The sequence below is a fragment of the Heptranchias perlo genome, chromosome 21 (assembly GCF_035084215.1).
Source record: "Heptranchias perlo isolate sHepPer1 chromosome 21, sHepPer1.hap1, whole genome shotgun sequence".
Lineage (NCBI taxonomy): Eukaryota > Metazoa > Chordata > Chondrichthyes > Hexanchiformes > Hexanchidae > Heptranchias > Heptranchias perlo.
In genome coordinates, this window is record NC_090345.1 from 12,353,132 (window position 1) to 12,475,027 (window position 121,896).

The following is a 121,896-nucleotide window of genomic DNA, read 5'->3' on the forward strand; positions in this document are numbered from 1 at the left end:
TGAGATAGAGAAAGTAGATTTGCCATTTTCAGATACAGCAGTGATAACACCATCCTGTCATCAGCAATGTTAATCAAAGAAACACAGCCTGCAGTATAGTTATGGGAAACATGAGCAAAGAGGGATGGGTTCCTGTTGGTTGTGCATTGATTCTTTAATTTTTAGGTTTTGATGAATGTCCTTTGATGAATTTGTGCTCATAAACTGAAGAGTTTCAGTGCCAGGAAATGAAACATGTTTCCACTTTGGCCACTGTGGTGAGGAAGCAGTGCTCCCAGGCCAGATATATGGCTACACCACTATTCCTGGCCAGAATGGAGATGATTAGGTAATTCCCCCATCAATCCCACCTGGAAACCGCAATGCTGTAAGTGACTGAGATTGATTTTATGCACATAATTTATATGTAACTATCCTCCACTCACTGCAATTTGCTGGAGAAATAATCAATTTGTATTATATAACTATCCTCCACTCACTGCATTTTGCTGGAGAAATCGCCCTGCTTTTAGTGGGAGTAGTTTCCAGTCATGAGTTCTGTTTCCTCTAGCTCGTAAAGACTCTTTCTGAATAGACTCTGTGGACTGTTTGCTGTACTGCGCTGTTTAAGTAGATTCTATTTGCTGAGTAAATAGACTTTGTTTGCTGTAAAATAGACTGTTTGCTGTGAGTCCTGCCATAAGTCCAGCCCCGCCTTCAACTCATTGGCTGACTAAGTGGTGTCAATAGACACTCTGCAGATATATCACAGCCAGATGCAAAGTAAAGCTCCCACTACTGTGCCCCCAATAACACACCATAACGCCAGTGTCAGAAGAACACCCGATTGCATTAGTATACTTCCACTTCCCACAGCAGATATTGTTAAGCAAGATTGCCTATTTGGTGTCAAGTTGTGGGGAGTTTTGCATTAGTTGTGGGCCTGCATCCAATAGATACTTAACTAACTGCCCCAAACTCATTTTAAATAGGATCCTTGACCTCAAAAGTGACAGAAGACCCTGACACCCAACAGAGAGGAGACCACCGAGTTGGATTGAAATCCAGATCGCCGGGGCAAAAGGGAAGTGTGTTGGCCCACAGCATTTCCCTTTCCTTAATCCTTAAATTTCTTAAACTAGCATTCCATGGTTGCTGAAGTCATTGCTTCTGTTTATAGGGACTGTATAAACCACAATATTATAAAACTTAATTTTACAAAAAGAGAACTTGTGTATAAAAAAAGCATGAATATTTGTGAAGCCCTCGCGAGAATCACCGTACTTTATGGATCCCAAGCGGGAAATCTGCTGTGACATTTGTAATTAGACTGGTACAACCTAAATAGTGATTGACTCCCAATGTTTCTGACCTTGGGTGACCTGGGCAGTGATAAAAGGGTGGGGTGCAGGGAATGAGGGAACGATTTCAGGATGTCTAATGCCAAAACAAATTTTTATCACAAAACTGTTTTTGAAGTTTTGTAACTTCAAACATCAGTCAATTTCCATTGTATAATACTGAAGACTGAATGTTCATGAGGCTCGGTTTAAAGTTATACTTTCATTTAATGGTCTATGGAATGACAAAACACAGCTGAATTACCAGGCACATTCCCATTCAATAGACTGTTGCTGTAGACCTCTGATTTTCCCTACTTCCCCTCCACAATCCCGTTTACCACCTTCCCCTTGATTTGCTTTTATTCTGTTGCTTCAAAACTTTGTCCAGTCTACTTTAAAGAAAGACTTGCATTTACACAGCACCTTTCATAACCTCAGGATGCCACAAAGCGCTTTACAACCAATTAAGAACGTTTTAAGGTGTAATCACTGTTGTAATGTAGAAAACGCGGCAGCCAATTTGCGTATAGTGGAGTCTCACAAATAGCAATGAGATAATGACCAGATAATCTTTGTTTTAGTGATGTTGGCTATAGGATAAGTATTGGTCAGGACACTGGGGAGAACTCCCCTGATCTTCTTGAAAGTAGTGCCATGGGATCTTTTATGTCCACCTAAGAGGGTAGACAGGGCCTCAGTTTAACATCTCACCTCAAAGACGGCACCTCCAACAGTGCAGCGCTCCCTCGGTACTGTCAGCCCAGATTATGTGCTCAAGTCTGCACCCCAGCCAGTGTTCGCTGAACAAGCTGACAGCTCGTCCCATGAGTTAGCAAGCAGATACAACATGAAGTTCCTTTAAACTCTTTATCTGTTACCTTCTTAATTGTGAAATCATGTTGCCTTGTCCTACATTCTTCGTTCAATTCAAAACGATTTGCTTTCAATTTTATTCACTTTGCACATCATTTTAAAAACCTGAATCTGATCTCGTCTCACTCTGCATTACTACACACAACAGTCCCAGACCCCTCAACCTGTTCTTGCAGTTCACTGATGGAATAGCTTTGTTGCTCATTGGATAGTGATCAGTAGCAGGAACCTTGACAGAGGTGCTAAGGACAATTGTGGAGCACCTAACTTCCACCCCAGCTGAGATTAACTAATTCAGCACAGGCCAGGGATCTAATCTGTCCCCTTTCTGGTCTCTTTGGCTCAGTATCACACTAGGTGATGCATTTATCAACGCAACCACTGAGTGATTCAATCTCTCATTCTGAAGAATCCATGCCCTTTGGATGAATGGCAACCATACCATGCCCATTCAGTTTATGATGCCATCCCAGGAAATGGGAGTCATTTCAGAAGCTTGGTACTGGAGATGTAATTCAATATATAGACTCACAACCTGGTGTGTTTGAGCACTGTTTTAACAGAGGGCCGTTAGATATTAGAATTTAAAAAGGACAATGAGGCATTAACAAGCCGTATCGTGGAGTGGAGGAACACAGGTTTCAGTTCTTAACCCCCAATCAATTCTTCTGAGCTTCCAAATACCTCCTTAGTGGTCGACTAGAGCAGTATCCGTAGAGGCCTGGCAGCTGTCAACAGATCATCTGCCAGTTCCCCTAGTCACAGGAGGTTTGTGGACCAGACAGACCTTCATAGGGAGAAAAGCAGAGTGAAATCATCGCCTTACTTTTTTTTTGAAAAAAAGCAATTTAAAAAAGTACTCTGTGAGCTGACTTATCCCAGATAGCAAAGGCCCATTTAAAACAAAGTAACTGGTTGGGTTTTAAAAACTGCCTTTAGTTCAGATGACTGATCATGATGTCGTTAAAAGTTTTCAACTGGATTCCAACACAATTGTGTGACGGTAAGCTATATGATACTTTCATCATATCAATGACATGCACAGCACAAAATGCATTTCACATTTTTTACAACACAAACCTAGAGGCTTGAAAATCCCACCAGGACATCAAAACCTTCCAAGGACTATTAGCGCTAAGACATACTGTACAAATAATGTTCACTCGATTCTTCCAAGCAACCATTGCCAGTGAACTTGCTCTTCTGTGGTTTTTAACATCACTATTTTGTTTGAAGTAGCAGCCCCCCAAAAGTTTCCTTATTTAACTTTAGAAAGGACGTGATTCGAAGCTGCAGTCTTGTTCCTCACTCTCCGCCCTGCTTTTCTGATCTTACAGTTCTTCAATGTTTTTTTTGGGAGGGGGGAGCATCGGTTTGCATTTTCAACAGGAAACCTTTCATTCAACGCGAGATCAAAAAATCTATCCTTACTGCAAAGCTCAGAAGGGGTCATTCCCTAATGGGTGGGGACACCATTGGAGAGCGCATCTCCAGAAATCACAGGTAGGTAGGCCATGATTTTCCTTCCATTAAAATTACTGGCTAGAAAATAATGGGGTCCATATCAGCATCTCCTCAGATGCATTTCCTCCTCGCAGACTCACCCCAATAACTAGAGAAATATTAGGTGGTGGAATTTACACCAGCACGAGACTGAACTTTACTGTCACTTTAAGAACTTATTCTTCCCTCCTCTCACTAAAAGCACAGCTCATTCTAGGGGGACCGTTCCATGGGCACTGGATTCTCTCAGGTCCCTCGCTGAAGTGACCATCCTTCAATTGTGGACCTAAACAAGAAGTGTCCGCAGACTTTTTGACTTTGGGATTGGGGGAGGATAATATCAGAGCCCAATTCTATTCTCAGCCGAAGTCCACACTTTTCAGCAGGAGTCACGGAATAGTAATCAAAAGCAGGAACCCCAAATGAATTTTCACACTCCCTAGGAATGCTGAGATTACTTGTAGCATCCCCAACTCCTGGCTAGGTTTGACTGCAGCTAACTCAGCACAGATTAGGGTCAGAACTCAACTGTAAAGCTCAGTAACATGCTGGATGATGCACTTGCCCACTGAGCCACAGGAGGAGCTATTTTTAATTTTCAGTTAGTATTCAGACGAATACCTGCATACATTTTGTGGAGTTGTTGCACGGTTTTGTTACACTGTATTTACACAAGAATACATTGACACGTTAAAGCTGTTGGTACACGCTTTTGGGGGCTGAGGTAATTTGACATTGTTCTCAGGTTCAGCTGAGTCAGGAAAACTCCAAGTGTCCTGCCGAGGAAGAGAGGGGTCTCTAAGAGTGAGACATTGCACTTTGTGGGGCTTTAGGGGCCCAGTCTAACGGAAAGAAATGTTGCATTCCAAGTAGGTCCATCCTGACTTTCATGAAGGCCAATCAGGGCGTGCTGGTGGAGAAATCTGGGTTGGTAGGCTTCCAGGAAAGTGCTCCCAAATTCCTGGGGCTTCCAGAGTTGCAGATCGAGTCCAAACATTACCCATTCTGACCAGCATATGTCCCAAAAAGTGTTTCACCCACATATTTGTTGTAGGGAGGATTGCACTTCACCACAAGGTGAATGCGGCTAGCAGTGATCAGTGCAATACAGTACTCAGTGCTGGGGAGGCTTATTCTCCAGGACATACTCCTGGGTCTGTAGGAGTTGTTACTTGCCACTCCACCCACTCAAATGTCTTCTCTGCATCCAAGGAGACCACCAACCCAGAGGATTTGATCAGCGGGGACTAAGTAGGGACAACTGGTGGTCGGGAGCTTGTCCAATACTTTGTAATTGGTGTTTGACAGAGATACAGGCCATCGGGTAACAGATTTGGTGTGATTGTGACTACCATGAAAGTGTCTGGGAGTGGTGCACATCTCTTCAAGGTTATGGAAGTTTCCCAGCAGGAGGGGAGTCATTTCAGGAGCACAGCCTAGTGGAACTTGGCTGGACATCCATTGGGTCCAGAGTGGGGGTGAGGGATGTGATACGTTGCACAAAGCCAAGGTATGAGTTAGGATTTCCGACTGGGCAGTCCTCAGCAAATAGTACGTTTTGTTCTTGGACGATTATTTATGACTGCGACACTTCATGCTGGTTCTGGAGAGTGCCATCTTAGAGGCTGGAAGGCCTGGTGCTCCACGGGCTAGGTTGTAAATGTTGGGATTTCTGTTGCTGTGGTTCCTAACATGGGTGTCCGGCAATTGAGGGCATTGGAAGGGCCTGCTGACAACTGAGTCTGTGGCTTGGAGTATCCTGTAGGAGGGGATGCTGTGCTTCTGGAGTTTGGCTGTGGTTGAGGGTCTTATCTGTGGGATATAGTTGCTGGGGACATCATTTCAGTTTCTGTTCTCCCTGAGATAATGATAAGCATATGTAAAAGCTTAATAAGACCTCAATTCGAGTATTGTGGATTGGGCTCCACAATATGGGAAGGATGTTGAGGCCTCAAAGAGGGTACAATGCAGATTCATTAGGATACTGCCTGGTGTGAGGAAATGCAAATATAAAGAAAGACTTGAAAAATTAGCTCTTTTTTGTTGGAACAACACATAATTACAGGGCGATATGATAGACTTGTTTAAATTTATGAAGGAATAGGAGAGGCTAGATAGAAGCAGACTGTTTCCACTGGCTGAGAGGTCAAAAGCAAGGGGCCATTGATACAAGATAGAATGTAAGAGATTTAGACAGAAGGCAGGAGAAATTTCTTTACACAGAGAGTTATGAGATGTGGAATTCACTTCCAGGGTTATTGGCTGGTCTTCTGCCTTCTGCTGTCGGGGTCTAGGGTTTGCTTGACGTTAACCTGGAGGGGTGAAGAGCTCCTTTTAATAGGTTTGAGGTATTAGTTTCAGTCCATCGACATGGCACCTGTTCTTGACCAAAACATGAAATAAACTCACAAACTGCAGCAGGTTTCTGCAGTTCAGAAGTTTTAACCCAAGAGAATGATCTGAACTAAATCGATTTGCTTTTAAATGAATGTAACACTCACCCACATCTATCCGAGGCAATTTGTTAATAAGAATTTCTTTTTCTCTATAAATCCAATTTTAATATGATTAGGTGAGTTAGTCATCAATCATTGTCACTCCATTTGGCCCCTGTACTCCTTCAGGGTCAGATACAGTAACAGACGCGCTGACCAATTTAAGAAAGAAAGAATTTATATAGTGCCTTTCACAACCTCATGACGTCCCAAAGTGCTTTACAGCAAATTAAGTACTTTTTGAAGTGTAGTCGCTGTTGTAATGTAGGAAACGCGGCGGCCGATTTGCGTACAGCAAGGTCCCACAAACAGCAATGAGATAATGACCAGTTAATCTGGATGATACTAGAACTGAGAGAATATCCTTATCAGGAAAGGCTGAACAGACTGGGGTTCTTTTCTCTAGAAAAGAGAAGGCTGATAGAGGTCTTTAAGATAATAATAGGGTAGACGTGGAGAAAATGTTTCCACTTGTGGGGAAGTCCAAAACCAGAGGTCATAAATATAAAATAGTCGCTAATAAATTCAATAGGGAATTCAGAAGGAACTTCTTTACCCAGAGAGTGGTTAGAATGTGGAACTCGCTACCACAAGGAGTAGTTGAGGCAAATAGCATAGATGCATTTAAGGGGAAGCTAGATAAACACATGAGGCAGAAAGGAATAGAAGGATATGATGATAGGGTTAGATGAAGTAGGGAGGGAGGAGGATCTTTTGCAGCGTAAACACCAACAAAGACCAATTGGGCCGAATGGCCTAGAACTATCCTGCTCTAGAAAAAAAAATGAGTCAGTGTTCCTGATCTCGATTGCTCTGTGGAAAGTGTGAACGCCAGGTGAGAACAGGAATTGGGCTCTGCTGTGATATCCTCCATCACAGTCGAATAGTATGCTGTCACCGGATTTGATGGTGGAGGGCAGCTGGGTGCCCATGGAACTATACCCCGGTAATACCCCAGAAGAAGAAAGGACGGGAAAGAAAATCTCATCATCTTACCTGATGTGAATGAACGAACCAAATTGAGGAAAGTGTTAAATTGCCTTTTAAAGCAGCTCTATCCCTTTGGCGGGGATCCTTCTCGATAAGAATCATCACAGCTCTCCTCACCACCTCTGTAGCACTAACCCCTGACCTTGTAAGACATTATGACTGCACAAGAGACGTGCCAGAAATATGTATTCTTGACCAGAGAGCACTTTGTTTCCATGGCAACTCTCATCAGCTTTGGACTTAGAGCTCTAGCAAACTTGAAGCTTTATTTATAATTTTCTTGAAGAGTCGTAGGAACAGGTATAGGCCATTCAGTCCCCCGAGCCATTCAATTAGATCATGGCTCATCTGTACCTCAACTCCATTTACCCGCCTTAGCTCCATGTCCCTTGATAGCCTTACCTAACAAAAATCTATCGATCTCAGTCTTGAAAGCTCCAATTGTCCCCCAGCATCCACAGCCTTTTGGGGCAGAGAATTCCAGATTTCTACTACCCTTTGTGTGTAAAAGTGCTTCCTGATTTCGCTCCTAAATGGCCTAGCTTTAATTTCATATTCAAATCAATTAATTTTAAAATTTTGTATCGTAATTACTTTTTTTTCCCACAGAATTGGGATGAATTACAAAAATGTTCACAATGGGTCAGGAAGGTATCTCTATATCTCCTTGCTCTACAGAATAGGATGAAACCTTGAAAAGGTACTTCCAACACAGAGTTAAGTGGCTTTGTGAGCTGCTATAAAATTATAGTACACTGTCTTTTGTTTGGACTGGTTCAATTGCAGTGTTTGGCCCATGCATTTCCTTTGTGGAAGTGCTGTGCTTTCCTGCTACACATGGTAATATAAGAGACAGCATAAACTGCAAATGACATGACTTAAATGTAACAAGAGAGCGGCTTTACAGATACTGGGAGTCAGCAAGCAGTTACAGCACTGCATTGGCTACCACATACAGGAGATGGTACAGAGAGATGAATGCTGGCATCATTTTGCGCCTTTGGCGTTGCCAAGAAACAGATTTTCTTTGAGCTGGCATCAGAATGCAGCACAGAATTACCAGTATAACTGCTGCCAGTCCAAGTCTATTTCTGGCAATTTATTTTAATCTCCTGTAATGTCGTTCTAATTCCACCAGTTAAAACAAGCCACCCACCCAGTCAACTCTTCACAGTGAGAAGTAAAGATGCCAGCAACAGGCAGCTTTTAAGCAGTGCTCCAACAATGTAACCATGTCCCTGCCCATATTCTTTTGGGTACAGTGTTGTGTCACAAGCTCAGTAAGTTGCTATGCCAGGGCATAAAGATGTACAGATTTGTGTACAGTGTCTATGCCCCTGGTCTGGAATGTTGTGTGTTGATATCACAGACGATGCTGTTCCAAATATTGTTTATTTAACCACCATCAGAGATTTTCAAATGGCAGCCTGCAGCAGCTGAGGGCGAGAGAGGGAGAGAGAGAGATAGAATCTTCTCTATATTCTCAGTAGCATTGTTGAATGTGTCTATTTCCTACATACACCGGTCGTCATGGGCTTGTATTAAAAGCTGATAGACAATTGTTCCTCTGACCTTCCAGGGTTATTAGAAAATATTACTACAGCAGTTTGCAGCTTCCTGGTCTTGTTCAATGGAGATTCCATTCGGGCCTAGAGACAGTACCAAGAAAAGCCATGAGATTGATTTCTGGTGTGGGAGAACTGAGTTTTGAGGAAAGACTGAAGAAACATTACCCTTGAAAGGAGACAACCATAGAGGGGATCTAATAGAGGGATTTAGGACAATAAATGGCATAGAAAAAGTAAATCCAAAACATTATTTCAAATGAAACCATGGCAGTAGGACAAAGGGCAGAAGTTAAAACTGGCAAAAGGATTGATGAAGTCTTTCTTCACACAAAGAGTGATCAACACATAGAATTGTTCTCTGAATAAACTAATAAAGGCAGAATCTTAAGGGGCAGTTGGATTCTGCGTTGAGATTCTCCTGGATGGATCAGCTAAGGTGAGCCAAACAACTTTCCTCACCCATATTTATCTCTTGAGCTTTATATTTTTTTCTAATTATGTGCTGTATAAAGCCAACTTGGCTTTGGGGTAGAATTAGGCCATTGACAGCTCCTTGCAGCAAAGCACCCACCTGCCTTCTTGGCTATAGTTAGTGTGTGATGCACGGAGACTAAGAAAGGGTGGGGGAGGGAATTCGAGGACGTTTTACTCTGCAGATAAAAGAAGGGACATCTTTCAATTTTGTTATTTTCCAAATTATTTCTACAATTTCCTACCAATCACTGAGGCAAGTCTCCAGAATCTAGGGTCAAAGTGCCAATTGCTATCCGCCAACATCCATTCTACTCCAAGACCATGAATAACATATTGTTTGGTCACATTATCCCCCCAAGATCCAAGCAAACTTTTCACTTGGCCTGGTTTGAGTGAGATTGGTTCTGATTCACTCAGATGATCATGTACATTTTGTTAAAAGCCATGAGCCAAGTTTGAGCCATTCTTCCTCGTGGCAGGAAGAGTTCTGTAAAAAAAACAAGGCCTTAAATCAGGAAATGCTGGAAATGCACGGCAAAGTATCTAACCTTACAGGCGGAGAACTTGCATCAGAACTCCCCGAAACGTTAATGTGTTTTTCCTGTTCAGTGTTACTGAGGGCGATCTACCTCTCACTACTGCCTTTTAGGCGCAAATGGAGCGGTAATGGGACAAAAACACTGACTTACTGCAGGAGGCCCAACCGTTTCGATGTTCAGATGGACCTCAATTTAGGCGGCCAGGGCTCCCACAAAAAATAGTCCTAATTAAAATATTCCAATAGGATCTAACTGACGGTGTCAGGACGCCCAGCGCCATTTTCGTGTCAATCAGTGCTGCCGCCATTACTTCCTCAACCCACCCGCACAAAGTATGGGCAGTAAGTGTCAGAAGGTGGGCAGTAAGTGTCAGAAGGTGGACAGTAAGTGTCAGAAGGTGGCCATTCACAACGCTACTTTGTAAGGGTTTTTTTTACTGTTTCTCAGGCTTATTATAGGTTATGTTTTCCTGAGTTGCCCTGCCTGCTGTGCGGTTGCGAATCGCTTACCCCTTCCTGATTCTGAGCTGAGGACTTATCGGGCGGTAACAAGGACAGACGAACAGACCAGTGGATTGGTACAAGGAAAACCAATGTTTATTAATAAGAAAACTAAAACTACAAGGTAAACAGTATTATACAGAAGATCAAAGAAAATCGCTATGGATGTAATACAGTCTTACACTTAACGGGGTGGAAGAAACGGACACATCGAGGGAAAATTCTAAAATCACAATTTTAGCAATACCCCTTTAACCCCCACCCCTATACCTAGCTAGGCTGTCTTGTGGCGGCCAGAAAATTAATGCTCACCGGTGAAACAGATGAAAAGGCCTGGCCCCGGTGCTCTGCTGCTGCCGTCGACATGTGGTTGCGAGGTTTACTGGATGGCCTTCCTTCTTAGTTGCTAGCAAGCAGACAGGACACCGGGCCAAGAGGCGAAGAGAGAAGAGAGAGAGAGATACTGGGCAAGCCCCAGTTATACCCTCCTGGTAACAGGTTTTTATTGTACCTCATCAGCTTGCTTCATTGTTCGATTTAAGCACGAAAACGTAAGACAAAGGACCCCAATCTCTGGCCTATTTACATGATGGCCAGTTCCTGTACTGATGAGTTCTATAACTGCTTTAAGACAAAGGACCCCAATCTCTGGCCCATTTACATAAATGGCCGGTTCCTGTACTGATCTGTTCCATAACTGTTTTCCATTGTTCCGAATGTACCTTGATGGTTCACCTTTTGTCCTGGGATTTCTCCTGCTCGAATTTTGATGTGTAGGACGGCCATGTTGATGGCTTGCCTCAGGGCTTGAATGCAACTGCATTGTTTAAAGAAACCTGTCTGAAACACGAAGCCTGCCATGTGTCTGACCGCAGCCATTTTGAAAGACCCTGGATTTTTTAAAACACAGTCACACCAGGGTTTCTTTAATAACTCCAATAAATCTTCGGGGGGGGGAACATGTGAAATTTTGCGAATCCCTTCAACTTAAAGGGATCACTACCTGCAGTAAGGAAAAGTTGGCACTCATATTTACTTCACTCTTTTGGAACATTTGAGCCTTAAAGGCTTTCTTAAGTTCATCTCCTTGCTGCTGGGTGTGCTCAGTGAATTTCTCGAATGCTAAAATATGCTGGCACAGTTGGGCCTCCAGCAGTAAGTCAGTGTTTTTGTTCTTAACAATTTTTGTCCCATTACCGCCCTATTTGCGCCTAAAAGGCAGTAGTGAGAGGTAGATCGCCCTCAGTAACTCTGAACAGGAAAAACACATTAACGTTTCGGGGAGTTCTGATGCAAGTTCTCCGCCTGTAAGGTTAGATACTTTGCCATGCATTTCCAGCATTTCCTGATTTAAGGTCTTGTTTATTACAGAACTCTTCCTGCCACGAGGAAGAATGGCTCAAACTTGGCTCATGGCTTTTAACAAAATGTACATGATCATCTGAGTGAATCAGAACCAATCTCACTCAAACCAGGCCAAGTGAAAAGTTTGCTTGGATCTTGGGGGGATAATGTGACCAAACAATATGTTATTCATGGTCTTGGAGTAGAATGGATGTTGGCGGATAGCAATTGGCACTTTGATCCTAGATTCTGGAGACTTGCCTCAGTGATTGGTAGGAAATTGTAGAATTTACTTGGAAAATAACAGAACTGAAAGAGGTCCCTTCTTCTATCTGCAGAATAACACTTCCTCCTATTTGTTCCACCCTTTTCTTAGTCCCCTTACATTGCACACTAACTATAGCCTAGAAGGCAGCATCAATGTTTTCTGCCCTCTGATTTAAGGTGTTGCCGCAGGCCATGAGCAGAACCCATCCATCCTGCCAGATTTCCCGCCTTCCCAAATGACGAGCTATCCATCAGCGGTGCAAATAGTATCACCCCCTGCAGCCCGATCACCAAAATCAATCAACAACAACAACTAGCATTTATATAGCACCTTTAACGTAGCAAAACGTCTCACGGTGTTTCACGGGAGCGATTATCAAACAAAATTTGACACTGAGCCACATAAGGAGATACGAGGACAGATGACCAAAACTTAATCAGAAAGATAGATTTTAAGGAGCGTCTTAAAGGGGGAGAAAGAGGTAGAGAGGCGGAGAGGTTTAGGGAGGGAATTCCAGAGCTTAGGGCCTATACAGCTGAAGGCATGGCTGCCATTGGAGGAGAGATGAAAATCAGGGATGTGCAAAAGGCCAGAATTGGAGGAGTGCAGAGATCTCGGAGGGTTGCAGGAGGAGGTTACAACTGGTCCTCCTTCCAACGTCATCGAGCAGGCAGAGAGGTTGCCCCCCCCCTCACTGCCCCACCCACTGTGTGAAAATCAACCCCATTGTGTATGTTGTGCATTTTCTGCCTCCGTTCAGTTCAGAGTTCACAGTTACTTTTCTCTTATCAAGAACTTGAATCACGGTTATAGAGAATTATTAAATCATTCACCCCAAGACCTTTGGCAGCAGCGACAAGCTTCTCAAATATATAGCCCCTTGGGCATGCTTGTGTGCCAAGCCACTTTACCTTAGCTCCAGAACAAAACCAAGCTCGTTAGATCTTCAAAAAGAAAAACAGAGTCATGGACATCTGGCAGGAAGATATTTTGAGTGATGGTTCTTGCAGCTCATGCTCCCTTCACAATATCCATCCTAACTGTCTGATTCTGTAGCCAAGAGAGCTCACTAGAGACTCAATTCCTCGTTCGTTCATAACTCATAATTTAAGATATGTATTAACAGGAAGATCAATGGATTCCTGCAACAGTAACTGCGTTAATGGGATGCATTTGAAGAATTTGTGAGAGGAAACATCCTACCAGAAATGGAAAGTTTTTTCTTCCCCCCCACATATTGGACCCCATAAACTATTCATTCACCATTAATGGAACTTTCATTTCTGAGGGGATCAGAACGAATCTCACTAAAGGAAATTAGTCCTATACAGGAATATACCTCGAGGAAGGTGCTGTAATGGATCACAAAGCATTCTTAGCAGGAAATAACAGGGAAAGAAGCTATGAAATGTGGCACTAAAAATAGAAAATGCTGGCAATGCATAGCAGGTTGACTAGCATCTGAAAGAAAACCATACAATCATAGAATTTTGCAACGCAGCACCAGCGTTTTATTTCCACTTGAGTCACCTGGTCTAATCCCACGCTCGTGCTCACTCCCCACATCTCCCAATAGTCCTCTTGCAGGGGTAATGTTTCTGCCCTCATCCTTTCCCCCCACCCCCCACAACTGTGGTAGGGTCCTCGAGTCCTCACCTTCCACCCCACCAGCCTCTGCATTCGACAGATCATCTCCCACCATTTCCATCACATCTAATGTGATCCCACCACAAAAAATATCTTCCCCTTCATCCTTCATAGGGGCCGTTGCCTCCGTGACATTCTGGTGTGTGCGTGAGTTTGTGTGTTTTCCCTCTCTCTTTATTCTCTTCCTTTTTAACTGCTGTCCATCTGTAATGTCCTCCAGTTCTGATGAAGGGTCCACACCTGAAATGTTAACTTTTCTGTTCTCTCCACCGATGCTGACCGCTTCCACCATTGTCTGTTTTTGTCTTTAATCTTGCCTTCGGTCTTTCCCCCAACCCTTCTCCCATCACTGTTGGATGTCTGGTTATTTTCACGTCTGAAGTGCTTTGGACGTTTTGTGATAGGAACATAGGAACAGGAGTAGGAGTAGGAGTAGGCCATTCAGCCCCTTGAGCCTGTTCCAACATTCAATGAGATCAAGGCTAACTCCATCCACCTGCCTTGGCTCCATATCCCTTAATACCCTTGGCTAGTAAAAATCTATTGAACTCAGATTTAAAATGATTAATTGAGCTAGCATCTGCTGCTTTTTGTGGGAGAGAGTTCCACACTTCTACCACCCTTTGCATGAAGAACTGTTTCCTAACTTCACTCCTGAATAGCCTGGCAATGATTTTAAGGTTATGTCCCCTTGTCCTAGACGCCCCCCCACCCCCACCCCACCAGGGGAAAAAGTTTCTCTCTATCTATGATGTTAAAGGCACTATAAAGTACAAGTTGTTACTGATGAATCAGTGGAATTCAGAGTAGTCAGGGGTGATTGGCGAGCAGGGCTTTGTGCTGAAGACGACTTGTGGCTCAGAGTTCTAAATTAGCTGCCATTTGTGAAGGTTGGAGGTGGGGAGTTCAGCACAGAATATTTGAGAAATTAATCCTTGAGGGGACGAGGGCTGGGGAATTGGCAGAAAAAAGAATGGGATACGTTGAGTGTTCGTCACCAAGTTCAGTAAATCTGAATATTAATCATTGCATTCAGAACTAGGACAATTAGTTGAAAGCTCAACATCTATCTCAGCTGAAAGCAGAGTGGAAAGTGTACTGCACTGACCTTCATTATAATTCTTCAATTATAGTTTCATGCACTCAGAACTCATCAAAATATGATAGTCCTTCAACAGCTTCCATTATAATCCATGGCAGTTTACAAATAGACAGTTTTCTAAATTCAATTACCTCAACGGCTCACAATCTTGCTCATTAGTTATGACGTTCATTGCAGGACTCACTGACGTTTGTATCTATTTATTATTTATTACTAGCGTGGCATTGCTCACAATTCTTTTGGAATCCAGAACAAGCAGAATTGATCTTCTTTATAAGGAATAACAACTCACAATAATGAGGGAACAGCGCGAGGGGTAGCACATCGAGAGGAATGGTACAGTGCATCGAGAAAGGTGGTACAGTGTCAGGAGTGGTGCATCGAGAGAAGTGAACAGGGCAAGATGTGATGCATCAAGAGGAGTGGTATATCGAGAGGGATGTTACAGTGTAAGGAGTGGTGCAGTGAGAAAAATGGCACAGTGCAAGTGGTGACTTTTCACAAGAAGTGGCACAGTGCAAGGGATGGTGTATTACAAGAGGTGGCACAGTGCAAGGGGGGTGCAGTGAGAGAGGTGGCACAGTGCAAGGGATGGTGTATTACAAGAGGTGGCACAGTGCAAGGGATGGTGCAGTGAGAGAGGTGGCACAGTGCAAGGGATGGTGTATTACAAGAGGTGGCACAGTGCAAGGGGTGGTGCAGTGAGAGAGGTGGAACAGTACTTGAGATGGTGCAGTGAGAGAGGTGGAACAGTACAAGAGATGGTGCAGTGAGAGAGGTGGAACAGTACAAGAGATAGTGCAGTGAGAGAGGTGGAACAGTACAAGGGGTGGCGCATCGAGAGGGATGTTACAGTGTAAGGGTTGGTGCATCGAGAGGAGTTGCACAGTGCGAGGTGTGGTTCATTGAGAGGGGTGTTACAGTGTAAGGGGTGGTGCATTGAGAGGGGGTGTTACAGTGAGGGGCGGTGCAGTGAGAGGGGGTGTTACAGTGAGGGGGGTGTTACAGTGAGAGGAGGTGTTACAGTGAGGGGGGGTGTTGCAGTGAGAGGGGTGGTGCAGTGAGAGGGGTGGTGCAGTGAGGGGGGTTGTTACAGTGAGGGGGTGTTACAGTGAGGGGGGGTGTTACAGTGAGGGGGGGTGTTACAGTGAGAGGGGGTGTTACAGTGAGGGGGGGTGTTACAGTGAGGGGGGGTGTTACAGTGAGGGGGGGTGTTACAGTGAGAGGGGGTGTTACAGTGAGGGGGGGTGTTACAGTGAGGGGGGGTGTTACAGTGAGAGGGGGTGTTACAGTGAGGGGGGGTGTTACAGTGAGAGGGGGTGTTACAGTGAGGGGGGGTGTTACAGTGAGAGGGGGTGTTACAGTGAGGGGGGGTGTTACAGTGAGAGGGGGTGTTACAGTGAGGGGGGGTGTTACAGTGAGGGGGGGTGTTACAGTGAGAGGGGGTGTTACAGTGAGAGGGGTGGTGCAGTGAGGGGGTGTTACAGTGAGGGGGGGTGTTACAGTGAGGGGGGGTGTTACAGTGAGGGGGGGTGTTACAGTGAGGGGGGGTGTTACAGTGAGAGGGGTGGTGCAGTGAGGGGGTGTTACAGTGAGGGGGGGTGTTACAGTGAGGGGGGTGTTACAGTGAGGGGGGGTGTTACAGTGAGGGGGGGTGTTACAGTGAGGGGGGGTGTTACAGTGAGGGGGTGTTACAGTGAGGGGGGGTGTTACAGTGAGAGGGGGTGTTACAGTGAGGGGGGGTGTTACAGTGAGAGGGGGTGTTACAGTGAGGGGGGGTGTTACAGTGAGAGGGGGTGTTACAGTGAGAGGGGGTGTTACAGTGAGGGGGGGTGTTACAGTGAGGGGGGATGTTACAGTGAGGGGGGGATGTTACAGTGAGGGGGGTGTTACAGTGAGGGGGGGTGTTACAGTGAGGGGGGGTGTTACAGTGAGAGGGAGTGTTACAGTGAGGGGGGGTGTTACAGTGAGGGGGGGTGTTACAGTGAGAGGGAGTGTTACAGTGAGGGGGGGGTGTTACAGTGAGAGGGGGTGTTACAGTGAGGGGGGGTGTTACAGTGAGGGGGGGTGTTACAGTGAGGGGGGTGTTACAGTGAGGGGGGGTGTTACAGTGAGGGGGGGTGTTACAGTGAGAGGGAGTGTTACAGTGAGGGGGGGTGTTACAGTGAGGGGGGGTGTTACAGTGAGAGGGAGTGTTACAGTGAGGGGGGGTGTTACAGTGAGAGGGGGTGTTACAGTGAGGGGGGGTGTTACAGTGAGGGGGGGTGTTACAGTGAGAGGGGGTGTTACAGTGAGAGGGAGTGTTACAGTGAGGGGGGGTGTTACAGTGAGGGGGGGTGTTACAGTGAGAGGGAGTGTTACAGTGAGGGGGGGTGTTACAGTGAGAGGGGGTGTTACAGTGAGGGGGGGTGTTACAGTGAGGGGGGGTGTTACAGTGAGGGGGGGTGTTACAGTGAGAGGGGGTGTTACAGTGAGGGGGGGTGTTACAGTGAGGGGGGGTGTTACAGTGAGAGGGGGTGTTACAGTGAGGGGGGGTGGTGCAGTGAGAGGGGGTGTTACAGTGAGGGGGGGTGTTACAGTGAGGGGGGGTGTTACAGTGAGGGGGGGTGTTACAGTGAGGGGGGGTGTTACAGTGAGGGGGGGTGTTACAGTGAGGGGGTGTTACAGTGAGGGGGTGTTACAGTGAGGGGGTGTTACAGTGAGGGGGTGTTACAGTGAGAGGGGGTGTTACAGTGAGGGGGGTGTTACAGTGAGCGGGTGTTACAGTGAGGGGGGGTGTTACAGTGAGGGGGTGTTACAGTGAGGGGGGGTGTTACAGTGAGGGGGTGTTACAGTGAGGGGGGTGTTACAGTGAGGGGGTGTTACAGTGAGGGGGTGTTACAGTGAGCGGGTGTTACAGTGAGGGGGGGGTGTTACAGTGAGGGGGGTGTTACAGTGAGGGGGGGTGTTACAGTGAGGGGGGTGTTACAGTGAGGGGGTGTTACAGTGAGAGGGGGTGTTACAGTGAGGGGGTGTTACAGTGAGGGGGGTGTTACAGTGAGGGGGTGTTACAGTGAGGGGGGTGTTACAGTGAGGGGGTGTTACAGTGAGGGGGGTGTTACAGTGAGGGGGTGTTACAGTGAGGGGGGTGTTACAGTGAGCGGGTGTTACAGTGAGGGGGGGGTGTTACAGTGAGGGGGGTGTTACAGTGAGGGGGGGTGTTACAGTGAGGGGGGTGTTACAGTGAGGGGGTGTTACAGTGAGAGGGGGTGTTACAGTGAGGGGGTGTTACAGTGAGGGGGTGTTACAGTGAGGGGGTGTTACAGTGAGCGGGTGTTACAGTGAGCGGGTGTTACAGTGAGGGGGTGTTACAGTGAGGGGGTGTTACAGTGAGCGGGTGTTACAGTGAGCGGGTGTTACAGTGAGGGGGTGTTACAGTGAGCGGGTGTTACAGTGAGGGGGTGTTACAGTGAGGGGGTGTTACAGTGAGGGGGTGTTACAGTGAGCGGGTGTTACAGTGAGGGGGTGTTACAGTGAGGGGGTGTTACAGTGAGCGGGTGTTACAGTGAGCGGGTGTTACAGTGAGGGGGTGTTACAGTGAGCGGGTGTTACAGTGAGGGGGTGTTACAGTGAGGGGGTGTTACAGTGAGCGGGTGTTACAGTGAGCGGGTGTTACAGTGAGGGGGTGTTACAGTGAGCGGGTGTTACAGTGAGCGGGTGTTACAGTGAGGGGGTGTTACAGTGAGCGGGTGTTACAGTGAGGGGGGTGTTACAGTGAGGGGGTGTTACAGTGTAAGGGGTGCTGCAGTGAGAGAAATGGCACAGTGCAAGTGGTGGAGTATCACAAGGGGTGGTGCAGCAAGAGAGGTCAGTAACATAGTGCAACATGTGATACTGATAGCACAGTGCGAGAGAGTGTCACAATTAGAGGATTAAGGTGGTACAACTGAAGGGACAAATAAAAAGCTTGTTTTTTGTAATTGTATCAAAGTTAAATGCTTTCTCCAATAACCTGGGAAGATTCAGAATAGCTGCCTGATACTTATCAAACACAGTATTGAGGATGGATATAATCCTTTGATGCCAAAATACTTTTCCAGCTTTCAAAATAACATCTTTCATCCCTGCATCGGTAAAGTTGATGTTTCGAGTTTTCTGGGGGGAGAAGGTGGTCTTGAATTGATATCACGGTTTTCAAAGCTTTGAACAGCTTTAAAACCACTCCTGCTGAAAAGGTGTCGGCTGTGATTTTTTTCTGTTTGTGAACTGTGTCTAGTAGCTGGACTCAATCTTTTACTAATGCCAGTGTGTGTCTCACACTCAGTCAATGATTGAAATGAAGTTGTAACTTCAATTGAGCTGTTGAACAATATTAATTTTGGAGTGCACTAAGAATACTTGAACCAGTTTTTATTTCCCTCCTAAGGTCTTGTCCAGGAACGCTGCAAGTACCCAGTCAGGTTCACCGATACCAATCATTACTGTTGTGTGACCCATGCCAATTACCTGCAGACCTTGTGAGACTTCCTGGAGTACCAAGAACCTGATGTCCACATGATTTCCCTATAGTTACAGAATGATAGATAAATTACATATTCAGGGTAAGAATGAATTGATACAAAATTACCATCTGCTCTTCTAACCTTAGTCTGTTCAATTTACATTAGTCAATTGTTTTTCAATGTAGCCTTTGGTGTAAAGTGCATAATCTGTCACATGCCATTAATTTAGGTCTATAAAACCCACTTGGCAGGTACTGTAATAATGCAAAAGCCAAAGAATTTTCTGCAGTTATTAATCGACATGAAGTAAATGTGATAGCGACAGACAGGCTGCTTTATAAGGAGCAATACGGCCCCCTAATGGTAGAACTTGAGCTTGCAGATGATATTGCAAAGGTTAACGTAAACATTTCTTTTTTTCTGTCTGTCTCTGATTCTCTTCTGGCTCTCTCCTTCACTTGACTCATCTTTGCAAAGCTTTCTCTCCTCCTTCATCTCTCTCTTTTGTCCTTCACATTTGCCTCTCCTCCTTCACTTCTGTATCTCTCTCTCCTCCTTCACTTCTCTTTCGCATTCTCTTCCTTCACTTTCATCTCTGTCTCATTCATTTTTGTACCTCTCTCCTCCACTTCTGTTTCACTTTTTTCTCTCTCCTTCACTTGTTTCTTTCACTTCTCTCTCTTCCTCTCCCCTCCTTTACTTCTCCTTCTCTCTCTCTCTCTCTCTCCTTCACTTCTCCTTCTCCCCTTCTCTCTCTCCTCCTTTCGTACGGTGATATAATACAATGAGCAAAAGGAAGTGAGGGCCTGTGATGTAGCACAAAGAACAGGATGCAACAAGACAGGGTTCCCAGGAGCTCAGAGTCTGTTATATGTAGAAAGAAGCATAGGCCTGGACTTTAACTATCAATCCAGGCTGTCCAGAGCCCTGGCAGGGTGCATTTTGCTCTTTATAGAATGGCAGGGAGCCAAATATTATATTTTTGTACTTTTCCTCAGATATTTTGTTTGAGTGCTATGCCAAAGGCTAGTCCCTAAGTGAGCCCACACCCCTACAAAATGAAGTGTGCCTTTACCTGCTCAATACCTAGGTGATCATAGCAAACCCAGGGGTCGAATAGAAACTATTGTTCCTTTATTTGGCTTACTGGAAATATCACATGCCCACATGCTTCCTTGACCTTGAAAAGTGTTAGACTAAACATTTTAACAGACCACGGTTTTGACTGTAAACGACGAAAAAGATTTATTAACAGGAAATGGATAAGTAAACAGTCGCAAAGACAAACTGCAGATTTACAGCAATATTATAGAACTTGATTATTCTTCCTTAAAATATAGGAACTAGCAACCAACTATGTCTCTTACACTAAAACGCAATGTAAAACAGGACCTGAAACAAGGTCCCAAACCATCACCTCATGTGGGAGCTCACTGCTAACCTTCCATAGAGTCCTTTCGCCTGCCCCTCTGGTGGCTTCAGAAAAACGGCAGAACTTGGCAAAGGTTACCAAATATAAAGCCGAATCAGGCAATCCTGGCAAATGAACTACAGAGAATCACAATCTCCTCCTCCATAGATCTGATTCAAGTCTTCCCCTGATTCTCAGGACGAAAGGGAATAAAAATGGATGAGTAAGGAACAGTCATGGCAGCAGTGGGCGGGGGGGCGGGGGATTTGCTGCAATGTGATTGAGTAGAATTTTGTTAATGAGGATTGGGGAGAAAAGTTCTGTGTATTACAACTGCAGAACAACAAATGTAAAAAATCAATTAGAACAGAGAAAAAAGCACAGAGACTTAACTAACGAGGAAGAAAAAAATTGACAACAAGACTCAATGGACATGATGTAGACAACAGCCTAGATAGACACACAAATATATTCTAAAATATTCGGGCTGGGGGTAATTATGGGCTGTAATACAATTTCAGTGTTGTGAAGAACTGCTTTCACAGTTGGTCATGAGGCCTCTTGATTGTACCACACTCCAGCCGAAGTGTTACTTTATATGCTTGAGGAAATGTGTGGTCTCTTTGACAGTTATCAAAGTTTGAAAACTAAGGTGCATAAACACTCTGATATACGAGACATTTGATATGTTTCTGTGCATTTCCAATATAGATCATAAAATGTAACGTTGGCCAGAATTATACAGTGGAATGTAATTTTAGCAAATATGTCACTCAATCACAAGGTCTGGCTGGAACTGCACTGTAATCTCCATTATTCACACTGCTATTACCTGTCAATTATCTGGACCACCTGCAGCAGGCATGAGAGATGGTTAAGCTCTTTCCACTGTCTCCGTCGTATTCTAAATATCACATGGGAAAACAAAGTTCCTGACACCAAAGCACTTGAGGAAGCTAAGTTGCCAAGTCGAATAACTTTTCGCAAATATGGGGGCTTGGTATCTATATGATGGAAGCTGGGCGTAGTCCAAAGGATGTTTGGTATGGAGAACCTGCAGATGCTTCAAGGCCACAGGGGCTAACCAAAGCTCACATTTAAAGACAGTCTGTGTCCGTCTAAACTGTTGTCTACATCATGCCCATTGAGTCTTGCTGCCAATTTTCTCCTTCCTCATTGATTAAGTCTCTGTGCCTTTTCTCTGCTCCAATTGATTTGCTATGTGTATCAAGGAGTCAAAGAGATTGAAGAGAGGTGGCGGAGAGAGAGGAAATAGAAAAGAGCAAAGAGGAAAGTGCATCAGGTTCCAAGAGTGAATACTGCGCGGGCTTCATCATCTGACCCTGTGATTTACACCTGCACCATCGGTGACAAGGACTGTTGCTCGAGAATTGGACTCTTCAGCCACTCATGATGTTGCTGCATAGCAAAGCAACTGAACTGCTTTGGCACTTAGGCCATCATCCTTCGAGATAGATGGTTGCCATCCATTCTCTGCCTAACCAATTATCTGTCAGAACTTGTGCGGAAAAAGCCATGCCTGAGACGTCTCCCTGGTGCACAGTTTCTTCGATTATTTCATCTCCTTTTCTTAGTGAACAAAACCACTTGTTTCTTTGTTGTTTGTGTTGTACTTATCTTCATTCCCAAGACAATAGCTGTACCATATGTGTAACTCTAAAATTTGGGGACCTTCAATTATCAGGTGAGGTGCCTGAAGATTGGAGGGTAGCAAATGTTGTGCCTTTGTTTAAGAAGGGCGGCAGGGAAAAGCCTGGGAACTACAGACCAGTGAGCCTGACATCTGTAGTGGGTAAGTTGTTAGAGGGTATTCTGAGAGACAGGATCTACAGGCATTTGGAGAGGCAGGGACTAATTAGGAACAGTCAGCATGGTTTTGTGAGTGGAAAATCATGTCTCACGAATTTGATTGAGTTTTTTGAAGGGGTAACCAAGAAGATAGATGAGGGCTGTGCAGTAGACGTGGTCTACATGGACTTTAGCAAAGCCTTTGACAAGGTACCGCATGGTAGGTTGTTACATAAGGTTAAATCTCACGGGATCCAAGGTGAGGTAGCCAATTGGATACAAAATTGGATTGACGACAGAAGACAGAGGGTGGTTGTAGAGGGTTGTTTTTCAAACTGGAGGCCTGTGACCAGCGGTGTGCCTCAGGGATCGGTGCTGGGTCCGCTGTTATTTGTTATTTATATTAATGATTTGGATGAGAATTTAGGAGGCATGGTTAGTAAGTTTGCAGATGACACCAAGATTGGTGGCATTGTGGACAGTGAAGAAGGTTATCTAGGATTGCAACGGGATCTTGATAAATTGGGCCAGTGGGCCGATGAATGGCAGATGGAGTTTAATTTAGATAAATGTGAGGTGATGCATTTTGGTAGATCGAATCGGGCCAGGACCTACTCCGTTAATGGTAGGGCGTTGGGGAGAGTTATAGAACAAAGAGATCTAGGAGTACAGGTTCATAGCTCCTTGAAAGTGGAGTCACAGGTGGATAGGGTGGTGAAGAAGGCATTCAGCATGCTTGGTTTCATTGGTCAGAACATTGAATACAGGAGTTGGGATGTCGTGTTGAAGTTGTACAAGACATTAGTAAGGCCACACTTGGAATACTGTGTACAGTTCTGGTCACCCTATTATAGAAAACATATTATTAAACTAGAAAGAGTGCAGAAAAGATTTACTAGGATGCTACCGGGACTTGATGGTTTGACTTATAGGGGAGAGGTTGGATAGACTGAGACTTTTTTCCCTGGAGAGTAGGAGGTTTCGGGGTGATCTTATAGAAGTCTATAAAATAATGAGGGGCATAGATAAGGTAGATAGTCAAAATCTTTTCCCAAAGGTAGGGGAGTCTATAATGAGGGGGCATAGATTTAAGGTGAGAGGGGAGAGATACAAAAGGGTCCAGAGGGGCAATTTTTTCACTCAAAGGGTGTTGAGTGTCCGGAACGAGCTGCCAGAGGCAGTAGTAGAGGCGGGCACAATTTTGTCTTTTAAAAAGCATTTGGACAGTTACATGGGTAAGATGGGTATAGAGGGATATGGGCCAAGTGCAGGCAATTGGGACTAGCTTAGTGGTATAAACCGGGCGACATGGACATGTTGGGCCGAAGGGCCTGTTTCCATGTTGTAAACTTCTATGATTCTATGATCCACCAATTTCCATAATTGCCTTGGGGAGGTGGGGGAGGGGGGGAAGTTCCCTCCATCATGGTGGGTTTTGGAAGTTCAATTGTAAATGATCTGCTATCCATAAGCGCACAGAAAGAAAGTATTCCTGCTACTGTGCACATGGAAATACATAACTCTAATATGATTTGTATGTAGACTTATACACATTGGATGGGGTTAATCACTGCTTCTTGATTTACCTCATATTGTCACTCTTCTTTCCCGATCCTTTACCCAATTTTTCAATAAAAAAATAACTGCTAACAATGCTACGAGTGAGATGGTATGAGCACAATTTGAAATGTTGTTTTGGAAAAGGGACATTTTCAGAAAGGGCAGGACAAATGGTAAAGATAAAAAGAAAAACTGCAAATGGTAGAAATTTGAGATAAAAACAGAAAAGGTTGAGAATACACCATCAGCATCTGAAAAAAAGATAAGTTAATGTTTTCGTTGTAGATCCTGAGTCAAAACTAAGAAATAGATTGTAGTCTTCAGCACAAAGTAGTGAGCCACACACCTAAGGAGGATGGACTTGAACACATAAATAACTAAGAGTGAATGATTAGGAATACACTGTCTTTCAGACAGTAGTAGAAGCAGATTCAATAGTAATTTTCAAAAAGGGAATTGGATAAATACAGGGCAATGGGGAAAAAACAGGAGTGGGACTAATTGGATAGCTGTTTCAAAGAGCCGGCACAGGCACGAGGGGCCGAATGGCCTCATTCTGTGCTGTAAGATTTTATGATTCTATGTATTTGCAGTAGAAATCCTTCCATTTTGCTCAACAGGAAAACCAAAGGTGTAACAATTTCCTATGTTACAACAGTGACTACACTTCAAAAGTACATCATTGACTGTAAAGTGCTTTGGGACAGCCTGAGGTCATGAAAAGCACTATATAAATGCAAGTCTTTCTTTATAAGCTATGATCTTGTGGGCGTATGCAGTGTTGCTTTATGTATTTCTTGCCATTGTAGGAGCTGATAGTGGATTAGACTATTCTCTTGAGAACTCCATTCAGACTCCAAGACTCCAAACAGCTACAGTTCCTTAAATATCCCTGAAAACACTTGCTGGAACATCCTGGATTTTTAATAACAATCAACCATATTCGACAATAGCTGGCTGTCATATATATGATAGAACAAATCTTATAGTCTGTGCTTGCTTGAAAGTAGCTTGTCTCCTTCCTCACAGGTAACTGAATGGAACTTGCAATATTAATTTCGAGTTGAGTTTGTCTACAGGTAGCTCTCAAAAGCTTTATGTCTTGTGATTGGATTTAAAGGGAAAACCACCAAGCAAAAACCAGACAATAAATCCCTCCCACCCCGTACAGTGGAATAGCCTTGCAATATTCAGCACGTTGGTTCACAAAGCAACAATGGCCACTCTCCGGGTACTGGACAGTGCCAGAACCTGTAGAACTAAACCTCAACATGATTCAAGGGAAGTATGAGATAGACCCCATCAGCACACCTGTGGACACATGCCCAATCTTCTAGTTCAGCAGCTTAAACTCTATAAACAAACAAATGCAGAAAGTACTGTGTTACACACACTACAAAGTTAGGTCATCCTGAAACAGAAAAAGCTCCTCACGACAATCCCCCTGCAAGATCCAAACGGATTAAAACATTTTAAAATGCCATTAATAATACTGGCTCCATTGAAAAAAAAATTTTGCAATTCCACCTGAACTTTGTTCAAAGAGCCAGTGATCCTGCAGATTCAGAGAAAGTAGAATGTAATGAAACACTCACACTGTGCTTATAATGCCAGGGACTTGGTAATAATGTGATCTAAGCTGTGAGACAAGGTAACATCTAGGACGTCCCTTGGAACAATTAAACTATACCGCTGTTTGCATTGCAGCATCTATCTTCACTTTAGGTCCATGCAAACGATCGAGCTCATGTACCATTAATCATGTCTGTGGGTTGAATAAAACATGCACCCCTCTCCATATCATCTCCAAGAAGCATGTGTTTGATTATGATGGATGGTTTCCAGGCCACTGCACACATGTATACCAGCACTCCAACCAAGTACTTGAATTGGTATTCTTTTTTAAAAAAAACAATAATGATAAATAACTAGTATCTCATTTACTTAAGCAGAGCGTAGTTGATAATAGATTTTTGTATTTTTTTTTTGTCACTGTAGTTTTGTCTTTAATGTAGCGTTTGACAGTACTGAAAAATTTAAATAGTTTCCACTCCATACTCAGCAACATTGAGTACACTGAGGTGAGATCTGCCACCAATCAAATATAATTTCCTCTTATATTGTCCTGATAATATGGTTCATCTCCAGCCATAGAAGATCACATCTTATAGCACTTATGTGAGATTTTTTCTTAAATTTCCCAAACAAGCACTCAGTGCCAAAACTTCAGTTATGAAAACAGATAAATTGGAATATGTGATATTCTTGTATATTTCTGCATTGAATTTCTCACTAATTGGACCTATTCAGGCTTTGATAAAATTACTTGTCTGGTCAAGAAAATGCAGCTTCCAATTTCTGGAGCATTTTAAGTACAGATCTTATGGCAAATTTATACTAGAAGACAACAACAACAACTTGTACCTTTAACATAGCAAAATGTTCCAAGGTGCTTCACAGGAGCGATTATCAAACAAAATTCAACACTGAGCCACATAAGGAGACATTGGGACAGGTGACCAAAAGCTTGGTCAAAGAGGTAGGCTTTACGGAGCGTCTTAAAGGAGAAGGGAGAGGTGGAGAGGTGGAGAGGTTTAGGGAGGGAATTCCAGAGCTTAGGGCCTAGGCAGCTGAAAGCACAGCCACCAATGGTGGAGCGATTAAAATCGGGGATGCGCAAAAGGCAAGAATTGGAGGAACGCAGAGGTCTCGGAGGGTTGTAGGGCTGGAGGAGTTTACAACATATGGAGGGGTCACAACCTTGTGATTCAGAGGCAAGATTGCTACCACTAAATCACGGCTGACTGGTAAATAGTGTGATCGCATTCAAACAAAGCCATACAGTTCAAGGCTACTTTTGTTAATTGGGGAATGATTCCTGGTGATCCAAGATGCAGGTAAAGAATAAACTTAGAAGTGGCAGAAAACAAATAACTAAAATTGGCAAGTGCACCATTTTGACTCTATAATGGTGTAATGTAAGAGACAAAACAAAGCTGGAGCTATTAAAACATTATTTACTTAACAAGTAATGAGCAGTTAGGGGGTACTTTACCTAGCCTAGTGCCTCATCAATTTCATCAGGTACTGAATGATATTTGCCTCTATTGGCTCAGCTTTCACTGTAAACCAGCACTTGAGCAGCTTATTAATTCTGTTGTAATGAAATGTCACATTGCCGCCACTGAAAGTAAACGCTCACAGAATTATATGTAGGTGACATTCATGATGATAACTCCCAGAAATTTGGAGCCAATGTGCAAGAATTATTAATGTCTTCGCTCAAGTCAGGACATTGTTCCTTTGTGACACGGCCACACTTGACAGTTGGATTCAAAACAGCCTTTAACAGAATAAATATGTATTTCTTAACCCAAAAAAATTATATCCATATAAATAGGAAATTATAATTTAACTGGATTCAACATCCAAACGCTTTCACAATTCATATTGCAAACAATAGACACCTATCTTATGTTATCATGTGATCAGAATATTAAAGAGGACATTCAACAATTAATCCTATAACTATACGGAATTGTTGTAATAAGGCTATATCAATATGCTATGTTCGACCTTCCACCTGATCATCTTTACTCTGTCGTTCCTTTTGTAATCTGTGTACCTCATTTCCCATGCGACAAAGATTTAATTTTAGCTGTTCTAATACAGTAGGGTAGGAAATGCACCTTTTTATTATTATAATAGAGTTTCTTTAATATTTAATTTAATGCCTAGAGTGCTGCAGGTTCAGTTCCTTCGGCCACAAAGGTTTGATTTAGTTTTCAGCTCACGTATTGTGACATTGAAACACTAGGGGTAATTTTTACTTTCGGGACGGGCGGTAAACTGTTGTGGATCAACCGCCCATTAAACCCCCCGCCAGATCTTCCTTTCAATTGACTTCAATGGATCTGAAAATTGAGCGCGACATACAACAGGGAGGCAGTTGATCACCCGTGCCCAAAGTGACAATCAGCCTCACTAACTTTACACCAACAAAGCTACTGACGCATCAGAAATATATTTATTATTGTAATATTAACCCCCTGCTATTAAGCTACAAACCAATCGTACCTAAAAGTAAACATTTTACAGGTATTCACCTGGTCATCCCTTTAATCGTCCTACTTTCTGCTCCCAGTGTCCAGAACGGGCTGAAAACACATGTTTAAAGGTCATTCTTTTCTTCAGCCAAATCAAAAGTGAAGACCAACTTGGTCACATCAGGTCAATCTTTGATGCAAAATTCACATCCCAACTAGAAAGTGCTTCTGCTGATGAGTAAACGTGTTGGCAGCCTAATCGTGTTTAGATGAGTAAACTTGGCTGAAACCTCTTAAAGATATTAAATTTGTTGTAAGTTCTCATTTGTTGTGACCTATATTAAGTAACTGCAGTGAAGAAAGTGAACAGTATGTACCACATATAACTCAAGCTCCATCCTTCCACATTTCAGGTACAACTTGTCCTGTCATGGACTCTACCCAACATATTTAGTCTCCCTACAATCCCTCCCCCCACTCCTGAGGTAACCAAACAAAACTCCACAATATCTATCTAGTCATGCAACTTACATTATTCTCCATTGACCAGTTGTTTTCCGTGACATGACGTGCCTGATTCCAGCAATTCCATAAGCCAGAGAGTGTTTGGTCTTTTCTGTCTTTATTTATCCTTATCTTCTGCCCCATTCCTAACTTGAAGAAATGCTCCAGTTGTAACAACACTGTAAAAGAAAAAAGAAAGACCTCAGGACATCCCATGGCGCTTTACAGCCAATTAAGTATTTTCGAAGTGTAGTCACTGTTGTAATGTAGGAAACGCGGCAGCCAATTTGTGCAGCAATGTGATAACGATCAGATAATCTGTTTTAGTGACATTGGTTGAGGGGTAAATGTTGGCCAGGATACCGAGAACTCCCCTGCTCTTCTTTGAATAGTGCCATGGGATCTTTTGCATCCACTTGAGAGGGCAGACGGAGCCTCGGTTTAAAGTCTTATCTGAAAGACGGCACCTCTGACAATGTAGCACTCCCTCAGCATTGCACTGGAGTGTCAGCCTAGGTTTAGTGCTCAAGTCTCTGGAGTGGGACTTGAACCCACAACCTTCGAACTCAAAGGCGTGAATGCTACCATCTGAGCAACTTTTCTTCTGTAATGTAGTAAGCACGTTCAAATTAACATCTTGTTAAAAGTAGCAACTGGAGAAAATCTTCATGAATGTATTTACAGTGGCACTACACATAGCACCTAGAGCAATCCTTCCCCCAGATAATTGCCCAGCTCTGAGACAGCATGAACTATTACTCGAGAGTCTGTTCCACATATTGTACACTCTGTGGGGCGAAAAAAAAGTCTTAATAAATCGTGTTTTATTGATAAGTTTTACGTTGATCGTCATAGATTGTGATTTGAATTCAGATCTTAAAATACAGAATGACATCAAAATCTAATCTAGTATAAAAGTTGAAAAGTCTGAAATTAATGTACTATCTACAATATAAAGCTTTCGAGTATAGTTACAACTGTGCATAATGACTCTTGGATTGTGCTGTTTACTAAAACACAGCTGCATGCCTCAATATGGCTGCTACAGTGTTCAAATATTTGGCTGAAAACATCCTCTAGAAGATTAAATGGTTCCCTCTTCTTCAGTTAAATGAAGCAGAGACCTTCCCCGCTAGTTCAGAACTTGTGTTGCATTAGGTAATGCGGAACTTAAGGATGTTGCAGAAGCTACAATAGCAAGTCTTATTGAACAAAAGATTCTTATCCTTCCTTATCTTTTCAACACAGAGTTCTGATTAAAAACGTGTCCTCTGCTCATCTAATCTGATCATAAAATTCCCCCACAATCAGCAAAATTTCATATTACACCAGATCTGCTTGTGGCCTTAATTGCATATTTCCCAAAGTCAAATCACAGCATAGCAAATGACCTTGCCTTTGTTTAGAAGATAAGCTCTGGAACAGCCTTCCTCAGAATCCATTTTATCCAATAAGAGTAGACATATCATTTATATTGGGACTCTGTGGGAATATTGGCTCAAGAAATTTATCAATATATTCCTATGGTCATTGTTCCACTGCACTTTCCTCTCTTGTTCCTCCTAAACTCCAGAAGAGTAAGTTGCCGCTGGTCCACTGATTCTGTTGATTGCAGCCAGCGACATCCCTTTAATATAGCCGGTGAACCAGAAGTCTTATCCAGAAGGAGCATGTTCCAGATTTTCTCGTTTCACTGCGCATGTGTGAATGCCAGAACTTGCTCCTCGATTTCGCCACTAACAACGTAGGGCGCTGTTGAGCTCACCGTTCTTTTTAAAGCAATTTCTGGGCCACTCTTTCCCAGGGCTTCAAACTCTTTATCTCCCTCAGTCATCCCTTTTATCTACCATCCACAGACTAACCATTGCTTATTGATTCATCTCATCTTCTCGCCTCCCCTTTTACAAGTTTGGTAGTGTCCTGCACCATGGGATTTGGCCCTACACCTAAGTTTTTTCAATAAAAGAAAACACCTCCAGGTTTCCCTCCTGCAAAACTGGCAGAGAGGACCCCAACTTAACATCTCTTCTAAAATACTGTACCTCCTACAGTACACTTCCCCCTTAATAGTCTACAAGTATCACCCTGTTCACTATATTTGGCTTGAACCTACATTCTCTCTCAAATCGAATACCAGAGGTTTTACTTTTTACCTCTACTACTGTTTTTAAAAAAATCTCTACGAATCATGGCTCGTTTAGCATTGGAACAGCCTTCCTCAGAATCCATTTTGTCCAATAAGAGTAGACATATCATTTACATTGGGACTCTGTGGGAATATTGGCTCAATAAATTTATCAATATATTCCTATGGTCATTGTTCCACTCCAGTGTTGAGTTAGTTTTTCACCCTTTTTGCAATAAACTAACAGTTTTCATGAGAGGATCGAGTGGTACAGTAGGTTTAGCACACTGTCCTTTCACAGTCTGGGATCAAATCCAGCCCAGACTGATGGAATGAAAGTCTCTTCTCTCTGCCTGCTGTCACATTTCTGTGTGGTATGACGTGGAGCAGCCTAAGTGCAGGCCCACAGAGCAAAACTGCCCAAAGGTTGCAGCTAAATGGGCAATATCACTCAGTCAGACCATAAGGATGGCTGGTGCTGAATATAAAAATAGGAATTCTCACTGGTGCATTGTGATGCTCTGTAGGGGTGGTAGCAGATCGGAGGAAGCCCTTTTTCTTTTGCATCTGGCAATCGAGATACTGGTGACAAATTATTCAATTTCCCAGCAATTTGACAAGCCCAAAATGTACTAAAAAAAAATTAGAAGTAGAAGCACTTTGTTATTTTCTTTGAGCTTGCGAATCATTTTACGCATTACAGCTACAGGTTCTGCTAATCTATAAGTAATTAAAGTGCAGACTAACAAAGTAGCAGTGGGAGTTATTGGGAGCATTGAGGCTAAAATCAATGTCAATCTGACCCATCAGATATACAGTTCTGTCACTAAAGCATAGACGTTGTGCTGTGTGATATTATCATACAGACACAGCACTCATAACAAACTCCTCTGTATGTCACCTTAAAAGAAGAATCAATCTACTTAAAATTAATGGGTAACACCTCTGCTGAAATATGGGAGGGTGGAATCTGATACAATATTATCTAATGTCATTCTTTTTAAATGTTGGTTTGTCTTTTGCAAAGCTATTGAGTGGATCTCACAATGTTATGTTATTTTAATATACATATAAATTTCCAAGAAATTAAAATAGTCAGTTTCTAAAGGGTTAAAGTTGACTCTTCTGACACAGCACTGAAGATTAAAGCAGTTAAAAATGCAAGTGAAATTTTAATGATGAAGCATTAGTCAATTGGTGGTAATTACAGGAATGAACTTCGGTGTCCCAATATATAACTCACAGCAGGGCTCTGGCTGCATAATTTTGTCATCTGCACAAATATCTCATTATAAAATTCACAGAAATGTAACTAGGAGATTCTTTTGTACATCAATGTGTTTTTTTTCTGCAAGTAATAAATTAGCCATATTTCTGTGAAAGAAATGCCACAAAATGGCTTTAAATTCATCTGCATGCAAATATATATCACTTTAGGACGGACATAAATATGCAATCGGAAAAAACGTAATGTTTAAACCAAGCCACAACCAAGTTAATTTTCTAAAAACATAATGGAACCTGTCACTCCATCAAGAGTTATGCTGTTATAACTTATGTTGTTCAACAAACAGACATGCTGCTATACATGTGCAGACTTACTGCACATAAGTATTGCTCATCAGTGAGCTTTTATTGTATCAAGCTGCAATTTTGCCAAAATAACTTGGAGACATTTTGTGAGATCTTCTTAAAGCTGCTATTTTTCAGAGCCAAGAAATCACATTTCTTATTAATTCAAACCTTTTACATACAGTGACCTTTTTTTTTAATTAGATATATTTGTCCATGGTATTCTCCAGTTAAGCATTAATTTGTAGAATGAGTTCCAACAGTCCCACACAGTCCGGCAGACAGGACAGGTCAGTATTGCACAACATAAGGCCAAGGATGGAGTCTGACCTGCTTCATTGCTTCATCCAGTACATGATGCACTCTATAATTAATTAAACCAACCTACTCATCTCTCCTCGCCCCACCTTCTGAAACTATTAAAACATGTAAAATATGAGTCTCTCTTATTGTTCATCAATTTTACATTTTTACACTCAGCTGACTCCATTAAAAATATAACCCATTCAATATAATTAATTGAATCTTCCTCTATGTGATGGTCAGATATTGCGCACACGTTTTACTAAGTGAGTATAAAATCAAAAATGCTTTTTTCTTTGCTGGAGCACATTCTACAGTGAGTAGGATGCATCAGGTATTCAAACATTGCTGGTGAAAAGATGAAAGACATATGTACCGAAAGACAAAGTTTGTCTTATCACTTTGTATTAAATTGAGACAAATAATAATCAGGGAATTTAAAATTTTGCAAGATGTATTGATTGTCTTGGTCTCTAAAGCTTTATTTTGATAAGCTTGCTGGTGATACTCAATGGCTTCCCTGCGGGTAACTTGAATCTTCCGAAAGCTGAAAGATGGTAAGCCTTTGTGAAAGTGTTGATGGTCAATGGTCGTGTTTGGGAATGGGTTGAGCCTATAACAGCATCGACGACTTGCATTAATGTAGCGCCTTTAACATGGACAGAATGCCCTGACGCACTTCACAGAGGTGTGAGAAAATGGACGCTCAACCATAAGAGGAGAGGTGGATGACAAGGAGCATTCAGGGTAAGATAAGACAAAAAAGGGAAGCTTATGTCAGACACCAAGAGCTCAATACTGCAGAAAGCCTAGAGGAGTATAGAAAGTGCAGGGGTGAAATTAAAAAGGAAATTAGGAAAGCAAAGAGAAGGCATGAAAAAATACTGGCAAGTAAAATTAAGGAAAACCCAAAAATGTTTTATAAATACATAAAGAGCAAGAGGATAACTAAGGAAAGAGTGGGACGACTTTTAGAGACCAAAAATGCAACCTCTGTGTGGAGGCGTAAGATGTGGGTATGTTTCTTAATGAATACTTTGCGTCTGTCTTCACAAAGGAGGTGGCGATGCAGAGATTGTAGTTAAGGAGGAGGAGTGTGAAATATTGGTTGGGATAAGCATAGTGTGAGAGGAAATATTGAGGGGTTTAGCATCTTTGAAAGTAGATAAATCGCCAGGCCCGGATGAAATGTATCCCAGGCTGTTAAAAGAAGCAAGGGAGGAAATAGCAGAGGCTCTGACCATCATTTTCCAATCCTCCCTGGCTACAGGTGTGGTGCCGGAGGATTGGAGGACTGCTAACGTTTAAAAAGGAAGAAAAGGATAGACCTAGTAATTACAGGCCAGTCAGTCTAACCTCGGTGATGGGCAAGTTATTGGAATCAATTTTGAGGTACAGTATAAACCGACATTTAGAAAGGCATGGATTAATCAAGGACAATCAACATGGATTTATTAAGGGAAGGTCGTGTCTGACTAACTTGATTGAACCTTTTGAGGAGGTAACAAGAAGGGTCGATGAGGGTAGTGCGTTTGATGTAGTCTACGTGGATTTTAGCAAGACTTTTGATAAGGTTCCCACATGGCAGACTGGTCAGAAAAGTAAAAGCCCATGGGATCCAAGAGAAAGTGGCAAATTGGATCCAAAATTGGCTCAGTGGCAGGAAGCAAAGGGTAATGGTCGACAGGTGTTTTTGTGACTGGAAGGCTGTTTCCAGTGGGGTTCTACAGGGCTCAGTACTAGGTCCCTTGCTTTTTGTGGTATATATTAATGATTTAGACTTAAATGTAGGGGGCATGATTAAGAAGTTTGCAGACTATACAAAAATTGGCCGTTTGGTTGATAGTGAGGATGAAAGCTGTAGACTGCAGGAAGATATCAATGGACTGCTCAGGTGGGCAGAAAAGTGGCAAATGGAATTCAATCTGGAGAGGTGTGAGGTAATGCATTTGGGGAGGTCAAACAAGGCAAGGGAATACACAATAAATGGGAGGATACTGAGAGGTGTAGAGGAAGAGAGGGACCTTGGAGTGCATGTCCACAGATCTCTGAAGGTAGCAGGACAGGTAGGTAAGGTGGTTGAGGCGGCATACTTGATATTTTCCTTTATTAGCCAAGGTATAGAATATAAGAGCGGGGAGGTTATGCTAGAACTGTATAAAACATTAGTTAAGTCACAGCTTGAGTACTGCATACAGTTCTGGTCACCACATTACAGGAAAGATGTGATTGCACTAGAGAGGGTATAGAGGAGATTTACATGGACGTTGCCAGGACTGGAGAATTTTAGCTATGAGGAAAGATTGGATGGCTGGGGTTGTTTTCTTTGGAATAGAGGAAGCTGAGGGGTAATTTAATTGAGGTGTATAAAATTATGAGGGGCCTAGATAGAGTGGACAGGAAGGACCTATTTCCCTTAGCAGAGAGGTCAATAACCAGGGGGCATAGATTTAAAGTAATTGGTAGAAGGATTAGAGGGGAGCTGAGGAAACATGTTTTCACCCAGAGTGTGGTAGGGGTCTGGAACTCACTGCCTGAAAGGGTGGTAGAGGCAGAAAACCTAATCACATTTAAAAGGTACTTGGATGTGCACTTGAAGTGCCATAACCTACAGGGCTATGGGCCAAGTGCTGGAAAGTGGGATTAGGTTAGGTAGCTCTTTTTTGACCGGCACAGACATGATGGGCAGAATGGCCTCTTTCTGTGAGGTAAATTTTTCGATGTTTCTATGTTTCTATTAGGAGGCAACCAAAAGCTTGGTTGAAGAGGTGGTTTTTAAGGAGGGTCTTTGAGGTGGAGAAGGGGAGGGACTTAGGAGGGAATTCCAGAAAGTAAGGTCTCTGAGTCAGGAGGCTGTGGGTTCAAGTCCCACTCCAGAGATTTGAGCACATAATGTAGGCTGACGCTCCAGTGCAGTACTGAGGGAGTGCTGCTTTATCGGAGGTGCCGTCTTTTGGATGAGATGTTAAACCGAGGCCCCGTCTGCCCTCTCAGGTGGATGTAAAAAATCCTATGAAGCAATTTTGAAGAAGAGTAGGGGAATTCACCCCGTTGTCCTGGTCAATATTTATCCCTCAACTAACATCACTAAAACAGATTACTTGGTCATTATCTCATTGCTCTTGGTGGGACCTTGCTGTGCGCAAATTGGCCTCCGCATTTCCTACATTACAAAACAATGACTACACTTCAGAAGTACTTCATTGGCTGTAAAGAGCTTTGGGCTGTAAAGAGATTGTGAAAGGCAATATATAAATTCAAGTTCTTTCTGTTCTTTAGACAGCTAAAGGCACAGCCCCCAGTACTGGAGTGAAGGGAGGGAGGGGAGTGTGGGGGGAGGAAGTGTGAGTGCACAAGAAGCCACAGTCAGAGGAACCAAGAATTGTGTAGGGGACTGTAGGGCTGGAGGAAGTTACGGAGCTAGGGGAGGGAGCAAATCCTAGGAGGGGTTTAAAGGCAAGGCAAGAATTTGAAATCTGAAACAATGGGGAGCCAGGAGGCAATATAGGTCAGTGAGAACAATGGTGATCGGCAAAACAGGACTTGATTAAGGATAGGATACTGGCTGCAGAGGAGCTGGAATTTATGCAGCTGGAAGACAATTCCGAAGATCGTGGTCAATACATGCCCGAATTTCCAATATGAACTTTCAATGGCCAAAGCTCCCCATCGGGAGCAGGAAGTTGGAAAATTACTCCTATATCAAATAGCACAGTTAGGGCAGGAGTTTGGTCTGGGTAATGTGAGTGCAGCAATGAGACTATATCAACAAACAAATGTTGTGATATGATGGTACACACTGTAAAATCTATACAAGAAGATGCCTGACTGAAGGACAGCATGCTCCAGCGATTGTTGTAATTAGCAAAGCTGCTGGTGTTAGATTCTACAAGTAGCAAAGGTAGCAAGGGAGCCATTTTGCTTTTCTGATGAAGTAGTTTTCAAGACGAGACCCTTGCTGTTCCTGTCAATGCTATTACTGGATTCAAAGAGGGAAACATAGTCTTTTCCTTAACATTATCATCCCTCACCTTACAGAGCATGAAATTCACAATGAACGTGACATGCTGGAACTCGTTTTTATTATGTGAACATTCCAAAGAACATTTGCTGTCACAGTGAGGAGCTCTTCTAGATAACAGGAGGCTTCCAATATTTGAAACTGAGCTCAATATAATACTTTGGGGCTACAGGGTTACTGTGACTTTGAAGCCTTGTGGATAATAGTTACCGGGCGGACATTAACCGCGTAATATTTAGCGACAGAGTAACGTACTTCAGAAATAATAAACGGAAAAAAATGGAAATACACAGCAGGCCATCTGAAAAGACAGGTTAATATTTCAGGTAGATACCCTTCATCCACACAGTTAGGAGAACTGTTAACCTTTTTTCTTTTCAGATGCTGGGTTTACAGCATTTTTTCCTGTTTCTATTGCAGATTTTCATTTTTTTTCTTTCTAACTGGTGCTTCATAAGGTGAATACAAATTCATATCATTATGTAATGCACTCACAATTGTGATTCAAAATTAGAGCTACATTCCCCTTCGAAAGACCAATTTTTAATGGGAACGCCCAGTTGATGAGTAAAATGCTGCCCCCTTTACCAATTGTTTTGATTAAGCACAGGCTCTGAAACATACAGAGAAAATGAATTGGTACTTGAACAAACCTTCCCATTCCAAAGGTGCCAATTAACTGGCTTGAGTGATATTTCCATAAAAGCGCTTTCAGACGTATGGCTACATTTCCGTGTGAGCATTCGATAGGTGACAGTATTTCCCTAAAAGCTCTCTCAAGTAGCTTTTGGAATTGGCTTTGTTTCAAGACCCCCATGAAAATACAGCACACATATGGCTGACATGTTTCATCCCTTTAGATGCTTTTTTTGTTCTTTACAGCTTTCAAAATGCATGTCTCCTATAATAGGTTGCCTGGAAAAATATTACACAATGGAAGTAGGCAAATACCATAAGAGACCATAAGGAGCAGGAGTAGGCCATTCGGCCCCTCGAGCCTGCTCCGCCATTTAATGAGATCATGGCTGATCTGATTTTTACCTCAACTCCACTTTCCCACCCTTTCCCCATATCCTTTGACTCCCTTGCTGATCAAAAATTTGTCTAACTCAGCCTTGAATGTATTCAATGACTCAGCCTCCACAGCTTTTTGGAGTAAAGAATTCCAGAGATACACGACCCTCTGGGAGAAGAAATTCCTCCTCATTTCCATCTTAAACAGGCTACCCCTTATTCTGAGACTATGCCCCCTAGTTTTAGATTCCCCCATGAGGGGTAACATCCTCTCAGCATCTACCCTATCGAGTCCCCTCAGAATCTTGTATGTTTCAATAAGATCTCCTCTCATTCTTCTAAACTCCAATGAGTATAGACCCAACCTGTTCAATCTTTCCTCATAAGACAACTCTTCCATACCCAGAATCAACCTAGTGAACCTTCTCTGAACTACCTCCAATGCAAGTATGTCCTTCCTTAAATAAGGGCACCAGAACTGTACGCAGTACTCCAGGTGTGGTCTCACCAGCACCCTGTACAGTTGTAGCATGACTTCCCTGCTTTTATACTCCATCCCCCTAGAAATAAAGGCCAATATTCCGTTTGCCTTCCGGATTACCTGCTGCACCTGTATGTTGACTTTTTGTGTTTCATGTATGAGGACACCCAGATCCCTCTGTACAGCAGCATTTTGTAGTATTTCTCCATTCAAATAATATTTTGCTTTTTTATTTTTCCTCCCAAAGTGGATGACTTCACATTTTCCCACATTATATTCCATCTGCCAAATGTTTGCCCATTCACTTAACCCATCAATATCCCTTTGCAGACACTTTGTGTCCTCATCGCAACTTGCTTTTCCACCTATCCTTGTATCATCAGCAAATTTGGCCACAAGACACTCTGTTCTTTCATCCAAGTCATTGATATATATTGTAAATAGTTGAGGCCCCAGCACTGATCCCTGCGGCACCCCACTAGTTACAGATTGCCATTTTGAAAATGACCCTTTTATCCCGACTCTTTGTTTTCTGTTAGTTAGCCAATCCTCTATCCATGCCAGTGTATTACCCCCAACACCATGAGCTCTTATCTTGTGCTGTAATCTTTTATGTGATCAAATGCATGGAAGCACAAAGCATTTCTTAAATGACAGTGTGCCAGCAATAATATGCCTTCTTTGCATCCTGTGACATGTCCCTAGAACGGGTATCACAGGAGTTGGATGCAATTTAGGGAGTCCATCAAATCCAGAACTTCAGAAGTGCACCCTCCACTGTATCAGTATGATATTTATATTTCCCAAAATATGTAGCTGTATGAAATCTTCGAGAGAAATTGCAGAAATAACTGGTTGAGTAGTACAGGCTGTTCCGTCTTGGTAGATTCATCACCTGGATTGAGCGGAAAAATTTTACGTCAGCCACGAGCTGTTGGAGAAGGAAGACTTTCATTTGGTCTGAACTGGCCTACTACACCAACCAGGAGATTGCAGTCGCGTGTGTTGGGACTCCCAGTCAGGACAGTTGTCGGATGAATCCCACCCTTGGGTGACGTCGTAGCTCCTCTTTCGTTCAGTGAGTTTGGCAAACAGCCTGCTAGACGGAGCTGTGCACAGTAGGAGAGCTTCTTCTCTGAAGTGGGGGGAGAATGAAGAACCCACCGCAACCTCCAACCCCCGCCCCCCCCCCCCCCCACCACCCACTCCATTTAAGGTGTGCCTCTTTTGTTGACCAATGACAAATGGGAATGGCAAAACTCACAGAAAGCCTGCAATTCACACTATTCCAGGTAAAGGAAGGCATGTAATAGCATAAGGCATGTAATAGCATAAGGCATGTAATAGCATAAGGCATGTAATAGCATAAGGCATGTAATAGCATAAGGCAGCAGTGTGAGGATTCACAGAGAGGAGAGTAGTAAGAACATTGACTCATGAGTCAATCACTGGAAAAGGATCCCTGCAGCTTTAATATGCAATTCATGCACTTTACTGTTTACATTTTAATTTTTTTTTAAAATCCCCGTAACTATAACAAGTAACTAAAATCAATTCAAAGGGCTCTCTCTCTCATCCACCTCCCCAACCCAACCCCCAAGCACAAAATAACCCATGAACATCCACTTACACTCCTCAGCGCACGTGTATAGACACACACTAATCCTACCCTATGGTATTCCATAAACTGTATTACTATACCAAGGAATAATTCATATTTACTTACAGGAATGCTATTTCTAAACTCCAACTACTGTAATGTGTGCAGAGTACCTTAAGTGTACTTGGAAATTACAGTAATCTATTCTGAGAGGCACATAAAAAGTAGGGTGGTAGATGAGTGATGCATCAAAATCATAATCTCTTGTTCAGTAACTTACTTGAATGTTAAAGTTATTAAGATTGTACGGCCAGTTTCTCTCGCCATCTCTCAATTTTCCTGTCAAAGATAAAATAAAATCAAATTTGAAATGGTCTTAATTTAAGTCATTTTTCATAATTTCATTTTCCACTTCATGGATATGCTTACTTTCACTTGTCAGAAACCTAGCACTACAATGAGGTCATATTGCTTCAATTTGCTTTTGGCCCCGTGAGTTTTAACAGTGTTTACTCGACTATAAAAAGAGAAGTCCAATTGTAACTGTTTGGGGAATAAGGGGCTCGCAAAGTCCTGTAGATGGGTTTTAAATCTAATGAACTATACAAGTTGTAAATTGAATATTGCTGTGTGTGAAAGAAGAGTTTTAAAGTATTTGAACCACAGCAACAGTTTGTTACCAGGACCATTTTTGTTCCTTTTAAACATATAGGGATCAGGTTTCCGCCAGTTCTATCAACACGATCCAGGTGGAATCAATCGAATCAGCGCAAAAGATCGCGAAATTTAAAACGTAAGTGAGTTACGCTCAAAATCACTTATGCTCGTGTTTTATACGATCTTTTCCGCTGTTTCAAAAATCACTTTGCCCGTAGCAGGCCCTGCCCACAAAACTGGCCACGCCCCCAGGTCGAAAGAGTGAGGATGGTGAGTTTCCACCGATTGCGCCCAATCCGGAGGGCTCGTCAAATTGCGCTCGTATTTTTTGGCGTGTAGGCACATTAATAAATTAAAATTAATGCTCTTAAGACTGTAAAGGCAGGGCACATGGCAGTAAAAGGTTTGCAGAGAAAGAGAGAAAAGTGTCCTTACCTTTTGGTCTTCATCCTCACTCTGAAGGGGGGGAAAAAAAGTTTCAGTGGCCCCGCCCCAGGTTCTTGAGGTCCAAATGGCTCTGTTCCCACCCACTAATCGATTCCACTCGTTTACGCTGCTCTGTTGCACTGATTCATGGGAAATTTTATGTTTGGGGTTATGCAAACGTCTTTGGGCAGAAACTTGAAGCATAACTTCAAATCGGAAAAACAGCACAATTTCAATTACATTTTGGGTGCAATTTCCCAATTGTGCCCAAAGCGGAAACTCGACCCCATAACCAACAGATTCTAATCGGACAAGACTGATAGTTGTACACAAACCACTAAGAGCTCCAACTTAGCACTTACCAACCTCCCCCCCTCTCCCCACCCCATACCTTGTAACACTTCTCAGCAATGATTGCCCAACTGGACCACTGTATGAGGACCTGACAGCAACAAAGCCATAACAGTAATTGCAGTAGATTATCTGACCTAAGCAAGGCAGGGTATCCAGTTTCTATACTTAGATCCATCCCAGAGTAGAACTGAGCCATACAGACCTGGAAGGTCCCAGGTTCAGTTCCCAGTCTATGCTGAATTTGCTGATCTGAGTTCAGGCACTGCAAATTACCTCAATGATCCTGGGTTAAGCAAAGACAACAACAATAAAAAATCAGCTTGGGTTCCTGGTCTTGATCATGATCCAGTGACATTTACTAGAAAGGGCGCCTTGGATGGAATTTGGTCTGGACAGAGTCAGACTTGTCTACTATGCAATTGAATAGTCTGTAGAGACTTACCATCTAGGATCTCAAAAGAAAAATGCCCACCAGAGGGTGGCCTGTGGCATCGTATCCAGCACAAATTAGTGCCTTCAGGAGAGAATTAAAGTGAGGGATTTTCTTTTTTAATCTTCCCCTTTGATCCCCACAACCTCCCAATAGGAAGATTCCTCAGGTTAAAAGTTATAAATTCAAACCTCTACTTAAGGACCTCAGCATATAATCTAGGCCAACGTTCCAGTGCTGTACTGAGGGAGTGCTGCATTGCCAGAGGTGACATCCTTTGGATGAGACCTTAAACCAAAGGGCACATCTTGTGGTTCAGATGGATCTTAAAGATTCCATTCACTATTCGAAGGGAATTCTGCCAATGTCCTGGCCAACATTCCTCCCTTCAGCCAAACCAACATAGTTTAAACAACCTATTGCATTTGATCAGCATGAACCTTTAGTCATGCCTTGTGATATTTTTTTCCACATGAAAACAATAAAAAGAAAAATATGAGCTGGCTCCAAAGCAAATTTTTCCAACATCTCAATTTATTACAAACTTGGCAGCATAACTGGCAGTGACAATATCCAAGAATTAAATCAGGTGGAGTAACATTTGTAGAGATGTGCATATATTTGCTGAAATAATCTTTGCAAAATTGCTCAGAACCATTGCAGATCACAGATAGGTCACCTATATTAATTTACAGAAAGAGGGAGACAGAGAGGGAGAAAAAGAGGGAAAGACGAGAGAGAAAAAAAGTTTTAGGCATGCAAAGAGACACAAAGATAATGAGAAAGAGTGAGAGAACCACAGGGTGGAAGATAACATAACAGAGACAGACAGATACCGGGACTTGATGGTTTGACTTATAGGGAGAGGTTGGATAGACTGAGACTTTTTTCCCTGGAGAGTAGGAGGTTTAGGGGTGATCTTATAGAAGTCTATAAAATAATGAGGGGCATAGATAAGGTAGATAGTCAAAATCTTTTCCCAAAGGTAGGGGAGTCTATAACAAGGGGGCATAGATTTAAGGTGAGAGGGGAGAGATACAAAAGGGTCCAGAGGGGCAATTTTTTCACTCAAAGGGTGGTGAGTGTCTGGAACGAGCTGCCAGAGGCAGTAGTGGAGGCGGGTACAATTTTGTCTTTTAAAAAGCATTTGGACAGTTACATGGGTAAGATGGGTATAGAGGGATATGGGCCAAGTGCAGGCAATTGGGACTAGCTTAGTGGTATAAACTGGGCGACATGGACATGTTGGGCCGAAGGGCCTGTTTCCGTGTTGTAAATGTCTATGATTCTATGATTCTATAAGCAGAAAAGATTAGAGAATGGGAGACCAGCAGAGACAGTTGTAGGACAAGAAACATACAATTTATTTTTGTACCTTAGTCCAGGAGCAATGCCAAAGGAGATTGTCTAGTGTAACCTCAGTAAAGTTCTGAAAACTTTACTGAATCAGCAGTCATGTTGTGCGTTAAACTCAAATAAAGGTCAATTTAAATTTAATGTTTCCTTGTGTTCTCCTTAAAACATTTGCTGTAAGAACATGTTGAATATAAGAACATTTTTCTTCGGAAGATAGAACGTCCTCAGAGCATTGCTCGCCTGTACATCTAAAAGTCTCTCAACCATAATATTTTAGCACTGTGGGAATATCTTTTTCATTTTCAAATGTAGAGATGTGTCACACTGACAGCCTGTACAGCTCCATAATTACATGTCACCACAGCATATTCTATCTAATAACCTAACACGTAATATTGCAAAATAGATCTGAATTCATCTTTTGTATTGTTCTACTTGAATCCATTGAAGCCTGAAGTCATGCTTTCTCTTTTACATTTACAATTCATATTGCTAGATCAGATTTGGGTTTTCATTTTGCACTCATGAACACCACAAGCGTGGGGGACTTTTTTTTTGTACATGTGTGTCTTTCATCTGCATAAAAAGTCTCAGTCATGCATTTCAAAGAAAGTCCTTAGCAATAAAGCTCCTCGCTCACACACGCCTGCTAAGGAGCAATCCTTCAACAGAAAAGCTGTCATGTCAGACCGTGCTGAAAGGTATCATAGTAGGTACAGTACAGGAGGAGGCTATTCGGCCCATCATGCCTGTGCCAGCTCTTTGAAAGAGCTATCCAATTAGTCCCATTCCCCCACTCTTTTCCCATAGGCCTGTCATGTTTTTTTTCCCTTCAAGTATTTATCTAATTCCCTTTTGAAAATTACTATTGAATCTGCTTCCATCACCCTTTCAGGCAGTGTATTCCAGATCATAACAACTCACTGCATTAAAAAAAAATGTTTCCTCATGTCACTTCTGGCTCTTTTGCCAATCACCTTAAATCTGGTTACCGACCCTCCTGCCACTGGAAACAGTTTCTCCTTATTTACTCTATCAAAACCCTTCATGACCTTGAACATCTCGATCAAATCTTCCTTAATCATCTCTGTTCTAAGGAGAACAACCCCAGCTTCTCCAGTCTCTCCACATAACTGAAGTCCCTCATCCCTGGTACCATTCGAGTAAATCTCTGCACCCTCTCCAAGGCCTTGACATCTTTCCTAAAGTGTGGTGCACAGAATTGGACACAATACTCTAGCTGAGGCCTAACTAGTGTTTTAGAAAAGTTTTGCATTACTTCCTTGCTTTTGTACTCTATGCCTCTATTAATACAGCCCAGGATTCCATATGCTTTTTTAACAGCCTTCTCAACTTATACTGCCACCTTCAAAGATTTGTGTATGTGCACCCCCAGGTCTCTGTTCCTGGACCCACTTTCAAATTGTACCATTTGGATTACATTACCTTTCCTCATTCTTCCTACCAAAGTGAATCACTTCACACTTCTCTGCATTAAATTTCATCAATTGTAAACAATTTTACAACACCAAGTTATAGTCCAGCAATTTTATTTTAAATTCACAAGCTTTCGGAGGCTACCTCCTTCGTCAGGTGAACGATGTGAAAATTTCATCAACCATGTGTCTGCTCATTTCACCATTCTGTCTATGTTCTCCTGAAGTCTGTTACTATCCTCCACATTGTTTACCTTATTTCTGAGTTTCATGTCATCTGCACACTTTGAAATTACACCTTCTGTATCCAAGTCAGGTCATTCATATGTATCAAAAAGAGCAGTGGTCCTAATACTGACCCCTGGGGAACACCACTGTATACTTCCCTCCAGTCTGAAAAACGACCGTTCACCACCACTCTCTGCTTTCTGTCCCCTAGCCAGTTTTGTATCCACGCTGCCACAGTCCTTTTAACCCCATGGGCTTTAATTTTGCTAACAAGCCTATTATATGGTACATTATCAAATGCCTTTTGAAAGTCCATATATACATCAAACGCACTATCCTCATCAATCCTCTCCGTTACTTCTTCAAAGAACGCAGTCAAGTTAGTCAAACACGATTTTCCTTTAACAAATCCGTGCTGACTTTCATTTATTCGCCCACTGCTCACTAATGAACAGCTTCTGAATACAACACCAAACAATTCCCTCATGGATTGGAATAAATTTACTCATATGATCAACACTATAACACATTATTCTATTTTTTTAAAAATGGTATTGCTAAAAAGAAAACACTCACACAGGATAAGAAGCCTTAAGTGGCCATACAAGTCCGACTTTACTGCTACACGAGCCATTTTGGCTCATTCGATTCTCTGGGCACTTTCCTATGTACCAGAAATGGCCTTAGGAAAACAATTCTTTTACCTCATAAATTACTTCTTTTATGGTGTAAGTAGAATACCGAAGGGCAATCAATTGAATATTGATCTTACCCCACATCCTGCACAATTGTTCACCCCTCACCTCCTTATTAATGGAGTGAAACCTGGACCTAACATATCGCAGTTTGAGTTTAAGTGTGGGGGGTACAAATCACTGAATGTATTTTTTTATTATTCAGTTTGCATATTTTATTCAGCTGTGAAGACAAGAATTGCTTTCCTACATTTACCTCAATCTATGCAATTATCTTAATCATAGGTCCAAATATGACATGGAGACAATTTAGATTTTAGCTCTCTTTATTCATTATATCCAGGAATAGCATCAAAGTGCAATTATGTTTTTAAAATCCCTCCCCCCATGTTGACATTTTTAACTTACGGCAGTAGTGTAAAATGGGCAATATCGGATTGACTACCCGTTACATACCTTGCCCCGACAACAGGCGGCCAATCCAATATTGTCCATTTTACACTATCACCAAAAGTTAAAACTCCCCCCCAAAGTGTGGAACTGAGCCTCACAGACCATTAAGCTCTCAGGTTGGGAGGGGAAGTAGGAGGGAATTCATTTAACAAAAATAATCAGCCAGGGCTCCAGCTCCTGATTACTAATTATTGACTCACTGTAAATGTGCAAGGGTGAATTTCTGGGGGGCTTCTTGTGCTTGTTCCCTGTGACATTGGTAAAGGAGTCATGAAAACACTGAAAAAACAGCGTAGGTGGTGTTTACGCCGATGTTCTGGGATTTCCTTAGCTCTCCTGTCTAAGTTATAGCGAATGATCAGGAGAATTGCCGCTGAAATCCATTCCCTGCGTGTTTAGACACTGGGTGATAATAGTATCAGGCCCTATTGGGATATCCCCAGCATGATAACACTGTCTGTCTGAGCTCAGGCATGAAGAATAGCTTATTGGATGCAATACTGGAAGGTGGCTGGTACCCATGAAGTCTGGACCTTCACCTGCACATGGTGACCACACAACTGCCATTGAACCAGTGCCCACTTCATTGTGCATTTGACAGCCGTTCCCAACGTACACAGAGCTGAGGTGAGGAACTTGTCACAGTCATTGTCATTTAGCTATGAGAGTTATTAAAGTTGTTTGCAAACTACTTTTCATTCATTTGTGACTTGAATTCCCATTTGGCAGATTTTCCAGAGTGGAAAAACATCTCTGGAGGTTGAATCCATGACATGCAAAACAACGGAGTGCTGAAACACAATCCCTGCTCATTACAGCTTTCGCTGAACATATGAATTAAGAGCAGGAGTAGGCCATTCATCCCCTCAAGCCTGTTCTGCCATTTGATAAGATCATGGCTGATCTGATTGTGACCTCAACCCTACTTTCCCGTCTACCTACTATAACCTTTGACTCCCTTGTTAATCAGGAATCTATCTAACTCAGCCTTAAAAATATTCAATGACCCTACCTCCACCGCTCTCTGGGGAGGGGAGTTCCACAGACTCACGACCCTCAGAGAAAAAAATTCTCCTCATCTCAGTCTTAAATGGGAGACCCCTTATTTTTAAACTGTGGCTCCTAGTTCTAATCTCTCCCACAAGGGGAAACATCCTCTCAGCATCTACCCCTTCTAGTCCCCTTTGAAAAGCAAATCAAACATTTCTTTTAATGTCATTTTATGCCACAGAGGACTTGATAGCAAATCATTGGATATGGAATTAATCCCATATGAGGGAAGCTGACACAAACTAGTTTATACGTGTGAAGTATCTGGTCATTATTACATGTAGGATAAAGTCTGGATTCATCAGCTTAACATGAAGTTTCCTTAGTTTAGGCCACTTTAAGGAATCCGGTAGGATAACAGTAGCTGTAGGAATGTTCAACATTATTCCAGTGTTGAGTCGTTAGATGTTACATAAAATTACTGGGGCAAGTATGGCTAACATATTAAGAAATCAGTAAGTAATCACCAAACCAGGCCAAGTCTGTGCATTCTATATTGATTAGTTGTCAAACACAACAAAAAAACCTCATTCTGAATTCCATCCTCTTTTAACCAGCCAGAGCACAGGATATGTGGAAAAGACTCTCAGCAGCTACTATGTCAATTAACTTCTCCAAAAAGAAGTTGAATAGTTGGTAGGCAACAAAATTGGTATTTAGATGGGTCAGTACAGACGAAAGTGAGCAAATACTTCACAGGACATAATGGTCATTGGCAGCTGGGTCAGGTGGGAGGTAGAGAGAAATTAAGAGGTCTGATTTTACCAATTTGCCCTACTGGCAGGAAACCTCACCCACTGGCCGTGGATGTTGAGGCATCGCATGGCCCATCAATTTTCCATCAATTAAAATGAATGGATGGGAAACGATGAGCAGTGCTCCCTCGATGCCTCAGTGTGCGCGGCTGGGAGGCGAGGCTGTCCACCTGTAGCGTAAAGCTGAATAGTGGACATGAAGGAGGATGAATTTCTTCTTAAATATGCTGTAGTTTTGCTTGGTTACCTTTGGGGATGAGGGAGCGTTTATGCAGAACTTTACCTCAGGCAATTAAACGGGTAAGGATGGAGTCCACGATAAGACAAATTGTTCACAGTCTTTGGAAGGAGTGGACACGTTCCGCAATTTCTTATCTTCTACCTCACATCAGTTATCTTAGTGGTAAAAAGCTGGTCCGAAAGACAAGTCCACAGATACAAGCCCACTGACTTGAGGCAGACATAGAGCTGTAAAACTGCTGTCTTGAAGCTGAAGCTAAAAATAATCAACTGATAAAGTTTTTAAATTAAAATTTATTTATTTTTGCACATTTCATTTATCTATGAGGTAGCCAGCTGAGATAATCCTGTCAGACTGCATTAGTTCCAGTAAATGTGTTTCTTAAACCCACTGAATCAGCAATGTCAGCACGTTTCCACATGGATCTCTGTATTGCTTCACACAATATTAGGTATAACCTCAATCAAGAGTTCAAAATATATTTTATATACACATATGCATACATATACATGTATATACGCACACACACACATATACACACACGTACATATATATAAATCTGACTATCTGACTACAACACATTGGTACTAAAAACTAGTTCTCTGCATCAAAAAAAGGTTTGATGGTTTTAGATCTCTGTAAGTGATTAGATTCTTCACAGTGAATAAATTAAATGACATTTTATACTGATAAATGTAAAGTAATACACATCAGTCAGAAAAATGCAGATCACAAATAGAAAATCAAGAATTAATATACGTTATAGACTCGACGAGTTTATCCAGTAAATAGCTGAGCCAGATAGATCAAGAAGGTCCCAGGTTCAATCTCCAGTTTGTGCTGAGTTCGCTGATCTCATCCAGGGAAGCAGTACAGCTGCTAACAATTAGCTTCTATGTCAGGGATGGGAAAATCAGCTTCTGCTCCTGATTACCATTCAGCAACCCCTGCTGAGAGTCTAGATTGAATGCAATCTGGCTTGGGCTTGGTTGTGATGGTCTCTGCAGTTCAATAGCCCGTTAACACTCACATGTGGCCACCTAGCTAAGGTATAAGATGGCATGAAGGGGTCATGGAATCGTAACCCAGCAAGCATTCAATACCTTCAGAGTGAGATGTGGAGATGCCGGTGATGGACTGGGGTTGACAATTGTAAACAATTTTACAACACCAAGTTATAGTCCAACAATTTTATTTTAAAATCCACAAGCTTTCGGAGGCTTCCTCCTTCCTCAGGTGAATGTGGAACTGAAAAATGAGAGGAAAGGAGTAAAGAAAAGTGTCAAGAAAAGGAGTTGGTGTGGAGAGACTTCGAAAGATATTTGGGAGTATTAATGGACAGATTATTTTCAACATCTAGACAATGTCGAAAAACAACTAAAAAAGCTAATAGAATGCTAGGATATACAGCAGAATAAAATTCTACAGAGACTAACAATGCACTGTAAGGATGCACTTAAAATGCTGTGCTTAGTATTGCTCGCCATGCCAAAAAAAATGTACTGACATTAGGAATGGGACAAAGAACAGAAACAAGACTGATCCCAAGTGTAAAAGGGATGTACGACAAGAAACAATTAGAGAAGCTTAATTTCACAGTCTTGAAAGAAGGCAGTTAAAGCAAGAGACTGCATCAAAGTGTATAAAATATTTACGTGGTAGAGACAAGGCAAACCCAGATCATTACTTCAAAGTAAACCAGGAAAGGTGCATCAAAGGATATGAATGGAAATTAGTAAAAAGTAAATTTAAAACAGCTATTTACTCAAAGAGTGATAAGGGTGCAGAATAATCTTACAGGCAGGATAGCAGAAGCAAGAATATTGGGGTAGTTCAAAATGGAGGAGAATGCTACGATGTGAGTTAGTTTATTAGAGGGATGTGCTTCTTTGTCCAAGTGGCTATTCTTGTTTCCGACTTGTCTTACATTTTGTCAATGGTTTTATATGTGATGTTATCAAAGCCCTGAGTTCTCATACTTTGTACTCCAACTATGCCTCAGCACTTTATAGATGCAAGTAATCTGTGGCAGGCAAGTTTAATGCTTAGGTTTTCCATAAATATCAGTGTCACACTTTGTAGCCATGAGTGGGGTGCCGTAAACAGCGAGGTGAGGATGTTAATGTCCTCACGTATATAATCTGCCTCACTCGTTTACCTGCACAAGTGGGTTATAATTGCTGATCAATACAAAACATTTAAAGCCTCCTCTCCATACTTTTCCCTTTGATAGCTTAATAGAGCTAACCAGGCTGACTGACAAGCACTTCCAATAACTTTGTAAACATCACAATTTATGTACGTGACTCCTAAAACCTGTCATTTTAACAAGGGTACAGAGTGCCCTTTTACCGCTTCTGAAAACAAAATCAATTGTGGAAATAAAGTTGACCAAAGTGTGCGCTAGGCACGTTGTACATTCTTGTAGTTAAAAAAAGATTTATTTTGAATTTAATTAGAGAATAAGAATTTTTAGAAACAGGAAAAAGCCATTAGGACAAAAAATATTTGCCCCTTTTTTGGGAGATTAACTCCACCGACCCAGCTCGTCATAGCCCTCAATCACTTCTCGCATCTAATTGTCTCTTCATACTGTCTGCTTTAATGGCCTTCCATGGTAGTAAGGTTCATCACAGCACCAATATACCATTTCTTTACAAATGATGCTTGTTTTATGTGACACACATTTAAAATTGTTTAGTGTAATAGTCTTGTTTGATGTTGGTTTGAATTCAATGAGTAAATGAGTGTTTCTGTACCTGTGATGTTATTAGCAACACGTGATGTCAGTTAAACTCACGAAAGGCCATAAGACCTGAAACGTTAACTTTTTCCCATTCTCCACAGATGCTGCCTGACCTGCTGTGTATTTCCAGCATTTTCTGCTTTTATTACAAGAAAAAGTGTGCAGTTCAAGAGGAAATTCTGCTATATTTGGGGGACCAAAAGCTTTCCTTCTGCTGTGAAATTAATGACAATGTTTATTCTTAAGGTACTACCCAGAATCACCGCCCACTGCCCAGAATCAACTTGCATTGCCCGTAATCACTGCACACTCAATTTTTTTTCTGAACATATCTTCAAAATATGTTCAAAATAAAAATGACATTTTCATAAAAGTATCATGCAGGAACCTTGTTGCAATAATAACCATAAATAAATGTACAAATAATATAAATAAGAAAATATCACAGACTGATAAGACAGTTATTACCTGAAACAGTAAGTCATCCCCTTGAATTTACTGGACACACCATTACTGCTCTAGAGTCTCCATGTACAACTCTGTTTCTCTTTGGATCTACACCCTGGTGTCATTTACCACTTCACTGCCTAGAAGGGGAAGTAGTAATCTAGTCCCAGGGCTTCTCTTTAACCAGCTACATAGAATCTCTATACTTCTCCCCAGCAGTTCAGTTATTAAGACGCTGGGAACTTATTACGCAGAAACTGTAGGCACAAAACCTGTGTTATATTACTCCATGACACTGCATGTGGGTGCACTAACCAAGTGCGCCACCAGCTTAGCCTTCAAAGAGATTTTAACACAATATCTAGCTTCTATTCATAACATATGTATATCTAATATATTCACAATATTCTCTTCAGCTTGCAAACGCTACAGTTGATCTTATGTGATATCAGGACCATATGAGTTCATGATATTTTCACTGCAAATGGCAAAACTCTTGGAAAGCCAAGCCAACATCAGCCTTGGCAAGAGAACTATAACAGACCTGTACATACAGGTGTTGCAATACTGACATCTTGTCACTATATGTCAGCAGCATTCATTTCAAGGAACATTCAAAGGTATATATTTGTCATCCACTTGTCCCGGGTTTCCCAAAACACTACTGAAATTGTGACACTTGTTTCTTATAAGTAACCATATTTGTCTCCCTCAGCCCCGCCCAGTTCAAATTTCATAAACCTTCACTAATCTTGGAGCACTGGATGGCACAGTGGGCTAATACATTGCACTTCAATTTTGGGATCTAGATTTAAATCCAACACAAGCTGGTTGGATGACAGTCTCCACTTGCTGTGAACAATCGGTATCCTACAGCAAATTAATTTGGGCAGTTTCAACCCAAACCCATGTGGCTCGGACCCACCACACAGAACAGCTCCTAAATTGTCAATCTCACTCAGCCCACATGGTGACTAGCGTAGGAAATTTAAAAATATAACATTTGTGCAGTAGGGAATGCTCTGTTAGGTTGAGGCTGAGTCACAATTATGGAGCAGAGTTGGGGGAGCTTTAATCTGCATTTAACCCATGCTCCTGGGAGTGTTTGATGCTGGCAATGATGTCTGAAATGGGAAAGTATTCGATGAACACAAAATTCACAAAGTCAGAAAATCTCCGCTAATTTTCCTGACTTGGCATGGCATAAGTTCAGCTCAGAAGCTGGTTCTCTTCCCCCCCCTTCGGAGAACATAAGAAATAGGAGCAGGAGTAGGCCATACGGCCCCTCGAGCCTGCTCCGCCATTCAATAAGATCATGGCTGATCTTCGACCTCAACTCCACTTTCCCGTCCGATTCCCGGGATCCCCAATTATCACTTCTACGATTTGAAGTGTTCCAAACATTACTAAGCACTGCTTTGTGCTAACCAAGTGGAGCCCTTATTTGTTCAGTGGGGAAAGGGTTATGATTTTACAAGAATAAAACTATAGATTTTTATGTCACTAGGTGCAAATTTCCAATCGATAAAGTAGGTTCTTGCCCACAGCAGTGCAATGAGAGATTAATGTACCAATGTCTCCTGACCAGTTTGCTTTCTCTTGTACAATTTACATAACGGCACAAATATTTTCTCACAGAGTGTAGGAAACAAGGATCCAAGAGCACGAAGCTGCCCATTGAGGGACACACAATGCAACCATTGTACTGTTCTCTTAAGCCCTATTTCCCAAATCTGTGAAAGGACAAATGTCATTACATAGATCAAAAACATTTTGTTTTTAAAAAGGATGCATAACTAGGAAACGTCAGCCTTATGCTGTGTTTAAACTAGCCCTGAAAATTTTAGTTTTACTTCGGATAAGGGGGCCTTAAAATGAAAGTAACCGTTGGCACGGTAACACATGATGACTAGCTTAATCACATGGTTTCGCCATTGAAACTGCTCAGTCTGAACTCACTTATTTTACTCTGATGTCAAGATGAGTTTGAACAGTACAGACATTTTGGTGGAATTCACCATCAACGGAACAGACCATCATAAGGGCCTGGATGATGCTCTTTTGGGTAAGTGGTACTGTTTGTTCATTAAAAATCAGGTTGAAGTTGGCTGTGTGAGCTGCATTCTCTCTATCTGTGTCTAAACTGGTAATGCCTGGTGCCTGTTTCTGTTTTGCAGAATTTAAAATCATTAACCTCACCATGGCCTCCGTAGCATTTTGTATACTGATTGTGTCTGGAATTATCTGCAGCCTCTCCTATCACAAACGAAGAAGGTACAGTAAAATATTGTGGGATGTATCAGTTAAAAGACATTATTCAGACAATTAGTCCCCAATAGATTTGATTTGGTTTATAGTACAGAATAATTGAATAAAGTGGATCTTTTTTCTGTTCAGTGTTCCTATTCGGGAGACCTTGACATATATTATCCAGCAGTTAATGAACACCTTGCTATTAGAAACATCAATTTAAAAGGAAACATTTGCTGAGGCATAGGTTCAATTCCCACACATTCATAGCATTTATTTAACAGAAAACTTTTGATAAATAGAATATATTTGAGTGGCTGTAGGGTTTGTCCTGTTAAGAGGCCTTTACTCTATTTCACTTGACAGAAAGGTTACTGTTTTTTCAAACAGGAATTCATAGGCAAAACCTACATGACATTCTGTTTTAAGTGTTCAGATCAAAGCTTTATTTCAAAGCACTTTAATCCTCTGAGGACTGAATCTCCTTGGCAGCTTTTTAAAATACACTATTTTTCTCATCGATCCTAATAAATTATTTCCTATAAACGGCAGCACTTAATATTGTGAAACAGGATTTACAAATCATTACATCACTCTCCAGGAGTAATCTTTACCTACAGGTTATAAAATAGAACTAATGGGGGTGGCCCATTGCAATAAGACAGCACTCCCGACCTGCAAATGGGTAAACTGTAGCAGTACCAGAAGTCTCCACTTACTGGAGGGCACAGGGCTTTCAAAGGATTTTTTAAAGGCAGCCTGAGATTTTAATACACTTTTTGACACCCCATTATTTTATATATTTCACCTCACACCACATGCCTTCATCCAAAAAAGAGGCAGTGAGCCTACTTCCACATCTCTGCTGTAATTGATCTTTAGGTGGAGAAAGAGATAAGCACAGCCTCGGGGAAAGGGGAAAATATCTTTACATCCGAATACAGAATATAAAATGGACAAAGTTACATCCCCCAATGCTGAACTGACAGGTGCCTGTATAAATCCAATGATAGCAAAGGTTGATTCTGGATGCAAAATCTTTTAAAGAATTTTTATTTTGACAATGGTGCCAGGATTTATATATTTTTAAACACCCTTGCTTTTTAAAAAAAAATTTCAACCCTCTTCACATGCCTTCGTCCAAAAGGACAGGTGACCAACCTGCTCCCAGTCTCTGCTGTGCTTGGTTTTTAGCTGGCCACTGGGAGGGGAATGAGAGCAACATAGCTTCAGAAAAATGGAAGCTACTGTTCGATCCCAGCACTGGATACAAGATTGCATTTCGCTAGTGCCAATTCATGTGCGCCTGTATAAATCCAATGCAAATAAAAGATATTGGTTTTAGTTTATCTAAAGATTTTTTTTACCCGTCCCAAAATAGGGAGCCCTCACCTCACCCTTTCCATTGGGAGATTTGGAAAGGTTGAGAAGAAGAGCAACAGACAGGAGTTCTGAAGCCTACCTAAGCTGAAGACATGGTACTTGTTTGCAGTTTGAGAATTAATTTGGAGATCCTGTCTATCTGTTCTATTGGTTTAAGCAGATGTTAAAGATAACATGGTATTATCCTAAAGGCAGCAGCGAGCTCTGACATTCTTTTGGCCAACATTCTTCCCTCAATTAACACCAACAAAAAATAGATCAAATCATTCATCTCATTCCTTTCAGTGGGATGTTGTAGTACAGAATGATCGCCAAATTTGCCTACAGTTGTGGCACTCCAAGAGGTTATGTAAAGTTCTTTGAGATATATAAATGCGAGTATTATTTAATTCTCCAACTGCACCTTGCAGTTCCATGGGAAACAATGTCAAACACCATCAACATACATACAAATATCATGGAAAAAAGACAACAGAATACATTTTTTAACAATGACATCTCTGAATAACTTGAAACACTGTTAACTCACTTTGTCAATATTCAAGCAGCAAATTGAATGAGAGAAACAGAAAGCCATCATCAAAGTTTGAAAGCATCTATCTTTAAAATATGATCAATAGGCAATTAAAAACTCTAATCAATCTAATGAGCATGAAACTATACTTCAATCACATTCAACTAATGTCCTTACAGTGTAGATTATAAATCACAGCACCGCTACCAACAATTCAGGCTCAAAAAATTGGGTCTGGAACATAAGGATTATGGTGGGGGGGGGGGGGGGGTGGAGAATGTAACAGTGTTTTCAAAATGATAAAAGGTTTTAGGAGGGTACATGGTGAAAGATTGTTTCGACTGGTTGGCGAATTGATGACAAAAACTAGAAGAACAAAGGGGGAGTTTAGAAGAATTGTTTTCACACAGATGGTTACTAGAACATGGAATGTTTTACCACAAATAGCTAATGATGCAGAGACAATGACAAAATTTAAAAGGGAATTGGATACATATTTGAAAAGGAAGAATTTAAAAGGTTATGGAGAAAGGACAGGAAATGAAGAGTAGATAGCACCAGTTGAAGATCCAGCACCAACACAGCCAATGCTGGAACAACTGTGATTCCTCTTTTTCCTTTTTTAGCCTTAGTGGAGTCCTGCATTATTGACGTAAGCTCCTCATCTTGGTTTCACAATTTTTTTTTCAAAACAGACTAACTGTCTTCTACGAATTTAGATTAATTTTGACTCATAAACGAAGACTGTTCCACCAACTTTCTACTCATCTTAGGATTTTTAGGAAAGAAATTATGCTGAATTCTGCATTTAAGGGGAAGCTAGTAAAACACATAAGTGAGATAGTGTTAGATGAAGAGGGATGGGAGGTGGCTCGTGTGGCGCATATAAACCGGCATGGACCAGTCGGACCGAATGGCCTGTTTCTGTGCTGTACATTCTATGTAATTCAATGTAATTCTATGTAATAATACTGCATAAGTTTACGGTCTTCATTTTCCTAATACAAAAGAGAGCGGCTCTGACATTTTGATGCATTTTTAATTGGAACACGTTTAAATGGGCCTACACCACAGTCACTCTCAATTCATTCTCGCTCAAACACACAATGTACATGGGCTGATCGGACATATCAATTTACTAATTTCCAATTTAAGGCACACTTTAACAGCGGCTTGTATTACCTTTGATGTCTGTGACAGTAATTAATGCCAGTGAGCCCATTTCATCCTAAGTGAAGGCTTCATAACTCACAAGTAACAACGGCAGTGGCCCAGCATCATGAGCATTTCCCACTGCGTTTTAGGCTACAGGTAAAAGTAGACATTCCAACAAGTTTATTCAGAAATTTCTTGTAAATGTGCTGAGAATGGAACACTGAAAACGGCTAGATACACCTCATGATTCCCCAATGACTACATGCAGTGTGATACTGAAGGTTCCTACTCCAAGTTCTGGTCTGTGGAGAGTTGGCTGATCTCATGCCATTGCAATGGCATCAATTTCCCTGGGGCAGGGAAGGGGAAAAATCAGCCAAATTTCCTGCTCCAGATTGCTATTTAGTACCCCAGGCTGGAAAGTGCAAGCGTCTGGGCAGGATCAGGAACAGATGTAATCCCTCCTGGGATCAAGTAGCCTGCCAATGCTTGCTGTCCAGGCTGATGTATTAAGAATGACCAATTAAGTGGAATATGAGAGAGAAGGAGAGAAGCCAGTGCCTGTGAACCTATTAATTTGCATACATCTCAAGTTGCCGACAGTAAAAGACCTTGGTGTTCTAATTTAGGATTCATCCACCACTGAGACAAGAGAACTAAGAACAGTCTTCTCCAAATCTCCAAGACTACAAATCTGAAACAGGACAAACCACTGAATTAGAAACATAAACATAAATAAGGCCAAATTGCCTGGAGTTAAGCGCCAGAATTGCTAGGGCTTGTGGCCACATATCCGTTAATTAGCGGTTTGGACATTGCTTCACTAGGCCATCCACAGCCATAGGAACATAGGAGTAGGCCATCCATAGCCTGCAAAAAGGTCCAATAGCAGCTATATTTCTGGAAGTTATCAAGCAGTTGGTAAACCGTTGAAACTAGAATATAAACAAGGAATGTTGCGATTGCAAAGCAAGTCAGGCAGTAACTAAGAAAGATGGTTTTATGTCACTTTTGATCAGAACTGAGTTCTCAAGAAACATACCCAAAACATTAACCTATCTTTCATTTACAGACACTGCCCAACCTGCTGTGTTCTGATGAAGGGTTATACCCGAAGCGTTAACCTCTCTTTCCTCTCTATAGATGTCGACAGGTCTGCTGAGTATTTCTCGCATTTTCTGCTTGTGTTTCAGACTTCCAATAGGTGCAGGGTTTTTTTTTAAACTTCAGAAAATCAGATGTGCATTAACGCTTGTTGCTCTTACTCACCACTACATGTAGCAAGTACATCACATTCTAGCCTGAGGAAAAATTAAGCATCAAAAACCTGACCAGCCATTCACTGCAGTATAAACTTTAAACACTGACAAAGACCTGAATTGTTCATTCCCTTCAGAATTTTAACCTGCAGGAAGAATAGCAGAAAGAGAGACAGAAAATGAAATGAAAGAGGCACAATTATAAATAATTAGCCTTTGGGAAAGTGATGCTGGCATTCTCGTTTAGCTGAACTTTGTTACTAAGGTGACCAACTGAAGTGCAATTTTGATTGAAGTGGTTTGGTTAAATTAACATCGGACTTCAATTTGCTCACATTAATTTTTTAAAAACTGAGCCTTGAAAAGAAATATTGCTGTACTTACATTTCCATTTCTACTTCACAGGCGCCTTCAACAAGCCAGGCTATATGAGAACACAATCAAAAGCAAAAGCAAGCCAAACAATATAAATGCAAAGAGTGTGAAAAGAACACACAGTTTCCGCACGTCATCGGTTTTCATGAGGAAACAAGAAAACAAACACAGCACAAAAATATTCTTCATTTACCAAAACCCAACACTGGCATCATCAGAGGAATGTATCATTATTATATGAACTGAGAATCTTCCAGATGTTGCACAGATTGCAAATGTTCTTTCCTTGGCAAAGATTGCAAGAATAAAAGTTTAATTTCCAACACTCCACCACAGTAAATCACCTTTTCCAACTACATGTATACTCCTAGATTGCATTGGTTTCTAATCTCTAGCTTTACAAAAGGAATCTCCTATCCTCCGTATTGATACCGAAGGTGAGTGAAACCCCTGTTCCAATGTACCTCGTCAGCTTGGCTCACTCTTGTCTCCGAATCAGAAGATTGCAGGTTCAAGCCCCACTCCAGGGCTTGAACACAGAGGGAGTGCTGATTGTTAAAAGTGCTGCCTTTTGGATGAAATGTTAAATCAAGGCCCTGACTGCCTGCTCAGGTGGAGATGAAGGGTTCCATGGCATTTGTAGAGCAGGCAGTTTTCCCAATGTCCTGGCCAACATTTATTCCTCATCATTCATGCTGAGTGGCATTGCAATGCACAAAATTGGTTGCTGCGTTTGCCTATAGAACAACTATGGCTATGCTTCAAAAGTGATTCAATGATTGTTAAGTGCTTTGAGATGTCTTGAGGATGTGATAAAGTGCTATTTACCTTAACCCTAACCTAAGAAAAGCACCACCTATTTCTCACATCAACTATCAGTGAGGCCTCTCTTGAATAAGATTACCATCTTAGTGTTGTAAGCCTCTTGCTAGGAATTGTTAAATTCATTGCACTATGGTCTTTTACCTTCAATAGTGTTCCATCCAAACAGCATCCAAACTGCTAACAATTTATTTATAATGAAAGTTATAGGTTTATAAAGCTCATTATAAAACTGGAGGAACCATCCACATTTGTAGAACCTTTAAAAAAATAATTTCCAAGGTGCGATTTCAAATATCATGCAGACAACCTGGACAGCAGATCTGAATGGAGTATCTCTCAATGGCATTGAGAGCGGCGATTTTTGGGGCAAGCTGGCAGCAATTGACTTGGAGCTCACATCATCTCTACTCAAATAGTCTCTCCTAAATTAAGATGAACAATGTTTCCAAGCAGACATAACCATATGTTCCAATCACCGCACTTGGAATGCCAGTAATTTTCCTGTTTTCACAATACTTGCATAGAGTAAATCAAAGTAATCTCTAACTAGTTCAATAATAAGCCTAAGTTCACCTGTGACACCAGCTGCCTGGAGCTTCTCCTCTGCACTTGGTCGTTTGTTCTTCCGCTCAAGGATCAATAGCCTCCTTTCCAAATCTACTTCAATGTCCAACACTGCTTTTCTACTTATGCCACACTTCATAATACATCCTTTCAGTAGTCACTCAGCATCCTCCCAAAGAAGAGAATGGATGGAGTCAACAGCTCCAAAGAGTATTTTTTTTTTAAATAAACAGAAACAACATCATCTTCTGGTCCTACAATGGTGAACACAATGGAAAGTGGGGTTGAGCTCACAACCTTCTGCCTCAGAGGCTAGAGTGCTACCACTGAGCCACACCCTGACACCTTACCTACCAAGGAGACAAAAGGACCAAGAAAAGCCCCTTCCAAATGATCAGACCCATGAAATTCATAAGATAACAAATAAGAAATGAACTGAGGCCAGATGGCTCCCACAAGGATCCCCATGTCCAGTCAGCTACACTTCCATAACATAAAAGTTCCTTAAGTTTGGAGGTGCAAGGGGGATCTTTCCGCAAGTGTTGAAGATTGACAAAGTGATGCACTAACACTTGAGGAACTGCATCTGTATTGTCTCCAGATAAGATGCTTGTAGTTTCAAATCAAAATGTTCAGCTCAGCTCATCCATAAAAATGACCGCTTCAAACAAGCTGTCTTTTAAAGCCATAAAACCCACCCAATGTAGGAATGTCGCCAGTTTTTAGCGACATTCCTACATTAGCAATGTAGTAATCTTGGACTTGAACAATATCCTCCTCATCACTGCTCACATTGCTAGGCAATCTTCCTTTATATTTTAAAAAATTGATCTAATAAATTCTAAGTGGAAAAATGATCAAAATAGTTGACTAAAAAATATACAAAAGCACCTTTAAAAAAAATTTAATTTTGATGTTAAAAATTCGCAGAAAGAATTAGTCTAAGTTATAAAGCTTCTGAACATCAACACAAAAAGTAATATAGAGCCACCAAAATGTTACAAGCATGAAATATTTTATTTGTAAAAATTACATACTAAATCAAGGGGACATCATTACAGTTTCAGTAAGTATATTGTGGATGCTGTGTTCTCTGCCAAGTACGTTAATGGTACTTCAAAATGGCATTATTGTGCATGATAATGAATCTGTTTGCTTTAGTAAACCTCATTTTCTTAATCAGCCTACTGGTTGTGTTTCCTTGATGAGCCACTGCAGCGTCTCCAGCCTTCCCTGCTTCTCCAGCTCAGCTCCAATCACTTCTCTGCATGACCGATGGTAGAGGTTGACCCAATCACGCTGAAGGACAGTAATAAAGGTGGTGCGTTATTTATCATAAAATTAAACCATGATAAAACAAAGCTGTTGAGTGATTGCATCGCTGGTAATCCGTTAGGAGCACCAACAGCAGCTCATTTTTGAGACAACTGAAAAATGGAAAGTTTCACACTTTAGTGCTGGAACATGAAGTTTCAATGGTTGTGAAAATAAAGCCAGATGGTTTTCCCACACTCTAATGGGTGCCAGATGAATGTATAATTGATCTAATCACATATGCATCCACAGTATGTACTCTTTCGTGTCAAATAATTGCACACATTATAGGGATGAGTATGAGATTCCAACTTCGCACATGCCTCAAATGCATTGCAGGAAGTGACATTAGATTTTTTTTAATCCAATTATTTTTCTCTCAAAATCTGGAGTGCTATTTTAGGAAACTATAAAACTACAAGTTCAACACTTCAATTGTACATGCCCTATCATCTTACTCTCTATCCTATTTTTTTTAAGCTAATCTACAAAGCTAGGTGGGAAAGTAAGCTGTGAGGAGGTAAGTAGGTGGCAGATGGAGTATAATGTGGGGAAATGTGAGGTTATTCACTTGGGTAGGAAGAATAGAAAAACAGAATATTTTTTTAAAGGGTGAGAAACTATTAAATGTTGGTGTTCAGAGGGATTTGGGTGTCGTTGTACACAAAACACAGAAAATTAACATGCAGGTACAGCAAGCAATTGGAAGGCAAATGGTATGTTGGCCTTTAGTGCAAGGGGGTTGGAGTACAAGAGTAAGGAACTCTTGCTGCAATTGTACAGGGCTTTGGTATGACCACACCTGGAGTACTGTGTACAGTTTTGGTCTTCCTAACTATAGAAAGATATACTTGCCTTAGATGCGGTGCAACGAAGGTTCACTGGATTAATTCCTGGGATGAGAGGATTGTCCTATGAGGAGAGATTGAGTAGAATGGCCCTATACTCTCCAGAGTTTAGAAGAATGAGAGGTTATCTCATTGAAATGTCTAAGATTCTGAGAGGGCTTGACAGGGTAGATGCTAAGAATGTTTCCCCTGGCTGGAGACTCTAGAACTAGGGGGCATAGTCTCAGGATAAGGGGTCGGCCATTTAGGACTGAGATGAGGTGAAATTTCTTCATTCAGAGGGTTGCGAATCTTGTGGATGGTTAGTCATTGAGTATATTCAAGGCTGAGATCGATAGATTTTTGGTCTCGAAGAGAATCAAGGGTTATGGGGATCGGGCGGGAAAGTGGAGTTGAGGTCAAAGATCAGCCATGATTGGCTTATTGAATGGCGGAGCAGGCTCGAGGGGCCGTATGGCCTACTCCTGCACCTATTTCTTATTAGTTTAGTCTAAACTAATCTGTCTGTCCAATATCTCAGTTCCCTAAAGAACAAATTTTAAAACCATTCACTTTCATTCTTTCTTATTCCTCTTGGCTCTCACCATTCATTTCGGAGGTGGAACCCACTTTTTAAACTGTATGTTCATAGACTGAAAACTAGTTTTGAAGGTCATTTCAATCAACCAATTTAAACCTGCGAATGCAGATGTTGACATGGTCCTATCAACTCTGCAAGCTTGCTGGTGCCAAGAGCACCCAGACGACTCAACAAGTCTGCAGCACTTTAAGGATTAATCCAGATCAGGACATTGTCACCTCATCACTTCAAAAGACAGATTATTCATTAAAACTAAAACAAAAGTAATTATCAGAACAAAGCTCTACTTCACAGGGTTTGGTTCTCAAGTCTGCACTCCAGACAGAAATCATGTACTGCTTTAATGACACTATAATGGTATTAATATGGCTCCACCGCCTCTGCGATGACCACACATTACAAGCATCCAACCACTGCCATTGATGGGCAGTTGCTTCACAATGGCACGCATAGATAATTTCTAACAATTATAATGGGTCCTCACCTCTTTTTGTGTGAGTAACTCAACATTGATCATTTTGGCTTGAATTGGAACGAGAGTCAATGCTTCAAATCTCAGGCTCTCTCTGTTCAGATATCGGTACTAAACAAAAATAAAGGTTAGACTTAATGCAATGCATATTGTCTGTCATCACACACAGTACCAGCTCGCTTTTGCAATGAAAAGTTAGTTAGGTACATAACCTATGAGATACAAGGCATAATACAGCAGCAATCTAGAACAGGCAGCATACCTTACCTAGCAATAATAGAAAGTAACAAGCTTGTAATGATGTTGGATCCACACAATTGGCAAAAAAAATCTATCATCCTTTGTTAAATCTTTGAATACACACTTAATGCGTTTCTATTTATCCCAACTCCATGGGAGACCGGGAATCCGTCTGAATAACAGGATTGCAGAGATTACTACACTTGCTCCTGAATAGTACCCACTTTTGTTCCATTTAGTTATAATCATCCAAGTGACTGATTCACCTTTGATACTGGTTGCACGTTTGGACAAATCAATCAGTTTAAACTCAACATCTCATGCTGAGCATTCAGAGTCTATGGGTCTCCTGATTGGTTTTTAAGCAACAACTATTGCACTAGTAACTGTAGCCACATGTTGGAAAGTGCAGACTGTGATGAGGTCAAAGGGAACTGAATGGAAGGCCAGGTTAATGTTGAACAAAGATAGATTTTCTTAATTTTATTCTCCCCAAATTTTCTTTTCTTGCTGTTTGAAGGGGGGTAAATTCAGTGATCTGTGGAAACAATATTTCAGTCAGCGAGTGGTCAGTCTTTGGAACAAGCTCCCTAGGGAGACGGTGGAAGCATTTAAATGCAAATTAGATAGATTTCTGTCAGAAAATAAGATTTTGGGATACAGTCCATTAGTAATTTCAGACATGATGTGGGGTAAGTGTAGCAATGCTTGGGAGGAACAGGTAACTTTGGACCTATGGTTCCCAAAGCTCTGCACCATTGGAGTTTTCCTCGTGTCACATTTGGGTCTGTTGTAGACTAATTGATAAAGACTGATCGCTATGATTAGTCAACAGCTCCATCATCGTTGCATCATGCAAATATTGGGATGGACCATAGTCTTTTTTCATCGAGCTATTCCTATGTTCCATCTTTCCTGAAGATGGCAGCTCATGCTGGGGCACTCAGTGAGTAGCCATCCTTCGTGTGTGAACTCGACCACAGATATCGAAGGGAGGAAGTGGGAAAATTGAGTTATTTGACCTTGAGAAGCATGAAAGCCAAACCCAACACCTTCATTTAGTATTCACACGAGCACAATTCCAACAAGAGTCACTGGATTACAATCAGGAAAAAGAACCTTTCCTGATTTTTCCCTTTGCTGGCCTAGGAATGTTTCCATCAGATCCTTTCCCCCCAAGAAACTGATTGACAAGTGATCAATAAATTCTTCGACAACTTGCATTAATCCTTCTATTCTAACTGGTTACTTTTCAAATACAAACAGGGGAGGGGTGAGGAAAGAGATGGTTGAATAATTACAGTCTGGTAGCAAGCCTTTCCATTACAAGTTGACTGTTTATTTAATGAGGAGAGATGAAAAACTTCTGAGCACTTGAGATTTTTAAGCAACTTGTTCCACTGAAACGGCCATTAATTTTTTTTCAGCATCACAAATCTGATCTTTAATCAAGGACTACCAAAGTAAGAACAGAAAATGTCAGAAATAGACACCAGGTTAGTCAGCAGCTAAGAAAGATACATTAATACTTCGTCAGAATGGATCTGATGAACCATTACACTTGGAATGTCAATCTGTTTTCCACTTTCCAGTGCTGATTAATCTGCTGTGCATTTCCAGCATTTTTTAAATTTGGATTTCCAATATTCATGGGTTTTCTTTTTATCTTAGTGGTAGGAAAACAAAACACAGCTGTAGAGGCAAAACGTAACAGTCAAACAAATTATTTCATAACTTCAACGATGAAAGGACAGTCTGAGAAGAGGCAAATATTATAAAAGAATGCAAATGAACTAGAAATAGGGGATGTGCACAAGATAAAGTTAATATAAACGATTACTTCCTCCGAGTATTCTCCAAACAAAATTAATGACTTTGATATAAATTAATTGGAAGTCGAAGACAGGCTAATAAGGGCTCATAATAAATAAATTGTTTAGTTGATAGTTGATCATAAGGAGAGTAGATTGCAAGTTGTAAGGGTTTAAATATATGACTGAAATCCAGGCATTCAGACACCAATGTCCCAGAAGAGTCTACATTAAGCCCATTGCTGTTTCAACTACATGCTAATAATCTTCCATTAGAAGTAATTTTAATATCAGGACCTCTGCACTCAGGTGCTGTTTGCCTGTGTTGATGCAAAAACAAATCCCTGAAGTGGTTATCCAGAATATCCTAGGTAGATTGAAAAAAATTTGTACTGAAGTGAAGAATATGATGATAAAATCACAATAAAAGCCAACAGAAAGTTTCAAATCAAAGTGAGTGAACTGATTGCTCAGCGGGTAATTGCACTCGTGAGGCATGCAGCCACGCAGAGCAGGAAGCTCTCCATTTTAATCCTCGGTCTGTACTGTTTGCTCGTATCTGCTGAGCATCGATTGAAAGGGTGCGCTATAACAGACCTCACTGTCCTTGCTGGGGGTACGGGTGTGAGGTTTCACCCTCCATAGTCCACCAACATCAGCTGAGCAGCTTCAGACATGAAGAATCATTACTCGTGCAAGTTAGTGGAAGGCTGTCAATACCCCTGGAGTACCATGTCACCTTCTCCAGGAGGGAAGGGATAAAGAGAGTATGCAAAAAAAAAGTGCATCATGTTTGGCAACGATCAAGTCACCTTTTTCAAGAAGGTCATATCGATGGCAGCTATAAGAAACGGAAACTTGAAACAGACGGTGGTGACCTGTGTGTAACCCACACTATAAATGACCAAACATTGCCTGATTTGAGCCCTGCATCCAGCAGAGCAAGAAGTTCTATTTCCCAACACCTTCCTACTTGACTGTGATGTGAACAAATTCTGAGCATTTTTTCTACAAGGCGAAAGACAGAAGCTACGACGTGGATTAAATGGATTTGGACAACACCCAGCAGAGGTGAAGGGTAAGTCACTGGGATTCTAGTTACGGTCCACATTTAAAAAGATGAACCGTTCAAAATGAGAAGGAAACATCTGGGCTGGTGATCTACCTTGGTTTGTGCAGGAACTACAAGCATAATACTTTCAATCCGTATTCCAAAACTACCATCTTCATAATAGCCAGGCTCTAAATAAAGAGAAAACAATTTATCAGTTAATGTCCGACAGATATCAACATACTGTATCCATTAGTTATGTCAGATGGCCATTAATGCATGAAGAGCAAAAGGGGTATTGTTAATTCAGTTTTAATGCTTTGTCTCATTTTCTCACTATTAGCTTTGATAACAATGAAACATACTGAGTTATACATTATGGTCTTCTTGAAGCATTCCTTCCCATGATAGGATTCTTTTCTGTAACATGAATTTTAATCATTATTGCTCGTATAATTAAGCAATCAGTGATATCTAGCCAGGAAACAGAATGAAACGCAACAAACTCGAAGACTTGCTTTTGATGACTACTGCATTAACAGTTCAACTCCATTTGTTTTCAATTTTCTCTGAAGCCTTTGGTACTTTAATGCATCACTTTGCAAAGTACTATTAATTTGTAAAGTTGTGTAATGTTGTAGAATAGAATATATTATTAACACTGAATATCAAAAATCCTTGACTTAGTCGCCAAGAGCTTTAGTTGGTCCTGGACTCAAATACATTTGAACATGATTCCCCTGAAACGATTTCAATGTCACTAACTCTCAACCAGTCTACCAGAGGATTCTACCCCATCTCCAAGAGCAGGAAAGTTTAGCAAAACTAGTGCTACCCCCCTACACCTCCTCTAAGGACAAGTCAAGGTCTCTTTGACAGAAGCTGCAGGCTAGAATATGCTGGATACCTGGCTGAATGAAGAGGTAGAAAACAGAAGCTCGGAACAAACAGATAGAATAGGAGAGAATACAAATGAATTGGAAGATTAATCCCAGGGCTACTCTAATGCACATCTAGTGACTATTTCACAATAGCACTTGGGAGAAGATCCCAACAGTTGCCACACAGCCTTAGGAGAACAAGGAAGTGATGGGGGGAGATAAAACCCATCAAAGCTACAAATGACAAAGTATGTAATTGGAAAAAATGAGATTTCATCTTGTGTACAAAGAAATATATTTCATTTAATGTCTCCTCATATGATTTAACTTCACTGTGCCTTCTAACAAGATATAAAAGTATCTATTTATCATAAGGATTATTAGTGTAGATCAATTGTATAGATTGTCAGGAGTTGCTGTTTTGGGTATTCAACTGTTGACTATTTTGCTTATTTAATCTGTAAGTGAATTTGTCGCACACCTTGTGCAATGGCAGACATGATAGTTTTGCTCTTATCTGTCAAAATGCCCAAGCCAAAATAGAAAATGTCACAACGACTTTACATTAATCACATCTCAGTGACATCTCCAAGTGTTTCACATATAACAATTACTTCAAAGTGTAATGAACTGCTATTGTGTAGGCAAATGTGGCAGCTATTTTGCCCACAGCAAAACCCCACAAAATGAGATGAATGAACAGAATAATCTTAGACGAGGGAGACTGTTGGATAGGATAAGTCCAGAAATATCCTGGCATTCAGTTGGATCAAAAAAATTGAGGTTGCATTTCAAACTGTAACATTAAAAATGTGAATAATATTAAAAATACCCACCAGAAGTGTGTGTTTATATTAAACAAATTAACTGCATTTCAGCTCTTAAAGTTAATGCTATGTTTAAAGCACTAGTGTGCTTTAGTGGTAGGAAACAAGCTTTGCAAAAACAGGAGCCCATTATTTAGATGAAGAAAACCCGGGTTTGTTTACAATAAGATTAAATCCCGCAATGTATGGTCTCCATCATAATTCTGTAGTAATGTGTAATGTCACAGACTCCTCACCAGCACCAATGCCACTATGAAATAATTCAAGCCAATATGATGAATTAATCAACTCCTGACATTTCTGCTAAATACTGAACTGGTTGACAACGCCTACATTTATCTGCCAGCTCTGCGTCTCAAAAAACGTTACCATTTTGCTCAATAAAAAGTTTCCTTCTTGTTTATTCATCATAGGGAGGGGGAAGAGAGGAAGCAAAATTCCTTCTGCTGGGAACTCCCATTTTTAACTCATGAAGACTTTTGTCAGTCAAGCTATTGACAAGAGGAATTTCATTCCCTAGATGTCCATCATACTTCAGGCTATTTTAGATCTAGTATTATGTAATGAGACAGGATTAATTAATAATCTTATAATAAAAGGATCCTCTGGGGAAGAGTGATCATAATATGACAGAACTTCATATTGAGTTTGAGTGTGTTGTAGTTAAGTCCGAAACTAGGGTCTTAAATTTAAACAAGGACAATTATGTAGATATGAGGGGTGAGTTGGCTACGGTAGATTGGGGAATTAGATTAAAAGATATGACAGATAAGCAATGACAAACATTTAAAGAAGTAATTCATAATTCCCAACAAATATACATACCCTTGAGGAATAAAAACGCCACAGGAAAAGTGATCCAACCATGGCTAACCAGAGAAGTTATGGATAGTATTAGATTAAAAGAGGCTTACAATGTTGCCAAAAAGAGTAGTAGGTCTGAGGATTAGGAGGGTTTTAGATATCAGCAAAAGATAACCAAGAAATTGATAAAGAGGGAGAAAATTGAATATGAGGGTAAACTAGCAAGAAATATAAAAACAGATTATAAGAGCTTCTACAAGTATATAAAAAGGAAGAGATTAGCGAAAGTAAACGTGGGTCCCTTAGAGGCAGAGACCAGAGAAATTATAATGGGATTAAGGAAATGGCAGAGACTTTAAACACATATTTTATATCTGTCTTCACAGTAGAAGACACAAAAAATACCGGAAATAGTGGGGAACCAAGGGTCTAATGAGAGGGAGGAACTTAAAGTAATTAATATTAGTAAAGAAAAAGTTTTAGAAAAATTAATGGGACTAAAAGCTGACAAATCCCCTGGACCTGATGGGCCACATCCTAGGGTTTTGAAAGAGGTGGCTGCAGAGATAGTGGATGCATTGGTTTTAATCTTCCAGAATTCCCTAGATTCTAGAACAGTCCCCATGGATTGGAAGGTAGCAAATGTAACCCCGCTATTCAAGAAAGGAGGGAGAGAGAAAACAGGGAACTATAGGCCAGTTAGCCTAAACTCAGCAGTAGAGAAAATGCTAGAATCTATTATTAGGGATGTAGTAACAGGGCACTTAGAAAATCATATTATTAGGCAGAGTCAACATGATTTTATGAAAGGGAAAGCATGTTTGACAAATCTATTAGAGTTTTTTGAGGGTGTAACTAGCAGGGTAGATAAGGGGGAACCAATGGATGTAGTATATTTGGATTTTCAAAAGGCACTCGATAAGGTGCCACATAAGAGGTTGTTACACAAGATTAGGGCTCATGGGATGGGGGGTAATATATTAGCATGGATTGAGGATTGGTTAACGGACAGAAAACAGAGAGTAGGAATAAACGGTCATTTTCAGGTTGGCAGGTTGTAACTCGTGGGGTGCCGCAGGGATCGGTGCTTGGGCCTCAGCTGTTTACAATCTATATTAATGACTTAGATGAAGGGATTGAGTATAATGTATCCAAGTTTCCAGATGATACAAAGGTAGGTGGGAAAGATTTGAGGAGGATGCAAGGGGTCTGCAAATGGATATCGACAGGTTAAGTGAGTGGGCAAGAAGGTGGCAGATGTAGTATAATGTGGGGAAATGAGAGGTTATTCACTTTGGTAAAAAAAATAGAAAAACGGAATATTCTTTAAAATGGTGAGAAACTATTAAATGTTGGTGTTTAGGGGGATTTGGGTGACCTTGTACATGAAACACAGAAAGTTAACACGCAGGTACAGCAAGCAATTAGGAAGTCATTTGGCATGTTAGCCTTTATTGTAAGGGGGTTGGAGTACAAGAGTAAGGAAGTATTGCTGCAACTGTACAGGGCTTTGGTGAGACCACACCTGGAGTAGTGTGTGCAGTTTTGGTCTCCTTACCTAAGGATGGATATACTTGCCTTAGCGGGTTGCGACGAAGGTTCACTAGATTGATTCCTGGGATGAGAGGGCTGTCCTATGAGGAAAGATTGAGTAGAATGGGCCTGTACTCTCTGGAGTTTAGAAGAATGAGAGGTGATCTCATTGAAACATATAAGATTCTAAGAGGGCTTAACAGGCTAGATGCTGAGAATGTTTCCCCTGGCTGGAGAGTCTAGAATTAGCGGACATAGTCTCAGGATAAGGGTCGGACATTTAGGACTGGGATGAGGAGGAATTTCTTCACTGAGAGGGTCGTGAATATTTGGATTTCAGAGTATAACAATTTTTATACTTCACACAGATTAAAGGACCTTTTTGATATCCATTACACGTGGTAAGTTTGACAAATAGCACATGGTCGATGGTGGCTTGGACAATCCAAGCAGCTTTGTGATTACTGCAAAAGGAAGGAGCTATCAAGGACATTGTTGAATGGGTTGCATATCCCCACTGTCAGGCCCTGTGGACTTGTCTCAATCTTGGAACTTAGCCGACCTATTTTCCTGGTCTTTCCGGTCCCCCACCTGTTAATCAGATACACCACGGTTCAACTCGTATGTCACCTTTACTCACCGTCACTCAGAATCATTCCAGCCTCAAGAGGCTCATCTGCAAACGTTTTGTAGCTAATACTGCAAGGCCCTTCGTGAACATTGAGAAAAGATCCAACTCCATGTCCCGTGCCGTGGAGGTAATCCAAACCTTGATCCCAAAGGGCAGCCCTTGCAAATGAGTCGAGGAGGTGCCCTGGTAGGAAGAAGCATAGCAGAAGTGAACATACTGTGGTGTCGTGCATAACCCCCTCCCCCACCTAATGTGTTGAAGGAGACCCCAGGAAGGAAATTTGTGAGGCGCTGGCTTTTGTTGGAGATTCTTCACAAAGCACTGATGAGGTTCTGAACCAGGCGAGTCTACAACTGTGGAGCTCTATTAAGTAAATAGGCCATTTGCCAGAAAAAAAAATGATTGATTTATCTGGTTTATAGCACTGGCAACATGTGATGAAAAATCAGAAGATCACAAAGAACTTTGACCCAGCGCAGCAGTTTCCGACATTGCAGCTGACAGCTGCTCCAGCTCATTGACAGCCGGCCCCTGTCACTCACATCTGGCTGCTTAGTCTCCTGCTAACCCAAGACTGCTGTTTTTAAAGTTTTGTCAGCCAGTGTGCCGGCAGAACAGATGAGTCAGCTTTGACGTTAGGTGAAGCCGCTGTCTTCGCTCCCCGCCACACACCCCGCCCCCTTGCCACTGATTCCAACCCCCACCACTACCTCAGGCTAAACCGCCCTGTCCATAATCATCGTGCTCTGTTTAACCCTGAGCTGAGCTTCAAATCCCACATTCTATCCATCAATTCAGGCTCAACAACATTGCCCGTCTCAGTCCCTCTGCTGCTGAAACCACTCATAGATGCCTTCATCATTTCAAAGCTCCAAAGCTCTCCTTGCTGGCCTTCCACCTTCCATAATCTACAACTTGCCCAAAAGCTCTGCCACATGTATCCTCTGTCCCACATAAGGTCCTGCTCAATCATCACCCCTGTATTCGCTGACCCACACTGGGCTTCAGTCGTGGAGGTGGGGGGGGGTCCCCCAATATTTTAAACTTTTGTTCTGAACTTACTCCAACGTGAACAATTTTGATCAATTAGCAAACAAAATTTAAAAACTTGTACCACAAAGTCAATATGCCCCGGCCTCCCCACTTGATATTATTTCTTGTAGGTAGAAGAAATTAGCCTTCATTTATAATACTGCCGTCTGCACCAAATATCTTACCTTTAGTACCACTTGGGAAAACTGCCGAACCCAGACAGATATGTCCCTTCAACACATAAGTAAAGCACTCCTGAAGGAAACAAAGGGCACATATAAGAGAAGATAAAATATACCCTACCACAAACATGTTTCATAGTTGCTGTGAAGTTCTGAAAGTTTTAATTTTAAGAAATAATCACATGAATTTGACCAGATGACATACTGGATACAGAATGTCCCTCTAATCAGCTATCCACAAAACTGCTGCAATAATAATTATTGATCCTCTCAGGACACTGAGGCACACTGATGGTCACAAAAACTAGTCAAAAACTAAACCTCACAAAGCTCCAGAGGTTATTTATAAACATTAGAGACCAAGGACAGATATCAAAGCAACTGTCTAGACTAGACGGTGGTAAAACTGCACAATCGTCACTCTGGCAATTTAGGACACGTACTTGTGGCAATCTGCTACAGCCGCCTTACTGCGGTCACCTAATCACAGATGTAAACCTGTGCAAACATTGCTAACCCTCTGCTAACCTTGCCAACCAGCTGACTGACTAGTGGATAGCCACGCATGCAAATGAGTCACTTGTTAACCAGGTCACTGACGTTAGTTAAGAAAACCTTCTATCTGACGCTCTCCAAAGAAACGGCTACTTACTCACAGTCTCCAAAAAAAGGATAAAACTAATCATGAACTCTCCTTAATGTCACGGGGTGGGGAATGTCTAGCCGAGGGCAGACGCAATATTACTTAATTGAGGGTAAAAAAATAACTTTAGCAGCTTCATAGAATCAGAGACTTGTTACAGCACAGAAGGAGGCCAGTCGGCCCATCGAGCCCGCACAGGCTCTTTGTAAGAGCAGTGGAGTAGCATGCTTCAGTTTTACCCAAAATACCCTCAAACTAAAGATGTTGCTGGAAGCAGATAGGATGCTTCCTCTTCAACTCCCCCAACCAAGAACTTATGCAATTAACTGGTCAATGCTACGTTGGTGTTCACAAACAGGGTAACGTACCTTCTCGTACTCAGTGGGAGTACCAAAATGCATTGTGCGTGTGACATCTGTAGTTCCATCCCTAGTTGAAGCACAAACAGCAGCTTATACTTTTATGAAGAACTGGCAATCTAAACATCATGAAACAAAGAACTAAATGCTTCACTCGTATTTACAATTATAGAAGGCTGCATTTCAAAGCTGCAAGATCCCACAATGTTAGATAATCTACAAGGCGATACTGATCTCCATATTATTTTAAAGAATGAAAAAACAATTTGCACTTATCGACGGCCTTTATCGACCTGAAACGTTAACCCTGTTTCTTTCTCCACAGATGCTGCCTGACTTGCTGAGTATTTCCAGCATTTTCTGTTTTTATTTCAGATTTCCAGCATCCGAAGTATTTTGCTTTTGATTACGTGCTTTTGAAGTATAGTCACTGTTGTAAAGTAGGGAAAACGAAGCAGCCAATTTGTGCATGGCAAGGTTCCACAAACGGCAATGAGATAAACGACCAGATAATCTATTTTTAATGATGTTGGTTGAAGGATAAATATTGGCCAGGGCAGCGGGAGAACTCCCCTGCTCTTCTTTGAATAGTGCCATGGGATCTTTTACGTCCACCTGAGAGGGCAGGTAGGACCTCGCTTCAACATCTCATATGAAAGACAGCACCTCTTGTGCAGCACTCCTTCAGTACTGTCCTGGAGTGTCAACCTAGATTATGTGCTCAAGTCTCTGGAGTGGGGCTTGAACCCATGACCTCTGATTCAAAAGCAAGAGTGCTACTAGACGTTCAGACTGCACACACAGATTATCATCATGCCATGGAGGAAGATGTGAAACACCCAAGGACATTATCCCTCTTCATGAAAACCTCATTCTGGGCCCCGTCTTTATTTCTTTCATAGGAGACAGCAATGGGGAAACCCCAAACAACAGCAAGAGTACTAAATACCTAAAGCAATAAAATGGCTTCCCACCACATCAGATCAGAAGAGAATTGAGGGATCGGCAGGGAAGAGTTTGTAAGCAGAGGCTGACCTTCTTTCAAAGAGTGAAGGAGACTGCATTTAAGGTTGGTAATTCTCTTGTGTTGAACTTCTGAATGCCAAGAGTACACCGAAGTAGTACATCACGATGTAGTCAGTGTTCAATTCTCCCACTTTTACATTCAAAGCGGTTAAATTGTTTTCACTCAACACACCTGACTCTGCTGTTATATGGAGCCCCATAATCAATAAACACAAGGGACCTTCGTCTAAATATGCATTGTTAAAATTGGTGCCCTCACCCCAATTATAGAATTGTGGATCCACATTTTCATGGGTCTACAATGCCACCAAGCGAAAGGAACCAGACATGTTTAAATTATGAACTATAGCCAACCAAGGGAGACCCACCTAAAGGTGGCATGAGACAATGGAATTCTCCACCTCATTGTGAATATGGACATCTGCCCTTACAGATTTCTTTACTTTCCACTGTCAATTGGAAGCACTCTCACCTCTGAACCGAAGTCTATGGGTTCAAATCCCACTCTAGGACTTCAGCACATAACCTAAGACATTACTTCAGTGCAGTAATTAGGGAGTGATCCATCATCATAGGTGCCATATTTCAAATGAGACTTCAAATCAAGGCATCGTCTGCCTGTGCAGGTGGATGTTAAAGATCCCATAGCACTATTTAAAGAAAAGCAGGAGTTCTCTTGGTGTCCTGGCCAACATTTCTCCCTCAATCAAAACAGATTAATAGGTCAGTCATCTCAATGATATTTGTGGGATCTTGCTGTGCACAAATTGACTTATCTACATAACAGTGCATTTCAAAAGTTGTTTGTGTGAAGCACTTGGAGATGTTTCTCAATGATGTGATATATGGTGCTATAAAAATGCAAGTCTTTCTTTTCCCCAAGGAAATAACTTAACTTGCATATAGGTCACACCCCTAAATAATTTTTGCTTTATTAAAAAGTGCAGCCTTCGTGCAAATTAATTTAATATGATGTCTTACCTGTACTGGGCACCAGAATCCAAAAGGTAGATTTCATGCTCTGATAAAGTTCTGTTTGTCTGTGAGGTGGGCCTAAAAATGACAAAACAAGTTCAAAATTTAAATAATCTTCCAAGTACAAGTATGTTGTTACGTATACCACACACAGAATTTCCCTGTAACAGGAACATGAGTAGGCCATTCAGCCCCTCGAACCTGTTTCGCCATTCAATTAGATCATTGCTGATCTGTATCTTGACTCCATTTACCCGCCTTGGTTCCGTATCCTTTAATACCCTCAACTAACAAAAATCTATTGCACATTACTTGCTGGTAAATGCAATAATGATGCATTAAGAAGTGCAGTACATAGCTCAGTTGGTAATCGTAGCACGTTGTTTGATACTGAGCAATACAGACCCAGAAAGCCCCAAGTTTAAACCTAACTCTGCTGAATTTGCTGATCTCAATTGGGTGGCTGAGATTGAGATCAGCAAAAAAGCTGTTGAGACTAGGTCAGCTGAAAATTTCAGAACTGAGATTGATAGATTTTTATTAGACAAGGGTATTAAGGGTTACGGAACCAAGGTGAGTTCTAACTGGAAGTTTAGATACAGATACAGTCAGGATACAGATCAGCCATGATCTAACTGAATGGTGGAACAGGCTCGAGGGGCTGAATGGCCTACTCTTGTTCCTACTAAGAATGTTCCCATATATCCTAAAACCCAACCCCCTGGTTTTAAACATTTTTACCTTGCAGCATTAATGTGGCTAAAGCAACATCACAACAACTACTCAATCTATGCATTAATTCTTTACCTGTAGTGAATTATTGCACTGTTTGGACCTGTGCTGGAGATAGTGGAAAAACTCAAGTCTACGAATTTCTCTTGTTGCCTGCAAAACATTAATAAAGGGGTTTAAAAAAAGCAGTTAATTTTGAAACCCATTCTTCAACCACAGAACTCAATACCAAATACATTGCAAAATGTTCTCAAAATAATTGACCAGTTTTTAATATAAGTCTTGTATTTTATTCAACTATCCAATTTCACAATTCCAAAATCTACTCCAAACCTACATGGTGGGCTTTATTTATTAAGAAAATATAGCTGATCAAAAAGGGAGTACTGTCAATTCCTCTTAATTCAAAGCATCTGATCAATTCAAGATTTTAGCACCAAAAACCCATTTTGCTTTGTTACTTACATTGCTTATTTCAAATTATTGGATAATGAAATGTTTTGGTGCAAAAAAAAAGCTTGAAATTATGAGTAGACTGTAGATGGAAAGTGTGATCTAACATGTAATGTACTGGGCCGGATTCTGCTGTGAGCGGTGAACGAACATTGCCAGCTGCTCGTTAGACTTGCAATTGCCCATCGACTTTCTATGTGCTTTTACACAGCAAGTTACTGTAAGTTAGAGACCCATTCAGCACGGCGCCCTCTATAGGGCATCTGGGGCCTGTGTGAACAGGGCAAGCAGCTGTGGATCTCCTTAACCAGATTCGTTAATGAGCAGCGCAGAGACTGAACCAGGAAGTGTAAGTTAGAATAGTGAATTCAATGTTAAATCAGGTACAGAAAGTGAAATAAAGGGGGCGATTTTAAACCCCAAGAACAGGTGGGTTGAGGGCAGGTGGGAGTTGAAAATAGTTGTTTTTTTGGATCACAACCACAAAATGTTCCGACTTTGCATTCCCAGTGCAAAGCCTGTACTTTTCCACGCTGACATTAAACCTGGAAATAAAGCCGGGTGGCGGTCGCGACCCAAAAAACAACTGTTTTCAACTCCTACCCGCCCCCAACCCACCCATTCTTGGGGTTTAAAATCACCCCCGAAGAGAGGGAAAGAAAGATTGGTATAAGAGACAGATAAAAGAGGCCGAAAAGTAAGAAAAAAAATTTTATTTAAATTTTTTTCTAAAAATGTCCAACAATAATTAAAAGTCGAAGGAATGAGACTCCAAACTTGTAAACATTAATTTTCAGTGCCAAAGAGATTGTTTGACAGTAATTAAGACTTGTCACGCCATTAAAAGGAAAGGACAAGCCCTAACTCTTTTCGGCGAGTTTAGTCCGTATCTATGAGGTAAGTACAGGAACTTCACGCCGTTCAATATATTTGAATGGTGAGTCAGCCGGCGAGATGCCATTTTCGCGCAGCTTTTGGAGGAGGAGCGCATCTCAAACAGCAACTTCCGATTTCCGCGTTTAACTACGCACGTGCAGTCGCGGGAAGTTACTGTTCGATTTGCACATAAATAACGGTGAGCACTGTTAGCCTCACCATTATTTTTACAGCAAAAGTGTTGGACTCTAGTTACGTGGCTAGACTGGAGAAGCTGGGGTTGTTCTCCTTGGAACAGAGACGGTTGCGAGGAGATTCGACAGAGGCATTCAAAATCATGAAGGGTCTAGGCAGAGTAGATAGAGAGAAACTGTTCCCATCGGTGGAAGGATCAAGAACCAAAGAACACAGATTTAAGGTGATCGGCAAAAGAACCAAAGGTGACATGAGGAAAAGCTTTTTTACACAGCGCATGGTTAGGATCTGGAATGCACTACCAGAGAGGGTGATGGAGGCAGATTCAGTCATGGCCTTCAAAAGGGAACTGGGATAAGTACTTAAAAGGAAAAAATTTGCAGAGCTACGGGGAAACGGCGGGGGAGTGGGGCTAGCTGGATTGCTCTTGCATAGAGCCGGCGTGGGCTTGATGGGCTGAATGGCCTCCTTCCGTGCTGTAACCTTTCTATGATTCTAAAATCTGGCCCATTAATTATTTGATTCCCCCCTCCATCTCATGCCACTCTTTCTGGGCCAGGCACCTACCGCAACAGGCAACAGACAGGAGGCTGGCTTCCAGACCTCCACCCAAGTAGCTTTATAATTCAGCGCAGGAAGGTGCTCAAGAATGACCTGTGCATTTCTCCCTTCAGTATTCCCTTCTTTGCTGCGCTTAACACTCTACTCAGCTAATATTGTTAATTCCCAATGGGGTAAGACTTCTTTTGTGTGTAACAACATCGTGAAGAACAAAATTACAATTTTGCTTCACTTAAGTGTCTAGAGAAAATCTTACTCTCATGTGGGGAATTGCGAGTGTAAACCTATGTCCTATTGCTCCTCAGCACTCTGCGTTGCAGCGCCATCAGGTAATACAGAGATTATAAACAACAAGTGGCCAAAATTCAATCTCATTCTTGGAGAAGCTTCATAAACCTCACTAATTTTACACTGCAGGATAGGATATCACCAGAAAAAACTGAAATACACGCTGCACCTCACTGCCAACGATCACCCTATCTTCAAATTTACAAACAGGATATTTAGCACGCTGAGCTTAGAGAAAGCTCAGCTGCGACAGTCGAGCAGCCAGCTTATCCTTCCCGAGGAGGCCGACATATGGAAAATGGTCACTTGGGCAAGGTACCAATGGGTACCTGGGGATCCATGATATCACGTCGCAGAGTGGGTCAGTGCTTTGAGAGGAGAGGAGAGGAAATTGGGTTGGGGGTGGGGGGGGGGGGGTTCGGGTGGTGGGGGGGGGGGTTCGGGTGGTGGGGGGGGGGGTGGGGGGAAGAAGAGCTTACAGCAGGATAATAACAGAAGGTCCAATCTTTTGGTCTTCATGTCCCACTTAGGTGCATACTGTGGATTCTCCCTTGTAAGGTTTAAATCAACGTTCTCATTAGTTTGCACATATCTTAAGTGGCTGATACAATCAGATCTTGGTATTCTGATTTAATGTGACAAAAGCTCTGAGAACAACCCTGTCCAAACCTCCAGGCTCACAAAATGCAAACATGTCAAACCAGCAAATGTTAATATAGGTGCAAATAGATCTGAGCTGCCTGAGCTTGAAGAGATGAAGAGCCAGATAGTTTAGAGATCTTTGATGTACACACTGGCTAATTATCCAGGGCCGCTGACTTAAAATGAACGATTAAGTCAAATTCCATTTTTATTACCTGAAACTGACATCTTGAGAATCACATTCTGTCCGTTAATAATTAGAGTAGCTGTTTATTGGTGACTGAAATGTCATTATGGATTTTATTTCAATGTTTGAAAACAAATTTTTGTTTTCATTTCAACGTTTCTAGAGCTTTGAGATCATATTGCGTGATTTCATTCAAATGCAGTGACCTTAAAATTAGCAAACTTGCACTGGTGAGAACCAGGGTACGGACGACAAAATCACAATCTGAAGAAGACTTTTCACTAATGTTCATAACTAGTGAAACGGCAACAGATGGAATTGGTTGTTCCATAAAATAATTCACTTACAGGGATAAACTTACGGCACACAGGTTGCAGCATTAAGCCTTACCTGCGGAATTCAGCTGCTTTATCTGAAGCATCTAGTTCAGTGACGTTGCCTTTTGGAACCTGTAACATTGTAATTTTAGTAGATATTTCAGAATCAATGGAAGTGCTAAAAAAAAATCAATTGTATAAAAAGTGTATCTCAGTCTAATTGATGATTTTATTACAATTATCCTGCGGTTGCCACACGATGATATACATTACATTCATAGTATACGCTGTACATGGTTTAGTATACATGGTACAGTATACATGGTGCCTTGTGATAGTGCAGGAGCTCTGCTGAGTGACTGAGAATGTGGAAGACCCTGGGGACCATTTCCAGAAATAACACTGGTGCTGATATGTACAATGGTAAAGTTTCTTACCTTCTTCTCAAGCCAGGCAAACAGCTCACAGAGAGCCACGGCATCTTTAATCTAGCATTTAGAAACAAAAAAAGAACAGTTCATTCCCAACAATTTCTTCTGTGCTGGTTTGCTTCTTCGTTTCTTTTCCAAATAAAATTTACAGTTTATTTTACTAGACAAGGTGGGGCAAACCCGGTCAGCCCTGTGTCATCCCCCCAATGGCCTCAACCTGACCCTGAAACATGTAACAATAGAAATTTCAAGTAAGAAAAATGTCTTAGAAGTGTTTTACAGTGCAGAGAAAAAAAGTGAAAGTGGTTGGAGAGCTGAGAGCACTTCAAATGGAAGGGTTTATAAGAAGCTTCTGAAAGCTTCATGCCTGATTAGTCCAAAGACCCAATTATTTAAAAGATCAACTTCAATTAGTAAAGAGAAAGGCATTTATACAGTGCCTTTCACGACCTCAAGATATCCCAAAGCGCTCTACAGCCAATGAAGTACTTTTTTTTGAAGTGTAGTCACCATTTTAATGTAGGTAAAGTGTCAGCCAATTTGCACAGAGCAAGATCCCACAAGCAACAATGTGATAATGACCAGATAATCTGGCTATAATAACTAGCAATAATGAGGGCAGATAATGTACAAAGCACACGCAAAACATTTAAGGTCATCTACATTTGTTCAAACGGGATAAAAATTTAGAGATGACTGCAAGCATAAATATACTAAATTTAAACTTTGAGAGTTCACTTAATACTCACATGAGCTCGCCTCATGCCTTCAATTTCTGTTGCATTCTTCAGAGCTTTCACAATGCAGATAGGAGTGTAAATAGTCTGCAGTCTAAGCATCTGTTAAGATGATCAAAGCAAGTAGCTTATTTTTGCACTATAATTCCAACGAACATGGAGTGATACAGTGGAACAGTGACCAAAAAGTATTTAAAGAACAATAGGGGTGATTTTAATTTTTAGCGATAGTGTAAAATGGGTGATAATCGTTATACACTTCTCCCCATTTTCCCCTGGAGAGTTGTATAAGACCAGGGGGGGGGAGGGGGAAAGAGAAGAGAAGTTGAAGAAAACCGAAAAAAGAAACAATCCCAAAATTCACATAGAGGATATTCCATAATTCTTAAGGAAAGAACAGGGGCCAGCTCTGCATGGGACTTTAACATGTGGTCGAAAGAGATTTAAAAGCAGACAGCAAACGCTGGAAAATGGAATTAAAAACAGATAAAATTGGAAATGCACAGCAGGTTGGACATAATCTCCTTCAATTACTGACGAACCTGCTGCGCATTCCTGTCATTTTTCTTTTTTTTCTATTGTAGAAATCTGGTCATTTCTGGACAAGTGATGTGACGGCTTAATCAAGGACCGTCAAGGTTAAATAGCCTCTGGGCAACCTGACAACCATCTGTTGAAACTGCCAACATTTAGCATGATGTCACATCGGCTCGGCATTGATGTCGGTGATCATGACCAGGCCTCTATAACCCCTCGAGTTCGGCAAGTCAATGTCTAAAAATATACGGGTAATTTTTAAACATCTAAATTTACATGCCTTTTATGTGAACCCAGAAAAAGGTTTCGTACTCTTTTTTTAAAAAATACTTTGATTATAGCCTTCGACTGAAATGAATACAACTGAAAGTATTATACTGAACACTACTGCCAGCAAGGCACAGAACAGGGAATATTACAGGTAAAAGCAAAAAAATCGTAGACGCTGGAGACTTGAAATAAAAACAGAAAATGTTGGAAATGCCCCAATCAATTAGTATCTAAAAATGGAAAGTTCAACGATATGGGGGTTGAGACTTCTAGCACTTTTAAAAACACAATTATTTTTAATGACCCAATGATTTTTTTTTTCTGTGTTGCTCACAGCAGTGTCCAGGTGATTAATCTTTAATTCCTGGAGACTCTAGGCCAATCCTGGAGGGTTAGCAACCCGAGTGCAGGTGTGTATCAAGGCCCCTGTGCAGGCTTCTCTTCTGGTCAGAATTGTTCTGGTCAAAAGTGCCAGACAGGAACCAAACACAGTAAGCAAGATTCTGCCTGGCTGGAACCCAAACTGCAGTTTCCAGTCTACAATGGAAATGCACCCTGAATCACACTTGGATCATAAGTTCACTGTTACAACCTACAGTCAGCCAACAGTTGTATGATATTTATCCAGTTTAACCTCCTATTGCTGCCTATCACCACTACCCCATTTTCTGCTCCAGTTGGAACAGTATAGACTATTCTGTGGCTGTCATCGGGCTTGCGTGGGATGGTAACTGTTTGAGCCAAATTTTCCCAGATCCCTGAGATGGAGCTCTTCGTAGCAGCACCTGGTATCCGTGCCAAGAATTAGCAAAGTTTGCCCATGAAGGTCAATTAATTTCCAATGCCAGTCGAAGTTGGAATTTAAAGCAAGAGCCACTGGGAGTCAAACATACCACCCGCAGTTTCCTATGCTGCCTCTTTTCATTCTCAATACAATCGCTGTTTTTTTCGAGTTTTTTTATTCTGTATTCACAATTCTCACACCTGTGGAATCCTTCAGGTACCTGTTCTACTAAAAAAAAGTTGCAGTCTCCACCCTTGATTTCTAGCTGAAAAGATTTTTTTTTGACAAATTAATATTGGGTTGTACTGCTTGTCAACAGACCTTTGGGATCGCTTCAGACAGAGCATGGCTGGCTTTGCTGCTGATCCAGACTTTTTCCTTAGACGTCATATTGGAACAAATTGTCTGCAGTTCAGTCAGAATGGATTCATATGGGAGTACATGTACTTTGAAGCTGGGTGCTGTATCAGAGTCAAGCTGCAAATGCTCCCTCACAACAGGGTCTTCCATATGCTTCTCATCAATGAACAGTCTGCAGTGAAGAGAGAAAAGAAAACAAGGAGTGTTGTTAGTAACGAGCCTCCTGAGAATTATTGTGGCGCTGGCTTTTTTTTTAAAAAATGTTCGAAATTGCATAGAATTACACAGAAATAAACAAAACCCTTTAGCACTGATTAACCCTTAACTTCTTCCTGCATTGCATTTTTGCAGCCCAGTGATACCTTATTTCTGAAGCAAACAAGAGAAATGAAAGCAAACAAAACGCAACAAAAAGGGGAAAATAATTTGATAAGTAGCCTTTAATGTTACGTGTAAAAATTACAGCCATGCAGATATCATGTTGAGCTGGAAAAAATAAAGCCCAAAATAGGAGACTGTCATTCAAAATGCATCACTTTATAGGGCATTAATTGGATGTGAGTCATCTCCTTAAAAAATAAACAATATTTACTCCAAATTGCTATCCAGCAGCTGTTGCTAGAAATGCACAGATGCACACTGGAGCTGGGGGGGAAATCAGGCTATGATGCCCCATGCAGCTAAATAACTGCCAACACTTCAGTATCAAGGCTCAGAAATGAATAGTTGTGAATTGGGTGAGGCACCAGAAGGTATTTGGCTCCCATGGAACAATACCTCAGCAGGGAGTCAATGCCTCCCAAAAAATGTAGCGAGAAAAAAAAATGGTCCTCACATTTTCCTTTTATGTTTTTACGTAACTGCCCTTACAACACAAGGCAGTTCAGACATCAAAGGAGGCTCAACCTTCTTCGCAAATTTGTTGCTGCCGTGTAAGGAAAGAAAGAAATTGCATTTCTATAGTGCCTTTCACGACCTCAGGATGTCACGGAATGCTTTACTGCCAACTGAAATGTTGTAATGTAAGAAACATGGCAGCCAATTTGCACACAGCAAGCTCCCACAAATAGCAATGCGATAATGACCAGATAATCTTTTTTTTTTTTAAAGTGTGTTGGTTGAGGGATAAATATTGGCCAGGACACCGGGGAGAACTCCCCTGCTCTTCTTCAAAATAGTGCCATGGGATCTTTTACGTCCACACCTTGGTTTCACGTCTCATCTGAAAGACAGCACCTCCGACAGTGCAGCTCTCCCTCAGTACTGCACTGGATTGTCAGCCTGGATTATGTGTTCAAGTCTCTGGAGTGGGACTTGAACCCAGCATCTTCTGTCTCAAGAGGCGAGAGTGCACTGAGCCACGGCTGACACCCAGCTCCAAGTTCACCGCCAGGACACTCACTTGTCAAAGGCAAAGATGCTTCCACCTACCGCATCCAGCCTTGCTCTGAAATAATTGAAAGATGTACAAGTAAACCGCTGTTTCACCTGGAAGGAGTGTTTGGGGCCCTGGACAGTGGGAAGGGAGGTGAAAGGGCACATGTTGCATCTCCTGCGCTCGCTTGAGAAGGTGGGGAGGAGAGCAGGTCTTGGGGGTGATGGAAAAGTGGACCAGGGTGTCGAGGAGGGAGCGGTCCCTTCGGAATGCTGAAAAGGGAGGGGCAGGGAAGATGTGTTTGGTGGTGGGATCGCGTTGGAGGTGGCGGAAATGGCAGAGGATGATACGTTGAATGTGGAGGCTGGTGGAGTGGAAGATGAAGACAACGGGGACCCTATCGAGGTTCTGGGAGAAAAGGGAAGGGGTGAGGGCAGAAATGCGGGAAATAGGATGGACTCGGTCGAGGGCCCTGTCAACTACCATGGAGGGGAATCCTTGGTTGAGGAAAAAGGAAGACACATCAGAAGCACTGGTGCGGAAGGTGGCATCGTCGGAACAGATGCGACGGAGACGGAGGAACTGGGAGAATGGAATAGAGTCCTTACAGGAAGCGGGATGGGAGGAAGTGCGATCCAGGTACTGTGGAAGTTGGTGGGCTTAAAACAGATATTGGTTGACAGCCTATCTCTGAAAATGGAGATAGAGAAGTCGAAGAAGGGAAGGGAAGTGTCAGAGATGGACCATGTGAAGGCGAGGGAAGGGTGGAAATTGGAAGCTGATTAAATTTTCCAGTTCGGGGCAAGAGCAGGAAACAGCACTGATACAGTCATCAATGTACCGGAAAAAGAGGTGAGGGAGGGGACCCGAGTAGGGCTGGAACAAGGAATATTCCACATATCCCACAAAAAGGCAGGCATAGCTGGGACCCATACGGGTTCCCATAGCGACATCTTTAATTTGGAGGAAGTGAGTGGAGTCAAAGGAGATGTTCAACGTAGGAACAAGTTCAGCCGGACGGAGGAGGGTGGGGACTGGTTGGACCTCCGTTCAAGGAAGAAGCGGAGGGCCCGCAGGCCGTCCTGGTGGGGGATGGAGGTGTAGAGGGACCGGACGTCCATGGTGAAAAGGAGACGGTTAGGGCCGGGGAACTGGAAACTGTTAAAGTGGTGGAGGTGTCAGAAGAGTCGCGGATGTAGGTTGGAAGAGACCGGAGGAAAGTCAAGATAGGAGGAAATAAGTTCCGTGGGGCAAGAACAGGCTGAAATAATGGGTCTCCCAAGGCAGTCGTGTTTGTGGATCTTGGGGAGGAGGTAGAAGCGGGCTGTGTGGGGTTGGTGGACTATGAGGTTGGAGGACGTGGAGGGAAGATCTCCAGAGGAGATGAGGAGAGGAGGTCAGTGACGGTCTGGGAAACTATGGCTTGATGTTTGGCGGTGGGGTCATGGTCCAGGGGGAGCTCGGAGGAGGTGTTGGAAAGTTGGCGCTCAGCCTCCACAAGGTAGAGGTCTGCTCGCCGCACAACAACAGCGTCGTCCTTTGTCAGCAAGTTTAATATCAATGTCAGGATTGGACCTGGGAGGTCAGCAGGTTTAATGACAATGTCAGGGTTGGACCTGCGGGCTGAGAGTCTTCGACCTGAAACGTTAACTTTTTCTTTCTCCACAGATGCTGCCTGACTTGCTGAGCTTCTCCAGCATTTTCAATTTTTATTTAAGATTTCCAGCATCCGCAGCATTTTGCTTTTGATTTAGTGCTAATGTGAAAGTGGCTTGAAGTAGAGGCAGTTAGCAAAGTAATTGAGGAGAGGTGGATGTAGCAAGCAAAGTGAAATGAGAAGCAAGAGAGCTGTAGAAACATTGAAAATCAAGAAGGACAGATTAAAACAATTATCTTAAAGGCAACAAGTTATACATTGTCAGAGCTATTTACACATCACATACACAGCAATTTACACCTACTGTGGAAGACTGACAAGCAGGCAGCAATAAACCCAAATGCAATTTGGAAACAAATGAACCTAGAAAATTAGTGGCATTGAACTGGCTCTGTAATGACAGAAAACAGGATCGTCTAAAAATTAATAGGAAGGTTTTCTTTCGTTTATATAAAAGAACTGTTATGAGTGGATTCATACAAAACAATGCGTTAACAAGTGGGTTTCAATCAATCAGGGAACTGCAATCAAGAGAACGCACAAACAAGGAGAACATTGGAACAGATGACTGCTGGTATTAACATAAACCTGAATAGCTAATGAGTTAGCATCGGTTAAGTGGCATTAACACAGTGACAAAATATAAATCCTACTTGAAAAACATATTTAATCAAAGGTCTAAATTCACAGTAATCCTACACTGCTAAACACGGTTTGGAATACTAAATATAAAAAAAGAGACAACAAGCAAATACGATAAATGCTGGAAATCTGAAACAACAAAACTGCTGGAAATGCGCAGCATCTGATGGGATTAATGTTTCAGATACTCGTGGTTCTGACATCCAAAACATCAGCCTATATCTCTGCTCTCTTTCCTGATGTTGACAAGGCTGCTAAACAATAACAATTTCAATGCCAGTTAGCTGCTTATTTTGAGCAAAAGGACAAAATCTTAAACATCCGGACACACTCCCTGCCAACTTTTCCTATGATAAATTCCTGTGTCCACATTTATAATAGAAACACGCTGATGTAAACTGGTCATGGTATAATTACACCCTCCCTCAGCAGAGGCATTGCAGCGCTACATTGGTGGGAGGGTGCAATTACAGTGTGACAAGTTTACATGGGCAATTTCCATTATGAATATGGACACGGGAATTTATAATGGAAGTATAAAAATAAAGACTGAAGGCTTGACTTGAGTACGGGCGCTGAATTAAGTCAGTGCATCTGGTCCGATTATCTGCCCGCTATACTTCTTGACTCCCTGTGTGCAATGCTATGAGATATATCTCAACATACACATTAATTGATAGCCCCGGTCATTGCTCATAGTGAATCAAAGGATTCACTGTATAATAACAAAAGGGGTGTTTATGCCATGTATGGAATAATGTCATAGCCACCAATTTGCAGAGACTAATCAATTTTCTTTAATATATTTGGGGATTTTTATTGGTGCTTTGAGGATTGAACAACTCTGTCCATTATTTTATGAAAACTGTAAATGTGGCATTTATTCCTTCACCTATATATTTAGTTTTTAATCCTTTACCATTTTTAAAGCTGAGAATAAGCAGCAAGACGATATGTAAGATAAAATAACTGAAGGTTGGTATCCAGTACTTAGCAGTACTTGTGGGGCAGTTCTGGGTTCTGACAGCACTGGGGGATGGTCCTGGGCTTTGGCAGAATTTCAATGTGGGTTCTGGAGTTTGTCCTTTGATCTAGCATCACCCTGGAGGGGAATCCGGGGTTTGGCATGACTGCGTGCTGAATGTGGATTTTAGCCCACTTGTGGATTCCTGACTTCTGTCAGTCGTAAGGGTAGGGTTCTGGACCTACATATGTTGGGAGGAGATCCGAATTTCTGGCAGCACTGGTTTCTGGCTTTAAGGAATCTCTGCACACACTTAATTTTGTATTTTGAGAGTAATTCTTGGGCGTGTATCTGTGTGTCTGTCTCTCTCTCTCTCACATACACACATTCTGTCTCAGAACTATACAAAAAAAAGTATTCCAATTACCAGCTATCATCAAAACACAGATGGTAATTGTAGCTTTCAAAATTCAACCTTGTTTATTTAAGAAAACAAATTAAATGAGGAAAGATGCCGTCTCTCTCTGCCTCTCTATGTCTGATATCTTATTAATTAGAATGTTTATATTTTCTAACTGTCAACATAACCAGTGCTAATCTTTTGAGCTAATTACAGGCTGTTTGTTGCAAAATTCAACTCATTTTTTGAACTCTCGCACTCAAATACACGAAAAACACTTTCTTCCACCCTCTTGCTTCTCATTTCACTTTGCCTGCTACATCCATCTCTCAATTACTTTGCTAACTGCCTCTACTTTAAGCCAATTTCGCACTAGCACTTTCTTCTGTTCATAGAACTGAAAACAAAAGCTACAACAGGTGTGCAGTCAGTCGTCATTTTTCCTTCATTCTCATAATGGGAAACGGTTGACATGGAAGTGTGACAAAAATATAACAGAAAATCAAGTTGTGCATTCAGGAAGTGTGCACAGAGCTAAGATTTTTAATATGCTACAGCTATAAAATACAAAGTAAAAATATGATTAAATAGAACATATGCTCCCATATTAGTACATGCCTATAAAAATTAACATATAGGAAATCTAACTTATACTTTTAAAAAAAACAATATTCTAAGAAGTGTATTACTGTTCCCTATATTAAGTATTTAATTTGGGTGGCAGTTAGTTTGAAATACTTTAACTTAAAGGGCTTTTTGTATGACAATATTGCAACGTAAATGTCTGAAAATATTGGAGAATAAATGGGAAGCAAGATAAAGTGGATTGCATTTTCCAAACTACACCACAGTCCGACTATATTTTAGTGTATAAGGGAAGAAAAAATATATTAACCCCAGTGCATGTTTCCCTGGCCTTGACTGTCCCTTTTTGAGTCAGTGTTCCGACCTAGCTCTAAACGCATGTCATAGAATCATACATCACAGGAGGCTATTCAGCCTTTTAAGTATATTTCCTTTCAAGTATATATCCACTTCCCTTTTGAAAGTTACTATTGAATCTGCTTCCGTCACTCTTTCAGGCAGTGCATTCCAGATCATAACAACTCGCTGAGAAAAAAAAATCATCTCCCCCCTGACTTTTTTGCCAATTATGTTAAACCTGTGACCTCTGGTTACCGACCCTCCTGTGGAGACAGTTTCTCCCTATCTGGTCTATCAAAACACCTCAATTTCGAACACCTCTATTAAATCTCCTCCTAGCCTTCTCTGCTCTAAGGAGAACAATCCCCAGCTTCTCTAGTCTCTCCACATAACTGAGTTCCCTCATCCGTGTGAGTTTAGTTTTGATGTTAGGCACATCCAAATCTTATAAGCTTTCAAAACCAAGGTATGTCACAGCCCTAGAAATAAAAAATGACATTAAGAAAATGTTCTATGCAACAATGTTCTAGATAACATACAATGCCCCCAAATTACCTAATGGAGTTTAGGCCAACGATCGCGAAGGCGAAGAACACTGGATTGTATTGTACCTCAGAGCCACGAAGGTTGAAGAGCCCTGTGGGGGAAAAAAAAATCAAACAGCCAAGGCCTTAACTAAGAAAAACATTACGATGAAATTTATTCTGGTCAAGGTAGTTATGATTTTAGTTGTACCCACCACAAACTCCATACCCTTGCCACCAATTCCATTCCCTTCCTCAGCCACTGTTTCAGGTTCAAGCGGACTGTTTGAATCTCACCATCCTAATTGACCCTAAGCTCACAACCCCATTTCTCCTCCATCACAAATGCAGCCTACTTCCCTCTCCGTAGCATCAGCACACTACTCCACTGTACAAATGTTCAACCAAGATCTTGTATCATGCCTCTGAGGTCTATGGTAGAATTTATTTTAAACACAAATTATGCTAAGTGTTCAGTGAATACTGTATGTTACGGAATGAGTTCTGGTATAATGCATTTATCCAAATACACTTGATAATATCTTGTAATATATATGTAAATAACGTATACAGATGTTACATGAAAGCTTTCAAAATGTGTAGATATCTCCTAAGGGAATTCAGTGCTCCTAGAGTTTAAATAAGTACAGCTCAGAAAATCACTGTCAGATATAATGTTGATTGAAGAACTCATACATATCTACCACTGGAAGCAAGAGCTATAGGACTTGCAGCATCCTCTAGTGGCAAAGTACAAGTACTGGAATAATCTGACAGAAGCTGCAATCATTACTCAACACCAAAATTTCACAAATGTTGAAGAAAAACTTGCAATAAAGGCACACAATTTCAACAGAAGTATAGGCCAGTGCTAAACTGTGGTGCCATAAATACCCTGCAAAGTCATGCTATACGGTGCAGCATATACATACAATATCATGATAAAGATCGCATATGTCTTATTAGTCAAACAGATCATTTGCCAGATACCGGAATTTAGATCTAAGAATTAAAGGACTAAGGTGGTCGGGCGGGAGGGGGAACACAGAGTTGAAATGATAGTTCTCACGTAAGCTGTAGACATTATATTGGCGAGTGCTTTGCCCAGTGTGAGACTGAGCCACATTACACACACACACACACACACACACACACACACAGGAAAGGCCCCAGGTTCTATCTCTAATCTGTGCTAAGGTAGCTGATCTCAGCCAGGGTGGCAGCTGGATCAGTACAATTTATTTCAGCATGCCTGAATTAAGGAACGGGGAAAAAAAAAAGTCGAGCCTTCCTCTCCAGTGACTGCAGCTGGAAAGTGCACGTAAGTGAGAGCAAAATAGCCCTCCGCTGCGATGCTCCTACAATCAAATGGCCTTTTGACATTCAGCGTCTAGGCTCATAAGAATAGCCCCGGAGCAGTGAAAGCTAACAATTAACAAGATTTTTTTTTCTTTTTAAGAAAAAAGTCATAAGATAATAAAGGGGCAGGTGTTGGTATCAATAGGATGTGCTGCTCAAAGAATTAGGAAGACCTAATCAGCAATAGCAAACAGCAGAAAACAAAGTAAAAAGAAATACTATGAATGCTGGCAATCTGAGAGCAAAACATAAACACGGTAAAGAACAAGAAGAGTCCATTTGGTCCACTGAATCTCACTGTGCCAGTACCCCACCTCTCAGTCTAGAGTCTAACTGCATTTTTGAACACCCCTATTGAGTTTGTCACTACTACCTTGCCTGGTGAATAAGATCAGAACAAGCTGAAAATAGGCAGCCAGTCAGTGGGCATCTAAAAGAAAGTTTAATGCTTTAGGTGGGAACCTTTATGATCTCACTCGAAATATTTGCCTATCTTTGTCTTTCAGACTTGTGTACTTCCAAACTAAAACTATCTGACTTCCAGACCAAAAGTCACATATATGGGGGGAGGGTTGAAAAATGCTGACCTCACTGTAGATTCTGGGGTAAAATATTTAAAATGTTGAACATTGTTTTGTTCTAAGTGTCAAGTTGCCTCTAAAGAGAGTTCTGGGTGGAGGATGATTTCGATCTTTACTGTGATATCTTAAAAGAAAAGACTTTGTTGTACATCACTCTTATTACTACACCACTATTTATCACCTTGGCTTAGTTAGGAGCACTCTCACCTTAACGTCAGAAGGCTGAAGATGCAAACCTCACTCTAGGGTTCGTGTACAAAATCTAGCCTAACACTTCAATGCAGTAATAAAGGAGTGCTGCACTGTCGCGAGTGCTGTCCTGCAGATGAGATATTAAAAAGAGGTGTTCAAGTGGGTGTTAAAGATCCCACAGCACTCTCAACAGAGAGCAGGGAGTTCTGGTGGTGTCCTGGCCAACATTCCTCCCTCAACCAACACCAAGATAAAACAGATTAACTCATCATTCATCCCATCGCTATTTGTAGGATCTTGCTGCGCGTAAATTGATGTCTCCACTTATGGGGGGAGTCCAAAACTAGGCATCATAAATATAAGATAGTCATTAATAAATCCAATAAGGAAATCCGGAAAAACTTCTTTACCCAGAGGGTGGTTAGAATATGGAACTTGCTACCACATGGAGTAGTTGAGGCGAATAGCATCGAAGGGGAAGCTAAATAAGTACATGAGAGAGAAAGGAATAGAAGGATATGTTGATAGGATTGGATGAAAAAGAGCGGGAGGAGCATGGAGCATAAACACCGACACAGACCAGTTGGGCCGAATGGCCTGTTTCTGTGCTGTAAATTCTATGTAAATGGTTGTATAGTTTTGGGATATTTCTGAGAAATGAATAGGAGCTATATAAATGTAAATATATTCTTCCATAAAACTTTTTTCTTTAAAAAAAACACTGGTTTTTCAATTAGAATCATAGAAAGGTTACAGCGCAGGAGACGGCCATTCGGCCCGTCGAGCCGGTGCCGGCTCTCTGCAAGAGCAATCCAGCCAGTCCAACTCCCCTGCCCTTTCCCCGTAGCCCTGCAAATTTTTTCCCTTCAAGTACTTATCCGATTTCCTTTTGAAAGCCACGGTTGATTCTGCCTCCACCACCCCCTCAGGCAGTGCATTCCAGATCATAACAACTCACTTGTTAAATTCTTCAAAGAAAAAAAATACCCACAAGCAACTTCATCAAGGGCTGTGATCACCAACCAGCTGGCATTTTTCTCTGCCATCTTCGCACGCTGTTGTACAATTTTGTCTTGCCATGACATACCTGAATGGAAGTTAAAACACAATTACTGAAAACTATAAGCATTACTTCTACAAGACGAAGCACAGATTTACATTAGTATTTATTGGACAGCCTACTGTGGGAAACAAAGAGCAACCTCTTGAGCCCATAACCCAGACTCCGGTGCAGAACTGAAGAGGAGTCGTTTTGTCGGAGGTGCAATCCTTCAGATGAAATACTAAAGCAAGGTTTTGTCTACCCATTCCAGTGGTGCAGGTAGATGTTAAAGATCACCTGATACAATTCAAAGAAGAGCAGGGAATTTTCCTGGTGTTCTGGACAATATTTTTCCCTCAACCAGCACCTCCAAAAAAAATTAGTTGGTCATTCATTTCAATCCAGTTGTGGGCACCTTGTTATGGTCTTCACTGCATTTACCTATATGACAGTTATTGAAGTTCAAAGTAATTTATTGTATGGGAAGTGCTTTGAGATGTTTTTAAGTGACGCGACATCTATACAAATGTAAGTCTTTCTCTCTTTCTGCCCCAATACTATGGAGGTGCAGGTGCCTTTGTGATTCTTCTATAATTCTCTAATCCAAGCAAGGTGCCAAAGAGAAGCTGGGAAGAAAAGAATAAGACTTCAAGGGAAATCATGCCCAGGTCTGCTTTCTTTTTCTTCCCCACACCAACTTTTTCCACCGCCCAAAGACGTTGAACTCTTGCTGGAGTAGAGTTCCTGGGGCACCAAGCACCCTCAAGTACTTCACCCAAGATCCTGTCCTGACTCAATGTCCATACATGTGATTCCAATAGGGGGTCACTGGATACTGATCAAGGGTAGGAATTCAAGCCAATTTACTCCTCTCTGTCAGAGGGCAGTTGAGGCCAATTATAGCACCCCTACCACCACACCAGCTCAGAGGAGCTAGCTCAGCACAGATCAGGGATCTAATCTGGGACTTCCATAGTCTGTAAGGTTGAGCTACTCACTGGATAAACTCATCGAGCTACGAGTGGGTCTGTTTTTGTAACTGGATAAAGAGCAGCAAGTCAGCCCTCTCAGGCAAGGAATGGCACAAGGGACCCAGGAACAGAAGAAAAATATATCTCTTAAATAGGGTATAAAAATGAGCATTTCACGCTTGGAAAGTTTTTTGAATCGTGTTGCATAACTTTATTTTTTTCAAGTTTCCATCACTAAGACGCAATCATCCAATTTCCGTATGGATGATTAAATTACAGCGTAACGGCGTCATAATTGATCATTTTCAGATCACTGTCTTGATAAATGTCACGCACAACAAATTATTTTGCAGGTCTTAGCTTTCCAAATTTAATACATTTTAATAGCTTTCCAGGCCAGATCAATGCTGCACGGCTGAGCAGTGATACTGAAAACTGCTGCCCTGCAAAAACACTGCCTTATTCCGCTAGATGACGTTGGCAAAAATATTATTCAAATGTTGTATTAAAATATCTACCTGTAATGAGCAAGATCTGGAACAACAGGGAAAATAACAGTGAAATTGGAAATTAGGCCATTAACAGATGCAATTTAATAGAAAAAAATTGCTGGAAAAATGTATTTAAATTAGGGCTCGGAGTTTTCCTCAAATTTACCATAGTACTATCAGTCTCTCCACTTTTTTTTCTTACTTTTAACACCAAGTCAAACATATTAGGTTCTGTCCAATTACACTGTGTACACACAGATATTGGTATCTTTCAGATGTGTACCTACTGTAAGTGTTTGACCGCCGTTGTACGTGAGAAGATTGGAGCGTATTGTTATTGGTGGCTTTGCAGAGAGGGCAGACAGGCTGTCTGGGATGGGCTGAGCTGATTAAACTTTATTTTATTGAACTTTAGCTTGCAACAAAGTAGATGAAAGCAGACGAAAGGTTCCTGACAGATAACAGACTCACCAGTATAACTCAGATCCATAACCAACAAAGGGTTACAAGGTCGGCTAGGCTGTTCCTTCCAAATCACATCAACGAGGTTTTCTTTAACAGGCACAAGGGCATGTCCTGCACTCCTCAGTGCTTTAGAAAGGTTCTTCCATTGGTCTGAAAAATACAGTATGTGCCAACGTATCAGCTAACGGACACAGAAAATTAAAAGCCACGTTGAGATCAATGCATTCCCATTTCCACCTTAGTCTGACCATCCCAACAGCACAGTAAATAGAGCCACAAAAAAAATAAATACTTTTCTCACTTTGACTAAACTAGCAGCTCCTGTGCACAAAAATAAGTGCTTCCTATAGTAGTTCGCGTCTAAAGTCCTATCTACTGGAAAGGAAAAAAACATTAAATTCTACTGTTGTGTCACATCTAAAATTGAAAAATGGTTTAAAATGTTAATTATTAAAGTTGCTTAAAATATATATACCAAGACCTGACTTCATAATCTCTTGATTTCATAAACTATCTAAAAGTGTGTTGTGCGTTCTCTCCTCCCCACCAACAGCATCCAGCTGTACCTCCCGTTTTTTTTTTGATTGCCAATTTTCTCCCCTTTCCAATCCAAAGGTTGTCACCTTGCTAATGTATGGTTCCATAGGCGGTAATGCAGTATCTTACTCAAGCAGCAATTAGATACGTGAGCCTAAACAGCAAGCGCTGGCAAGCTATTTGAAGGCAGATAACCAAGACCCTACCCTCACCCAACATCTACATAAACACACACACTTCCAGCAGGGGACGCCGGACAGTGATCCAAAGCAGAAATCTTCACCGACTTTGCAGGAAGAACAGACAACGGACCACACACCCACACCCTCTGGCCACCAAGATACGGGCCAAAGCTAAGGCCCAAGAACAGGTCTTGTATCCCATCACATGTTGCAGTTAGTGTCTGATTTGAAGAATCTAAGGAGGCTAAGAAGTAGACAGAGAGTTTGCGCTGCTCAGAAAGAACGCATAAATGTGACTGTTTTGCATGGAAAGATAAGCAGACAATGCAATTTGTCAACAAGTTCCTAAACCTATTTTGATTTTAAGTGTTATACAACTTAACACACAATAAAAAAAATTTAATAAATGGAAATAAGAGGTGATCTTTCTTAAAATATTAAGGCAGTATATAAATTGCACTTACCAGCTGAAATAACAAAAGGATCCACGCCAACCTTTGACTCTTCAGGGAGTACCTTGATTAGCCAATCCTCCTGGCTAGGTGTAGTCTTCAAACCTACAACACAAGAGAGAATGGATTCAGAAATAAATGCTTTCATCAATTGCTGGCACAGATATTGCACCTCAGAATAGTAGGCAGGTGACAAACAGTTTTAGTGTTACATTGGCCCGTCAACTTAGCGTAACACATAACCTGAAAGGAGAACACTGAATGCCAATGTCCACTAACAGAGATATTGAAAGCTTCTCACAGTGAGAATGAGACATGCTGCAATAAATAAAACAAAAACACTTTTTCCAAGCTTCCCAGTAATGTAAGACAATGCTTATATACCTGAAGCTCATCAATCTAGAACACATTAAAAAAAGTAAAATTATTCTATTTAACAGATCACCCCCATTAAGCAGGTCTGATCAGTATTGGTTTGTATATATTCCAGAATAATGGACTCCTGAGAAATCATGCAAATAAATCAGCTTGTAGCGTATAAACCTTTTTATTAAGGGTCATAAAATATTTTGGCTAATTTCTTACGCTTCTGCTGGTCCTAATGATGGACTGAACACCTTAAATCTAATTTTATCCTGATTCTACTTCCTGCACCCTGCTCAGTGACAGAGTCAAGTATTAATAAATGCACGCACCTAATCACACAAGTTACTAAATGTTGTTTTAGGTACACACTCACCCACTTTCATCAGGGTCCAGTTGTTATCCATTTGCTGGGCAGCCTGAAGGAAGTAACGACCATCTGTCCACATTGCTGCATGTTCCAGTGTTACAATCGCAGTGCCTATAGGCAGACCAAATTACAAGTCCTCAGCACATTTCTTATTGTTTACTACTAGAGCACAAAAGACTCGGGATCGCGGCTCCCACCCGCCAGGAGCAGTTATAGGGAAATCACTCGTGCAGTCCACCAATCTTCTTCCATTGAAATGATTGGACATCGTGGGATAGTCACGCACCATTTCTTGATACGCAAGCCCAACAGGTAAGGTGAAGAATATTATTCCCATTATGCCTTTCTCTCATCACATGCAGACTGAACGCCACTTGCACAGCGTCATCTCCATGGCTAGTCTGAGTTATGCATAAACATAAAGATCCAGGGTGAGGGAAGGCCATTCAGTCCATCAAACTTGTTCCATTCAGTGCCCATGTTTATTCTACCATGAGTTCCATCCTATCATCATACTACCACCTGTTAATCCCTAACTTAAAAGAAACATTAAATGCAATTCTTCTCTTTCAGTAAGCTTTTCCCCCCTAGAGTGTAAAATCAAGCAATGTTATTACTATCTCTATAATCCTCAATTGCCCCCTTCCCAACAGATATCAATCAAGCTCCCTTTTGAAGATGTCAATTGATCCACAATCATCTCTCTTCTCTGGGAATCTATTTCACTTACCTCCTATTCTGTGTGGGTGTCAGAATTCTAATCGCTAATTGCTAGAAGCTTGTGAATCTGCGGTCTGCTAGTCCTATGCTGTGCAAGTTAAATACCTTTTCATTATTTTAAAGGCCTGCATCATGTCTCCCTTCAGTCTTTTCTCCAGTGAAAATAAATTTATTGCCTTGGGTCTTCCTTTGTAGCTTAGTCCCGAGTTCTGGAATCATCCAAGTCACTTTTCCCCGAAGTCTTTCTAATGTATCTATATCCTTTTTGAGGCAGGGTGGGAAAAACTACACACCACACTCCAGAACTGGCATCACCACCGATCTGTACAATGTCAGTATAATTTGTTCTGACTTGCAATCCAATAACCTCCAGATGCAGTCCAGTACCTACTTTGTTTTAACAACCTCACACTGACCAGAAGCTCTCAATGTTATCAATGTTCACTCCAAATCCTTTCCCTCATCAACCTTTGCCAGTTGAGACCCTTTCATGTTATACATTATACATTTACTGTTAACTATTACTAAATGCATTATCCTATATTTATCCATGTTAAAATCCATCTGCAATATCTCAGCCTATCAACATAATTAGTCCTAGTCCCTCTGAAGGTAACCAACCCCTTTCTACTCATCACCTGGCCATAATGCTTTGTGTCACTAGCAATTTACTACTATTGATACCTGTTCCAGATCATTCACGAATACTATAAGCTGCAGTTTTCCAGAGTAGATCCCCGTGAACCACCACTGGTTGCGGCCACCTCGCCCCCAACACACATGCGCGCGCACACACTCACATGCACGCTTTTTCAATTTATCAACACCCTCAGTTTCTGTTGCTAAGCCAATTCACAGTTCATCTAGACAATGTCATCTATTTCATGAGCCTTATCCTTCCTCACTAAACTACAGAAATAACTTTTTCAAATGCTTTTCAAAAATCTAAGTAAATTGTATCGACTGGATTACCCTCATCCATGAGCTTAGTTATAGGAATACTGGTATGTTGTAACATATTACTTCTAAACCATAGGCAAAAAATGGTTTGTTGCCCTTCAAGTCTAGTGGGCTAAAAGAGACAATAACTAAATTCAATTCTGTGCCCTTTGAGACACACCAAGCCACATAAGGAGATATTAGGACAGGTGACCAAAAGCTTGGTTGAAGAGGAAGGTTTAAGGAACGTCTTAAAGGAGGAGAGCGAGGTAGAGAGGCGGAGAGGTTTAGGGACAGAATTCCAGAGCTCGGGGTCCAGACAGCTGAAGGCACGGCCGCCAATGGTGGGGCGATGAAACTCAGGGATGCACAAAAGGCCAGAATTGGAGGAACGCAGAGTTCTCTTAGGGTTGTAGGGCTGGAGGAGATTACAGAGATAGGGAGGGGTGAGGCCATGGAGAGATTTGAACACGAGGATGAGGAATTAAAAATATGAGGCCTTCCTGGACTGGGAGCCAACGTAGGTCAGCGAGCACAGAGGTGATAGGAGAATGGGACTTGGTGTGTGTTAGGATACGAGCAGCAGAGTTTTGGATGAGCTCAGGTTTATGGAGGGTGGAAGATTGGAGATAGGCTCGGAGAACATTGGAATAGTCGAGTCTGCAGGTAACAAAGGCATGGATGAGGGTTTCAGCAGAAGATGGGCTGATGCAGGGTGTGAGATGGGCAATATAACAGTATAGCAGTTTCTATTGAGAGGGGAAAAAAATACATGATAAATTTTATTGTAATTACATCCAAATGTTCGGGGTACTGATCTAAATAGAAGTGTACATTTGTACAAAATATTCAAATTACTTATTCATTTAAAGAATTCAGCGGCCACAGTAACGTATTCAATACATATTACATCAGCATTGAGTGTATTCTTTCAAAGCTGTACTTTTTCTTCATTAGCACTGACCTGCAGAGCCATCAAAGCCCGAAAGAAACTCACGTCTACAGTCACACGGTGCAATGTATTCACTCTGAAAAGCACAAAAGCCCCTTGATTAGACACAGAAACCAAGGCACACCATTAGACAATGCAGATTAACTACTTCAGGTTAATTAGTGAAGCAGATGTTTCTGTGAGCAGGGAAGCACAGTTATTATTCTCATTAACGTAAATGTCAGATGCTGTTCATAAGGTCGCAAAAGGGTAGTTCTGATTATGAGTGTAAACAGGGGCTGGCAGGTGCAAATACATTTTACATTTATTAACAGCAAGCTGGAACAATGGAGCTATTTGGAAACCACACCGATCACAAATATAAAATATACTGTCAATTTAAAAAGGAATACTGCTGGCCAGTTAACTAGTTTTGCCCTGAACATTTGCTAATTCTTTATCATTACAAGACAACACACACAGGCTTTATATCAGCATATACTTTGTGGTGTAACAAAAACAAATTCTACAGCAGGAGTGCAGTTTTAGAAACTAGAAAAGAATAGCCAATCCTAGTGAGATTTGACCAGAACTATCGAAACGGCCACACACAGTCCTGGAGACCTGGCCTTCCGGCCCTCGAAACCCAGGCAATTTGGTACTTTTTTGGGCTTACATTTCTCAGTTGCTGGTTTGTCCTGTTTGCATTTTGCAGGCCTGGAGATTTAGGAAGGGCTGTTTTTAGAGTTGCTGACTAATTGGTGGGCGAATCCCTAAATCAGAACACCAAGATCTGTTTGTATCAACAACTTGAGGTCCATACAAATGGGGATGTGGATTTAAACTTTATATATGGCCATGAGGCTCCATAGAATGGGAAGCAAAAACATCATCGCGAACATGATGTTGCAAAGATTGATGCTCTAACATTAACAACCGCAAGGTGTTAATACAGCGCCCGCATTCTTAAAGGTTGATTTGCAAGATAGCATCATAGTGTCAGGTGTTTTGTAAGAAACCTGCAACTTTTGAGGGCCATGGGTGCAATCCATTTATATCCATTATCCAGACCAAAACTTAATCAGGCAATTTTCTTAAAAGTGAACAGTTTCAATGTGTACCAAAGTCTCCTGTATTATGGTTGGGGGTGGAGAGGAAGAGTGTAAGAAGAATCATCACAGTGCAAGGACATGGTCCAAAGCAACAGCAAACATGGGCTGCATTAGTTTTGAAGTCATAGAGAAGATTGCAAACCATCATCCCAACTGACACATACGGTAGGAAATGGCGACACTTAATATGGGAAATTAGGGGGAGAATGAAAAGAGAGAAATGTTGAGAGAGCGCAAAATATAATGAGAAACATGGAATATATTCTAAGGATGTTGCAGTGAACACAGAACATAAATCTTGTTCTTAGACCTTATCACGAGCAAAATTAAACCAGTAATCCCTTTCTATGTGGCACTCTAAATCTAAAATCAAACATTGTTAAATATATTTTAAAAAAAGCAAAATTGAAGCTTTAATCTAGTCATTGTAGCGAGACGATGACGGTACCTGGTGATTGTCCCCCGACGGCACAATCAGGGCTTGGATTGGTTGGGTCATTAATGTGGTGTTCTTCATCACCTGCCTCAGCTGCTTCAGCAGCTCCGTTGTGACTTTCGGAGCCATCCCTTTCCCTGTAGAAATCAGTCAATGTAGTGTCAGTAACTGCAATAATCACTCCTTAATTACAGGCACTGGTTTAAGCAAGGCACTGGTTTTCAGGGGGTGGGGGGGGGGGGGGGGGGGGGGAGAGGAGTGTAGAAAAAGAGATTTGATATTGCAGAATGTTATTCCACCCCCCAAAACACTGGTTAGAAATTCCAGAATCCCACATAATAGAAACAGGATTTGTCTTCCTCGGTCAAACCAGTAGCACCCAATATCACCAATTTATATTGGGTGTTTCTCTCTCTACTGGTGCCGCCTGATCTGCTGAGTATTACCAGCATTTTTCTGTTTTTATATCATTAATTAAAAGGGTTGGTCATTTTCTTTAATAATTCAATGCAAGTTTCCTTAAAATCTCTCCTCTCATCCCGCTGGGATTTTTTTTCCTTTCTCCACAGAGCTGGCACCAGCGAACGCCCTTAACCCAGCAGGTCCCACCTCCTCCCACAGGCTGTAGGTTAGGTACAGTGATTGATTATCTCCCTGCGTCAGGCGCCGCATCCAAAAACCGCCAGAGCTGCAGGTGGCCAGAGATGTTTAGTTCCCTCAATCTACCTGCAATGAAAACGACAAGCAGCAGAAATGCTATACCACACACACACGAGAAAAAAAGCTTAGCCAGCTTAGCCACGCGAAAGTGTCAGCTTGGCTCAGTGGTAGAACTATCACCACTGAATCAGAAGGCTAGGGGTTCAAGTCCCACTCCAGCACTTGAACACATAAAACCTAGGCTGTGCAGTAGAGAAGGAGTGCTGCATTGTCAGTGCTGCTGCATTCTGGTTGAGATGTTAAACCGAGGGCCCCCTTTGCCTGTTCGGGCAGACGTAAAAGATCTCATAGTACTTTTTCAAAAGAGAGCAGGGAGTTTTCCCAGTCTCTGAGCCAACATTCACCCCTCAACCAAAAATTCAGAATTAATGGCCATTCATCTCACTGCTGTGTGTATGACCTTCCTATGTGAAAATTGGCTGCTGCATTTGTCTGCAAAACAAGTGATTATATTTCAGAAGTAATTAATTTATGAAGTGCTTTGGGAAGTCCTGAAGATGTGAAAGGCACAACCTTCTTTCTTTAATGCACATTAACCTGGAAATTACACTGTTCGATATTATTAGAGAAACACTTAAATATGCCCGTTTCAAATTCCTCTGTCAAAAGGAGTTAACACATTTATTTTAAATGGATTAATGCTTTCATTAAAATGAATTTAATGCAAGTGCATGAATCATTCTTAAAGTATCACTCAGTGTAATTCCTATGCTATTGTTGCTCGAAACAGTTTCGCAAACGCACAGCAATTGTTATTGGCTGTAAAGGTCCTGTGTAAGATGAACCCGATTAGTGCACGTTCCCCTCCAAGTCACACACCATCCTGACTTGGAAATATATCGCCGTTCCTTCATCGTCACTGGATCAAAATTTTGGAACTCCCTTCCTAACAGCACTGTGGGAGAACCTTCACCACACGGACTGCAGCAGTTCAACGCGGCGGCTCACCACCACCTTCTCAAGGGCAATTAGGGATGGGTAATAAATGCTGGCCTTGCCAGCGACGCCCACATCCCATGAACGAATAAAAAAAAAGTTCCTAGTGGCCAAGAAACCACAGCACAAAATTAGTTCAAATCAGCAATCTCAGAGGTTACAAGACAGGAATTGGAAAATATCACACCAACTCCATAAGAGATGCTCATCTGAGTCTGGGACTGAAAAGAGGGAGCTTTGGTCTGCATCTAACCATGCTGTACCAGACTGGGAATGCTTGATGCTGGCACCGGGTGCCTAAAATGGAGTGTTCCATTAGCGAGCATCAATATCCCTAATCTTGACAAGCTCGAAACTGACAAAACATATGATTTTTTTTAAAAGAGTAATCCAAAAAATTACAGACTGCAATTCAAAAAAAATATTAACTGTGCAGTTGAAACAAGATTAGGACTATATGTCTCAGGGAAAAAATAGCCTTCATTTTACAGAGGGCAGGTGGCCACATTTGCTGCAGGGCAACTGCATTGTCATTTGTTACTTTTGCATGTAGGTCGGTCTTTTTAAAAATGATGAAAAGTACTTTGCACCAAATAAACATTTCACTGATCCAGCAAAACCAAAGTCAGCTCTTCCACAATGAAGAGGCAGCAGGATTGTCAATGATTTCCATACAGTAAGTACAATAGATTTTATTTCCATTTAATTTGCAATTATTAAAAAAAGCAGGCACTCCGAATGGCTTGGCTGGTTAAGGGAGCGAGTAACTGACAGGTAGGTCCTAGTTTTGATTGCATTTGTTCTGACTAGCTGATCTCAGGTGAGATAACAGTAGCAGTGCAACATTATGCTTTAGTGTACTGAGGTTGGGCAGGCTTCTCGTTCCCTATTGCTATCTACCTTATCACAGACCTTTCCCTGACACTGCCCACCTGCCCGCCCCCCCGCAACAATCTTTCCCCGGCTCCATATTTGTTTAAAAGCTGTTCATCTCTAACAGCTTCCAGTTCTGATAAAAGGTCATCGACCTAAAACTGTTTCTCTCTCCGCAGATGCTGTCTGACCTGCTGAGTGCTCCCAGCATTTTCAGTTTTTAGTTCACATTTCCAGCATCCACGGTATTTTGCTTTTGTTTTATTCTTCGGCTTCTAATGTGCTGGTGACTCCTACCAGCAAGTAGTACTAGCAGAGCACAGTATAAAAAAGCAAACAAAATTAGTTGCAGTTGGAACAGAAAAGCAGATTGGTCAACACCTGAACATTTTTGGGTGGAACCCAAAACTTAACTTGTCTTTCTCTTTCAGAAGTCCCAACCCACCTGGTATTTCAGGCACTTTCTGCTTCAGGCTGCCAGTTTCTCTTTTTATCTCTAAAATTAGACCAATTAAAACTCTTGGCCACCAGGCAGTCTGGGCCCATGTCCTTAAAAATATAAAGCAAGGGGTTTTTTTGGAGTATTTTTTACTGTATTATATAGCGAATAAAGACAGAAAGAGTTGCAATAATACAACGCCTTATCACATCTCTCAGAAATGTCCCAAAGTACTTAACAGCTATTTTTGTGCATAGCAAGATCACACAAAGAGCAGCAAGATGAATAATCAGTTCTGTTTTTGGTGGCCTTGATTGAGTCGAAATATTGGCCAGAACATCAGATGGACTCCCTGCTCATCCTTCAAATAAGGCTGCCTGAACCAGCAAAGCAAACAGAGAGGGCCTCAGCTTAACATCCCACCCGAAGGACGGCATCACTGGCAATGCAGCACTCCCTCAGTACACCACAGGTGTGTCAGCGTAGACTACGTGCTCAAGTCCTGGAGTGAGGTTTAAACCCAGAGCCTTTTGACTCATGAGGCGATTGTATGAACTACGGCAATATGACAGCACAAACCCAGAACAGAATCATTAAATGTATGACCGTCAGCATTTTTTTTTATGTAAGCTAACAAGATAAAACAAGCAGTTGAAGCTGTAAAGTTTAAAAAAAAACAAACGATACCTACGCTAGTATCAGATATTGAAGGGAGCGGCACTGTAAGTCTTTCCGACAATCAGGGAAACTCCTGCTGAGCTCGGCTTTATGTAGTACTGGTTCAAAAGGTTAAAGGCCAGTCCATATACAGGTCCATTTAGAGACGCAACAATAAACACACCTGTGATGCAAGTGGGTCTGAGGCTCGAGGTCAAAAGAAATCTGTGACCAAGTTATCCTCATTTGAATTGTGTTACCTCTGAACTTCCGCAAAATTCACCGAGTTCCGAAGAAGCAAAATTCAAATGAGGATAGCCAAGAGTGGATTTTCATTGGCCTCCAGGTCCTAACTCAGCTACAAGTCATGCTGCAGGTTGTATACCCATGGCATTTATGCCAGAGAGCGCACCTGCAAGGAACTTTAAACAAGTTCAGCGAGTCTTGCAGGCAGCAGAATTCAAATGAGGTTGGCCTCAGAGAGTGGATTCCGACTGGTCTCCGGGCTCAGTTCAACACCAACATCATTCCACTTATTTCGGCCGTACCCAGACAAACGCGATGACGAAAGAAAGTTTAGCAGCAGCACTCTCAGCATCAACAAGAAACTTGGGGATAAAATTATAGGGCGTCGTCACATTTTTGGGTTGGTGCGATAAATATTTTCTTGGGTTCAGAGTCACCAGCCACTCCCAAAAGGGGGACCTCATGCACCCCCCCCCCACCACCCCCAAGATCCATAATGTGCCTTTTCTGTTCAATATCTAGCTAAATGATAGCAAGGCCCAGGGTCATAACAAAGAACCATTCCTCTGTACACTGACTATTGGAATGTATCGCATGCTTCTCCTTTCTTCAAAAGCTGACTGGATATTCATTCTTACCAGCCTGAATACTCAGGCTTTGAACCAAATGTTTTTTTTCAGTACACAGGATAGATGAATGAACAGTAAACTGTTTAACACAGTGAAATGCACATTACTCTACAAGCTGCCTATTAAGAAGGACTCCAGCAAATCAATGACCTTGTCACTTTCTTAAAGGTCTCAAACAGAGCTGTCCACCAAACCCACTACCCAGGCTGTTGTCTATTCTTTGATCAGTGTCAAAGTGGCTTGGGACCACCTCCTATCCTGAAACAAAAGCAATAAAAGGATGCACCTCTCAAATGCATTCGATCAATCAACTGTGCATCAATACTGAATGTAGCAATCTTTGACAATGGCACAGATATTTATGATTCAATGTGATGATACCCCTGATTGATCAAACAAATTTACACTTTAGATTACTATTGTGTGGGCCTTGGAGTCTTGTACCTTGTGGAAACCACCAAAGCCAGCTCGCCTGGAACTGAACTAGTGTGCTTTCCTTTGAGAAATGCCTTGTGTGATCACGGCTCGTTAACCCTCACATGCTATTTCTGAATATAAGCTAAAAATTCAACACAGGCAACAATCCATTTTTGTCACAGACACACTCATACCAAAATTCAAGTGAAAAGAGATTGAATCCAGGAACAGCATTAGTGTTCTCAATTATGAAACTATCCCAAAAAGTATCCAACAACTGCGATCAATCACCAGCACAAAGCGAATATGCAGAGGGAACATTTGGAACAAATACAACAGCCTGCAAATTAAACCCCCAGTCTGCGTTCAATTAACTGATCTCAGCCACGGTAAGTCACTATATTTGGACTCAGTATCCCTGGGTTAAGGAGGGGACAAATAGCAGGTGTTTCCACTCCTGATCACCATCGTCTCTGGGCATCTTTACACGTTTATACTTTGATATGTACAAATCTTCTCACTGGCATCCAAACACTGGTTTAATGTTTAGTGTTAGCGAAGGCCCAAACAGATAGTTTGCCCAAAAGATCACAAAGAGAAGAACAGATCAGGAAGCGCATTCAGTTCATCCTAGAGTCTAGAACTAGGGGTCATAGTCTCGAGATTAGGGATCGGCCGTTTAGGACCGAGATGAGGAGAAATTTCTTCACTCAGAGGGTTGCGAATCTTTGGAATTCTCTACCCCAGACAGCGGTGGATGCTCAGTCATTGAGTATATTCAAGGCTAAGATCGATAGATTTTTGGACACTAAGGGAATCAAGGGATATGGGGATAGGGCGGGAAAGAGGAGGTGAGGTCGAAGATCACCCATGATCTTATTGAATGGCGGAGCAGGCTCAAGGGACAGTATGACCTACTCCTGCTCCTATTCCTTATGTTTCTTATGTTCCATAGCAACCTATGATTCCACATACCCCCAAAACTTTTGCCTCCGATTCCTTGCTTGAACACCATTCCAGATATTGATTGCTCTTTACGTGACATCAATCCTGAACTTGCCTTTTACCGGTTTGTACCCGGGTCTCCTTGTCATGATGTAACTTGAAACAATATGCAGAACTAACTTTTCCTGACTGCATACTACACCTAATGCAGCCTTCAGCTGCCTAGGCCCTAAGCTCCGGAATTCCCTTCCTAAACCTCTCTCTCCTCTTTTAAGATGCTCCTTAAAACCTACCTCTTTGACAAAGCTTTTGGTCACCTGTCCTAATATCTCCATATGTGGCTTGGTGTCAAATTTTGTTTGATAATCGCTGCTGTGAAGTGCCTTAGGATGTTAAAGACGCTATATAAATGCATGTTGTTGTTGTTGTTGTTGTTGACTTACCTTTCCAAGACAGGAATGTAACACTTGCCAGAACTCGATCTCAGCAACTTCACTCCTGATTCATTCAACACGATCTTGCGCAGTATAAACAACCCAATATAAAGCATGCAGTATTAAAGAGTTTGGGACCCAGGAAGGATTTACCATAACACCATGAAAACACCCAGACACAACTGGAGTTACAATCATTCTGACAGGTGTTATTTCTGAACTTTCCTTAATAACACCTTAAGTCTTAAGGAAACCCTGTTAACAGATTTACTGCACAATTCTGAACAATAATGCAATGGATTTTAAACAAATGTTCTTACAAAAAGAATCTTAAGGTGTATAGTTAAAAAAAAAAGCACTGATCTCTTACCTGCGACATCCATGTTTTATAGATACACTGAAAATGCCCGCGAAGTCAGAAGTACTTTGCTATGAAGAACCTGATATGGCCTTACCCTTTATAATCCAACATTCATGTGCCAATCGGTTATCGGTATTTTTGTCTTATGCAGCCTTAAATGGCAGCTAAACCTGTAACACATTAAACCTCAACTACAATAAACTTGCTCAAGGGCCATTATTGCAAAATTTTATTTTACAGTCAGGTTAATTTAGTAAGGGGGGAGTTTTATATTACTATAAAGCGGAGGACTCTGGACACCTATAAAGGAAGCTCGAAGTCTGCACCGTCAGATAATTTTAAAAATACACACTTTATTGTGGGACTACCAGATCAGAACTTCAGGTTTAAACTCCCAAGCAAATCTCTTGCTTACTGTGCTAGGCTGCCTACACCTGGCACTGTGCAGTCTAGTGTAAAGAGTGCCCAGTATTTTGTCACAAATAAAGTCACGCATCAGATGAGTTGCTAAACTGGCCACCAAACCCAGCACAACTTGCGACTGCAATCAACTAAAACATCCTGTACAATATTTCAAGTAAATTGTCAAACAATTTTTGATCAATTGGATTCACAATTCTCGAAAATGAAACATGGCTGAATAAACTGCTATATATTCTGCAAAATTAGTTAAAATCATTCATTCTTTTTCTGTGCTTACTAAGGTCAGAAAATTGGAACCAAGTAGTCTCATATTTAAGTATCAGCTTGGCTCAGCCTAAGAGTCAGAACGTTTTAGATTCAAATCCCACTGCAGAGACTTGAGCACATAATCTAGGCCGACACTCCAGTGCGGTACTGAGGAAGTGCTGCACTGTCAGAGGTGCTGCCTTTCAGATGAGATATTAGAGCAAGGCTCCATCTGCCTGCTCAGCGGATGCAAAAGATGCCACTGCACTTTTTTTTGGAAGGACAGCAGAGAGTTCTCCTAGTGTCCTGGCCAACATTTCTCTCCCAACCACCACCACCCAAAACATTCACTAGTCATTTCTGTTTGTGGGACCTTGCTGTTTGCATATTGACAGACATGCTTGCCAACAAAATAGCGGTGACTATAATTCAAAAAGTAATTAACTGGGTGTGAAGTGCCATGGGATGTCCTCAGAATGCAAAAGGCACAACATAAATGCAAGTTCTTCCTTTCTTTAGTCCCACGTAATGTTATTTAAAATTTTTAGTACCGTACGTTGATGCATTGACACGCCGGTCAGTACCTGGATGGAAGTGCAGGCTCCCGATCTCTGCTGCATCACCTTGAGGAGGCATAGGCAGAGTTGGCCCTGTGATTCTTGCATGCGCCTGTTGGAGCAGATCCACAGCATTACAGAAGCAGACCTGTCAGTCTGCCCATCCTCCCAGTGGCCAGTATTGTCCAGTCGGGGGAAACCCACGAGAGATATTTGGGTGGGTGGGGGGGGAAGGAAAGAATTAAATATTCTTAGAAACAAAAATAGAAGACGTTCACAAGTGTTCTATTAGAAGCACTTTATAACTACAGCTTCTAATTGCATCCTGTAGTGACTTCTTTGACTGCACCCTACAGATTTAGTAAACCATTGAGGAAGTTGCTGCCTGTAATTGTGGCAATCTTTTAATATTTCGTTCAAATGAACTGAAATTTCCAAGTCAAGTTCAGCCAAACATGGCTAAATTATTTAATTTTTAGCTTGATCATCCCTCCACCAATCATATATAATTTTACTTTTTAAAATCAACTGAGATGGCAGCCATTAAATGTTAGCAGGGACATCAAGGTTAGGATGTAAACAAGGGACACGGGAATTCCTTGGCTGCAGCTCACTGGACTGTGCCAGTTTCACAACAACAACTTGCATTTATATAGCGCCTTTAATGTAGTAAAGTAGTAAGGTTCTTCATAGAAGCGATTATCAAACAAAATTTGACACCAAGCCACATACGGAGATATTAGGACAGATGACTAAAAGCTTGGTCAAAGAGGTAGGTCTTAAAGGAGGAGAGAGGTAGGGATGAGGAGAGATTTAGGGAAGGAATTCCAGAGCTTGGAATCTAGGCAGCTGAAGGCACAGCCGCCGACGGTGGAACGATGAAAACTGGCGATGCGCCAGAAGCCAGAATTGGAAGAGGGATGTCGAGCTGGAGGAAGTTACAGAGATGGAGGGGGGGGGGGGGGGGCAAGGCAATGGAGGGATTTGAAAATCGAGGCATTGTCGGACCTGGAGCCAACGTTGGTCAGCGAGCACAGGGGTGATGGGTGAACGGGACTTGGTGCGAGTTAGGATACGGCTGCAGAGTTTTGGATGAGCTCAAGTTTATGGAGGATGCAAGGTGGGAAAAAACTGCAAAGAGAAAACTTCAAATGCAATTTTTTTTTTTTTAAAATCAGACACAAGAAAGAAGAACGTGTAGCACATTTCTGGGCAAAAACTTAGAATTGACTGCTTTTTTTACCCTGGAGCTAAAAAAAGACAACACGTGAGGTAATTTGTATAATAAACATGTTAATAAGAAAATACATCACGATTGTTGCTCTGATATCTCACCGGCCTACAGCAACAAACTTATTTTCAATTATTATTATGGCGCACTCTAATTTTCCCCTTTCTAGTCTTTTATGGTGAAGAATTATACCAACTGCAAAGGTCAGGAGGCAAGCCTGGAGAAGACGCCTTTTCCAATATTCACACCATTGCTCTTGAGCTAGGGAATGCCACCTCACGGACGGTTTCTTTCCGTGCTTCAGGGGACAAAGTGCTACAAGATTTTGACACCCCCAGCTTATATGGACCTTCCCGACATCCGATAATAACCTTGACCAGGAAAGTAGTGTCAAATTCAGCAACTTCACATCAGCAAGAATGCATACGCAGTTGCAAGAATGCATACGCAGTTGCAAGAATAACACATTCAAAATTTCCATGTATGCATTTGGTCCAGTGTTACTCCTTATGTGCAACTCTGCCCCACCATAGAAACAGGGCAAACTCAGGAACATAGACAACCACAAAACAAAAAGATATGAGCAACATGCATCAAAACCAGTAATGAATTGGCCCAGCTGGATGCATCACTGCTTAAGTAGGACCATAATGGAAGCCCTTTGAGAAGGGACATATCAAATCAAATAAATTGTCACGGTAAGCCAAAAGAGTACAAGATGAAAGAGTAATTTAGGACAGGTGTCAAAAAGATTTTCTTCAGGCAACGTGATTAATATTCACACAGGTCTTGTAGGTGTGTTAGTGGAAACAAAAACATAATCCATTCAAAATCCAGTTGGATGATCCGACAAAGACTGCAACTTTGTTTTTGCATGGGTGGGAGAGCTGAGATGGGCTAATAATGTCTTCCCCATCTGCACTGGTCCTGTGAGTGACCGTCACAGCTGTTGAGTAACACGTGCCAGGCAGGTCTGCTCCTGACTGGGAGACTCGCTCAAGAGAAAAGTTAGGAATGAGGCAACAGTCAGACTGGGCCAGGTTGGAAACCCTTTTAAACACAGCAGAAACGACAACCAAGAGTGATAGTGACTGAGCCTGAAACCGGTTGAGAAACTCTCTCGCTATCAGGCTTCTGCCACCTCAGTCCGGGTAGCGGATGATGGGCTGCTCCTGGCCCGCTTCCACCCCGCTTCGTCCCTTGGCCGGCTCTCACCCCGCTCCGTCCCTTGGCCCGCTCTATGTCTGACCCCGCTCCGTCCCATGGCCCGCTCTCACCCCGCTCCGTCCCTTGGCCCGCTCTATGTCTCACCCCGCTCCGTCCCATGGCCCGCTCTCACCCCGCTCCGTCCCTTGGCCCGCTCTCACCCCGCTCCGTCCCTTGGCCGGCTCTCACCCCGCTCCGTCCCTTGGCCGGCTCTCACCCCGCTCCGTCCCTTGGCCCGCTCTCACCCCGCTCCGTCCCTTGGCCCGCTCTCACCCCGCTCCGTCCCATGGCCCGCTCTCACCCCGCTCCGTCCCTTGGCCGGCTCTCACCCCGCTCCGTCCCTTGGCCGGCTCTCACCCCGCTCCGTCCCATGGCCCGCTCTCACCCCGCTCCGTCCCTTGGCCGGCTCTCACCCCGCTCCGTCTCATGGCCCGCTCTATGTCTGACCCCGCTCCGTCTCATGGCCCGCTCTATGTCTGACCCCGCTCCGACCCCTGGCCCGCTCTATGTCTGACCCCGCTCCGACCCCTGGCCCGCTCTATGTCTGACCCCGCTCTATGTCTGACCCCGCTCCGACCCCTGGCCCGCTCTATCTCTCACCCCTGTTACTTGCCTGATTCCGATTCTCTTTTTCCTTCTGTGATTCCTTCACCGGCTGGAGGCTGCCATTTGCAAACTACGTCACCGGCCGGTCTCCCGCTGGGAGCCGGCTCTGCGCACGCGTCGGTTGTGAGAATCAACGCATGCGCGTTAACCCTCATTGCTGCAGGAGTTCCTCAGGGCAGTGTCCTAGGCCCAACCATCTTCAGCTGCTCCATCAATGACCTTCCCTCCATCATAAGGTCAGAAATGATGTGGAGATGCCGGTGATGGACTGGGGTTGACAATTGTAAACAATTTTACAACACCAAGTTATAGTCCAGCAATTTTATTTTAAATTCACAAGCTTTCGGAGGCTTCCTCCTTCGTCAGGTGAACGGTGTGAAAGATCGTTCACCTGACGAAGGAGGAAGCCTCCGAAAGCTTGTGAATTTAAAATAAAATTGCTGGACTATAACTTGGTGTTGTAAAATCGTTTACAAAGGTCAGAAATGGGGATGTTCGCTGATGATTGCACAGTTTTCAGTTCCATTCGCAACCCCTCAGATAATGAAGCAGTCCGAGCCCGAATGCAGCAAGACCTGGACAACATCCAGGCTTGGGCTGATAAGTGGCAAGTAACATTCGTGCCAGACAAGTGCCAGGCAATGACCATCTCCAACATGAGAGAGTCTAACCACCTCCCCCTGACATTCAACGGCATTACCATCGCTGAATCCCCCACCATCAACATCCTGGGGGTCACCATTGACCAGAAACTTAACTGGACCAGCCATATAAATACTGTGGCTACAAGAGCAGGTCAGAGGCTGGGTATTCTGCGGCGAGTGACTCACCTCCTGACTCCCCAAAGCCTTTCCACCATCTACAAGGCACAAGTCAGGAGTGTGATGGAATACTCTCCACTTGCTTGGATGAGTGCAGCTCCAACAACACTCAAGAAGCTCGACACCATCCAGGACAAAGCAGCCTGCTTGATTGGCACCCCATCCACCACACTAAACATTCACTCCCTTCACCACCGGCGCACAGTGGCTGCAGTGTGTACCATCCACAGGATGCACTGCAGCAACTCGCCAAGGCTTCTTCGACAGCACCTCCCAAACCCGCGACCTCTACCACCTAGAAGGACAAGAGCAGCAGGCACATGGGAACAACACCACCTGCACGTTCCCCTCCAAGTCACACACCATCCCGACTTGGAAATATATCGCCGTTCCTTCATTGTCGCTGGGTCAAAATCCTGGAACTCCCTTCCTAACAGCACTGTGGGAGAACCGTCACCACACGGACTGCAGCGGTTCAAGAAGGCGGCTCACCACCACCTTCTCGAGGGCAATTAGGGATGGGCAATAAATGATGGCCTCGCCAGCGACGCCCACATCCCGTGAACGAATAAAAAAAAAATTCAACAAGTGACTCAGTGCCTGGATCTGCGCAAGCGCCGACTGGAACAGAAACGAGCGCATGCGCGTTGGGAAATCTTTTTCAATGGCTTCTTGTCTTTCCATGTGGTTGGAATATTGTAACATTCTTCCTCTTATTTTAAATATTATTCATGCATTTGGAGCTCACATGATCACATAGATGAGAAAAGCCATTCACCCAAATGTTAAATTTTTAAAAAAAACTCCCTCATCATCATATATAAATATGCCAACTTAAAAAGCTTGGAAAAAAAATCTTTACAGCTTCAAAAAAGCTAACAGCTCAAAAAAACAACGTTCAACTGAAGAGCAGCTCTGAATAAAGGCCACTGCTTCAAGCTGACTGAGTAAGTTAAATTCCTTTTTAATACATGGGTTTTGGAATTTTTATCAGAGTTATTCTGGTTGGTTTTCTGTGCAAGCTGAAACCCAATGACCTCACATATGACCTATAAAAAGAAGTAGTTACAATGGGAGTGTGGTGGGAAATGACCTTGGTGTGACTTAAGCTGCATCTGTTCCCACTTTTGCATTAGTTGCATTATAGGGAAAATAACTGAAATACACAAAAGAGTGAATTTTATAGGGGATAGTGAGTTTTGGTGGTGTAAAGTTTACTTCTTGTAGGGTCTGGGAGTGTTCCAGGAATTTTGACTTGACATTTTTCCAGCATTTTGAATTGCGCTATGATTTAGCATTAAGGAGAGGAAGAGCAAGTAAAGCTGAAGGGCAGAGGGGTGGAAGAGAGTGAGCTTGCAGAGAAGAGGAAGAGAAATACCTTGCATTTATATAGCAACTTTCATGAACTCAGGATGTCCCAAAGTGCCTAATAGCCAATGAATTACTGTCATTGTTGTAATGTAGAAAAACGCAGCAGATAATTTGCACACAGCAAAGACCCACAGACAGAAATTAGATAGATGATTAGATAATATTTTTAGGGCTATTGGTTCAGGGATAAATGTTGGCCAGGACATCTCCCTTGCTCTCCTTGAAAAAGTGCCATGGAATTTTTTATTTCTATCTGAGATGGCCTTGGTTTAATATCTCATCCAAAAGGCAGCACCTCCCCCAGTGCAGCACTAGTGTCAGCTTAGATTATGTGCTTAATTCTCTAGAGTGGGCTTGACCCCACAAAATTAATGATTCAGAGGCAAGTTTGCTGCCACTAAGCTAAATCTGACACCTGGGAGGGAAACCCATCGAGAGCTCAGGGACACCGAGGAGCGTTACTGGAATCCTCATGTGCAGCCTCATGTTGCATAGAATTACATAGAATTTACAGCACAGGAGCAGGCCATTCGGCCCAATGGGTCTATGCTGGTGTTTATGCTTCACATGAGCCTCCTCCAACCCTACTTCATCTAACTCTATCACCATATCCTTCTATTCCTTTCTGCCTCATGTTCTTATCTCACATTCCCTTAAAGGTATCTATGTTATTCGCCTCAGCTACTCCATGTGGCAGCAAAGTTCCACATTCTAAACATTCTCTGGGTAAAGAAGTTTTTCCTGAATTCCTGATTAGTGTCTATATGTTCCTGGAGTCTGTGCTGTACTCAGCAAGACTGTGACAGACAGCACTCTGGTTCTTGCATCCTGGCATTTGTTGGAGTTGTACTCTTAACCAGCCTAATCAATGCTGTTTAACGTCATGTAAACTACTATAAGTTCCCCACTCAGAGACCCCCTTTCAAAGCTAAAGAGCTCCAGTTTCTGAAATCTTTTCTTGTGACTCAATGCTTTGATGCCAAGGTTCAGCCTCTTGGCTGCTCTACAAGGTCTCCATAGACTGAATATTTCCAGTTTGCCTTCAAAACCAAAACTGAACACTACTCAAGGTGGAGCCTGACTTGGATCCTGTAGCTTTTTGGCATGACATCATTGGACCTAAACACAACTGACCTAGCAATATAATTAAGCTTTCACCATTCTGTTAAATTTGTTTATTGCTATTCCACGGTGATATGACAGTTTGGGGGAGATTATCAGGCCGCTCGCTGGGCAGAAACAGGGTGGTAGTGCTCTGAAAATGATGGGGACTGACTCACCGCCGCATTCCTGCCAACGATGTGGCTGCCGTTATCTTTCCGAGGGCCTCATCCTGGGAGGCCGGAGTGCCTGCCTGAGTCTAACAGTTGGCCTTTTTAACATGCAAATCGGGGTCCTATGACATACACAAGACCCCGATTGCCATTTTAGGACTCAACTGGGCAAAGCGTGCGCACTGTACGGTCCGCCCAGTGTCAGCCGAAGAGGAGCCCAGGAGGTCAGTTTTAATCTATATTTGTGGGTTGGGAGGAGCAGGACTTTTCTCCCGGGCTCAACAAAACTCTAGGTCCTGAGAATGGACCTCTCCCCAGACCTACCTTTGTCCCAGGCCCAGAGGCCAGCTGAACTGCCCGACTGGAACTCTCTTCCCCCAGACGGTTGTAGATGCTGGGGGTCAATTGAAATTTGAACTCTGAGATCGATCGATTTTTGCTAGCTGTGGGTATTAAGGGATATGGAGCCAAGGTGGGTAAATGGAGTTAGGATCAGTCATGATCTCATTGAATGGCGGTACAGGCCCGAGGGGCTGAATGGCCTACACCTGTTCCTATATTCTTATGTTCCAATGACGGTCTGATAACCACGCAGAGGGAAAATCTGCCCCATGTCTCTTGAAGTTTTATTTCTTGCGACGGTTTTTCAAAACTGCAATTTTCCATCTTGCTTTTGCAAAATTGCTGCTCCTGATACTGTTATGATTTGATTAGTTTGATAGTGCCTGAGGATGACCACATAAACCCACATCCACCTGAACGTCCTACTCTTTGCCATAAGAGGGCAGAATGTGTTTTCAAATCAATATGCTTCAGTCAGATTCAATTTTCTTGCATACAAAAGCAATGAAACCCACTGCTGTTTATTGCAACATTGTTACAACAGATTGTCAGCTTAAGATTTACATAGCTGAAAGCCTCTGAAATATACTCTGAAGTATTAGCAATTTGTTAATAAACACTGAGCCTAACAAAAGTGTATGGAGTCTGTGTTGAAATGTTTTTGGCCACTAGGTGTCCCACTGCCATAAATTACTAAAACAAAAAGGCTAAAAATGGAACTGAACTTGACATAATCACAAGAAAGATACAGATGAAAATGGTCAATCAGCTCATCTTAAATTATCCATTTAGAAAAACCCACAGTACCTCCAATGCAGCATCCAATTCTCCCTGTTAAGGTTTTTCCTCTTAAATGATTCCGGGTTTTTGCCTGCACAATCCTATCTGGTAGTCCATTCCGAGTGCTGATCACTCCACACAAAGAACCTCCTGACATCGGTCCTAAGCTTGCCCTTCATCAATTTGAACTTGTGCCCCCTTGTCCGAATGCCATGGTTTAAGTTGACGTATGCCGTTTACTGCCCCATATACGTCCATATGGTCTCTTCTCAGTTTTACCTTTGCAAGTCTAAAGAGCTCAATTTTCTCCATAACTCGGTCATTTGATGCTAAGGATCAGAGTCATGAAGTGTTCCATTACCCAACATCAATATCCCTCACCTTGATGAGCACAAACTTCACAAAGGAAAATAATGACAAAGTCAGTACCATTGTTCAGAATGCAGTTTGACAACAGTTACATGGCTATTAATAGTAAAGATGTAACCGTGAACAGTGCTGAAGAGCATTCGGTGTGCATGCATAATGAATGACATGGCTACATTGAATGTTAATGAATACTCCATCGTGCGACGTGGAGAGAGATTGTTTCTCCAGGCCTGAATAGAATAGAAGCTGTCCCTAACTGCTGTTGTTGAAGAATTGGTGTAACATTCCTCTTGCAATGGAGAGATGTGGAACTATGATCAATTATTGTCAGTGCAGACAAAAGAATGTTGAAAACCACAAAACATTTGTTTAAAGCTGTAGCAATAATTATTTTATCATCGTATAATCAGAAATTCAGTGGTCCTGCGTATGAAATATTTAATTCTTGGCAAATCAGTGAATCATTCACTAAAAATTACAGCTTTTATTAAATTATCTCAAGCTCTAAATGCCAATGAAAAAAATTAGTCGTAAAAACCATCCAATTGAATTTTTAATTATTTGAATAAATAATTGATTTTGAAACATTGTCCCAGACTCCTATATTGTTATTCTTTTTGAGTTAATTTACCACCATTCCACCCCCTCCCTAAAAATGACCATGTTGTAGTACCCGAAGCAGTTCAATATGTGACTTGTATTCACAAGTTTATGAGTTCAAGTACCCAGCTTCACGTCACCCTAACTCAGTTACTTCATTTGAATAACTTTCATCAGTCTTCAACTCGGGTTGAAGGAGAAAATCTGTGAAAAGGGCACAAAAAGTAAAGTGCCGAAACAGGAAAGGAAGTCCCTGGGTTTAAAAGTCCCAGCAGCACCTCTGCCAGGACTGGTAGCAGCCAACACTTCAGTATTGAGTGGGGGAGGGGTGTGATAATTGGTTGGCGCAGTGGATTAGCTCATGCCCTTTCACCTCTTTGACCGAGGTTCAGATCAAGCTCAGACTGATTTGACGAGAGTCTCCTCTCTCTGTTGGCTGCAGAACTCCTGTGTGAAATAGGTTGAGCCGCTTCAATCCTGCTCCCAATGCAAACCCACAACACAAAACTGTCCCTAATTTGGCACCAGATTAGCGGCCTCACTGATGTGGGGAATGAAGCACATTGGTGGGCAATATTCCTTTGTTATCTGGCATGTTTTTGTGGCGGACGAGAGGAAGCTTTACACTTCTCCTAACCTATACCCGGCATCAGAGTATTTGGCACTATGTGCTTGAAATGGAATGCCTTGTTGAGCACAAAAGCATTAAAACGAGGCATGTAATACGACCTTAAAGGATCATTCATAAAATGTTTGGAAATCTTTGTTTACAAGCATGTGGCACAATGTCCCAAATTGCGCAAAAACACACTCCCGCCCTTATGTGCACATCCTCTTGATATGACAAGTATGCAACACCACTCGTCCAGCTCTTCTCCTTCCCTGAATAATAAAAAGTTGGCCAAAAGTCTGAAGTGTGTTCAGGAGAACTTTCTTGATCAGTACGTTTCCAGCCCAACAAGGAAGGAGGCATTGCTGGATCTGGTTCTGGGGAATGAGGTGGGTCCTTCACCACCGGTGCACTGTGGCTGCACTGCAGCAACTCGCCAAGGCTTCTTCGACAGCACCTCCCAAACCCACAACCTCTACCACCTGGAAGGACAAGGGCAGCAAGCACATGGGAACAACACCACCTGCACGTTCTCCTCCAAGTCACACACCATCCCGACTTGGAAATATATCGCCGTTCCTTCATCGTCGCTGGGTCAAAATCCTGGAACTCCCTTCTTAACAGCACTGTGGGAGAATCTTCAACACACGAACTGCAGCGATTTAAGGCGGCGGCTCACCACCACCTTCTCAAGGGCAAATAGGGATGGGCAATAAATGCTGGCCTCGCCAGCGACGCCCACATCCCATGAACAAATAAAAATAAAGTGGAGCAAGTGTTGGTAATGGAACATTTAGAGAACTGTGATCATAGTATCATAAGGTTTAGATTAGCTACAGAAAAGGAGAAGCAGCAATCTAGAGTAAAAATGCTTAATTGGAGGAGGGTCAATTTCAGTGGGTTGAGAACGGATCTGGCCCGGGTAAATTGGAATCAAAGATTGGCAGGCAAAATTGTAATCGAATAATGGGCGGCCTTTAATGAGGAGATGGTTCGGGTACAGTCTAGGCACATTCCCACGAGGGGGAAAGGTAGGGCAACCAAAGCCAGAGCTCCCTGGATGACGAAAGAGATAGAGAGTAAGATGAAGCAGAAAAAGGGGGGCGTATGACAGATGTCAGGTTGAGAATACAAGTAAGAACCAGGATGAATATAGAAAGTTCAGAGGGGAAGTGAAAAAGGAAATAAGAGGGGCAGAGAGTATGAGAATAGACTGGCAACTAACATAAAAAGGAATCCAAAAGTCTTCTATAGGCATAGTAAACAGGTAGTGAGAGGAGGGGTGCGGTCGATTCGAGAACAAAAAGGAGACCTACATGTGGAGACAGAGGGCTTAGCCAAGGTACTAACTCAATACTTTGGCAGCATCTTCGTCTTGGTGAAGACAGATGCAAAGTCACAGTAAAAGAGGAATTGATAAAGAGGAGGTACTGGAAAGGCTGGCTGTACTTAAAATAGATAAGTCATCTGGTCCGGATGGGATGCACCCTAAGTTGTTGAGGGAAGTACGGGTGGAAATTGCAGAGGAACCGGCCATAATCTTCCAATCATCCTTAGATAGGAGGTGTTGACAGAGAACTGGAGAATTGTAAATGTTACACCCTTGTTCAAAAAAGGGTGTAAGGATAAACCTGGCAACTACAGACCAGTCAGTTTAACCTCGGTGGTGGAGAAACTTTTTGAAATGATAATCCGGGATAAAATTAACAGTCATTTGGACAAGTGTGGGTTAATAAAGGAAAGCCAGCACGGATTTGTTAAAGGCAAATCGTGATTAACTAACCTGATTGAGTTTTTTGATGAGGTAAGAGAGAGGGTCGATGAGGGCAATGCGGTTGATGTAGTATATATGGACTTCCAAAAGGCGTTTGATAAAGTGCCACATAATAAGCTTGTCAGCAAAGTTGAAGCCCAGGGAATAAAAGGGGCAGTGGCAGCATGAATACGAAATTGGCTAAGTGACAGGAAACAGAGAGTAGTGGTGAACGGTTGTTTTTCGGACTGGAGGAAGGTATACAGTGGTGTTTCCCAGGGGTCGGTACTAAGCCTGCTTTTCTTGATATATATTGATGACTTGGACTTGGGTGTACAAGGCACAATTTCAAAAGTTGCAGATGACACAAAACTTATAAGTGTAGTAAACAGTGAGGAGAACATAACATAAGAGAACATAAGAAATAGGAGCAGGAGTAGGCTATTCGGCCCCTCGAGCCTACTCCGCCATTCAATCAGATCATGGCTGAATTTCTACCTCAACGCCATTTTCCTGCACCATCCCCATATCCTTTGATGACTTTAATATCTAGAAATCTATCGATCTCTGTTTTGAATGTACTCAATGACTAAGCTTCCACAGCCCTCAGTGGTAGAGAATTTCAAAGATTCACCAGCCTCTGAGTGAAGAAATTTCTCCTCATCTCAGTCCTAAATGGCCTACCCCTTATTCTGAGACTGGTTCTAGACTCCCCAGCCAGGGGAAACATCCTCCCTGCATCTAACCTGCCGAGCCCTGTAAGAATTTTGAATGTTTCAATGAGATCACCTCTCATTCTCCTAAATTCTAGAGAATACAGGCCTAGTCTACTCAATCTCTCCTCATACGACAATCCCGCCATCCGAGGAATCAGTCTGGTGAACCTTCGTTGCACTCCCTCTATGGCAAGTGCGTCCTATCTTAGGTAAGGAAACCAAAATTGTACACAATACTCCAGGTGCGGCTTCACCAAGGCCCTGCATAATTGCAGTAAGAAATCTTTACTCCTGTACTCAAATCCTCTTGTAATAAAGGCCAACATACCATTCGCCTTCCTAATTGTTTGCTGCACATGCTTGTTAGCTTTCAGTGACTGGTGTACAAGGACACCCAGGTCCCTTTGAACATCAACATTTCCCAATCTCTCACCATTTAAAAAATACTCTGCATTTCTGTGTTTCCTACCATATTTTTCCACATTATATTCCATCTGCCATGTTCTTGGTCACTCACTTAGCCTGTCTATATCCCCTTGAAGCCTCTTTGCATCCTCTTCACAACTCACATTCGCACCTAGTTTTGGGTCAGCAGCAAAGTTGGAAATATTACATTTGGTCTCCTCATCCAAATCATTATATATTGTGAATAGCTGGGGCCCAAGCACCGATCCCTGCAGTATCCCACTAGTCACAGTTGCCAACTGAAAAAGACCCGTTTATTCCTACTCTCTATTTTCTGTCTGTTAACCAATTCTCAATCCTTGCCAATATATTGCCCCCAATTCCATGTGCTCCAACTTTGTTCATCAACCTCCTGTGTGGGGCTTCGATGGGAGAGTTAGTGTACCAGAGGGAGGGGCTTCGATGGGAGAGTTAAGTGTACCAGAGAGAGGGGCTTCGATGGGAGGGTTAGTGTACCAGAGAGAGGGGCTTCGACGGGAGAGTTAATGTACCAGAGGAAGGGGCTTCTATGGGAGGATTAATGTACCAGAGGGAGGGGCTTCGATGGGCGAGTTAGTGTACCAGAAGGAGGGACTTTGATGGGAGAGTTAGTGTCCCAGAGGGAGGGGCTTAGATGGGAGAGTTAATGTACCAGAGGGAGGGGCTTCGATGGGAGGGTTAATGTATCAGAAGGAGGGGCTTCGATGGGCGAGTTAGTGTACCAGAAGGAGGGACTTTGATGGGAGAGTTAGTGTCCCAGAGGGAGGGGCTTAGATGGGAGAGTTAGTGTACCAGAGGGAGGGGCTTCGATGGGAGAGTTAGTGTACCAGAGGGAGGGGCTTCGATGGGAGGGTTAGTGTACCAGAGGGAGGAGCTTCGATGGGAGAGTTAAGTACCAGAGGGAGGGGCTTCGATGGGAGGATAGTGATAGACTTCAAGAGGACATAGACAGATTGATGGCATGGGCAGACACGTTTCAGATGAAATTTATTGCAGAGAAGTGCGAAGTGATACATTTTGATAGGAAGAACGAGGAGAGGCAATATAAACTAAAGGGTACAATTCTAAAGGGAGTGCAGGAACAGAGAGACCTGGGGGTATATGTGCGCAAATCTCTGAAGTTGGCAGGACAGGTTGAGAAAGCAGTTAAAAAAGCATATGGGATCCTGGGCTTTATGAATAGAGGCATAGAGTACAAAAGCAAGGAAGTTGTGATGAACCTTTGTAAAACACTGGCTCGGCCACAACTGGAGTATTGTGTCCAATTCTGGGCACCGCACTTTAGGAAGGATGTGTGGGCCTTCGAGAGGGTGCAGAAAAAATTTACTACAATGGTTCCAGTGATGAGGGACTTCAGTTACGTGGGTAAGCTGGAGAAGCTGGGGTTGTTCTCCTTAGAGCAAAGAAGGCTGAGAGGAGGCTTAATAGAGGTGTTCAAAATCATGAGGGGTCTAGACAAAGTAGATAGAGAGAAACTGTTCCCATTGGCAGAAGGGTCGAGAACAAGAGGACACAGATTTAAGGTGATTGGCAAAAGAACCAAAGGCAACATGAGGAAAAACTTTTTTATGCAGTGAGTGGTTATAATCTGGAATGCATTGCCAGAGGGGATGGTGGAGGCGGATTCGATTGTGGCTTTCAAAAGGGAATTGGATAAATACGTGAAGGAAAATTATTTGCAGGGCTACGGGGAAAGGGCGGGGGAGTAGGACGAGCTGGATTGCTCTTGCAGAGAGCCGGCACGGGCTCGAGGGGAAGAATGGCCTCCTTCTCTGCTGTAACCATTCAATGATTCTACGATTCAAACAGTTTCTCCTGAAGTCAGTGCGCCCTTAAATAAATGTATTTCTTGTACTGCTTAAGAATTTCAGGAAATTCACTGTCAGTAGAAATTGACCAGATGCTTTTTTGAACCTAACTCATGAGGGTTATACAAGCAAACTTACGTGTGCAGCAACCCGTAAGTTTATGCTTTCAGGAACTGCGTATTGAAGGTGCTCTGAGGTTCCCCACTGAATGTCGTTTTCATATAACGAGTAAACCCAATTGGATAATGTGCAAGAGGTGATTGTTACCTACCGTATTGTATTTCTCACTGAAATCATCGTCGGGATCAGGCAGTAGATATTTAAAAAGAAATGTGGTCATTTTGAACTTTATTTTTGGAAATTAGTAAGCAAAGCTATTTACCAGGCAGAAGATTTCACTCTGATGCAGATGGATATATCAACCTCTGAAGCTCACTTAGAGATTTCTGAAGTACATTTTCAGAGACTTCGCACCAGTAGTGATAATTTACCCAGAGTGTCTACAGCAATTCTGATTTGACTTTTCATGATGCAGTATTATGCAGCGATTCAACGTACCCTAGTTTTAAACTTCTAGTCTGTTTTAAATATGAAGTGAGAGTTGCACTGAATAGAGTCCTGTTTAAATAGGGAGCAATGGGATAAAAATTCCCAGACTTATTTTGGTTGAAAAAGCTGTATTTAATTTAAACTCTCTCTTGAGTGACAACTAACATTTTTGTA

At 42.0% G+C, this 121,896-nt stretch overlaps 1 protein-coding gene across 2 annotated transcripts; it reads right to left on the bottom strand.

Moving 5' to 3' along the window:
* Nucleotides 1-60,145: 60,145 nt before the first annotated feature.
* Nucleotides 60,146-110,398, bottom strand: xpnpep1 (X-prolyl aminopeptidase (aminopeptidase P) 1, soluble). Of its 2 annotated transcripts, XM_068002097.1 has the most exons (21): nucleotides 110,293-110,378; nucleotides 107,270-107,354; nucleotides 99,372-99,496; nucleotides 97,845-97,908; nucleotides 95,228-95,332; nucleotides 94,501-94,593; nucleotides 93,324-93,467; nucleotides 91,340-91,435; nucleotides 88,248-88,329; nucleotides 81,692-81,902; nucleotides 79,792-79,881; nucleotides 79,049-79,099; nucleotides 78,685-78,743; nucleotides 75,168-75,245; nucleotides 74,367-74,438; nucleotides 72,369-72,429; nucleotides 71,361-71,430; nucleotides 70,153-70,326; nucleotides 65,582-65,658; nucleotides 62,378-62,476; nucleotides 60,146-60,450 (listed from the first exon to the last, which is right to left on the bottom strand). In XM_068002097.1, the coding sequence occupies exons 2-21, from the start codon at nucleotides 107,319-107,321 to the stop codon at nucleotides 60,331-60,333; spliced, it is 1,923 nt and encodes a 640-aa protein (XP_067858198.1). In that variant the 5' UTR covers nucleotides 107,322-107,354; nucleotides 110,293-110,378; the 3' UTR covers nucleotides 60,146-60,330. The 2 variants fall into 2 exon arrangements, with proteins under 2 accessions (XP_067858198.1, XP_067858197.1); XM_068002096.1 differs by lacking the exon at nucleotides 107,270-107,354 and having other exon boundaries at nucleotides 110,293-110,398.
* Nucleotides 110,399-121,896: the final 11,498 nt, after the last annotated feature.

What these genes read in the sequence shown, in the direction of transcription:
- xpnpep1 (XM_068002097.1), bottom strand. Translation starts at nt 107,321, where the DNA reads ATGCCTCCTCAAGGTGATGCAGCAGAGATCGGGAGCCTGCACTTCCAT. An exon ending in CGTCGGGGGACAATCACCAG is followed by an intron (nt 97,909 to 99,371) that starts GTACCGTCATCG and finishes TGTGCTTTTCAG; the next exon opens with AGTGAATACATTGCACCGTG. An exon ending in CTCCCACTGAGTACGAGAAG is followed by an intron (nt 71,431 to 72,368) that starts GTACGTTACCCT and finishes TGTTTCCTTCAG; the next exon opens with GAGTGCTTTACTTATGTGTT.